The sequence below is a fragment of the Phocoena sinus genome, chromosome 8, assembly GCF_008692025.1.
Source record: "Phocoena sinus isolate mPhoSin1 chromosome 8, mPhoSin1.pri, whole genome shotgun sequence".
Taxonomy (NCBI): Eukaryota; Metazoa; Chordata; class Mammalia; order Artiodactyla; family Phocoenidae; genus Phocoena; species Phocoena sinus.
The window spans coordinates 98,390,551-98,528,532 of record NC_045770.1 but is presented as its reverse complement, the minus strand read 5'-3'; the positions used below and the strand labels follow the sequence as shown (position 1 = coordinate 98,528,532).

Below are 137,982 nucleotides of genomic sequence, written 5' to 3'. Positions count from 1 at the left end.
TGATTCTGTTTGTCTCATGGATAGCTTCATTTGTGTCATATTTTAGATTTCACATATAAGTGACAGCATATGGTACTTGCCTTTCTCTTTTTGACTTACTTCACTTAGTGTTATAATCTCTAGTTGCATCCATGTTGCTGCAAATGGCATTAGTTCATTCTTTTTTATGGTTGAGTAGTATTCCATCGTATATACATACCACATCTTCTTCGTCCATTCCTTTGTCGGTGGACACTTAGGTTGCTTCCATGTCTTGGCTATTGTGAACAGTGCTGCAATGAACGTAGGGGTGCATGTATCTTTTTGAATTATAGTTTTCTCTGGATATATGCCCAGGAGTGGGATTGCTGGATCATATGGTGATTCTAGTTTCAGTTCTCTGAGGAGCCTCCATACTGTCTTCAACAGTGGCTGCACATCATGCTATTAATTTTTATGTCCTTGATCACTAATGAGACCATATGCACTTTTTCATGAGCATTGTCCGTTTGTGTTTTTTTCTTTGGTGGAATGTCTTGTGGCAGAAACCGATTGGCTGTTCATCAAAGTTGTTTCCTTTTTCTCCTGGCTGTACTGCTCGACTGCATTTCCCTGCTTCCCTTGCAGCTATGTGAGCCAGGTGGCTAAGATCTAGCTAAGGAAATGCTAGCAGAAGTGACATGAGCTATTTCTAGGCCTGGCCTTGAAAAATCTGCCACCCATGAAACTCTCCTTTCTCCCCCATCTGCTGGCTAGACGTTGATGTCCAGGGTGCCTTTGGAGGCCTCGTGATGAAGACAGCTGAGTGTCTGTCAGCCTGGGTACCCAAGTGACTTTGTGGCGCAGAGCCTCCTGTGGTCAAGAACATCAATTTTGGACCTCACCTAAGCAAAAAATAAACTACAACTTCTATTGTATGAAGCACTGAGATTTGGGGGTTGGTCGTCATAGCTGTTAGTCTACCTTTACTGATACTTGCTGATTTATCTATTGTGACTTTTAATTTAGGAGTTCCTTTTGGATATAAGTCTTTTGTCAGTTATCTGTGTTGCAAATATATTCTCTTCTGTGGTTGGTCTTTTCCTTCTATTAATGCTGTCTTTTGAAGAATAAAAACTATTCATTGTAATATGGTCAAGTTTATCACTCTCTCCCATTATGATTAGCATGATTTTGCATTTGCTCATAAAATGTTTCCACGTGGGGTTAATAATATATTCTCTTGTTTTGTCATCCAAACTTTTTTTAGGTGGGGGAGCTTTCATATTTAAGTTTAGAATCACCTGGGACTCATTTTTTTGGTATGATGTGAAGTAGGTGTACAACTTGCTTGTTTTCCTGTGTGGATCTCAAATTGTGACAACATCACTTATAAATTTTGGTATCTGGTAGACCAAGTCCCCCCACTTTTTTCTACTCCAAGAGTGTCATTGCAGGGCTTCCCTGGTGGTGCAGTGGTTAAGAATCCGCCTGCCAATGCAGGGGACACGGGTTCAAGCCCTGGTCCAGGAAGTTCCCACATGCCGCGGAGCAACGAAGCCTGCACTCTAGAGCCCACGAGCCACAACTACGGAAGCCTGCGTGCCTAGAGCCCGTGCTCTGCAACAAGAAAAGGCACCACGATGAGAAGCCCACACACCGTAACGAAGAGTAGCCCCCGCTCAGCACAACTAGAGAAAGCCCGCGCGCAGCAATGAAGACCCAGTGCAGCCAAAAATAAATAAATAAATTAAAAAAAAAAAAAAGAGTGTCATTGATCTTTTTTTTCTTTTTTTTTTTCGGTAAGCGGGCCTGTCACTGTCGTGGCCTCTCCCGTTGCGGAGCACAGGCTCGAGACGCCCAGGCTTAGCGGCCACGGCTCACGGGCCCAGCCGCTCCGCGGCATGTGGGATCTTCCCGGACCGGGGCACGAACCCGTGTCCCCTGCATCGGCAGGTGGACTCTCAACAACTGTGCCACCAGGGAATCCCCTCATTGCCTTTCTTGATCCCTGCATTTCTCTATGTATTTAGAATCCGTTCGTCATGTTCCACGAAAAAAACAAAAAAATCTGTTGCGATTTTTGACTGGTATTAATTTACATCTATAGATTATTTGGGAGGAGAATTGACAACTCTTCCAATTAATGAATATATTATAGTTTTCCAGTTATTTGGGTCTTCTTTAATATCTCTCAGTATAGCTGTTAATTTTTTTCTGTAGATGTATCCCACCTGTTTTTGTTCATTTTTTTCCTAGGTGCTTGATACATTTTATGCTATTAGACGTAGTTTATATTTTAGTTTGATCAATGTCACTAAAAATCTTTTTTGTGTCTAGTTTCCCCTTTCTTCTGTTTATGTAGCAAGGCCTAGTTTTATCACTGACTAGCAGTCTTGGATTTTGTATCTACTTTACAGCTCCAGTTACATTGAATTTGGTTGGGTTTGGGTCTTCAATCTTAGATCCTAACCAACAAGGACTTACTGTATAGCACAGGGAACTCTGCTCAATATTATGTAACAATCTAAATGGGAAAAGAATTTGAAAAAGAATAGACACATGTATATGTATAACGGAATCACTTTGCTGTATACCCGAAACTATCACAACATTGTTAATCAACTATACTCCAATATAAAATAAAAAGGTCAAAAAAATCTTAGGGACTTCCCTGGTGGTCCAGTGGTTCACACTCCATGCTCCCAATACAGGGGGCCCAGGTTCGATCCCTGGTCAGGGAACTAGAGATCCCGCACGCTGCAACTAAGACCTGGCACAGCCAAATAAACAAATAAATATTAAGAAAAAAAATCTTAGATCCTAATTTGAACCCTCTACCTCCACGTCAGGTTCTGTGTGTGAGGCTAGAAGGTGGTAGAAGACTGACTAACCTCTCACCAGAGGGTCTAGGGAAGATTGATCTTTCCTTATATCCAGCCCATTAACCAAGCCTTCCAGTAACATCAGAATGTATCCTGAATCCACTCCTCTCCTTCTCTGAGGCATGACCCCCAGTCTAGCCACAGTCATACCTCATCTGGACCACTGAATAGCTTCCTAACTGGCTTGCATGCTCCCACGCTGCCTCTTCCATGCATTCGCTATGCCACAACCAGAACTGTAAAGAATATGAGCTGATTTTCCGTGGGAGACCATTCTGATGGGAAGCCATTTCAAAGGCTTTCTCGCCACACTTCTAATAAAATCGAAATTCTCCAGCCTCTCTGGCCTATGAGACTGGTCCAGCTTACCTCTGTCTCCCTGTCCAATCTCCTCTTGTGTTACTCAACACCCCCCTTATTCCATCTGACCCCCAGCCTTCTGACAGTTTCTAGATTCCACATACTCTTTCCTGCCTCTCTCCTTGTTCTTCCTGTGCCAGGACTTTCCTTTCACCAACTTTCTGTGTGGCTGGTTCATCCTTCAGGTGGGTTTGAACCTTTAAATATTCCTCCTCAGAGCAGGCTTTCTGACCACCTTCACTGTTATTCTCTGCCATACTGCCCTTTCGCTTTCCTCGTTACCTTTATCACAAGAGGGCTATCGTTTTGTTTGCTCCTTGTTCCCTTGATTGTCATTTGTCTTCCGCTCTAGACTGTGAACCAGCTGAAGGCAGGGATCCCACCTGTCTTGTTCACCATTCTATTCCTGATACATCATACGGTGCTCACCATCTAGAAGAGATTCAGTAACTGTTGGTTGAATAGGTGGATACATCTTGCCTAAATCAAAAGACAGAAGTCCTGAGGGTGGGGACTCCTCACAGGAGCTGGATGAACTGCTGAGAATCTCAAATGATTGCGAGTAGTGATCGCTGACAACCGTGTGTGTGACCGGGATAGGAGTTGGTCAATGAGTCTAGTATAAACGTTCTTCACCCAGTGAGAGGGTGCTAACTAAAAATTGGCATTCGCCATCTGCCTGTACAAGGATGAAGCCACTAGCCTCTGTAGGGAGTTCAGGGTGGAGATTAGGAGCGAGGCACACTGCTCTGGGAACAACTGGCAGAGCAGACTTTCAGCAAGTTAGATATTTTCAGGAGAAGATTTTATGAGCCCAATGCTTGCATTTCCTCGTATCTAGAAAAGCACTGAAATCATTAAATGTGACCTCTGCTCCTCGTGACAAGCAGCCAGCCTCTGCCAACATGTGTCTTGACTGTACGTGCCCCCTTCACTAAAATCGTAGAGAACACTGACCTTCCCTCTTTGAATAAAAAATATTGCCTGCCATATCTGTAGACAAAGGATGTTGCAGCCATCGAGCTATCGCATTACAGCCACCCCGATGGTGAGCCCTGAGGGAACTCGGGATGGAAACAATGCCTGCTAATGCAGCCACCCCCTAACAGTACACCCAGAGGAGACCTCAGGTTGAGGAAACACGGGATACTTGCCCCAGACAGCCAGAGGAATGATTTCAATGAGTCCAGATTTTGCATCTTCCCTCACAAAGAAAAGCGCTCAATTCCTTAACTTGAGATATCTGATTTTCTTTAATTAACAGTAATCTTTTGATGTTCTGACTACCTGGTCTTTGTTGCAAAAACTCCTATGTATCCTTCCCTCGCCGCCTCTTCAGAGCAGTCCCTCAGAGTGATCTGAGAGTCCTGACTCCTGGGCTTGAAGTCCTCAGAATGTCCACCAAATAAAACATAACTCTCAGCTTGTAGGTTGTGCATTTTTTTCAGTCTACACCTTCCACCTCTTTGGAGCAGTTTCTCAGAGCTATCTGAAATGTTAAGTCCCAGGCTATAGTCTTTTTTTTTTTTTTTTTGCTGCACTGCGTGGCTTGTGGATCTTAGTTCCCCAACTAGGGATTGAACCAGATCGGGTTGGAAGCTCAGAGTCCTAACCACTGGGCTGCCAGGGAATTCCCTACAGTCCTCATTTTACCCCAAAGAAAACTTAACTCACATTGAGCTTTTTTTTTTCAATCAACAGGGAATTCCACCCGTTGGTCCCTAACAATTCCATCTTTCTGATCCCTTTCCATCCTTCATCTCAGTGAGTTAAAGGACGAAAACTACCCACAAACAGGAAGAACTGGTATGAAAAGAAGCACACCAATGGCACACTGGTATCAACTGCTAACTTCTGCTGTGGCTGGGGGCTAATGTGACACATCCTCAGGGTTTGCAATCACAGTTCTTGCCTACCTTGTGAGAGGCTCAGATTCCATTTCTGCTCCATGCAACTTCCTTTCAGCCCACCACCCGGCACACAGCAGAAACTCAACAGATATTTGTTGACTGATTGGATGACTCTTTTGACATGCGCCATCAAGGACACAGATGACGGACTTCCTTGGTGGCGCAGTGGATAAGACTCTGCGCTCCCAATGCAGGGGACCCGGGCTCGATCCCCGGTCAGGGAACTAGATCCCACATGCATGCCGCAACCAAGGAGCCCACGTGACACAACTAAGACCCAGTGCAACCAAATAAATAAATATTAAAAAAAAAAAAAAAGGACACAGATGAAATTGTCCTCCCATGCCTTCTAGCAGTTATTTCCTCCTGCACACCCACCCAAGTAGGCACCTTTGGCAGCTGCAACCAGGAGGCTGGTGATGCCCATTACCTCCTCTAAAGACGTGATGAGGCTAAGAGAGAGGAGAGACACAAAGATATTACAGGGAGGTGGGAGTGGAGCAGAGGAGAGCAAGCCCTCTCCCAAATCCCAGAGAAACAGCTACACCAGGAGCACATTAACCATTCAAGACTGTGGAGGCAATGCTCTAGATCCCACCCTCACCCCAATATATTTCAGTCATGCTTTCCTTGTAACTGCTAGCCCCAAGTTACTCTCATTTTCATACCTTACTAAATACATAGAAATTTAAACATTAACATTAATTGCCTTCATTTACCTGTGTGCTGCAATAAAATGATCTTTTGGTAAAATTTTCTTTAATATTACAAATAGGGCTGGATTGATGCTTTCCATCCATCCTAACCGTATTCTATCATCGCTTCACCTCATCCCAGGGTATTCGTTGGGGATCCAAACCCCGCTGTCTTTTCATTTAGTCAGAAGCTCCCTAGGGCTTCTCTGGGCCACACTTCCGGCCACGGTGCAGCTCAGACAAGTGGCAAAAGCTCCCACCTCAAAGAACTCTTGTCCTGTTTGCATTTTCAAAGACTACCCTTTCATCTGCAACGCCATTCTAATTTGCCATCCAGAGAGCTGACCCGGAAAGCTGGATCCATCGGTGGATTCTGGCTCTCCTGCTAGGTCTCTGGACCTTCCCCTCAGCCTCTTCTCCTTTAGGCTAAAATGGAAAAAGGAAGAGGGAACAAAACCCTGGGAGGATGGGGTAGCCAGGGCCCTTCTTTCCACCTCAGGACGTGTGCTCTGATCGGGATGTGGCTACCTGGGTGACCAGAGTCGGCTTTCAGGCCTTTGAAGAGCCCCCTAGTCAGAATGCTGGTTTATGCTTCTTCAAAGCTCCTTCATTTCTTTTTTACTCTTTTTTTAACAAGGTGCCGCCGCCTGGATTTAAAGGGACTTTGTCCTTTTTTGGCCTCTCTGAATGGTTTTTAAAGCAGTGCTCTGATGGAAACAAAACCTATCTCTCTTTTTAAAAAAATATTTATTTATTTGGTTGCTCCGGGTCTTAGCTGTGGCATGCAAACTCTTAGTTGCAGCACGCATGTGGGAATCTAGTTCCCTGACCAGGGATTGAATCCAGGCCCCCTGCACTGGGAGCACGGAGTCTTATCCACTGCGCCACGGGGGAAGTGCCAACAAAACCCATTTCTGATGTAATTTCCTGGTAGGGTCTTCTGGGCAGTGAACTCCCCAGGCCCAAGGGCTTGACAAGAGCAGGCTGTGGGGTAAGTCCTGCATCCCTGTGCAGACCACCTAAGCCAGTGGGGAAGGGATAATCCTATTTCTGGGAAGTGCCTTGTCACAAATTGTCCTGAAGGGTGGACAAGGCTTAGGGATTCCAGTCCTGGCTCCACAAGGCTTTATATTCCCAGACCTCAGTCTCCTCATCTGTAAAACAGTGGACTTTTTTTTTTTAAATAAATTTACTTGTTTTATTATTTATTCTTATTTTTGGCTGCATTGGGTCTTCATTGCTGCACACGGGCTTTCTCTGGTTACTGCGAGCGGGAGCTACTCTTCGTTGTGCTGTGTGGGCTTCTCATTGCGGTGGCTTCTCTTGTTGGGAGCACGGGTTCTAGGTGCGCGGGCTCAGTAGTTGTGGCTCGTGGGCTCTAGAGCATAGGCTCAGTAGTTGTGGCACACGGGCTTAGTTACACAGCGGCATGTGGGATCATCCCGGGCCAGGGGTCGAACCCGTGTCCCTTGCGTTGGAAGGCGGATTCTTAATCACTGTGCCACCAGGGAAGCCCCTAAAACAGTGGACTTTTATTTTTGCCATATTCTCGCACCGCTGTACTAGTATGTACTTTCATATTTGCTGTGGACTGAATTGTGTCTCCCCGACCCCCTCCAAGTTCCTATGTGGAAGCCCTAACCCCAATGTGATTTTACCTGGAGATAGTCTTTAGGAGGTAATTAAAGTTCAGTGAGGTCATAAGGATGGGGTCTTAATCCAATAGGAGGGTGGCCTTCTAAGAAGAGGAAGAGACACACACACATGTTAGGGCAAACACTGACTGAAACTGCCTGCCCTGGACAGGCGAGGTAGTAGCCACTCGCATGAGGTATCTTAAACAGGAGGTCCTGGTAGGGAATGCTGAACTAACAAGCTACCACCAACCAGAAGAATTCGGGAAAGGTCAAAAGGAGAGAGGAGACTCCAGTCTATATGTCCTACCAACCTCCAGAAGGCTTCTCGCTGGAATCCATCCTGGCTGAGCGATGCGTGCGCCACCAGGATGGACCCTGAGCCAGAGTCATTGGCCAGAGACAACCCGGAAACTGAGCCCATTCCCATAAACCCGGAGATGGTGAGCCACGTGGCAGAGCAGTTCCCCAGGGTTCCCTTACCCTCCCGGACCCCACCCAGGTTCCGCTTCCCGATAAAGTCTCCTGCTTTGTCAGCACGCGTGTCTCCTCGGACAATTCATTTTCGAGTGTTAGACAAGAGCCCACTCTTGGGCCCTGGAAGGGGTCCCCCTTCCTGCAACACCTACACCTCATCCACGTGAAGACACAGAGGAGAGGGACCTCCCTGAACATTCTTCTGTGCTGGCGCCCTGATCTCGGACTTCCAGCCTCCAGGACTGTGAGAAAATGAAATTCTATTGTTTAGGCCACCTAGTCTAGGATATTTTTATGGCAGCCTGAGCTGACTAATGGACTCATTTTGTTTACTTGAATACACCTATATAAAAAGGAAACTTGAATTCTCCTCTGTAAATGGAAAATCGGTAGCCCTCACCATAAATAGAATGAATCAGGGCCAACCAGACACAGGGCCTTGAGCCCAGAGTACTTTTAGGGGCCTATGAATCAGAAGAAAAAACAAATGCAATAACGAAACCAGTCTAGATTATATTCTTATTTATACCAATAAAGTCTTGAAATGTAATTTTTAATTTTTTTTAATGCAGGAAGGTGGCTCACCAAGGCAAAAGTGCCTAGGGTCCATCAAAGTCAGAATGCAGCCATGGAATGAACGTACCTACAAGAGAAATGCAATGAAAACAAACGACGTTCCTAAATTCTAGCAGATTCCACCTGCTGAAGTCTCTGTACTTCCTTCCTTCTGTGCCTCCTCATTCCTTGTTAAAAATGGAAATTAACATGTGTTAAGTATTAAACACTGATTAGCACCAAACTGATACTTTGTCCTGGAGAAATCAAGAAGGATCAAAAGAAGTTGAAAAGGGAAATGTTTTCTCAGCTTATGATTTATTGTTATTTAGTACCACCTAAAATTGTTTGACATCCCTTCAGTGGGTTCATCCTGTACATGCGAGACACTGGCTTTGATGATGATGGTGATGATGATGATGACCTTGACCACCATATTATCGTGGTCCAGGTTTGTTAGGAATGCTCACCATGTGTCAGGTCCTTGGCTAAAAATTTTCATATTCAAATCTCACTTAATGTTCACAGAGACGTTGGGAACAAGGTATTATGAGAAAATATCAGAGCTTTAAATCCAGCCCCGATTGACCCTAAATCCCATATTCTTTTTTTTTTTTTTTGCAGTACGCAGGCCTCTCACTGTTGTGGCCTCTCCCGTTGCGGAGCACAGGCTCCAGACGCACAGGCTCAGCGGCCATGGCTCACGGGCCCAGCCGCTCCGCAGCATGTGGGATCTTCCCGGATCGGGGCACGAACCCGTGTCCCCTGCATCGGCAGGCGGACTCTCAACCATTGCGCCACAAGGGAAGCCCATAAATCCCATATTCTTAATTCCTAGGTTATACTTCCTATTTTTGTTTCCCTCTTTTCAATTGTCTTTAAAAAACACATTGTATTTGTTTATAATTTTGAATGGATAGTTATTCACAAAGTAGGAAATTTTTAAAATACAAAATAATTGAAATTAAGTCTCCCCACCCCACCCCAAGACACTCAGTTTCTCTCCACAGACTGATAAACCACACATCAGTTGCATCCTTCCAGGTTAGTCTGTAACTGTTTAAAGATAATTTCCAGAAAAAGATAAAACCATGACTTTCATACAGATATAAAATGGACACTGTTAAAGATTTCATTCTACTCATTAATCAACAAGGGAAACAGGCAGATGTTAAACTCAAAGAGAATCTGGAAACAGACACATTTATAGATCAAGAGTATTGAAATGAACATACAAATAAAGGCAAAACTGGTTTTTCCATGGGGTGGGAGAATGAAAGTCAACTAAACCTCTATTGGACAGAAAAAATTTTCATGTCCCTAAGAATTATTTTGCATCAGTTACTACAAATTACAGAATTTCAAAGACAGTGAAAGGCAGGCAGTCTGAAAAGGGTATGCTGTTTGTAGATAACATTTTTTTCCCTCCCAAACTGATAACTATTTTATCAAGTTCTTAAGTATCCTTTCAGGTGAGTCTCTAACCTGCAAACATAAATGTATACACTGTAGTCTTTAAGCAGACAGCTAGGATGTCATACTGTCTATGGTGTCTGAAAAGGTTTTTTTTTTTTTTTTAATTTATTTATTTTTGGCTGTGTTGGGTCTTCATTGCTGCGCTCGGGCTTTCTCTAGTTGCAGCGAGCTGGGGCTACTCTTCATTGCAGTGCACGGGCTTCTCATTGTGGTGGCTTCTCTTGTTGCAGAGCATGGCTCTAGGTGTGTGGGCTTCAGTAATTGTGGCATGCAGGCTCAGTAGTTGTGGCTCGCAGACTCCAGAGCGCAGGCTCAGTATTTGTGGCACACGGGCTTAGCTGCTCCGCGGCACGTGGGATCTTCCCAGACCAGGGATCGAACCTGTGTCCCCTGCATTGGCAGGCGGATTCTTAAACACTGCACCACCAGGGAAGTCCTGAAAAGGTTTTTTTGTTTTTGTTTTCATTGTTTTTCATGTATCAATGTATTTCCTGACTCGTTTTTCAGATGGTCTCTGAGACCCCCTGTCAATGACAGAACTGTCAGAAAGGAAGGTCCTGGCTCTCCCAAGGGTGGAAGATGACTATTCTCACCTGAGAAGTGCCTGGAGGGGTCCTGAGGAGGGACCAGGCACTGTCACACCTCCCAGGCAGGTACACATCTATGTCTCTGACCCTGGGGAAGAAAGGAAAGGAGAGGGTCTGCAATATAGGAAGGCAGCAATCCAAAGAGACTCCAGAGCAGGGGTCTCTTACAGGGCTAGGCAGCTAAAAAAGCAAGTGAAACTGGCCCAGCCGGGAGCAACAGGGAGTGGTGAGAACTGCAGTAAATGAGGGCAAGTTTTCCTGCTCTAAAGGGGCAGCCCCTACTCAGCTCCAGCCAACCATTGCCATAAGCAGGTGTGGGCCTACATATTGCCAATAGCCTCCTTTTCCAAGAGAAGTCAGAAATAAAAACTTTAATGCAAAAATATTTCCTTTATAAAGAGAGAATATTTTTTATTTATTATTTTCTTAATTAGTATTTTTTAAATTGAAGAATAGTTGATTTACAATGTTGTGTTAATTTCTGCTCTACAGCAAAGTGATTCGGTTTTATATATATATATATGTATTCTTTTTTAAAATTATTCTTTTCCATTATAATTTATCATAGGGATATTGAATATAGTTCTCTGTGCTATACAGTAGGACCTTGTTGTTTATCCATCCTATATATAATAGCTTACATCTGCTAATGCCAACCTCCCACTCCATCCCTTCCCAAATCCCCTCCCGTTTGGCAACCACAAGTCTGATCTCTATGTCTGTGATTCTGTTTCTGTTTCATAGATAGGGTCATTTGTGTCATATTTTAGGTTCCCCATATAAGTGATATCATGTGATATTTGTCTTTCTCTTTCTGGTTTACTTCACTTAGTATGATAATCTCTAGTTGCATCTATGTTGCTGCAAATGGCATTAGTTCATTCTTTTTTATGGCTGAGTAATATTCCATTGTATATATGTACCACATCTGCTTTATCCATTCATCTTTCGATGGACATTTAGGTTGTTTCCATGTCTTGGCTATTGTGAATAGTGCTGCTATGAGCATCGGGGTGCATGTATCTTTTTGAATTAGAGTTTTGTCTGGATATATGTCCAGGAGTGGGATTGCTGGATCATATGGTAATTCTATTTTTAGTTTTCTTTATGGAACCTCCATACTGTTTTCCATAGTGGCTGCGCCAGTTTACATTCCTACCAACAATGTAGGAGGGTTCCCTTCCTTCCACACCCTCTTCAGCATTTGTTATTTGTAGACTTTTTGATGATGGCCATTCTGACCAGTATGAGGTGATACCTCATTGTAGTTTTGATTTTCATTTCTCTAAAAATGAGCAATGTTGAGCATCTTTTCATGTGCCTATTGGCCATCTGTATTTCTTCTTTGGAGCAATGTCTATTAAGGTCTTCTTCCCATTTTTCGATTGAGTTGTTTGTTTTTTTGTTGTTGAGTTGTATGAGCTGTTTGTATATTTTGGAAATGAAGCCCTTGTTGGCTGCATCATTTGCAAATATTTTCTCCCATTCTGTAGGTTGTCTTTTCATTTTGTTTGTGGTTTCCTAAAGAGAGAATATTTTAAAATTTAAATGTTATTTATTTTTGAAGAGGTAGTTCATTCACATTGTTCAAAAATGTAAAAGGCAGTAGGGTTTATAATGAAAGGATTTCTTCCCCCTCCCATACCCAGTCACCTAGTTACCCTCCCCAGAGAAAATCAGAATATCTTATAACCTTCCAGAGATGTTGCAGGCATGCAGACACAAATATTATTTTTCCTTTACTTATACAGATCATAACATACTTTTCACTTTGTACTATATTTTGCTTTTTTCCTTAAAATTTATCTTTAAGAGTCTTCTCTATCAATAGATAAGCAGCTTCCTCATTTTTTAAAAAAAAATTAATTAACTTATTTGTTTTTATTTTTGGCTGTATTGGGTCTTTGTTGCTGTGTGCGGGTTTTCTCTAGTTGTGGTGAGCGGGGGCTACTCTTCGTTGTGGTGCGCGGGCTTCTCGTTGTCGTGGCTTTTCTTGTTGCAGAGCACGGGTTCTAGGCACGAGGGCTCCAGTAGTTGTGGCTCTCGGGCTCTAGAGCGCAGGCTCAGGAGTTGTGGCGCACAGGCTTAGTTGCTCCACGGCCTGTGGGATCTTCCCGGACCAAGGCTCGAACCCGTGTCCCCTGCATTGGCAGGCAGATTCTTAACCACTGCACTACTAGGGAAGCCCCTGCTTCCTCATTCTTGCTTACAGCTGCCTAATATTTCTTTGCATGCATGTACCATAATTAACTTAATCGGACCCCTCTTGATAAATACAGATTGTTTCCAAAGTTTTGCTCTCATAAGTAAACCTCTATTTATATTATTTCACACATTGATAAATATATCATCTATAGGCAAAAATCCTAGAAGTAGAACTGATGGATTAAAGAAACGTACATTTATGATTTTGATAGTTACTGACAATTTTCTCATCAGAGAGATTGTACAAATTTACATTTCAACTAGCAATATATGAGAGTGTCTGTTTTTCCAGACTCTCCCAAAGATGTGTATTATCCATCTTTTTTATTTTTCATCAATCTGATAGGTGAAAAATGGTAACTTAGTATTGTACATATGTATTTCTCCTATTGTGAGCATAGTTGCTGGTCTTTCCACATGTTTAAGAATAATTTCTACATGATTTTCATTGAATTATCTTTTCATATCTTTCATCTGTTTTCTACTAGAGTTGTTTTTATTTTTCTTTATTTGTGGGTGCTCTTTATATATTAGGGGAATTAATACTTTGTCTGGAATACATTGCAAATGAGTTTCCTAGTTTGGTGCTTATAGCTCTCATTTTTAAAATGTTGTATTATAGTTAAAAACTGGCACAAGCCACACAAAAAATATCTGCAAAATCGACCTTGTTTCTGAGCCACCAGTTACCACTTCCATTTGCTAATCCTAAGAAAATGAATGGGAAAACCAAGGTATGGAGGCTGTAAATTGCATTGACCAGAGTCATGTGGCCATGAGCATGGAACTCACCATATTCTGGTCTGGACCAGGGAATGCTTCCTAAATACCAGTTGTCCCTGATGGCAAACCAACAGTGAAGTGTGACCCCTTTGCTCCCATCAAAAGGTTCAATTCAGAAAATGTCAGGGACTGAGGCTGAGGCTGAGACAATTAGAGGAAACCTGCAAAGAACTCACTAGACCACGCATAGGGATATCTGGGTTCTGATCCATGACTTGGGTAAGCCATTTCCCCTGTCTGGGCCCCTGTTTTCTCATCCACACTGTGCAATGTTGCAGAGAGTGGAGTGGTTAGACAACCCTAGACAATCTCAAAACTCCTTTCCAGTTCTGGGTTTAAGGGGACCTGAGGCTAATTTGAAGGTCCTGGGGCAGCCACATTCTAGAGGTTGTTCCCTGTTAAGAAAGACAACTTACAAGTACACATCCCTTTGCAGGAATCAAATTCCTGAGTATAACCTACTGAAGCAGACAGGACAGAAATTTTCACCACCATCTTTAACATGAGAAACGGAGGCCCAGGTAGACATAGCGGTTAAGAAGTGAGAAGTCAGCAGTCTGTGTTTAAGTTCCAGCTTAGAGACTGGACAGATATGTGACATTGGGCCAATAACCTAGCCTCAGTTTTCTTACCTATAAAATGGAGACAACTGGGAATTCCCTGGTGGTCCAGTGGTTAGGACTCCATACTTCCACTGCCAGGGGCCCGGGTTCGATCCCTTGTTGGGGAACTAAGATCCCACAAGCTGTACAGTGCAGCCAAAAAAAAAAACAAACAAAAAAACGGAGACAATAAAAGAACTTATTTTATAGTTAGAGTGAAAATTAAGTGAGAATGATGGGACAGATCAATTATAATAACGCATACCAAGCACTTAGCACAATGCCTGTGCTATGGATTGAATGTTTATGCTCCCCTAAAATTCATATGTTGGAACCCTCACCCCACATGTGGCTGTATTTGGAGATGGAGCCTCTAAGGAAGTAATTAAGATTAAACGAGATCATAAGGGTGGGGCCCTGATTCAACAGGGTTAGTGTCTTTATAAGAAGAGACACAAAACAGCTAATGTTCCGGGACTTCCCTGGTGGCGCAGTGGTTGAGAGTCTGCCTGCCGATGCAGGGGACGCGGGTTCGTGCCCCGGTCCGGGAGGATCCCACATGCCACGGAGCGGCTGGGCCCCTGAGCCATGGCCGCTGAGCCTGTGCGTCCGGAGCCTGTGCTCCGCAACGGGAGAGGACACAGCAGTGAGAGGCCCGCGTACCGCAAAAAAAAAAAAAAAAAAAAAAAAAAAAGATGAAGAGACTGACCACCTGAGCTGAGATTAAAGGCGTACAGGACCTGCAGACACCCTAGTCTTGTGAGCAACCCCACCCTTGGACTATTGCTATAAAGCTCCTCATTAAATCCTCCCAGGTGGACACACACAATTTTGAGAGGCACAAGCCTGCTGGGTCCCTCTTTGCCTGGCAAAGCAATAAAGCTGTTCTTTTCTACTTCACCCAAAACTCTGGCTCTGAGATTTGATTCAGCACCGGTACACAGAAGCTGAGCTTTCAGCCTCACTAGCAAGTGCGTGAGTGGCTGAGCCAGGCTGAGGAAGCGGGCTCCTAGACTCAGCAGGCCATCTTCCTGCTCTCGGGGCAAGAACCTCCCCCCCCCAGCTCCCCTCCTGGGCCTCCTCGTCTCCATGGCTACCTCTGCTGACGCCCTCCGCCTCACCCGCAAGGGCAGGGCTCGCCTTCACGGGGGTGCAGCCTATCAAGAGAGGTTTGTATGTGTGCGTGTCTGTGCGTGTATGTGAGGTTTACCCAGGAGAAGGAGATGTGTGAGGGGGACAGGAAGACGGAGTCCTTCCTCAGTCAAAAGAAGCAGGAAATTCCTTTCTGCCTTTGGTTCCTTGAGAACTTCTCTGGGCTGGATGGAGACAAGGGAGGGCTAGGGTGATTCTGAGATTAACCCTCCCTGTCCCAGACAGAAAGGAGCCCAGGGAGAAGGCCTGGAGGACAACAAATGCTCCTTTCTAACCCAATCTTCCCCTCAAAGATGCTCTGAAGGGTCCTGGCCCCTTCTGAACAACTTGAACCTTTGGCCCAGAACTCTGCATTATAAACAGGTAAAGTGCTTTGGTACCTACAAGGTGCCCCTCATGTATACAATCTCATTTTGTTCTTTTTTTTTTTTTGGCCACACCTCTTGGCTTACAGGATCTTAGTTCCCCGGCCAGGGATCCCTCAGCAGTGAAAGTGCCAAGTCCTAACCACTGGCCGGCCAGGGAATTTCCTAATCTCATTTTATTCTTACAATAAACAGACAATAAGTCAAACCTAGAGTTTGTTGGGGGTATATCTTCTTTATTAAAAAAAATTTTATTGAGGGCTTCCCTGGTGGCACAGTGGTTGAGAGTCCGCCTGCCGATGCAGGGGACGCGGGTTCGTGCCCCGGTCCAGGAAGATCCCACATGCCGCGGAGCGGCTGGGCCCGTGAGCCATGGCCGCTGAGCCTGCGCGTCCGGAGCCTGTGCTCCGCAACAGGAGAGGCCACAACAGTGAGAGGCCCGCGTACCGCAAAAAAAAAAAAAATTTATTGAGATATAATTGACATACTATACTAGTTTTAGCTATACAACATAATGGCTCACTGTTTGTATGTACTGGGAAATGGTCACCACAATCAGTAAGGCAAGTTACAAATTATTTTTCTTGTGATGAGAACTTTTACCTCGCCTCTGGCGAGCAATCTGTTCTCTGTATCTATGAGCTTGGTTGTTTGTTTGTCTGTTTGTTTAGATTCCATATATAAGTGACTTAGAGGCCTTTCTCCTCCAACTTTTGTCGTCTATACAGACATATGTACCTTCTACTCGATGGTAGAGGCAAAGGGTTGGCCTCACCCTTCCCTGCGTCCCGCAGGGAGCTCAGCAGAGAGCCTTGCAGGAGCAGGCGCTTGGAAATTTTTGTGGACTAAATGAATAAATGCCGACAAGATCAGAGAGAAGTAAAAAGAGTTCTCCTACTCAGTAAGATAGTGTTGCCGTTGCTCTAAGGGCGCAAACTCAGGCATCTCCGTTCCTCCAACCCAGCACATTCACTCCTGGGCAGGCACTGGACTTCATTTTAATACTGATTATTATTGTTATTACAATATTTTTACTGTTATGACTGTCACTTCTTGTCCAAATATAAGCGCATTACTCCTCACATCCACTATTACTAGCCCCATTTTACAGATGAGGCCCTGGAGACACAGAGAGGGGAAGTAATTTACCCAAGGTTATTCAGCCAACGATGGTGCAGCTGGGATTCCATCCTGATTGTTTATATCTTGAGCTTGAAACTGAGCAGGGCCCAGTGGGGCTCCCAGGCACAGAGGTCTTTTTGTCTCCCATTTCTTGTACGCAAGACTCCAGCCTCCATGACCTTTCCTGAGTTCCAAAGGGCAGATTCTAACACTTGCTAATCAAGGGAGGAGCAGCCAAGAAACCACCCGAGGCGAGATTAAAGGGAGCAGAGGACTTCCCTGGTGGCGCAGTGGTTGAGAATCCACCTGCCAATGCAGGGGACACGGGTTCAAGCCCTGGCCCAGGAAGATCCCACATGCCGCGGAGCAACTAAGCCCGTGTGCCACAGCTACTAAGCCCGCGAGCCACAACTACTGAAGCCCGTGTGCCTAGAGCCCTTGCTCCGCTACAAGAGCCTGCTGTGTCCCCCTTTGCCTGGCAAAGCAATAAAGCTCTTCTTTTTAACTTCACCCAAAACTCTGTCTCTGAGATTCGATTAGGCACCGGTGTACAAAGGCTGAGACTTCAGCATCAGACTTACAGTTTTCAAAGTTCCTCCGGGGCTGTGAGCTTAGCCTCGCAGTGGTCCTGGGAAGCAGGTGGAAGTGTCCACAGCTCACCAAAGGCCATGCTGCACTGGGGGGCAGATATGGAACTAGAATCCAGGTCTAATAGGGCTCATTCTGACACACAAAGGTCTGCCTTGTGTGAGAATGTGAAGGCCACACCTGTGGGCCTCGCAGCTGGGTGAGGGTTTGGGATCCACCCCAGGATGGGGAGGCTGGGCTAAGTCCATGATCCTGAATTCACTTCGGGGCCTCAGGGCTTCTGTGAAAGAAAGGAAGGCGAACCACAGAGTGGAGGACAGACTTTGCTCCACATTATGGAAGCACTTTGAGTTTCCATATTCACAGCCGGGCACCTTTGCTCATGTTCCCTCTTCTTGGAACGCCCTCATCCCACGTTCTATTCTAGCTATAACTCATCGGGCTTGCAATTCACTTAGATCTTTATCTCTTCTAGGAAACCTCTGCCCCTCTCTGAGGCTGGAACCAGTGACCCTCCTCCCAGCTCCCACAGCATCAGTTGATTGCCTATAGCTTAATGCTGACCACTTTGCATTAAAAATGCACGGCTGCATTCTTTCTCTCTGTCCCAATAGCCAGAGAGCTTCTCAAGCGCAGGGACTCCACTTTCTCATTGTGGTCAGTGCCTGGCACTCTGTAGTAAATGCTTATTAACTAGATGAATGACCGGAGGTGGGTTCAAACGCCTCAGTTCTTTCATTGCTACCTATGTTAAGGGATTGTGGACAGTGTCCTATTCATTTTTGACATATAGAAGATGCCCAGTTTGGGACTTCCCTGGTGGTCCAGTGGTTAGGACTTGGTGCTTTCACTGCTGTGGGCCCGGGGTTTGATCCCTGGTTGGGGAACTAACATCCCACAAGCCGCTGTGGGGCCTGAAGAAGCAGAAGAAACAGCAGCAGCAGCCGAAGCCCAGTTAAAGTTTCCTGAATTGGGGCTTCCCTGGTGGCGCAGTGGTTGAGAGTCCGCCTGCCGATGCAGGGGGCACGAGTTCGAGCCCCGGTCCGGGAAGATCCCACATGCCGCCGGGCGGCTGGGCCCGTGAGCCATGGCCGCTGAGCCTGCGCGTCCGGAGCCTGTGCTCCACAACGGGAGAGGCCACAACAGTGAGAGGCCCGCGAACCGCCCCCCCAAAAAAATAGTTTCCTGAATTGAATTAAACAGAATTAATCATCCTGCAAATACAGTACATCCCACATCTGAGCAGAGAAGTTGCTTGGTTCCAACACACTTAGATAAAAAGTAAGTGAGGGGACTTCCCTGGTGGTGCAGTGGTTAAGAAGCCGCCTGCCAATGTCAGGGACACGGGTTCGAGTCCTGGTCCGGGAAGATCCCACATGCCGCAGAGCAACGAAGCCCGTGAGCCACAACTATTGAAGCCTGCGAGCCACAACTACTGAGTCTGCGCTCTACAGCCCCCGAGCCACAACTACTGAAGCCCGCGTGCCTAGAGCTCGTGCTCTGCAACAAGGGAAGCCACCGCAATGAGAAGCCCGCGCATAGCAACGAAGACCCAACGCACCCAAATAAATTAATTAATTAAAAAAAAAAAAGTAAGCGAGGGAGTGAGCTCAGAACTCAAAATATGCGCTCAAAATATTTTCTGATTTCCTTCCTCCTCTGGACTGGGGATGGGGGTGAGGAAGATGGGTTCAGTCCTCCCAAAGAGTCTCATTATTACTAGGAGATTCTTCCCCAGATGCTGCTCCATGCTCTGGGGCTGCTAGTCCACAGTGGCCTCAGCTTCGTGCTGCGGGATCGGCCCTCCGCTCTTGCACAGGGGTGGAGACTCCGGGCTGTGTTTTGGGGCACACAGTAGGCCTGCAGTTTGTAATGGAGTGATGGTAAAATAAGTCAGGCCCCTTAAGTACATCTTGGGGCTCCCAACACCCCAACTGTCTCCCAAATCTAACATATAGTAGGCACTTACTAAGTATTAAACCTAGTAAAGGATTGAAGGGTCTACCAAACCCCAAAGCAAGAGAACGGATCCAACAGCGCCCCCTTGCGGTGCTCTGCATCAAGAAGTCACCTGGGAGAAACGTCTGCCGTTCCACCACAGAATGCTGGACAGCACAAAGGATCCCAAGCTGCCAGGGGAGGCGTCCTCGTCGGGGCTATAGTCTACGCTGTCTCCCACCCATTTTTAGAGATGGGGCACATGGGTCCAGAGAGGGGAAATGATTTGCCCAGGGGGCTCTGGGAATTCGCTAGAGGGGCTTAGGGCGGCGGTCTGACGGCGGAGATCCCCGAGCGACCTGTCGCGGAGCTGCGCGTGCATAGCGAGCATCCTGTATTTGCTTAGAGCGAGTGTGTGTTAGGGGCGGCGGCCGAGAGGAGACGGTGCAGCCCCCGGCTGGGCCTCTAGCGGCGGAGCTGGAACTAGAACCCGGATGGGCGGACCCCGGCCCCGCGCCCCCTCGCGCTCGCTGCCTGGTGCGGGGCGCCCCCTAGCGGGACGCCGACATCCGGCAACGCCGCGCTCTTCCAGGCCCGCCTGGTCTCACGACAAAAGAGCTCAAGTTCCGGGGATCCGAGCCCACCGCCCCGGGGACCGGGCGGGTCCTCCCCTCGGTGGCCTCGCAGTCTCAGCCGAGGCGGCGGGGAGCAGGTCAATCCGGTCCCCGCGGGTGGAACGGAAAGTGGGCGGGGCTCCCGGAGGTGGTGTCCCCGGGGTGGGGTGCGCGAAGTTCGCAGTCCGGTGCGCACTCTAGCTGGAGTCCGTCGGAGCTTCACACTCGGTCCCGAGATGACGGCGAGCAAGCGGGTGGCGAAGGTAACCGCGAGTAGGACGACCCCTTTGTCACGGTTCCGGTGACTTTCTATTCCGTCCTCCCTCCATCCCTCCTCCAGCTCTCCGAGCGCATTCGTTTGTCTGGGTACCAGGGCTGGCTGAATCCCTGCATCCCTGCCCCCTCCCCAGTGGAAGAGTGGGTCTACGAGAGGGGCCAGAGCTGGAGTTTGGGGAGGTGAGGACGTGTCGAACTGGGGTGTCGCTGGCTCCCTGAGCTGTGCTGGGGATGGGGATGAGCCACCTCCCCCCAAATTGGTTTCAGTTTCATTTCACTGCCAGAAACTTGTGATAACAATTACGTGCGTCTCAGGTGCGGGAAGGGTTGGTTCCTTGGCGTCTTTTTTGGAGCCAGGCGTTCTGTTGGGGGTGGTGGCAGGTGCCTTTTGAACAGAGAGAACCAGGACAAGGTCCTTGCCTTGGAATAGCCCATGGCCCGCCCCATATTTTCGTACCCACATTAGAGTCCCGAGAAGTATGCGATGCTGAGTGGGAGTTGAAAGCAACGTTCTCAGGGTATTCTCGGGAGGAAAAGATGCCAGGGAGAACCTAGAAGGTGTCCTGGAGTAGGTGGCGTGTATTCATTTGTTCTACAAATGTTGTTGAATGCCTCCTACATGCTGGCTCCTGTTCTAGGAGATAAGGAGGCAGAGATAAACAAACCTACCCCTTCTGAGCTTTCATTCCGATCAGAGACACAATTTGAAGTGAGGTCGGGAAGGATGGGGAGTTGGCGATTTTCCCCACGAGGTGGGAAAACCCAGGGTGTTTGGAGGACTGAGATGTGGCTGGGACTGGAGGCAGATGGGGAAGGTAGAGCAATCATCAGGACACCCCTCAGGCTTTGAGGCTCTCAGAAGTGCCCCTCCTACGTGCAGGCTTGAGAGGGGTGAAGAGGGAGTGCTACCCTCAGCCTCTGAGAAGAAAATGATCTGAGATTGGGGCACCCAGAGCAGGCTCAGCCCAGAAGGACTGAAATCTGGAGGTTGGCAGCAAAATAGGGCAGAGAGTCTTTCCAGCCAAGTGGGAAAGAGCTAGGAGCCAGTATTTATAGCACTGGCACCACTAAATGCCAGGTAGTTTACATTAGTTATTTCATCTCATTCTCACAGCAACCCTGTGAGATAAGTCCTATACCCCCATTTTACAGATGGGGAAGTTGAGGCTCAGAGAGAATAACTTGATTGTCCTGGGTCACCCAGTAGGGAGTGATGGGGCTGGGATTAGAGCCCAGATTGGTGGGGCTCCAACCCATAGGCTCTTTCAGTGGCTTCCCTACTTTCATTTTCTGTTCCTCTGAGTCAGGTGGTTTCCTAACAGGCCTCAGGAACAAACTGTGTCCTAGCTTGGCTTTCAGCATCCCCAGGCTTTGGGAAAACCCTGAGAGAACTCATATACAACCAGTAAAGTCCAAGTTCTTCCAGTTATAGTAAACTTGGGGAAAATGTCCATTCCAGAGCTTCTCTGTTCAACCTGGGGCTTCATTCTTGCTGAAGAGTCACTGGTGATACTGGAACTAGGACTTGTAGTAGCAGATGCTTCTAGTTTGGGGTAAAAGATAAATGAGGGGTCATAGATTCTGGGCAGAAGGTGCAAGAAGCAGTTTGTTGGCGTGAACAGAGTTGGAGTACGGAAAGATAAGAAACAGGAGATAAGGGTGTGTTTGTATGTTGGGGGGCAGAGAAAGTTTAGATGGTGCGCAGTGGGAAGGGACCTCTCCCCAGCTGTGGACTGGCTTTGGGGACCTTTCTCTCTGCCTTTGTTTATACCAGGGCTTGTCAGCCTTGTCACTATTGACATCTTGGGCCGGATAATTTTCCGTAGCGTGTTTGTCGGCATCCCTGGCCTCTACCCACTAGAGGTAGTAGCACTCCTCCATTTGTGACAGCCCAAAATGGTCATAGACATTGCCAAATGTCCTGGGGGCAAGTAGGTAAAGTAACCCCCCAGTTGAGAACCACTGGTTTATACCATTTGGTGTTCCAGAAAAATATGACCTGCCCTTGAAAGTCTTTTTTTATAAAATACTTTTATTTATTTACTTTTTATTTTTATTTTGGCTGTACCATGTGACTTACAGGATCTCTGTTCCCAACCAGGGATCGAACCCATGCCCTTGGCAGTGAAAGTGTGGAGTCCTAACCACAGGACTGCCTGGGAATTCCCTGAATGTCTTTTTATCTGTTGCTGTTTTTTTGTTTTTTAATAAATTTATTTATTTATTTAATTTTGGCTGCTTTGGGTCTTCGTTGCTGCACGCGGGCTTTCTCTAGTTGTGAAAAGCGGGGGCTACTCTTTGTTGTGGTGCGCGGGCTTCTCATTGTGGTGGCTTCTCTTGTGGCAGAGCACAGGCTATAGATGCACGGGCTTCAATAGTTGTGGCACATGGGCTCAGTAGTTGTGGCGCACGGGCTTAGTTGCTCCGCGGCATGTGGGATCTTCCTGGACCAGGGCTCAAACCTGTGTCCCCTGCATGGGCAGGCGGATTCTTAACCACTGCACCGCCAGGGAAGTCCCGCTGTTGTTTTTTTTTAAAGGTCTATTACAGTGGGGAGAGGCGGCATAGGGGTAGAGGGGTAAAAGGTACAAATCATTAGGTATAAAATAAGCCACAAGGATATATTGTACAACATGAGGAATGTAGGCAATATTTTGTAATAGCTATAAATGGAGTATAACCTTTAAAAATTGTGAATCGCTATGTTGTACACCTGTAACATATAATATTGTACAGCAACTATACTTCAATTTTTAAAAATTTTTTTAAAAAGAAAAGGAAATATATATTTTTTAAAGTCTATTGTTCCACAAGATGGACCCCAGAACGGAGAGAGGGGTTCTTTGGTCTCATACATTTGAGACGTACTGCACGCTTGGGCTCGTACCTTGGAGAATCACAACGCACAACAGCGTATTAAAGGCTTTGGGAAGTCCTGCAGGAAAGGAGTCTGTCGAGTCCAGTGTTTCCCGGTGTACTTGACCGTGGAGCCCTTTTCCCATAATAACTATGAATCTTGCATGGGACGCACCGTATACGTTTGCTCTTACTGGGCCCTCTGCCTTGGTACCTCTCCAATTCTCTGCATGGTAGACTCTTATTCATTCCGCATGACCCAGCTCACAGTGTCACCCTGCGTGAAGCTTTCCTGCTCCCCTCTCCTCTCCTTCCCTATTATGTGTCCACATGTTATTCACATAATCACATCCGTGTTTCTTCCATTACTCCAGTGAAGTTCTCGAGGGCTGGGCCGTGTCTTAGTCAAGTGTCAACAGAGGGTGCTATTGAGGAGAGGGCTGTTGGGGGCACTCAGTGATGTCCAGGTGACTGGGTCACCTTTCTGGGCAAGTGACACTGCTTGTCCTCTTGTTTCTCTGCTTGGTGTGTAGAGCTCTCCTCTGCTATGGTCTGCCTGAGTCATTTCCCCTCCCCAGGCCTGGTCTGGAGCAGTTTGACAGGCACAGGGTGACGTCTTTTTTGGGTTTTTTTTTTTTTTGCCGTATGCGGGCCTCTCACTGTTGTGGCCTCTCACTGTTGTGGCCTCTCCCGTTGCGGAGCACAGGCTCCGGACACGCAGGCCCAGCGGCCATGGCTCACGGGCCCAGCCGCCCCGCGGCATGCGGGATCCTCCCGGACCGGGGCACGAACCCGCGTCCCCTGCATCGGCAGGCAGACGCTCAACCACTGCGCCATCAGGGAAGCCCCAGGGTGACGTCTTTGCTGCCTGTTCTGTCCTGAGCACTGTAACGGCACGTCGTCCTACTGGGTGCTATGGAAGGGAGGGAGGACCCCGTGACTCTCTAGGAAGAGGACAAGAGGACAGACATTAAGTACCTCGGTTTCAGGAGAAAAGGCTCCTATGAGAGTTTACTCCCGAGTTGTAATATCTGGAAGCAGTGATGTGCGGGCTCCCGCCACCTGGTACTTACGGAGCTGGGGTGAGGCTAAAACTGGGTGATTCACTCAAAGGCCTGAGCACTGTGCCTGACACATACCAAGTGCTCAGTAAATGGGGGCTATGACTCTGCCAGCTTCTGTCCCCTGGGCGGTCCTGTTTGGGACTTGGACAGTGTGCTGGGGGGCAGGGGGGAGGGGGCTGAAGTAGGGGAGACTAGGCCAACTGCCCGTGCTCTGTCCCCCGGCAGGAGCTGGAGGACCTTCAGAAGGAGCTCCCCAGGTACCTGCGGAACCTGTTCAGCGATGATGCCAATGTGCTGGTGTGGCATGCTCTCCTCCTGCCTGTGAGTATCCACAGGACCGTGGCCGGGGACTGGGGTCACTTAGGCCAGGAGCCTGGGCAGGGAGGGTTAGGACTGGGCAAGAATCTTCCCTGCCTTCGAATCCTGTTTTGTTTTGTTTTGTTTTGCGGTATGTGGGCCTCACACTGTTGGGGCCCCTCCCGTTGCGGAGCACAGGCTCTGGATGCACAGGCTCAGTGGCCATGGCTCACGGGCCCAGCCGCTCCGTGGCATGTGAGATCTTCCCGGACCGGGGCACGAACCCGTGTCCCCTGCATCGGCAGGCGGACTCTCCACCACTGCGCCACCAGGGAAGCCCCCTGAATCCTGTTTTTCACTGGAGGTTATCATTGGCAGAGGGGGTCTCTCTCTGGATTGATTGCTTCTGAGGTTCAGGCCGACTGATGAAGAGGCTAAAAGCCTTTTGGATTTAGTAAGGGACCCCTTCTGCAAGCCAGTAGCTACCATGCCCACCATGGAAGCTTCAGTAGACAAAGGGCATTAAAAAGAAAAAGAAAAAGAAGAGATCTGTTGGGTCTTTGTCAAAGGATAGGGATGAAGTTCCTGTTTCCCACAGTTGGTGGAATTTGCTGCCTCAGACCTAAAATGTGTTTTGTTCTCTTTTAAAAATCGTATTTCAGAAAATTATTGTTACATATGACAACACAGATAACTCATCTCTACTATTCTGCTTTTTCTCTGTTTATTATTAAAGATCATCTCGATAGAATCTCCCTTTGAAAGTAATATTCCAAAGGACCTATCAAAGTGCAAGATGTCTATTGTATCATCTAATTATTAGTGACCACAGATATTTTCTTTGAGAAGTTCATCTATATACCTTTGGATACTAGGAAATAAAAATGGAAACAATTGAGCTTTTTATTAGCTCTTTGGAATTTAATGGGAACAATTCATTTGATTATTTAGGATTTGGACTTCTTACTGACAAGGCAATGGCTTGGGTTGTGCCATTTTCCTTTATTTTTTATATTTTAAAATTTATTTTGGCTGTGCTGGGTCTTAGTTGCGGCACACGGGATCTTCGTTGCGGTATGCGAGCTTCTTAGTTGCGGCATGCATGCGGGATCTAGTTCCCTGACCAGGGATCGAACCCAGACCCCCTGCACTGGGAGCACAGAGTCTTACCCACTGGACCACCAGGGAAGTCCCTGTGCCATCTTCTCTTTCAACTGACCTGTAGCCCAGAACAATGGAGAAAGGCTTGAGTCAGGGCAATCCTTGACCCTCTGTCATGTCCTGTGGGCTGCTGGGTTGAAACAGTCCACCACACCTGCTCTGGGCTGGAAGAATAACAAAATGCTTTATTTAACTCAGGACTTCAGAAGAAGTAGGGCTTTCTCAGCTGACCCTAAGGTGCAGTGTGAAGCCCTCTGTCTGGTCCAACTTCCTCATTTTTACAGATGAGGAAACTGAGCCCCAGAGCTGCTCAAAGCCACACAGCAAGCTCGAGGCGGAGCCAGGATGGGTTCCCAGGACCCAGGGCTCTCAGCTTCATGGCTTCGCCACCTCCCTCCTCTGATAAGACCCGGGCAGCCCAGCCTGCAACCCCTGCAGAAGGACACACAGACGCTGTCTCGTCCTTTTCTGAGGCCTCACCCGTGGCTTTGTGTCTGTTTCCCAGGTCCCAGCCTCTTCTTATTATCGAGAACATGAAAGCTAAGGCATTTTCTTTATCTGCCAGCATTTGCCCCAGTTCTTATCTCAGACACACCCAAGACCGCTACGGCCTCCTTTCTGCCTTCTGCTGAGGGAGAGGAGCTCTCTTAAAACCTTGACTCTACGCTTGCATACCTGTGTCATTCTGACTGTCTTTGTCCTGTCTTCTCTATCACGAAGGTTCTGAAAGGTTTTGGAGCTTTGAAACCGGCCTGAAGGCCCCTGTGCTCTATGCTGGGGTCACCCAAGTCCTGAGGTTCCTCCCCACTAGGGTTGTAGAGTACTGCCCATGTGTGGATGACAGTGCTGAGTTCCCATCCTAGCACTGTCACTGTGGCCCTGGGCAAGTTACTTACATACATTACACTTGAGTTTCCTCATCTGGAAGTGGAGATGCTAATACTCGTGAGTTTTCACAATACTTATCCTAATAGCTGACATGTACATAGTGCTTGCATGTGCCAGGCCCTATTCTAAGCTCTTAACATAAATGAGCTCATTTAATTCTTACATAAACCCTATGAAGAAGTCTGTTATTTGTTCCGTATGGGAAAGCACAGAGAGGTTAAGTTACTTGCCTGAGGTTACACAGCTAGGAAGTGGCAGAGCCAAGAGTCACACTCAGGCAGAGTGGCTCCAAAGTCCACGTAACCCCTACGCTGTGCTGTATGGGCTAACGTGTGTGGAGCCCTTAGCACAGGGTGGCACAGATTAGATGCCCAGGAAAGCCTTCTGGTTGCTGGAAGTCTAGAGGGTCTTCTACTGGCTCCTGGCAACTGGTCACTCCAACTCCCAGTTCTTTTTTTTTTCTTCTTTTAACATGGCAAAATACACATAACAGTATGTACCACCCTCATCATTTTTATGTTCTGAGTTCAATGACACGAAGTACACACACATTATTGTGCAACGATCACCACCATCCATCTCTAGAACTTTCTCATCTTCCAGGACTGAAACTCTGTGTCTATTAAACACTGACTCCCCATCCCTCCTTCCCTCCAGCAACTGGTAACTAATTTTCTAGTTTATGTCTATGAATTTGACTATTCTAGGTACATCACATAAGTGGAATCATACAATATTTGTTCTTTTTTTTTGGATCTAGCTTATTTCACTTAGCACAATGCCTTCAGAGTGTATTTGTGTTGTGGCCTGTCGCCATTCATGATTCTTCCTAGGAGTGGAGCAGAGGCTGCCTGGGACCCTGGGGTGGGGGCGGGGAGAGGGGGAAACCAGATCGAGGCCCCAGAAGAAAATGAGCAGCGGTGCCTCGGCGCAGAGCTCGATCCCTCTCCTGCACAGGAGAGACCTCCCTACAACCTCAAGGCCTTCAACCTGCGCATCAGCTTCCCTGAGGAGTATCCATTCAAGCCTCCGACAGTGACATTCACAACCAGGATCTACCACCCCAATGTGGACAGCAACGGGCGGGTGTGCCTGCCCATCATCAGCAAGGAGAACTGGAAGCCTTTCACCAAGACCTGCCAAGGTGGGCCTGGGCCCTGCCTAGAGGGAGGGACCTGGACTGGATGGGGGAGGGGGTCATGGGACCGATTTTCACTTAGAGAAGCCCAGAAGAAAGGAGATAAAAATTGTGAGTTGGGTTTCCCTGGTGGCGCAGTGGTTGAGAGTCCGCCTGCCGATGCAGGGGACGCGGGTTCGTGCCCCGGTCCGGGAAGATCCCACATGCCGCGGAGCGGCTGGGCCCGTGAGCCATGGCGACTGAGCCTGCGCATCCGGAGCCTGTGCTCCGCAACGGGAGAGGCCACAATGGTGAGAGGCCCGCGTACCGCAAAAAAAAAAAAAAAAAAAAAAAAAAAATTGTGAGTCTCAGCTGAGCCTGTTGTCAGATAGAAGGGGTGCGTCCTGAGATCCTGGGCTGGCTGACCTGCTCCTGCCTCTGTTCTCATACCTGGGCAGGTGGGAGAGAGCAGCGTTGCTCTGGGTCAGGGGAGAGAGAAGCAGCTGGGCTATAGAGGGAAGGGCTTGGGATAAGAAGGCCGCATGCCCTATCTGGGGACCTTGGTGAAGTCTGTTCCTTTCCAGGGCTCAGTGCCCTACATGACAGCTGAGGGGACTGGCCTAACGATGATAACATACCTCACTTAATTAGGCACTTGGGCACTGTGCTAAGAGCTTCACATGCCTTTTTTTTTTTTTTGGCTGTGTTTTGCATCTTGCGGGATCTTAGTTCCCCGACCAGGGATTGAACCTGGGCCCCCAGCCCAGTGGAAGCTCGGAAGCTCGGAGTCCTAACCACTGGTCTGCCAGGGAATTCCCACATGCCATTTTTTCTTTTTCTAAAACAAATTTATTTATTTATTTTTGGCTGCGTTGGGTCTTCGTTGCTGCACGTGGGCTTTCTGTAGTTGCAGCAAGCAGGGGCTACTCTTCATTGTGGTGCACGGACTTCTCATTGCAGTGGCTTCTCTTGTGGCAGAGCACGGGCTCTAGGCACGCGCGCTTCAGTAGTTGTGGCTTGCGGACTCTAGAACGCAGGCTCAGTAGTTGTGGTGCACGGGCTTAGTTGCTCCGCGACATGTGGAGTCTTCCCGGACCAGGGATGGAATCCGTGTCCCCTGCGTTGGCAGGCCGATTCTTAATCACTGCGCCACCAGGGAAGCCCCACTTTTTTTCTTTTTAAGATTTATTTATTATTCATTTAATTTATTTTTGGCTGCATCGGCTCTTAGTTGAGGCTCGTGGGATCTTTGTTGCGGCATACGGGATCTTCCCTTGCGGTGCGCGGGCTCTTCGTTGTGGTGCACGGGCTCCTCTCTAGTTATGGCGTGTGGGTTTTCTCTTCTCTAGTTGTGGCACGTGGGTTCCAGAGCATGTGGGCTGTGTAGTTCACGGACACAGGCTCTCTAGTTGAGGCGTGCAAGCTCAGTAGTTGTGGTGCGCAAGCTCAGTAGTTGTGGCACGCAGGCTTAGTTGCCCCGTGGCATGTGGGATCTTAGTTCCCTGACCAGGGATCGAACTTGCATCCCCTGCATTGTAGGGCAGATTCTTTGCCACTGGACCACCAGGGAAGTCTCAAAATTTCACTTTTTTATTTGAAGTATAGTTGATTTGCAATGTTGTGTTAATTATGCTTATGTACATGTGTTCAGTTATACTTATGTACATATATTCTTTTTCATATTCTTTTCCATTATAGTTATTACAAGATATTGAATATAGTTCCCTGTGCTATACAGTAGGACCTAGCTGTTTATCTGTTTTATATATAGTAATGTGTATATGTTAATCCCAAACTCCTAATTTATCCCTCCCCGCCCCCCTTTTCCCCCTGGTAACCATATGTTTGTTTTCTATGTCCCTAAGTCTGTCTCTGTTTTGTAAATAAGTTCATTTGTATCATATTTTAGATTCCACATACAAGTGATACCATATATTTGTCTTTCTCTGTTTGACTTACATTACTTAGTACGATAAGCTCCAGATCCATCCATGTTGCTGAAAATGGCATTGTTTCATTCCTTTTTATGGCTGAGTAATATTTCATTGTATATATGTACCACATCTTCTTTATCCATTCATATGTCGATGGACATTCAGACTGCTTCCATGACTATTGTAAATAGTGCTGCTTTGAACATTGGGGTGCACGTATCTTTTTGGATTAGAGTTTTCTCTGGATATATGCCCAGGAGTAGGATTGCAGGACCATATGGTAACTCTACTTTTAGCTTTTTAAAGGAACCTCCATCCTGTTCTCCACAGTGGCTGCACCAATTTACATTCCCCGCCAACAGTGTAGGAGGGTTCCCTTTTCTCCACACCCTCTCCAGTATAAAAATTCACATTTTTATTCCATATTACGTTTTTGGTATCTATCCATTGATGACAAATTGAAATTATAATGGAGTAAACATAGTTCAGGCATACAAAGATGGAGTTGGGTAGCCATTGAGGACCTGGTCTGAGACATGTCCCTGCACCACTGAGAACTTGAACTTTCTAACCCAGGGACACCAGCCATTTTTAACCCACCAACTTCATTTAATCCCCTCAGAAGCCCCCTGAAACAGTGCTCTCATTAGCTCCATTTAATAGTTGAGGACACCGAGGCATATGAGAGGAGAAGCGCTTGCCTGAGCTGGCAGGTGGCAGAGCTGGGGTTTGGAGCCTGCTTGGGTGACTCTGGAACAGCACCGTCCAGCAGAACTTTCTGCAGTGATGGAATCCTTCTGTAGCTGCCCTGTCCAATGCCATGGTCACTAGCCACATGTAGCTTTCGAGCACCTGAAATGTGGCTGATGTGACGATGAACTGCATTCCTAATTGTAGTGAATTTCCATTAATTTAAATTGAGATAACTACGCATGGCTGGTGGCTACCATAGTGCACACTATGGCTCTAGAGCCTATGGACGTAGTCAGTGTGCGATCAATCCTTCCTCTGGACCAGCTGGGGAGTTCTTAACCCTGGAAACAAGAATCCTGGGGCCGGGGATGGGGAGGACTCTTCCTTGGATGAGCTTCAGGAGGTCGGTGAAGCGCTCTGGACCCAGAACCACACGTCTGTGTGTATCCGTATGCGCACGTGCCTGGGGAGATGGGCCACTGCCTTCACCAGGTTTCCAAAGTCGCCCGTGAAAGATTTCCAGCCACGGGGCAGCAGTGGTTTCCAGTCTTAAGCCTCAGAATCCTTTTTCCCAAATAAAAGTTGTTTTGGAATCCAGTAACACAGCAGAGAAAAGCAAAGTGTTTCTTCTCGAAAAGGGAATAGAACCCAGAAACCCTGTTTATCTCACCAACCCCCATGATGGGTAGCTTCTGTGACACCGTGAAACATAGTTTGAAAAGCACTGATGTAACTGGTTGTGGCTTTGGGCATCATCAGTGAATGTGGTAAGAGGCATTTCATTTGGTTGTAGCGTCATCCTAAGACATGGAACCTCCTGGGGGGATCTCCCAAGGAGTGAGTGTGACGTTTCAGGGGATCTGGGAGTGGGCAGCCATCGCTTCCTTCCCAGGATTTTTTCCCTCCCATCCTGATGTCCTGATCTGACCTCTCTCCCCAGTTTTGGAGGCCCTCAACGTGCTGGTGAATAAACCAGAGCTGGGGCAGCCCCTTCGCTTGGAGCTTGCTGACCAGCTGACACAGGACCCGGAGCTATTCAACAGGAGGGCCGAAGAGTTCACCCTCCAGTTTGGAGTGGACCGACCCTCCTAACTCTGCCTCTGGCCCATCTCTGCACTGGATGCTTTCTGTGTGATGGACCGACACATGTCATAGGCTAGGGGCCAGAGCCCCTTTGTGGTCCATTTCCTGCTCATTTCTTCCAAGTTTTCCTTCTTAGCTTGTTAGTCATTTGTGTGTGTGTGTGTGTGCGTGTGCGTGTGTGCGTGTGCGTATGCGTGTTTGGTGGTGGTGGGGCCGCAGTTATGTGTGTGGTACGGGGATCCACTGGCCTCAGGTGTGCTTTCCTCACTTCCTTTCTCTGCCCCAGAGCCGGGGCATTTAGGTTTGCAGGGTCGCACTGCCAGCTCTCCAGCGCTCTGTGATGTGGGAAGCCTGATCCTTAGAGACTCAGGCTGCCTTGCAGGCCAGCTTGCAGGAAATGAGCCCAGCAGCCAACCAGATTCCGCTGAGGGCCCAGGCATGGGGGTTGCAGGGAGGGCAGAGGGGCAGGGGGGAGTATGGGAGGGAGACAGGGCACAGGGAGGAGGGTTTTGTTGATTGAGTGATTGAAAACAGCCAGACCGCTGATAGACATGTATAGATGCAAAACCTTTTCTCTTCCACTGATGAATCATAAAGTGAAGAAACTAATCTCCATCCCAGAAATCTGACTACATGGGTTTTTTTTTGTTGTTGTTTTTTTCCTTTTAATTTTTTTTTTGGCCACACAACCAGGGATCGAACCCACACCCCCTGCAGTGGAAGCGTAAGGTCTTAACCACTGGACCGCTGGGGAGGTCCCCTGACTACACGGTTTTTAAACCACTTGCTATCCCATTAGGTTGCTGGTTCCTAGGGACCAGGCTTTAGGCGGGGAGGTGTTTCCCCTCCAGCTTCCAGTCCACGGGAGCCACGGAGACCATGTGTTTGCCCAGCTATTAAAGCCACAGATGGACCGTGGAGTCCAACTGAGTGTTCACTGAGGAGACGGGTGGTTAATCGGGAGAAGAGGAGGCTGGGGATTTAGCTGCAGCCTAGCTAAAGGTGTGACCCTGCTCTCCATCAGCTGAGGGCTCGCTGGGCGTGGAGCCTTGTGTGACCCCAAGCATTGTGGGGAAAGCTGGCCATGAGGGATTAGACCACCCTTGGCCTGAGCGGTCGTCAACACGTCCACAAGGATAACATCCCCATTTTTATAGAGGACGCAACCAAGGCACAGAGCGCTTCAGTGGGTGGCCAGGTCCACTCTGCTGATCAGGGCAGAGGCCACCCCTTCAGCTGCAGTGCCAAGCTGGTTGGGTTTTGTTTTTGTGTTTTTCATGAACTGTTCTCGTCAGCGCACATGCTCCAAGTGGCTGATAAAGCCAGACAAGATTGTTAGCAGGAAATTATACTCAGTTCCAGGGTTCATCTCTAGTGAGCCACAGAAAGACAAAAACAAGCCAAAACTCTGGCCAGGGTTGGAGGGATTAATTTAGCACAAAGGAGGAGCTTTCTGGGTGCAGTGGTTCTAAGCTCCTAGAAGACCACTGGCTTTTAAGAGACAGAATATGGGGTATCTTTGAGTCAGGGGAATCACTCCAGGCCCCACTAGCCTAGTTGGGGTGAGATTTGTAGAGAATCTTCTACTCTAGTCCCTGCCTTGGAATTCCCTAATCTGGGAGAAGTGTGGAAAAAGGGAACAGAATTGGGAAAGTGCCACCCATGGCTGGAAATGTAAGATGTGTTGTTACTTTGGGCCACCACTTAAAGAACACTTATGTGACAGGCCCCGGGCAAGGCTGTTTGTCCTTTTCATGATCTCATTCAACGCTCACAGCGCCTGCATGATTTTGAGCTCCTATCATCCCCATGCAGACGGTAAACTGAAGCTCAGAGAGGTTCACTCACTGGCTCAGGGACACACAGCTGGTTAGTGGTAGGACCCAGCCCACTCTCCTTTCCCAAATGCCTTTCATGGTTGTTGAGAAAATCATGTCAGATGAGGAACCCTGGCGGCCGGGGTTTATTATCCAAGTGAGAGATGTTCCTGCTGGGTTAGGGAGGGAGCACGGATTTTACAAAAGAACTTTTCATGTAGTTAAGACTGGTGCCATCTGCCCTTGTCTGAGCCCCAGCACTGTTGCCACCATGAGCAGAAGTGAGCCTCTGGGCCACGGCTGGTCAGCTGGGCTCCCTGCCCGCCTCTGCCCACAGGGTTGGTCAGCCCCTCATTTCTTCCCTCATTTCTTCTTGGTCTTCACCAGTCCCTTCTGCACGAGGCTGCGGTACAGCTCCTGGATGTAGGTGTAGACGCACTTGGAGTCGGGCACTGCCAGCCGCACCATGTCATCCACTTCCAGCAGCTGGGCACAGTCGGCCAGTTTCCTGAGGGGCAGGTTGGGGAGGGGTGAGGAGGGGTGGAGCAGAGAGCCAACGGTGAAGGATGCGGGGCCTAAGGGGACAGCCCGGCGAGGATGAAACCCACAGAACTGTGTGTGGCAGAGCTGGGAGGTCACTTAGGGCAACCATCCCATTGTACAGATTAGATAACTGAGGCCCAACAGTCAAGACTCAAACTCAGCGTGGTCTGATTCCTAAGCCCCTGTTTTCATTGCACTGTGTGCCTTCACGTAGGAGCGGGACCTTCTGGTCTATAGTTCTGCATTAGCCCACCCCTTCCACGTGCTCATATACCTGTCCTCAGGGAGAGTTTAAAAGACAGAACCCCAACACTAGCCAGAGTGTTGGCTTGTAGCTGCAACATCTCCAGCTTCAACCAGTTTCCGTGTATTTATTGAGGGGTACTACGTGCTAGGTACTCTTCCAGGGAATTCAGCACTGAACAAAATAAAAATTCCCCACTCTCATGTCACTGACATTCTCACTGCAGTAGACAGACAGTAATCAAACAGAAATCGATGGTCCATCAGATGATGAGAGTTGCTGTGGAGAAAAATAAGGCAGGGAAGGGGGACAGGGTATGTTTCTGTGTTCAAGGGGATTTTAAAAAATATGTTAGTAATGGCTTTATTTTTCATCTATTAATTTATTTATTTTGTGCCAGCGCCTCGCAGCTTGTGGGGTTTTAGTTCCCCAACCAGGGATTGAACCTGGGTCCTTGGCAGTGAAAATACGGAGTCCTAACCACTGGACTGCCAGGGAATTCTCCAAGGAGAATTTTAATAGGGAGCCCAGGAAAGTTCTCTTAAAGAGTGTAAATTGGGGACATCCCTGGTGGTCCAGTGGTTAAGACTCTGCACTTCCAGTGCAGGGGGCACAGATTCAATCCCTGGTCGTGGAACTAAGATCCCATGTGCCGCGGAGCAACTAAGCCCGTGCACCACAACTACTGAAGCCCACGCACCTAGAGCCCGTGCTCCGCAACAAGAGAAGCCACCGCAGTGAGAGGCCCGTGCACCACAACAAGGAGTAGCCCCCGCTCGCCACAACTAGACAAAACCCGTGCACAGCAACGAAGACCCAACACAGCCAAAAATAAATAAATAAAACAAATTTATTAAACAAAATTTAAAAAGAGAGTAGATCGGGTACATATCTGCGGGAAGAGGATTCCAGGCAGAGGAAACAGCATGTGCAAAGGTCCTGAGGCAGGAGTGCTTAATGTGTTTGAGCAACCGCATAGAACTTAGCAGCAAGTCCTCTTTTTCTAACTTCCCAGCTGCTCTTTGGGGCCATGTGCTACTCCTGGCTTTGCTAAAGCCGATCATCTGATCTAACCACTGTTGGGACCTTGCCACCATGTGCCAGGAGTTTGATCAAGTGCTTCCCTTCCCCCCTGTTTTTTTTTTGGTTGCGCCACACAGCTTACAGGATCTCAGTTCCCCAACCAGGGATTGAACCCAGGCCACGGCAGTGAAAGCCTGGAATCCTAACCACTAGGCCACCAGGGAACTCCCCAGTGCTTTCCCTTGAATGGTCTCATTTACTCCACTCCTCTGTGTTCAACCAGCAGAAGAGGAACTGGAGACTCGGAGCATTTTGGTGATTTGCCCAACGTCAAAGTGAGTGACACAGCTGGGACTCCACCGCAGGCCTGCCTGATGCTTCTGGCATCCCTGCCCTGTAGCCGGGTCTCAGCAGTCCCAGCCTGCCAAACCGCCATGGGTGCTGGCAGTAGGAGAAACCAGGGTCCCAGCGGAAATCCTCTCTTAGAGCTGAGGCAGCTGGACCGAAACCCAAGCCGGGCTGGCCTGGGAGCGGGAGGCAGGAGCACAGACTGGAGGATTTCGAAGAATGGGACAAGTTCCCTGCAACCAATGCAGTGATCTTGGCTCCTGGATGTGGGTTGGGGTGCTGTTCCCATGCAGGAGAGGCAAAAGCTTCACTCCCATTGGGCCTGGGGAATGGGGTCGGGCTCCTCGAGCAGCACAGCCGATCAAGCCACCTGGGGGCCCCAGCATTGACCGTTCCATGGGAATCAGAGGCAACTTCTAGAAGGGAGCCAGCTGCGGCAGGGGCCCCCTTACTTTGCACGCTTAATCTGCACACCAGGCCCTAAAAGAGGTTAAGTCAGCTGCCGAGGGTCAAAGAGCTAGGAAGGGGGACTTCCTTGGAGGTCCAGTGGTTGGGACTCTGAGCTTCCACTGCAGGGGGCACAGGTTCGATCTCTGGTCATCACTGGTCAGGAAACTAAGATCTCGCATGCCTCATGGCGTAGCCAAAAAAAAAAAAAGAGCTAGGAAGAAGGAGGCACCCCCCACCTCTTCTCCCTCCAGCCTCCATCCCCACGCATCCCCTGCACATCCTTCCCTTTTCACTGCTGCCTGATGCCTCCTCTCAGCCTGTCACCATCACCTGATTATTCCTTCAGCCTTTCTGTGGCTCTGCAGGCTTGCAGCCAAGGCAAGGCAGCTGCAGGAGGACCACGACCCCGCCCCACAGGCCGGGGACACCTGGTCAGGGCCAAGCCACGTGCCCTTCTGATGTTCACCAAGAGCTCTCAGCCCCGACTAGGAGTTTCATTTTCCAATCCTGGTTCATCACCATTAAAGGTGCTTCTGGGGCTTCCCCGGTGGCATAGTGGTTGAGAGTCCGCCTGCCGATGCAGGGGACATGGGTTCGTGCCCCGGTCCGGGAAGATCCCACATGCCGCGGAGTGGCCGGGCCCGTGAGCCATGGCCGCTGAGCCTGCACGCCCGGAGCCTGTGCTCCGCAGCGGGAGAGGTCACAACAGTGAGAGGCCCGCGTACCGCCAAAAAAAAAAAAAAGGTGCTTCTGAGCCCAGAGCAGGACATGGTGCTCCGGATGCCCTCAATCCCCCACCCCAGGGCACTCCCCCCTTCCCTTGGTGGGACCAACTAGAAGGGATCTTCTGTAGCACCAAGTCTGGTGGATTTCAAACGGCATCCTTGGTGCCCTAGGGCCCTATAGACATGCTTCAGGGACCATCTTGGGAAGCAGAGCTGGAGTGCTCCAAGAACCCCTCCCAACCTCAAAAGGCCTCCCTAAAATCTGTTTAATATGTTGGGCATTCATTTAATATTTTGCTTGAGGAATCTGTCGGGGGGAAAAAACATCTGAAAAGCACAGATCAATACCAGCCATCTCATCCATCTCGTCTTGCTGATGGGGACACGCAGGCCCCGAAAGGGGAAGGTTGCTGCCCAGGCTTCCCTGCAGGCTGGCGGCCAGGCCTAGACTAGACCAAAGGGCTCAGCCTCCTGGACCAAGGTGCTGCTAACATCCCCAGTGACTTATTCCCTGCCCCCAGGCTTTAGAAATGCACTCAGTGGGAAATGCATTCCCGGGCCTCAGAGCTGTCCTCGTGGACCACTCCCTATGCATAGTCCTATCTCTACCGGGCGGCTCAGAAGCCCCTCCCAGGTGGGAAAGGACGGGCACTCCAGGCGTGAGCTCCTTGGGAGCCCCAAGACCATCAGGTCATGTCTCTCCGGTGGGTGGAGATGGAGGCCTTTGGCTGAGTCTGGTTTTGATGCTTCGGTGGTGGGAGTGCCCCCTCCTCCCCTGCCACCTGGCAGCCGTGTCTTGGTCTCTTAGGTTCTTCCTTGGGCCACACTGATCCTCACACCCCTCCTGCCTGTCTAGTCCACCCCTGTCTCCATCCCTCCACCACCCCGGCACCCAGCTATGTGAACCCCAGCAATAAATCCCCTCCCGGTCCCACACTGAATAATAATTATCGTAACAAGTGTGATATCATTCATTATAACATAGGAGCTAAGATTTTTTTTTGAAGTGTTTGCCATGGGTTAGGCACTGTTTATAGGGACTTTACTTACTTACTTACTTAATTCTCACCATAGCCCTGCCAAAGAGGAAATGTCATGCCCGTTTTAAAGGTCAGAATATGGAGGCTCAGAGAGGTGAAGGAGCCTGTCCAAGATCACACAGCTAACAAATGGCAGAGTCAGAATCTGGCCCTAAATCCCAGCAACCACCCTGCCTGCCCCTCCTCTACCCCTTACCCTGCCTGCATTTTCTTCACAGCACCTGTTCCCTTACATTATATTTCACACGTGCGTGTGAGTTTATGATCTGTCTCTCCCTTTAGAATGGGTCATAGGCACGCAGGGATTTTGTAAGTTTCACTCACTGCTATGTGCTAAAACAGTTCCCAGCAATCAAAAAATATCTGTTGGGGACTTCCCTGGTGGTTCAGTGGTAAAGAGTCCGCCTTCCAATGCAGGGGACGCGGGTTCGATCCCTGGTCAGGGAACTAAGATCCCACAGGCCGTGGGGCGACTAAGCCCACGCGCCACAACTACTGAGCTCGCGCGCCTCAGCTAGAGAGCCCACGTGCTGCAAACTACCGAGCCCACGTGCTCTGGAACCCACGCGCCACAACTACAGAGCCCACACGCCACAACTAGAGAAGAGAAAACCCGCATGCACAACTAGAGAGAAGCCCGTGCGCTGCAACAAAAGATCCCGCATACCTCAGTGAAGATCCCGCGTGCCGCAACTAAGACCCGATGCAGCCAAAAATAAATAAATAAATCGTAAAGAAATATCTGTTGAATTCATGAATGTGTGGTGACAGCCTCTACCTGACCACCGCACTACCCGACCCCTGTGAATCCGGCCCTCGATTCTGTGTAGGTGAGCCGAGCTCCCACCCACCTCTGCATCCCCTGGCATGGCTTACTCGGCTGTGGAGAAGGCCAGGGAGAAGTTGTGCCGGCGCTTGGCTGGGTCCAGCGCAGCATAGTCAAAGGCGTCAGGGAAGAACTTGTGGATGAGGGCGCAGAAGGCCATGCCACTGCTCCAGCTTGAGGAGAAGTTCTGGATGTCCACATGCTGCGGGCAAGCGGGGCCCAGAGGCCTCGGTGAGCCTCAGCCAGAGGACCCAGACTTTGCCCCCTCTGGACCTCCCACCCTCTGGGCTTTGCACCACACAGACCCTCCCAGCACTGCTGCCCTGGGGAAGGGTCCCTTGGCCCACCATGCACCTCGTAGTTCCTCGTCATGGCCCGGCACCACTCCAAGAGCATGTTCTTAACGCCGCCGATGGCTGCCCCCGCGGCCTTGGTGTTCCGGAACAGGGCCGTGGGGCCCGAGGCTGCCCTGTGCGCAAGGGACAGAGAAGGTCAGGCCAGAGAGGTGGGAGGGTCCCATCAGGGAGGAGCCCCAGCCCCAGATGTCAGTCTTCCTGCTGGGGCTCAGGCTGTTCCTATTGCCCCTCAGGACTGCCCCCCACCGACTGTCCAACCAACCCAGCCCCCACCATTCCTCGCCCGCATCTTACCCCCCAAACTTGTCTACGATGGCTTTGCGGTTCTGGGCACGGGGCCCCCGGGGCCGGGCAGGGGCTGACACCCTGCGCTCTGGTGCCTTGTCTTTCTTCTTCTCCTGTGAGGGAGGGGGCTCCGTGGGGCTCTGGGACACGTCGCTGGGTGAAGATTCACTGCATGGAAAAGTTCGGAGCAAGGTGAGAGGGGCTGGGACCAGCCACTGAGGAGGGAGGAGGCTGGCTGAGCACGGCCCCTGCAGTCTCAAGAGGCATACGAAGCTGTGGTCCCCACTCTCGCACACGTTCTCCTCTGGGCCCAGCACCGGGAGGGGCTGGGAAGGAATAGTAAGGCTCAGTCTCACTTTGGTGAGCACGAGGTCTGCTGGCATGTGTGGACAGAGCTAGAGCACATCTGAGGTCTGACCTGGTGCTGAATCCTGCCTTTGCCTCTTAGTTGCTGTGTGATCTTGGGACTGTCGTGTCACTCCTCTGAGCCTCAGCTTCCTCATCTGTAAAATGGGGCAAGAATAGCTACCTGACAGGGTGGTTCTAAGGCCTGCGTGGGAGGGGGAGTGTAGACCACGCTCCACGAACGTTCAATCTGGTACCTTCCCCTAAGAAGGTGACACGGAGGTGAGCTTCAGCTCGAAATAAAGGAAGACTCTTTAATGACGAAAGTTGTGCCCTGGCGAGAGTAAGGCTATCATGGTATCCAGCACCAGCCAGGCACCAGGCACTGGGCTGAGGGCTTTATACACAGATGTCGTTTGAGCCTCACAAAAATCCTACGAGGTAGGTACCGTGACTGTGCCCACTTCACAGGGGAGGAAAGGGGCAGTGATGTGGCCAAGGTCACACAGCTGGTAAGTGGCAGCGTCATTGTCCAAACTCAGGCTTTCTGCTCACTCACTTATGGGTGAGGCTAACACTGCGGAGGCAAGCAAGACCAGGAGGCTTCAGCAGTGAGTGAGAGACGGACCAGGTGTGCTCCACGGCCCCTTTGCTCCCACACTCCGGCTCCTTTTGTCTCCTGGGCTCTGCCCTAGGCTAGAGGGCTGAAAACCATAATTCCTGGCATATCTTGAGACCAGCACTGGGGAGGCCCAGGCCCAGGGGATGGCAGCCTTTAAAGGAAGCAAGCAGGGGCTTCCCTGGTGGCGCAGTGGTTGAGAGTCCGCCTGCCGATGCAGGGGACATGGGTTCGTGCCCCGGTCTGGGAAGATCCCACATGCCGCGGAGCGGCTGGGCCCGTGAGCCATGGCCGCTGAGCCTGCGCGTCCGGAGCCTGTGCTCCGCAGTGGGAGGGGCCACAGCAGTGAGAGGCCCGCGTACCGCAAAAAAAATAAAAAATAAAAAAAGGAAGCAAGCGGTAGCAGGGGTTGGAGCTGGGGCTCCAGAGCCTGACATTACCTGGCTGAAGGACTGGTCTCTCCGGAAGCTGCGGTGTCTGGACTCAGCCCATCTAGGGGAAAGGAACGGGAGGGAGGCAGGCTGGGGTGACCCGTGGAGCGCGGCCCGCGTGCTCCCTCAGGGAGGCCCCTGCGGCGTCAGCGGGCTCCTGGGCTCTCACTCACCTGGGCTGAGGCCGCTGCCCTCCTCCGTGGGGCTCTCGGGCCATTCCTCGGCGGACCGGGGAAGCGCTCCTGCCCCTTCCTCCAACCCTTTCTCCGCACCTTGGTCCTGCTCTTCATCAGGACAGCCTGGCTCCTGGAATGAACATGGGCTGTGTGGGCCCGCACCTGCCTGAGGCTCTGTGAGGGCTTTAGAAAGATCTGGAAGGCAGCCTGGAGCCACAGTGCTGCATCCCCCACCCCAGGCTCTTGATATCAGTGGGTGGAAGACTGGATTGTCCCAAAGGAATAAAGCAGGGGAGGGGCTTGCTTGGGGGAGGGCTGGGCAGGGGGCTCCGGAGAATCGTGGGGCCTCCTCCCTCCTCTCCTCTCCTCTTCCTCACTCACCACCTCCTCCTTCACCTCCTCCTCCTCCTGTGTTTCAGGCTTGGCCTCATCTTCCACGGCAGTCTTCTGAGAGTCCGACTTGGCCTCTGGGGCACTGGCTTTCTCTTGGGTTTCAGCCTTGGGCTCCTCCGTCTTGTTGCTCACCTCCTGAGAGGCCACTGTGGCCTCCTGCTTCCCAGCAGCCTCCCTGCCTCCAGCCTTGGCCTCCTCCTTCCCAGCAGCCTCCCTGCCTCCAGCCATGGCCTCCTCCTTCCCTTTGGCCTCCCTGTCTCCAGCCATGGCCTCCTCCTTCCCAGCAGCCTCCCTGCCTCCAGCCTTGGCCTCCTCCTTCCCAGCAGCCTCCCTGCCTCCAGCCTTGGCCTCCTCCTTCCCAGCAGCCTCCCTGCCTCCAGCCTTGGCCTCCTCCTTCCCAGCAGCCTCCCTGTCTCCAGCCTTGGCCTCCTCCTTCCCAGCAGCCTCCCTGTCTCCAGCCTTGGCCTCCTCCTTCCCTTTGGCCTCCCTGCCTCCAGCCTTGGCCTCCTCCTTCCCAGCAGCCTGCACCTCATCATTCACATTGGCTTTCTCCCTAGATCCAGGCTTGGCCTCTTTCTCATCAGCCTGCTGCTTCTCAGAGGCCAACGTGATCTCCTCTTTTCCCTCAGCCTCCTTGGGTTCAGAGTTGGTCTCTTCTTTCCGATCAGCCATCTCCTGAGGAGCCACGGTGGTCTCTTTCTTCCCGCTGTCCACCTTTTGAAGTTCAGCCTCCCCTTTGGATTCCCCCTGGAATTCAGCTGTAATGCTGTCCTCAGCGGGTGCCCTCTCCTGCTTTCCTGCCCCATCTGGAGGCCGCTCTGTGATGGTCCTCTCAGCTGGGCCTGTGGCCTCCTCCTCAGCAGAGGCTCCCCCTCCCACTGTCTCTGGGACCTCCGTGGCGGGGGACACAGGGGTCCCGTCCTCAGAGGGCTTCCATTCCTTCTGCTCCATCTCTGAAAAGAGAAGACAAGCAGGCCTTGTCATGCCCCCTCTCTGCCGGTGAAGGCCCTGGAGTCTGGAGACGTGCGATTCAGTCCTGGGTCCCCCACTACTCGGACATGTGACACAAGTATCCACTTTCCCTTTGGCTAAATGAAACGGTAGAGCACCACATCCCCCACAATGGGGTGCTGGGCCAGCCACGTTTACCTGATGTTGGGTGCGTTCACCTAAAGGCCCTCTGCAGGTTGTGACTTGGGCTTTAAGGAACACTGGGTTCTGTGATGCCTTGTCAATGATTTGGCCTCTTTTTGAATAAGCCAGTGAGGTGGTTATAGTCTGACTAGCCTCCTAGACCCCCATGGAGCACTTGCTATTCTCCCCTTTTTTTTTTTTTTTTTTTTTGCTGTACGCGGGCCTCTCACTGATGTGGCCTCTCCCGTTGCGGAGCACAGGCTCCGGACGCACAGGCTCAGTGGCCATGGCTCACGGGCCCAGCCGCTCCGCAGCATGTGGGATCCTCCCGGACCCGGGCACGAACCCGCGTCCCCTGCATCGGCAGGCGGACTCTCAACCACTGCGCCACCAGGGAAGCCCCTATTCTCCCCTTTTGATGGAGATAGCTGCCCTCGTGCTCAGAGCCCAAAGCAGACAGAAGTCTCTAGATAGAACTTAATAATACTGTTTTTTGTTTTGTTTTGAGTATTTACTTTATTTATTTATTTTGGCTGCACCGGGTCTTCGTTGAGGCATATGGGATCTTTTAGTTGCGGCATGCATGCAGGATCTAGTTCCCTGACCAGGGATCGAACCCAGGCCCCCTGTCTTGGAAGCTCGGAGTCTTACCCAATGGACCACCAGGGAAGTCCCTAATAATACTGTTTTGATTCAATTGTATTTATTTTTACAGTTACTTTCTGTTTCTGGCCAGTGATACCGAGTTTCCATTTCCAATAGTGATATAAAGTTTATTTTATGAATACATTTATTGAAGTAAAGTAAGTTAATTCAAAGGAAGACGTTCAGGAAAGCGGAATACAGGATACAAAATACCTAAATCATGGAGGTGGTGTTAAAATGCCTGAAATTTGGGAAACCCTGGGCCAGCTTGGTCGCTGGGTCTCTGCCAGCACTGCCAGCCTGTGTGTGTGGTTCTCTGAAGAGCTGGGACTGGGCATGGAAGAGTTTCTTTTGGTGAAGAACAGAAGAGACTCTCCCTAACTAACCTCTGCAGGGAGATCTGATCCTCCAACTTTATCATGAGGTTTCCTATTCAAGTACTGTATATACAGTCAGCCTTCCTTTTGCATGGGTTCTGTGGGTTCAACCAACCTTGGATGGAAAAAATTTGAAGAAAAAATTCCAGAAAATTCCAAAAGGCAAACTTGAATTTGCTGCCACTTCAACTATTTACATAGCATTTACATTGTTATTAACAACTGTTTACATGACATTTTCATTGTACTGGGTATTATAAGTAATCTAGAGATGATTTAAAGTATTAGAGAGGATTGTAAGGTTCTATGCAAATACAACATTTCATATGAGGGACTTGAGCATCCGCAGATTTTCATATCCGCAAGGGAAGCTGGGACTAATCCCCCACAGACATCAAGGGATGATTGTACTGTCCGATCTACAAAAACAGCTGGGGGGGGGGAGGCTTCCCTGGTGGCGCAGTGGTTGAGAGTCCGCCTGCCGATGCAGGGGACAAGGGTTCGTGCCCCGGTCCAGGAAGATCCCACATGCCGCGGAGCGGCTGGGTCCCTGAGCCATGGCCGCTGAGCCTGCGCGTCCGGAGCCTGTGCTCCGCAACAGGAGAGGCCACAGCGGTGAGAGGCCCGCGTACCGCAAAACAAAAACAAAAACAAAAACAATAACAGCTGGGGTGGGTGTGTGTGGCGTGGACAGGGTCAGCTCCTTCAGCCTTCTGCCCTTCTTGGGGGGGGGGGGTCTGTTTACAGAGAAAATAATCCCCAAATAACGTGTTCAGGGCATGACTCAGGCAGTAAAAGAAGTACACACTCCTTGTCACTGGCTAAAAATACCTCCTGCCCTCTGCAGGGCCATCTTTCTGGATACAGTACCCAGGGTACCTGAGTAATTGGGACAGAGGCAAGAAGACAGGCATATGAGGGACAGGGCTTTGTTTCTGCCACCCATTCAGGTCTTACTGCCCCCAGATCGAAGTCCTGGTGTCCCTGGACTTGGTCTCCCACCATTTCCTAGGAAGTCGGCTGGGATTTTCAAAGATGCTCACGCTGCCCTCCAATTCCACCCCTCCCACCAGGGCCCCTTCCCTTCCGGGAATCTATTAAAGTTAGAGGGAAACCAATGGGCCTGGGAGATGGAATGCACATCTGCAGGGAGCTAGGAGCATGCCTTGACCCCCACCTCCTGGTCTGAGACCTGAGCATGTCTCTTTGCCTCTCTGGAGAGAGCCTCGGTTTCCAATACAATGACAGGATTGGTCTAGATCAGGTTTGCAAACTGTGTTCTGTGGAAAACTGGTGTCTCCTAAGACCTTATTAAGGGCTGCGGTGGCGGGGGAGGTGTTCTTTGGCTAAGGTTGTTCCAGAAACAGGCTACTCTTGACTCTTTTAGAGTCTTACAACTTCATTAGCACTTAAATGGATTCCAGACACCCCATGGTAAAGGAACCTTAATTTTGCTTAGCTCTATTTAACTCGCTTTTCTCCAAACTTATGTGGCCATGGATTTTTTTTTTTCTTGCTTCCTTTTCTTTTTGCTTTATTTTCCCTGAGGTGCATCTATTGCCCTCTTGAGCAATGCCACCTTTAGCAGAAGAAACTATGTCAAGTGCCGGTCTAAATGATCCACACAACACACCCCTGCCTTGCACTCTTGTTCGGAAGGTGGTATGGAGGAGTGGTGAAAATCATTGATTCTGGAGCTTCCTATGATGGGATCCCAGCTCCCACTTCTTCTCCCACTGTGACCTTGAGCAAGCTACTTACCCTCCCTGTATTTTGATTTCTGGAGATAAAAATAGGTCTCACCTCACAGGGACAGTGGAGGGTTAAGGAAGCCAATGCATAGGAAGTATTTTGGGGTGTGCCTGGCCTGAAAGGCGCACTCAGTATACATCAGCTTGTATGGTGTAGGCTGGCCTCTGCCCAGCCTTGTGCCAGATTAAGGTCCTGACTCAGCCATGAGGGCATTTAGTTGGTAAAAGACAAGGCAAAAAGAACTGAACACCAATGAGATGATAAGCCCTTTTTATTTATTTATTTAAAAAAATTTTTGGCTGCGCCATGCAGCACATGGGATCTTAGTTCCCTGACCTGGGATCGAACCCGTGTCCCCTGCATTGGGAGTGCAGAGTCTTAACCACTGGACCGCCAGGGAAGTTCCGATGAGCCGTTTTTATACCTCAAAATGTGGGAGTAGGGCTTCCCTGGTGGCACAGTGGTTGAGAGTCCGCCTGCCGATGCAGGGGACACAGGTTCGTGCCCCGGTCCGGGAAGATCCCACATGCCACGGAGCGGCTGGGCCCATGAGCCACAGCCGCTGAGCCTGCGCGTCCGGAGCCTGTGCTCCGCAACGGGAGAGGCCACAGCGGTGAGAGGCCCGCGTAATGCAAAAAAAAAAAAAAATGTGGGAGTAATTGGCTAAGACATAGCTGAGTGCTGCAGCCATCTTACCCTTCATCTACATGCTACACACTTAGCATGGTGGAGGGGAAGGGCAGGTGTATACACACACACACACACACACACACACACACACACACACACACCCCTCAGCCATCCTGTGCGCTCATCACCTCAGCTTTCCACCCTCCAGGCTTGTCATAAATAGCCAAGGAGTGAAGAAACTCAGAATACTGAGACACCCGGATAACACCACCCACCCCAGCATTAATTCCATAGCAGTTTACAGCTTGCACTGTGGTGCCCTGCTTTACCTTCCTACTTCCTCACTCTAACCCTTCAGAATAAGTGTTACTGGCCCCATTTTACAGAGTAGAAATTTGAGGCTTGGGGAGTTGAGTCCCTTGATAAAGTCATAGGACAGTTAAGTGGCCCAACTGTACCTAGAACCCAGGCGTCCTGACAACCAGTCCAGAGCGTGTGCCGGAGACACTGCCCCCGCCAGCTCCTCCGCCAGCGTCCCTTCAAAGGTTCCAGCCCAGGATGAGGGGCACCCCACCCCCCTTCACATATGGCTGAAGAGGTCAGCTCTCTCTTCCAAGTGCATGGCAGACCTTCCTCGCCACTTTCCCCCCTCGTTCCTTCCCCAGGAAGGAAGAAGGAAAGATTCATTCCACCCCTGTTTTGTGTCCACTGCAGACAGCTCCCCTCTCTCTCTTCCTGTTTTTCTCAGCAGACTGGAAGGAAAAGTACCCAGGAGGCCGAGTTCCAAGCCCCACATGGTACAGACAACATTTGATGGTTCAGCTAACACCTCCACGACCCACTGCCCCCCAGTCTGTCTTCCAGTGGCCCTAAAGCTTTCACCATCCCTCACCTCAGTGGGGACATCCCTTGGAGATGCCACTCTCAACTGCTTAGAGACTCTGCCTCCCACCCCAACTGGACTGGTAAGTCTCCCAAGGCCCTCTGTGCCTGTCAGGTCCACATGGATGGCCACCTGCAGGCTGCTCGGTGGGTGACCTCAAGTTGCCCAGCACCGCAGGGCTGAGTCCCCGAACTCTGGCATTGAAAAAGAGCGGACATAGTGACGGAGAGACTTAGGAAGGAGCCTGGATTTCTCCAACTGTGGGGCCCTGCTTGGAGGCTCCTCAGGTCCTTGGAAGATGGGAGAGGAGTTGGCAGATGGAGGGGGTGCCTAGAAAGGGGCCCAGGGCCTCTCCTACCTGTAGGGCCTCTCCCTGGGGGCTTGCAGTTGTCTCCTTCCTCCAGCTGAGCGGCTGCACTCCCGGGCTGTCTTCAAGTCCCTGTGGCTTCTAGCCCCCAGCTCTTCAGTCCCCGCTTCCCCTCCCCCTTCCCCTCTCCTTCCCCCCCGCCCCCCCCCCCCCGCCCTCCCCCGCCCCCTCCCCCCAGCCCCCGGCAAGATCCTGGGGCTGCAGACAGCATTGTTTACTGCCCTGTTGGTACAACACTCTTCCCTGGACTGGGAGGCTCGGATTTCCCATGGAGATCTGGCAGGTGGCACCTTTCAATCACAGCCAGTGCCTCCCGCCTGACACGGGGCAGCATGCGTCCTGCGATCATCTCCCTTCCCGATGTACTCGCCTGGCCCTGGCAACTCCCCAGACAATCTGCAGGCCCATTTGGAGCATGTTCACCAGCTGTCTGGCCTCCCCTGCCCATCCAGAGCCCAAGCTAGGCCTTCTCTGCATCCCCCCCCACCACGTTCCTTTAAATAGTCCCTTTTACCCTTCCTCAGACTAAAGTAGCTGCGGAAGGGTGGGCTAAGGAGGGGTGGGGGCCAGCTGCGGAGGTGGCGATGTCTCTCAGGGCTCCCACTGCACGGGGAGCAGCTGGGGAGAGAGAGAAGAGTGATGGCCCAAGCTGATGGGTCGCTGCGCTGAGAGTCTAGGAAATACAAAGCCGAGTTCTACGTGGAGCTGAGGCTCTCAACAGATTTTTGTGCTGAATCGAGATTTTGCTCAGAAAGACGAAACACCTTTACCTCCTGTAGGTGTCCTGTGATCTAAGAAAGGTACTACTTTTGGAGAATGTGTGAGGGGCTTGTGACTCCCCCTCCCCCTCCCCACTGCTTCAGCAACACTGGCCTCCTTCGTATCCCTCCGATGAGTCGATTCCTTTCCATACTCAGGACTGTAAACTGCTCTTTGCAAGGCTGGTTCTTTCTCATTCTCCTGCTCTCAACTCAAATTTCATTTCCACAGAGAGGTCTCCCATGACTTTGAGAGCCTCTCCATCGCTTCTGCATATTTTATTTTCTTATGGAATATGGATTGGAATCCAAAGTTACCTTATTTATTTCCTTGTTACCTGACTTCCTCTCTAGACTCTAAGCTTCATGAGGGCAGGGACTTTGTCATGTTCATGGCTGTATGCCCAGGACCTAGCAAATCGCCTGGGTCATATGAAGTGCTCAATAAATGGATAGCGACTAAATAAATAATTTAATTAGTTAGTAGAAATATGGAACGGGAATTTGGGGGCCTGTTCCTGGGATGATCTGAAAGCCAGATTTGGGTACCGATGGTTGAACAGTGCAATATTGTTGATTGCCAGCTGCATTTAGTGATAAGACGTCTGTAATTTTAAGGGCATTGTGGGGGGCTTCCCGGGTGGTGCAGTGGTTGAGAATCCGCCTGCCAATGCAGGGGACACAGGTTCGAGCCGTGGTCCGGGAAGATTCCACATGCCGCGGAGCAACTAAGCCTGTGCGCCACAACTACTGAGCCCGCGTGCTGCAGCTACCGCAGCCTGTGCTCCTAGAGCCCGTGCTCCACAACGAGAGAAGCCACCACAATGAGAAGCCGGCGCACTGCAACGAACAGTAGCCCCTGCTCACCACAACTAGAGGAAGCCCGTGCGCAGCGAGGACCCAATGCAGCCAAAACAAAAAAAGAAAGAAAGAAAAACAAAGAAAAAAATGTCGTTGTAGAAAAAAGACTTCATCTGTTAGCACTACAATTAGATGAAGAAAATATGGCTAAATGTTGACGACTGTCAAATCTTGGGGATGGGTGGTTAATATGTGGAAGTTCAATATATTGTGCTCTCCACTTCCGTGTACTTTAATAAGTTTCCCTAATAAATAAAAATCTAAAACAAAAAGATTCATTTTTATTGAGCATCTGTCACGGACTAGGTGCTTTAAATACAATATCACTTTTATGTTTTTGTTTGTTCGTTTGTTTTGTAATGATTTTTAAAACTTTATTTTGAAATAATTATAGGTTTATAGGAAGTTGCATAAATAGTACAGAGAGGGTACACAAGGTTAAATTTTACTTAAGATTTATCCACTGAAGGCTAAATCTTACATAACTATATGCAATATCAAAGCCAGGAAATTGGCATTGGTACAATGGCATGTATACTTCTATGACAGCTTAGATTTTTTTTTTTTTTTTTTGCGGTATGCGGGCCTCTCACTGCTGTGGCCTCTCCCATTGTGGAGCACAGGCTCTGGACGCGCAGGCTCGGCGGCCATGGCTCCCGGGCCCAGCCGCTCCGCGGCACGTGGGATCTTCCCGGACCGGGGCATGAACCCGTGTCCCCTGCATCGGCAGGCGGACTCTCAACCACTGCACCACCAGGGAAGCCCCGACAGCTTAGATTTGAATAAACACCTTCTCCCACAATCAGGGCAGAGAACCAATTTCATCAACACAAAGATCTCCCTTGTGCTATCCCCTTAGGCACACCTCCTTCCCTCCCCCCACCAACTCTAACCCTAGGCAACCATTAATCTCTTCTCCCATCTCTATAATATTGCCATTTTGAGAATGTGATTTAAATGGAATCATACAGTATGTAACCTTTCATAAAACCTAATAGGGCTTCTCTGGTGGCGCAGTGGTTGAGAGTCCGCCTGCCGATGCAGGGGACACGGGTTCGTGCCCCGGTCCGGGAAGATCCCACATGCCATGGAGCAGCTGGGCCCGTGAGCCATGGCTGCTGAGCCTGCGCGTCCGGAGCCTGTGCTCCGCAGTGGGAGAGGCCGCAGCGGTGAGAGGCCTGCGTACCGCAAAAAAAAAAAAAAAACAAAAAAAAAAACTAACAAAAATCCCATCTAGGAAGCAGATTCCTCTCTTAAGAACCCATCTCCTTTTTCCATGCAATTTCTTAATACTCCATAATATGTTGACTAGATTCTCAAAAGTAAAAACCAGGATAACATATATACAATAATATACGTGGCAGCATTATCATAATAGCCCCAAACTGGAAACAACCCAAAAGTCCATCAGTAGGAGAATAGATAAATGAACTGTGGCTTATTTATACAATCAAACACTAGACAGCCATAAAAAAGAAGGAATAAGAGATACACACGACAATATGGATGAAATCTTACGGATGCTACACTGAGCTAAAGAAGTGAGGCACAAAACAGAAAACAATGTATAATTTCATTTATGTGAAGTTCAGGAGTAGGCAGAACTAACTGATGGTGATAGAAGTCAGAATAGTGGTTCACTGCAGAAGAGCGAGTATTGACGGGGAAGGAACATGAGATAACTTTTTAAGGTGCTGGAAATATTTTGTATCTTGATCTGGGAGATAGTTATAAAACTGAATGTATATTTAAAAATTAAGCTTGTGTATTTTACTACTTTACTATCTGAATGCTATACCTAAATTTTAAAGTATCAAGGCACAGGGTCTGACAAAGAAGTTTGAGTCCTTAGAGCAGTAATGAGGCCAATATTTAGAATTGGGACTTCCTTAGGGAAGCATATGGTGACCAGCCATATAAAGTGTCTAGCCCACCTTCTCCTATGGGCAGTGTACCACTGCATCCCTTGAAATCCCTTGAAAAATCCAGGGATTGAGGTGGGTTTTTCTTGGGGGGGGGGTTGCGGGAGGGGGGCGTGCAGACCCGAGGAATACATTAAGTCTTGAAAGATGAAGAGTTCACAAGTACCCTCTGTCTTCCTCACCCAAACACACTAGGTCAGTTCTGGTGGCGGCCACAGTGGCCCTATTCATCTCTTTAGGGCCCAGGGCGTCTAACAGAAGCTGACTAAAACATATTGTATACTTGACTCATCTTTCTGCAAGCAGAAACCGTGCCTCGCTTGTCTCTGCAACCCCAGAGAGTTTAGTGACCTACACACAGCTGTGTTCATATAAAGGGCCTCTGAGCATTGGTCCTCAAACTTAGCTGCACATGGGAATCACCTGGGGAGTTTTAAAATGTACTGATGCCTGGGTCCTACTCCCAGGGATTCTGATTTAATTGGTACGAAGTGAGCCCTGGGCTTCGGGATTATTTTAAGCGTCCCAGGTGACCTTAAGTACATCACAAACTGAGAGCTGCAGTTCGGCGGCATTCCTCCTACTCTGCGCCTGATTGGCGCTCTGGCCTCGGCTCTCCGGAGGTGAGGACGAGGTTCACTGAGTCCTGTGGTCCTGCCCCTCTCACAGAACCAATAAACTCAAATCTCTCCGTGACACCCCTAAAGACAAGAATTCTAACCAGTCTGCAGGCGCTCTGCGCCCCGCTCAAGCCTCTATGGTATTTTGGAGTCCTCTCTAGCATTTGGGAGACGCCTTAGGCCGGGCCAGCAGCTCCCTCTCTATGGTAGCGGATTTTCCCGCGCCGCCTCGTTGGTACTTCATTCCGGAAGTGCGTGCGGATCCGGGAAGAGGCGGGATTTCCCTCCCGGAAGTGACCCCGGTGCTTCCGCCCTATCCTACCTGAGCGCCCGGTGAGTTTGTAGTTTACCCGAAGTTGGGGACGTAGGGGGCGTTGTGGCAGGCCCCAGGCCGTGGTGAGTGACGTCTGACCTCAAGGTGATCCTGATGATGGCGCCGCTATTTCAGAGGTGTAGACCCTGGGCTGGGGCCCGGGCGCCTTAGTCCCGCGTGTGATCGAATTCTTACGGCCCCGCAGGTTCATGCTGCGTTCCGGTCTCCCCTTCTTCTCCTGGATAGAGGTGACCTAGAGGGATTGGGAGTCAGGGCTCTGGGGCTCGATTTCCAGACCCGCCATTGACATGTTCTTTGACCTTGGCCTAGGCAGTGTTCCCCTTCTTGGCCTCAGTTCCCACATCTGTGAAATGGGACGTTTGAATTCACTGAGGTCAGTGGCCCCTGCTGGTCTGATGCCCTCTGATTTCTCCACATCCTCCAGCCCCTGCGATGGGAAGGTGAATGGGAGGGCTGGGTGCTGACCATGATGTCTGCCCCCAGGATTAGGAGGCCAGAGGGAGATCTCTTCCACGGTGCAGGGCTGAAATGGACCCGCTTAGGGCCCAGCAGCTGGCGGCAGAGCTGGAGGTTGAGATGATGGCTGATATGTACAACAGGTAAGGGCTGATTCTGCGCTGCCTTGTCTTAGAGAATGATCCCAGGTCACTCTTGCCAAGGCAGAGGTGGATAACTTCTGAAGATTATTTTCCTCATTCCGGGGAAACCTGAGGCCCGGGCTTACCCTCCCAGCACCCCCAGCTCCCACCCCATGCTTAAGGGCTAATGCAGACGCAGTGTGGGGTCACTAGAAGGAACTGGGCATTTAGGTTCGGATGGAATTGGCGACGTAGGAGCTGAGCAGAAAGAGAAGGTCCCGTCCAGGCTCTGGTTGTGTTCCGGGAAGAGTAGAGCATTTGCCTTGTGACAAATAGCACGTAGCTCACTTAGTAGTCAACATTTCTTAAACTCTTAATCCATCTCAGACACATGCTGAGCATTTTATATGCATTATCTTTTTTTAAAGGTGAAGACATTGAGGTTTCTAGAGGTTAAATAACTCTCTCAGGGTCCACAGCTGGTCAGTAGCAATGTCAGAACCAGTAACTCAGTCTGACTCCTAACTAGTGCCCATAACCATCTGGCAAATTTGGGAACAAATCGTAGCTGCACCAACCACCACTACTATGGCCTTGGGCAAGTTACATGGACTGTTAGACCAGTGGTTTCCCCATCTGTAAAGTGGAGTTAATAATAGTACCTTCCTCACAGAGACATTATCAATATGAAATGTAAAAGTATATGACAAGCTCTTAGCGTTAAGCCCAACACAAGTCGAGTAAGCAGTCAACAAATATTTGCTATTTTTATTGGCTTGAGCTCTCTGGTATCCTCCCTAGATTAGTTGTTTTATCTTGGAGGCTATTTACCAGAATAATTTTTAAATGTAGGCTGTAAAGTCAGGCTACCTGGGTTCATAGCCCAGCTTTATGTGATCCTGAGGCTCTCTGTGCCTTCATTTCCTTATCTGTAAAAAGAGGGATAATGATGGTGCCTACCTCTTGGGAATATCGTAAAAACTGCATGACAGAATCCCTGTCAAGCACTTAGCACGATGTCTGGAACATAGCTGGTACTCAGCTAATGGTTCCTGTTTGATTAGTCATAAACATGGCTAATGGTTCCTGCTCTCAAGGATCTTCCAAGATAGTTGGGGTGCAAACAGGATTTACACTGCCTTCTCGGGGAGGTGAAATCAGTATAGCAGGGCAGGAATGGCTGAGGGTTCCTGGTATGCCACAGGAGGCTGCTGACCTGACCTTGCCCTTCCTTCTTTCTAGAATGACCAGTGCCTGCCACCGGAAGTGCGTGCCTCCCCACTACAAGGAAGCAGAACTGTCCAAGGGCGAGTCTGTGTGCCTGGACCGGTGTGTCTCCAAGTACCTAGATATCCATGAGCGGATGGGCAAAAAGTTGACAGAATTGTCTATGCAGGACGAAGAGCTCATGAAGAGGGTGCAGCAGAGTTCTGGGCCTGCATGAGGCCCCAGGCAGTACACCGTAAGGTGCACCCTGTCCTTTCCCACTTGTCTAATAAAAGTGCCCCCATTGGGTGTCATCTGTGAAGACTGCCAGGCCTAGGCTCTTTCTGGAAAGTCTCCAGGAGCCCAGGGTATGATGGAGCTCTTTCCCGGTCGGAGAAGGGGTATTTGTCACACTGGCATGTGACTGTGTGTTTATATATATTATATATTAAAACAAGTTTGTTGACACCTACAGTGTGCAAAGCAGTGTGCCTGGCACTTGGGAGTAAAGGTAGCAGACACAGCCTCTACCAGCAGAGGGAGTCTAACGTAGTGTTTAAAAGCGTAGACTGGTACCATGGCTTAAGTTTACATTCCACGTCAGCCACTTGCTGTGTGACCCTGAACGTGTCGTTTCACTGTGCCTAGCTTCCTCATCTGTAAAGTGGGGAGAATCAGGGCTGTTGTGATGATTAAATGAGTTAATATGAATAAACTAGAATAATGACTAGGCCATAGAAAGTGCCTGGTATATATTATTTATGTCTAACAACTTAAAATCAAGTGCAGGCAGGCATTTTCCTCAATGATATAAAGGAATGATTTAGAGGAGAGAGTGGAAAGTAGATGGAACCTAAGCATGAAGTAGCCACAACCTCTTGGTTCTAAACAGCAATATCGAAACGTGAAGGGACCCAGCTTCATGTGTGATGTGTGCGATCCAGGGAGGGGACCGAGTGATAACCACTGCCATTCAGTGTTCACCTGAATCTCAATCAGGGACTGCGCTCCTCACTCTTCATGGGGTATCCAGCCTCATCCACTCAGCAGGCCAAAGGCCCTGTTAGGAGAAGGGAGCTCAGAGAGGTGGTTGTTTGCTGGAGGTCACAGGCGAGGAGCAATAACGGAGGTCAGGGTTGACTGCTCGCGGAGGAGAGGCTGCATCTGCTTCCTGTCCTGAGGGTGCCCTTGCAGAACTATGCAGTTCTCAAAATGTAGGGTTCACTGCAGAAGGAATTTTGGTTGATGTCAGTGCCCCAGGTAGCAGTGCCTTCACAGCAGAGGGAGGTGTCTGGGGTGTAACCTCACCAGGTCATTGGGCTCACAGGAAAGGAGACGGTAGAGGCAGTGAGTTTCAGGCTTAGAAGTACAGGTTCAGGGAATTCCCTGGCGGTCCAGTGGTTGGGAGTTTGCGCTTTTGCTGCCTAGGGCCTGGGTTCATTTCCTGGTCAGGAGCTAGGATCCTACAAGCTGCGCAGTGTGGCCAAAAAAAAAATCCAGGTTCAAGTCAGACCACCTGGGATGAAATTTTCTGGCTGTGTGATCTTGGGTGAGGCAGTTGACTACTCTGTGCCTCAGTTACCCTATCTATAAAGCGATAAAAGTACCTACTTCATTGAGTGGAGTGAAGATTAAATGTGTTAATAACTAAAGCACTTAGGAAAGTGCCTAATTCTCCCACGTTAAATACTCAATAATGTTAGCTCTTTTTTTTTTAATTGCTAACTTTGATGTAAGGAGTCTCGAGATAGACCCCCTGAAAACTTCAAAACTATTGTCCATCTACCTTAAGCGTGGGCAGAGAGCTAAGGCTCCTTTCTAGGTACTGAAGTGCCAACTTGCGTCAACAGGTGGCGCTGTCTGCTCACGGGAATCAGCACTGCTGTGGCCAGTTCTACAAATGTGTATTATTGGTGTATCCCTTGCGGCCGTTGTACTAGGAAGAGCAGAGTGGTGAGGAAAACAGATATTGTACCTGCCCTCAGGTTTAGCAAGGGACGTCAGAAATTTTCAGAGCACATAGCTGGAACATCTAGAGGGGGTGGTAGAGAATGGAGAGAAGAGGTTCCAGCTCGACAGAGAGCACTTGCAAAAGCTTTGAAGTGGCAGAAAGTGTGGAGCCGTGAAGAAACAAAGCTCTGGCCTGCCTGGAGTGCCAAATGGGAAGGGAGGTAGTGGTGAGAGATGAGACCTGCCCGAGGGCTGCGCAGGCGCAGCTCCAAAGCGCCCGATGAGCTGAGTTAAAAGAGTTTGGATTTTCTCCAAAGGGCATCGGCAAACTGTTGAAGGATGTAAACCCTGGCGGTGAAAATGACAGATCTGCGTTTTCAAGCTCCCTCTAGCTGTCAGCCAGGTGGATAGTGGTAGATGATGGCTTAATGGATTCAGGGGAGACATGCCAGGGAGCTGGTGAGGAAACAGGGGGATGATGCCGGTAAGAATAGCTATCGAGTTGCTACATTCAGACATGAGCGGCCACTTCTACCCGCCCCTCTAGGACTGGAGTGCGGGTGTGGGTGGGGCACACTCCCTGATGTCAGCCATGCCATATTCTATTCAGCAGTAGTTACTGTTGGCTTGCTGCGTGCAGAGAGCTGGAGGAAGTGTGCAAGTGAATTAACGAGGTCCCTGCCTTCAGTGAACGAGTGTGGCGATTGGGAGGGCGGGCATAGGAGAGATGGAACAAGCATACAGAGTAGTAGAATAGGTTAGGCCTTTTCTGCCATCGAGAAGAGTCAAAAACTGCTCACGTGTGTTTGCTAGATTATCAGTTTCATTTATTTATTTTCATAAATTTATGTATTTATTTATTTATTTTTGGCTGCATTGGGTCTTCGTTGCTGGGCGTGGGCTTTCTCTAGTTGCGGTGAGCGGGGGCTACTCTTCGTTGCAGTGCACGGGCTTCTCATTGCAGTGGCTTCTCTTGTTGTGGAGCACGGGCTCTAGAGCGCAGGCTCAGTAGTTGTGGCACACGGGCCTAGTTGCTCTGCGGCGATTATCAATTTTAAAAACCGGGAAGCGTCTCATAAAAATCAGGACTTTGGCTTCTTTTGAAAAGTTAGATCTGACAAGTCAGCCTGCATTCCTGCTTGGCAGTGGTCTGCTGCTGGAGGATGGGTAGAGGCTCAGCTGTCCGCCAAACCCCCCACCTCTCATTTCTTCCCTCGTCACCATCTGCTTGACCTGTAGGCATTTGGTCTGCACCTTCTGCTCTTCGGGTTTTCAGATGAGCCAGACACTATATGAGAAAACATGTAATGATGCTGCCACTGCGGTTCATTCCTGTTCATTGCTAGTATAATCTCCTTCCCTTGAGTGTGCACTAGACCTAAACAGAGACTTGCTTCTAACAGAACAGAGCAAAGGGGATGAAAGCTGCTTCCAAGGTTAAGACACAAAAGATTGTAATGGCCATCTTGTTACTGTCTGTCTCTCTCTTCCTCCCTTTCTCCTCCTCTCCTCCTCCTTGCAAGATCTGTTGAAGCAAGCTTCCATGTTGTGAGCTGCCCTATGAAGAGGCCCATGTGGTTGGGAACTCAGGGCAGCCTCCAGCCCACAGCCAGTGAGGAACTGAATCCTGCTGGCAACCACACGAGTGAGCTCAGAAGCAGATCCTTCCCCAGTCAAACTTTCAGATGACTACAGCCCTGGCTGGCACTTTGCAGCCCTGTGAGAGACCCTGAAGCAGAGGACCCAACTAAGCTGCACGCTGACTCCCAGCCTAGAGAAACTGAGGTGATAAATGTTGTTTTAAGCCGTTACATTTTGGGGGAATTTGTTATGCAGCAATAGTTAACCACTACACAGTTCTCACAACTGTTACAGTCGTCAAAGACTATGTTTGGTCATTCTACACCCACACCTGGAAGGGACCAGGCACCGTTCCAGGCATTTGGGGCACACCAATGAACAAAATAAAGATTGTTGCCCACTTGGAACTTATATTCTAGGGCAATGGTTTTGCATAGAAGTCGGTTGGCAGGGCTGTTTTGAAGGAAAGACAGCCCCTTCAGCTCCTGGGAGAAGGTTCTTAACCTTTCACATCTTGGGCCCCTTTGAAACACTAACAAAAGCCACAGACTGGTTCTTCAGAAAATTGTTCTCGCACAGAATTTTGCATGCAATTTTAGGGATTTTCGGAAGAATTCTTGTGGGCTGACCTGGGGGGAGTCTTGTGACAAGCATTTTTTTAAATGCTGGGGCAAAGAGAAACAAGACAGAAAATCAAAGGGGGGAGACATATTAAAATCAGTCACTTTTACAGCTGTGATAAGTGCTGTAAGAGATGCCCAAGGAAGTGTGGGGCTATGTAAATGGATGACCCCCCCCCCAAGTCTGGGTGCTCAGGGAAGGCTGTCCCCCTGAAAGCGATGTAGGTGAGTGAGATTTGAAGGATGGGTAGGAATTTGCCAGGTTGGGGGCAGTGGTGGGTGGTGGCTTCTTTGTTAAGTGGTGGGAGGATAGTGGTGGGGAAGGTGGGCTCAGGTCCCTATCCTCTGGCCCATACAGTCTGTCAGAGGAAACAGACACGTCGTGATGAGTTTTATCAAAGGGTGACTCGAATGTTATACGAGTCATATAGCAAAGGGATTTATTGCTGGAGTCAGGCAAGGAGCCTTCCTGTAGGAAGTGTCCGTTAAGTCAAAATCTGAAGGATTAGTTAGATAGGCCAGGGTGGGGGAATGTTCCAGGCCCAGGTGGGAGAACACGGGGTTTTAATGGATGAGAACAGGTCACAACAGTGAAAGCATAGAGAAGAGAGAGGCCAGAGGGAGGTGGGGGCAGCAGGAGGGCCCGGATGGACTAGGGGGCATTGTTGGGAGTTTGTACGTTTGCCCAACAGTCGTGGAAACTTCCAAGGGGAGAGGCCTGGTTGAAGCCAGGATCATTCTGACTGGAAGGTAGGTTCACTGGCACGAGTGGAATTGGGAAGGCCAGGCTGAAAGGGTCGCAGGAGTCCAGGCGGGAGTTGATGAGACCTAGGCTTGGGGGCCAGCAGAAGATGGAGAGGAGAAGTCTTTAAAGGCAGGAGCCACAAGCTCGCTGGTAGGTTGGACGTGGAAAGTAAGGCTGGGAGCCGAGTCTGGATAACTTTGCTTTGAGCTTAAGCAACTGTGTGCAAGGTGGTGCTTTTACGGACACAGGCAGCAACGGAGGTAGAGCGAGTTAGGGAGGAAGGAGGAAGGTCATTTTCTGTCATCACTGAGCACTTCTTTTTATTTTAATTTTTAAGTTAAAAAAATGTTTTGGGCTGTGCTGCGCGGCATGTGCGATCTTAGTTCCCCAACCAGGGATGGAACCCACACCCCCTGCATTGGAAGTGTGGCGTCTTAACCACTGGACCACCAGGGAAGTCCCACTGAGCACTTATTATCTTAGAAGGTACGGTACAATTGGCCTGTATCTACTTTTCCAGCTGCAGCTTCATGCCACAGCCCGCCTCATCCTATGTGTTCTTCCATTCAGGCCCTCCTTCAGTTCCCTGAATGTCTCAGGCATCCTCCTGTTGTAGGCCTCTGCACGCTGTGTCCTCCTCTTGGGGGTTGATAAATCCTACTGATTCAGACACGGGAAGTCTTATATCTTCAGATTGTGGCACAGACACCTTTAAGGACTCCTCCCTGCCCTCCAGTCTAGATCAACGCCCCTCCCCAATGATATGTTACTTCTCTTCCATGGCGCTTCCTTTATTTTTTAAAATAAATTTATTTATTTTTGGCTGCATTGGGTCTTCGTTGCTGCGCGCGGGCTTTCTCTGGTTGCGGTGAGCGGGGGCTACTCTTCGTCGTGGTGCGTGGGCTTCTCATTGTGGTGGCTTCTCTTGTTGCGGAGCACGGGCTCTAGGCGCGTGGGCTTCAGTAGTTGTGGCATGTGGCTTCAGTAGTTGTGGCGTGCAGGCTCTAGAGCACAGGCTCAGTAGTCGTGGCGCACAGGCTTAGTTGCTCCGCAGCATGTGGGATCTTTCTGGACCAGGACTCGAACCTGTAACCCCTGCATTGGCAGGCAGATTCTTAGCCACTGAATGGCACTTCCTTTAGATGTAATTACACTTACTATGTGGTAATTTGATTCATCTACTCCTCTCCCCCACTGGACTTTATGTTCTCTGAGGTTGGAGTCTGTGTCTTATTCATCCTTCAATCCCTAGTGCCTGATGCATGTGAAAGCGTTTAAAAAAATTTTTTAAACTGATATAATTCACATATCATAAAATTCACCCTTTTAAAGTGTACAATTAAATGGATTTTAGTACTGTCATCACCACTATCTAAGAGTGCAACATTTTCACCACCCCCAAGAAGGAACCCCATACTCATTAGCAGTCACTTCCCGTCTCTCCCCCCAGTTTTTGGCAACGACTAATCTACGGTCTCAGCGTATCTGCCTATTCTGGGCATTTCATGAGCGCACCCCTACACTATGGGATCTTTTGCATCTGGCTTTCACTTAGCATAATGTTTTTAAGGTTCAACCATGTTGTAGCATGTACCAGTACCTCCTTCCTTTTCATGACCAAACCATAATACGTTCACTGTTATTATACACATTTTTTTTTTTTTTTGGTCACACCTCGAGGCTTGTGGGATCTTAGTTCCCCAGCCAGGGATTGAACCCGGGCCTTCAGTAGGGAAAGCGCAGAGTCCTAACCACTGGGCCACCAGGGGAGTCCCACAATACACATTTTGTTTATCCATTTGTTAACGGACAATTGGGTTGTTTGCACTTTTTGGCTATTATGAATAACAATGCTATGAACATTTGTGTCCAAGTTTTTCTTTTTTTCTTTTTTTTGGCTGTACGCAGGCCTCTCACTGCTGTGGACTCTCCCGTTGCGGAGCACAGGCTCCGGACGCGCAGGCTCAGCGGCCATGACTCACGGGCCTAGCCGCTCCACGGTATGTGGGATCTCCCCGGACCAGGGCACGAACCCGTGTCCCCTGCATTGGCAGGCGGACTCTCAACCACTGTGCCACCAGGGAAGCCCTGTGTCCAAGTTTTTGTGTCCACATATGTTCTCAGTTCTCTTGGGTATATACCTAGGAGAGGAATTGCTGGGTCATAGTGGTGACTGTTTAACTATTTGAGGATCAGCCGAACCGTTTTTCCAAAGTGGCTGCGCTATTTATTTACATTCCTCACGCAAGGGTTTACCATGACTATTTGTCAGGCTGAATAAATAATTTCTTCACTGTGAACTGGATACTATTTTTTCCAGCACATAATAGACCAGAAGAGTAAGGCGCGGGAGTGAGTGCCTTGGGCAAAACTGCACATCTAGTCAGCTGCAGAGCCAGGACTGGGACCCGGCCTGTGACTAGGAGCCAGTACTCCTGTTCCCTCAGCTGTGAGGCCGACTCTGGCCACCGGCCTGCAGGAGATCCAATGTGATAGCACTGTTCTACTCAAGCTATGGGTAGTGTCAAGGGAACAGAGTCTAAAAAGGGATTGTTTCTGGGGACAGGAGGAGGGGTTGGTAAGTCCTATTGATTCTGATATGGAAGTGTGTCTTAAGTCTCTTTTCTGGGACTTCCCTGGTGGTCCAGTGGTTAAGACTCTGCCCTTCCAATGCAGGGGGCGCAGGTTCAATCCCTGGTGGGGGAGCTAAGATCCCACACACCATGTGGTGTGGCCAAAAAAAAAGTCTCTTCTTTCCTCTATTATTTTTTTTAATTATCTGAACTATTACAGTGGCCTCTTAACTGCTTTAAAGTCCCTCTCCTTTCTATTCATTAAACACACAAACCCGACCATATCTATCTCCTCCCTTAAAAACAAACAGAGTAAACCAAAATAAAACAAGAAGACAAAATCCAGGCGTTCCCATCACCTATCTCACAATGTGGGAAATCCTTGGCCTGGCAGAGGTCATTCCAAACTGACCACAGCCTACCTTTCCAGCTCCCTCTCCCACTGCCCTCTTCCACTTACTCCATAAATGTTTACCACAGGCTATTACAGGCCTGGTCCTGGGACGGGTAGCAGACATACAAATCACCTACAATGTGGTTCCCAAGGTGCCCCCCAGAGATTTATAGCTCATGGGGAGGGAGCAGGCAACTAACTGATGATTCTAGATCAGTGTGAGGGCTTCATTTCAGGACAGAATCGCTTTTGGGGGGAGTACATGGGCAGGACCCCTAACCCAGCCTAAGAGATCAGAGCTTCCAGAAAAAGGTGAAATTGAGGTGAGTTGTGAAGGATGAGCGCATTAGAAATGAAGGAGGGACTTCCCTGGTGGCGCAGTGGTTGAGAATCCGTCTGCCAATTCAGGGGACACGGGTTCGAGCCCTGGTCAGGGAAGATTCCCACGTGCTGTGGAGCTTGGAACTAAGCCCATGTGCCACAACTACTGAAGCCCACGTGCCTAGAGCCCGTGCTCCGCAACAAGAGAAGCCACCGCAATGAGAAACCCACGCATCACAGGGAAGAGTAGCCCCCGCTCACCACAACTAGAGAAAGCCCATGCGCAGCAATGAAGACCCAACGCAGCCAAAAATAAATATGTAGGAAAAAAAAAAAGAAATGAAGAAGGAACAGCAGGTGCAAAGGGCAGGAGGTGTGAAACCAGCTGGCTTCACACTTCATTCCACAGGTATTTACTGAATGCGTCTTAGGTGCCAGGTGCTGTTTTTGGTGCTGGAGATACAGCAGTGACCACAGCAGACCAGACCCTTGCCCCCATGGAGCTGACAGTTCACATGGGGAAAATATCAAAATGTGGGTTGGAGATAAGGAGCGGCAAGCATTTCAGCCACGGGGGCCCATGGACCCCTAGAGTCTGTAGAGGGGTTCCACAACCCTTGGAAATTAAATGTAAATATATGCGTGTGTTCATGTTCACACAGGCATTTTCATAGGGAATGGACTCATAAAACTTTATTGCATTCTCAAAGGGATCGATCCATGACCGCCTTGAGCATGGGGGTCCTTATTCTAGGGCCCCTTGTGCGAAACTAAGGAGTTTGACCTTGATGTGGAAGTTCTGGGAGCCAGTAATTCATTTTGAGAAGTGAAAGCATCAGAGCCTGACACTGTGCTCCTGCCAGAGAGAACTCCTTGTGCATTTTCTGCTGCTAAGCCTTTGCTCTTGCTGTTTCTTCCCGACCTGGAGGAATGGAAAGGGCCACACTTTCAAAGCCAGACAGACCTGACTTTGCATCCTGCTTCTACCCACCATTTTCCAGCTGCCAGCCTCCAGTCTTCTCCCTCTGTGAAAAGCTCTGAGGTGTAGATGAGCCTGTAATGTTTGGACGATTTAATGATAATTTTTGTTTGGAAGGTGCCCAGCATATAGTAGCCACTCGGCAAATGTAAGTTCCTCTCGTGGCTAGATGGCTCAGCCGTTCAGAGAGCCCCTCCTGTCTGGGGTCTGGAACTTCCTGGGCAGTTGCTCACATGCCCACAGAGCTTTGTGAGTATCACGAATATCACTCTCTACACACTAATAAACTCACATCTGTATCTATTTGCCCTTGACCTCATCCCATTAATCCACACCACAGTTCACCCTCTATTTTACAGATGAGGAAACTGAGGCTCTGGGAGGTTGAGAGATTTACCAGGAATCAATAAGTGGCTGGAAGCATCCCATCACCACATCTTCTAAAATAATAATAATGACAGTAGTAACAACAACAGTGAACATTTACTATGCTTACTTTGTGCCAAGCGCTGTGATGAGCACTTTACCTGCCTCACAACCCCCAATTCCAGCCCCCACCTCTCGGCAGTACTATTGTGGGTACTGCTGTAAGGTAGGTACTATTGTTATGAGAACCGAAGCTCAGAGAGGTTAAGCAACTTGTTCAAGATAACCCAGGCCAGTTTTCAAGTCCATTCTCAGACCTCGATCTAACTTCACAAAGAAACCCGGGTCATTCTGCCTCTCGGAAAACTCTACTCCCAAGTGCACAGTTCAAAACCCCACCCAAGGCTGCCCTGCATCGCGGTCAGTCTGCTCCAGCCGAGTTGTTCTTTGTTTTGACCGAGGATACAGAGGACGCTGCCCCGATTCTGTCTGGGGGGCCGAGGGGGAGGGGAGGGAGAGGGAGTAAGGGTGGACATTTTAGGTGCAGGGGCGTGTGCCGGGGAGAGTATCTGGGGACCAGAGGACGAGTCACGTGCCCGTGAAACTCGACCTAGGGGGAGGGTTAGGGAAGGGAGCCCCCGCCCCTACCTCGGGGTGCAGCCCCGGCCGGTTGTAAGTACAACTGTTCACTCCGTCGATCCACTTCGTCCTAGCCTCATTTCGCGGATTGGTGGCGCCCGCCGGGTTCCCGTTCCCCGACTTCTTCCGATGGGACCGAGGCGGTGAGAACACCAGGCTGTCCGGCAGAATCTCCGAGGCCGCCCAGACCCGGCGCGCAGAGAAGCCCCGAGCGCCGCTGCGGTTCCGAGCTGGGCCCGCCGGACACCGGACGCCGAATTTGTGCACGCGCCGCTCCCCGACCGGTCGGCGGCTACAGGAGGCGCTTTTGCCCCGGATCAGAGGTGAGCAGCGGGTGCGGCTGGGGTCCGGGTCCCGGGCTGAACGTTCTCTGAGAGTCACCCGGCTGGCTCCCACCGACACTTCCAGGCTCCCCAAGAAAGACCCGTTACCTGAGCCCGTGGGTCCCGCCTCTCCAAGCGCGTCCCTCCTTCCCCTTTGGTCTGGCCCCTCGGCGCCCTCTCTTGCTGCACTGCCTCCGTTTAGAGAAACACTCTTGTCGGAGTTCGAACGGACCTGCGGGAACTCCTAAATGCAAAGCCCCATTTCACAGATGAGAGTACTGAGGCCCTCCGGCGAAGGCATTCGTGCTTTGCTCCGCTCCCTCGCGCCCTTTCTCTCTTGCCCTTCCTGTCCCCTCTCCTCCCTGCTTTTCTCGGTCTCACCGGCCGCTCTCCGTCCCCGCGCCGCCCGCGCCCCGTCTCCTCCCGCGGCGGCGGCCGTGGCCTAGGCGGAGGGGGTGGGGGTGGGTGCTCGGGCTCCTTCTTTCTCCGGTAAACCCACCCTCCCGCCAGCCCCTCCGCCGCCACTGCTCTTATAAAGTCAGCGGCCGTCGGACTTCCTGCGGGTGCCCGAGCCCCCTCCCCGGGCGAGAGAGGGCGGGCATGTTCCCCGGCTCGCAGCTGGGTGCCCGTGTGAGTGGGTGGCGCCGGCGGCGCTGGAGGGCCTGCCTGGGTCTCCTTCCACGTGGCAGCTGTCGGCTTAGACCGAGAGACTGTAGGGACTTGGGTCGCCTAGCGCGGAAAGGGGGAGGGCTTGCTGAAGCCCGGCCCCAGAGAAGAGGAGTGGTCTTATAGGGGCAACAGGAAGAGGGGAGGGTGTCCTTGAGCTAACATCAGACTTCCCCTTCCTACCCCTGCTTGCTTCTGGGGGTCCTTCCTGGAGCGGGAGGCCGGATACTGGCCAGCGGTTGCTTCAGAGCGCGCCCTGACCCTTGCTGACCTTTGGGGACTTGGGGAAGTGCGGGATTGGTCCCCGGGAGCCGGGCTCTGCGTGCCTTGGCCAGGGTGGAAGATCCCGGCAGCGCGCCAAGAAGCTGTTGCGCACAGACAGGACCTTCCTTGTCTCTGATAGTGACACGGCGGGAGCCCAGCGCCTCGTGCGCCCCTGGCGCTGCCAGAGCGCCCAGAGCCAGCTCGGCGGCACCCGCTGGGAAGCCCAGGGCTCTATGGGGCCTCCATGAAGGCCCCCTTGCGGGCTGGCTCGAGGGGTCTCGGGAGCCATCATGATACAGGATGCTTCTCTCGGTCCTCTGGGCCCTTCGCTCAGTGCTCTGCTCCTGGGCAGGCTCGCGACCAGTATGGCCCCCACGCTGGAGGAGGCGTACCGGAGGCGCTGGTGGATGGCGTGCACGGCCGTGCTGGAGAACCTCTTCTTTTCCGCGGTGCTCCTGGGCTGGAGCTCCCTGCTGATCATGCTCAAGAACGAGGGCTTCTATTCCAGCATGTGTTCAGGTATGCCCGAGAAGGGGCCGGTGGGGCTCGGGAGGGGCAGCAGAGGGGGAAGGTGGTCGCCGGCAAAGGACAGGTGGCCAAGGAGACAGAAAGCCGGGCTGCTCAAGACCGAGCACTCCGCAGGGGTTTGGGCGGCCCCACTTCTTGACCTCTTCAAACTTCCTCTAGAGAATGACCCACTCTACCTCATTCTTCGAATCCAGTTTTCACTGAACGCCAGGTGTCCTGCGGGCGTCCAGATCCTGGGACTGATCCCTTTGCAGCCTCAGGTCTCGAGCAAGGTGGCGACTCCCAGAAGTGCAGCAGCTACTAGCTGGGTGAGGGATTTCTTTCTAGGGCTATTGTAAGGCTGAGTGAGGCAAAGGAGAGCCTGCAAGCTGGATTTGATTGTAAAGGGAGGGGGAGGCAGTGTGCTTCTCCTTTTCCAGGCCACTCGAGCCCCCAGGTCGTCAAGGAACCATTTGTACAAAGTTAATGGCCTCATTTCCTCCAGACCCCCACTTGAGGACGGTCCCTGTTTTCCACTTTGGTCACCTTGGCTTTGAATCAGGGGCTGTGGATGCAGGAGTGAGAATTCTAACAATCCTTGGGAGCAGTAGCCACATCCCTGCCGTCTTCAGGTGCCTGGAGGCAAGGAGTCACCCTTCCTAGTGTCTGGGACTTGAGGCTCTCGTGATCTGATAGGTATCTTTCTTTTCTGGGAAGGAGAGAGCTGTGCGGGCAAGCTCAGCCTAAGGAGCTCGAGGGATGTGGAGTTTGGCCCTCCACCCCCCCGCCCCCATCCTCTTCCTCCAACCTCCTTGCTGTGGAACAGGCTTTGGAAGAAGGCCAGCTTGGGTTAGAATCCCAGCTTCCACCACTTTTAGCAGCTGGGTGACATTGGCGAGTTCCCTAAAACATTGAGCTTCAGTCGCTGGGCCTGCAAAATGGGAAAAAGAGTAAGTTATCTGTGCTGGGTGTCAACAGCGCTTGATCAATGTTAGGGTCATTCCTGGCTTCTGCTGGCTTCTCCGAGCTTCTCCCAACTCCTCAACTCCACTCCCTGCAGGCGCCTGCCTTGGCTGTGGGAGAAAACCGTTGCCTTGGGGGGTGGAGCTGGGGTGCTCTTGATCTCTGGGCAGCACCCACTCTGCTCCACCCCCCCGCCAGCCTTATCTGTAAGGAGGCAGCAGGTAGCACCAAGGATGCAAGGATGCACTTGCATATCCTGGCCCCAATTGCAGGGCGCCGTGGAGCCTGAGGACGTGGAGATTAGAGTTGGCAGCTGGCCGGGGGAGGCAGGTCGGGTCAGGAGGAGCTGGCTTGGGGTGAAGTGCTGGGTGCTCCAGGGTGGCTGAGAACCAAACAGAGGGATGTGGGATCCCTTTGCCAATAGAGGCCAGGAGTCCAGGTCCCCTTTGAGTTGTTTACCCTGGAGGCTGGAGAGACCTGCCCTTTGCTGCTGCTGCCCAGCCGGTGGCTTCTTCCTGCCTTCTCCACCTGCTTTTTTTTTTTGCGGTACGCGGGCCTCTCACTGTTGTGGCCTCTCGCGTTGCAGAGCACAGGCTCCGGACGCGCAGGCTCAGCAGCCATGGCTCACGGGCCCAGCCACTCCGCGGCATGTGGGATCCTCCCCAGACCAGGGCGTGAACCCGTGTCCCCTGCATCGGCAGGAGACCTCTCAACCACTGCGCCACCAGGGCAGCCCCACCTGTTTTTTTAATCAACTTTATTGAAGATTAATTTACATCACACATCTTGATGAGGTTTGACAAATTTACACACCTCGGGAACCGTCACCACAGTCAATATTTAGAATATTTCCATCATCCCCAAAGCTCCTTCCCTTTTGCTGCCCACCCTTCCACCTTTTTAAAAATATGGATAAGAGCTAGATTAAGATATAAGTCACATATGTTACAATTCACCCATTTAAAGTATACAAGTTAATGGTTTTTAGTTTATTCAGAGTTGTGCCACCATCACCACAACCAATTTTAGGACATTTTCTCTACCCCAAAAAGTCACCCTGGACCCACTAGCAGTACCTCTCCCCCAACCTGTTCTTTTACCCTCAAGCACTAGGCAGCCAATCATCTACTTTCTGTTACAGGTTTGCCTATGACAAAAATAGACTTGCCTATTCTGAACATTTCATATAAATGGCATCTTATAATAGGTGATCTTTTATAACTGGCTTTTTGTCACTTAGCATGATGTTTTAAAGGTTCATTCATGTTGGCAAACGTATCAAGCCTTGGTTCCTTTCCAAGTCCTTTGCTACCACATTTTATTTATGCACTCGACAGTTGACAGACATGTGGGTTGTTTCCACTTTTTGGCGATTGTGAGTCACGCTCCTGTGAACACTCGTGTTCAGGTTCCGTGTGGACATATGCTTTCCTTCCATATGGAGTTGCTGGGCCATAGGGTAAGTCTATGTTTAACATTCTGAGGAACTGCTAGACTGTCTTCCAAAGTGGCTGGGCCATTTTACATTCCCACCAGCAGCGTAGGAGGGTTCCAGTTTCTCCACAGTCTAGACAACACTTGTTATTGTTTATCTTTTTTATTACGGCCCTTCTCGTGGACATAAAGTGTTATATTTTTGTGGCTTTGATTTGCATTTCCCTAGTGGCTAATGATGGTGAGCATCTTTTTCATGTATTTATTGGCCATTGGTATTTCTTCCTTGGAGAAATATCTATTCAGATCCTTTGCCCTTTTATTTTGTTTTGCGGTCCGCGGGCCTCTCACTGCTGTGGCCTCTCCCGTTGCGGAGCACAGGCTCTGGACACGCAGGCTCAGCGGCCATGGCTCACGGGCCCAGCCGCTCCGCGGCACGTGGGATCTTCCCGGACCGGGGCACGAACCCGTGTCCCCTGCATCGGCAGGCGGACGCTCAACCACTGCGCCACCAGGGAAGCCCCCTTTGCCCATTTTTAAATTGGGTTATTTTTATTATTGAGTTGTAAGAGTTCTTTGTATTGTAGATACAAGTCCCTTATCAGATATAGTTTTTGCAAAATTTTTCTCCCACCATGGGTTGTCTTTTCATATTCTTCATGGTGTCCTTTGGAGCACAAAAGTTTCTTTCTTTTCTTGGATTATTTTTTAAAAATTGAAGTATAGTTGATTTACAATGTTGTGTTAGTTTCTTGTGTGCAGCAAAGTGATTCATATATACATATGTGTATATATATATGTACACACACATCTATGTATATTCTTCTTTTCCATTATGGTTCATTGCAGGATATTGAATATAGTTCCCTGTGCTATACAGTAGGTCCTTGTTGTTTATCTGTTTTATCTATAGTAGTTTGTATCTGCTAATCTTAAACTCCTAATTTATCCCTCTCCTCCTTTACCCTTTGGTAACCGTAAGTTTGTTTTCTAGGTCTGGAGCATAAAAGTTTTTAATATTGATGAAGTCCAAGCTGTCTCTTCTTTTGCCGTTTGTGTTTTGGTGTCATGTTTAAGAAACCATTGCCTAATCTAAGGTCACAAAGATTTACGCCTGTGTTTTCTTCTAAGAGTTTTAAGGTTTAAGCTCTTATATTTAAACCTTTGATCCATTTGGAGTTAATTTTTGTATGACCGGGGATTGAACCTGTGCCCCCTACAACGGAAGCGTGGCATCTTAACCGCTGACCACCAGGGAAGTCCCAAGTTCATTAGTGAGGTGCTCATTAGTGTGGGCTTTGGGGTTCCCTGGCCACACCCTCTGTCTTCTCAGGTTTCTGCTCTCCCTCTTTTGAGGTACACCCTGGTGTAGATGGTTGACCCACCTGTTGGGGCATCACAGCTAAAGAGGACTCTTACTCAGAAGTGGGCAGGGGTAATTCAGCTTCTCACACACAACTGCATATCCAGCATAAGTGCCAAAATAATAAAACAGTAGCTAAAGTTCATCAAGCGTTGACTATTTGCTAGTTAGATCTTTAGTCCTCACAACAACTCTTTTTATAGAAGGGAAAGCTGAAGCTCAGAGACGCTAAGTAGTTTGCCCAAGGTCACACAGCTAATAAATAAGGAGCCGAGTGAGTATTCAGCCCCAGAACCTTTCTCCGAGGCCTTAGGATTAAGAGTTCCCCTGGGGGAGCCCCGTCACAGAGAAGACAAGTAGCCAGAGCCCAGTTCTGCGGGTGTTGTGGTGAATGTGGCTATGTCAGCTGCAGGAGAATGAATGATGGGGCAAGGGTGGGGGATGGTGAGGAAGGGCTCAGAGACCTGGGATCATTTTGTGAGTACTGTGTGTGTGCAGCAGTCCTTAGAGCCCACCTTTTACATGGCTGCAGTCACTATCCCCATTTCATAGATGGGATAGCAGAACCTCTGAGTTTCAGCAGCACAGCTAGTGGAGCCAGAATTTGGACATGAAGAATGCTTAACCGTGATCCTCTCTCCCGTGTTTCCTAGACCTAGTCATTTGCAGTTCACCTTCATGATTTTACCATTTCTGTGTGCCATAGGTACTATTATTTACTTAATACTTCCTTTTAAATCAATCCACTTTTTAAAAAATAAAAAGCCTCATTTTAAAGTGTAATATTCTTGGGACTTCCCTGGCGGTCCAGTGGTTAGGACTCTGCGCCTCCACTAAAGGGGGTGAGGGTTCATTCCCTGGTCGGGGAACTAAGATCCGGAAAGCTGTGCGGCGTGGCCAAAAAATAATTAACTAATTAATTAAATTAAATTAAACTAAAGATCCTGTTTAAAAAAAAATGTGTAATACTCTTGGAACCTTGAGTTTGATGTTACTCAGACACACATACACACATACATCATACGTATATATTTCTAATACATACATATATGTATATGTGTGTTTGATACACATTCAAATAACTAATAACTATGAAACATCAAAAACCATTACCTGTACAGTTGACCCTTGAACACGGGTTTGAACTGCTTAGGATTTTTCCCAACAGTAAATAGTACAGGACTACACGCTCCGTGGCTGGATGAAGCGGCAGCTGCAGAAACGCAGATACGGAGGGACCCCACAAAGGGAGGTCTGACTAAATTACAGGCGGATTTTCCAAAGCACGGGGGAAGGGTTGAGGCCCCTAACCCCCTGAGGTTCAAGGGTCATCTGTACCTCTAAACCCATCTTGAGTGCGCACATGCTGTGCGTACCACACTTTGAGAAACGCTATTTTCTCTGGCTTCTAAGCCCACCTCTATCACTAACGTACTGCATATGCACCCCATGCTTCACCTGTCTATAAAATGGGAGAGGTTAGATGTCAAAGACCTCTCCTGTTGTAATGGACATGGACAGAGGTCTCTGCATGCTGGCTTGGCTTCCCTCTTGGTTCAGAAGTCTGGCTTAATCTATAAAAAGGTACAAATGAACTTATTTACAAAACAGAAGTAGAGTCACAGATGTAGAAAACAAACTTATGGTTACCGAGGGGGAAGGGGAGGGGGAGGGATAAATCGGGAAATTTGGATTGACATATACACACTACTATATATAAAATAGATAACTAATAAGGACTAATGTGACATTGTAAATCAACTATACTCCAATAAAAAAAATTTTTTTTAATGCAAAAGAAAACAGAAGTAGCAAGAGCTATTGATATTAACTGTTTCTTTCAATTTAGGGGGAGAAAAGGAAATAGACTCTAAAAAATTAAACAAGGGAAGAAATATGAAAAAGTAGATAAAATAAAAGTAATTAAAAACAGTTGTAATAATTTTCCATCACATATTTTATCCAACATATCAAAACATTATTATTAAAACATAATATTAAAAACATGATTAATATTAAAAAATAAAATAGATAACTAATAAGAACCTACTGTGTAGCACAGGGAACGCTACTCAATGCTCTGTAATGACCTATACGGGAAAAGAATCTAAAAGAGAGTGGATATATGTATATGTATAACTGATTCACTTTGCCGTACAGCAAAAACTGACACAACATTGTAAACCAACTATACTCCAATAAAAATTAATAAAAAATGAAAAGTACATTGCAAAAAAAAAAGAAGTCTGGCTTTCTCCAACCACTCAGAGTCATCAGGCCTTAGGAACTAGCTCTTATTAGTCAAACTCACAAGAGGCTGATCAATTTAAACCAGAAAAGTGAACGCATTAATTGACCTTGGGTTATTCGCCATGCACTAGGCTGGAGTTCTCCACCAATACAAGAACACATTTCCTCGCCAGCGCTAGCGCAGGCTTTGAAAACTTACTAAGCTGCCCTGTTCAGGATAGAGGGGCCCATTGGGGTAACGGGGAAGTGTTGGCTTTGGAGAGGATCTTGAGTGTGAATCTAGGCCTGCCTGGAAGAAGTTGTGTCACTGTGACATACCTTGCTTCTTGGAGCTTCATCGTCTATAAAATGGGGATCATTACACTCGCTTTGTAGGGTTGTGAAGATTAAATGATATACTATATGGAAAAGCGTGGCACAAAGTAGGTATTAATTAGTTGAGGGCTAGTGATGGAAAGTGTCATTTGATTGTGAAAGACTGAGGAGCAGGGACCGTGTCTAATTCAGGGGCTGCAAACTCAGATGCCAACAGGGGCCAGGCAGTTAATAACAATTGGGTGGTAATGTCCAGTGTGAGAATACAGTCAGTAATAGTACATCTGGTGACAGGTGGTAACTAGACTTACTGTCGTGATCATTTTGTAATGTATACAAACATCAAATTACTATGTTGTACACGTGAAACTAATATATTGCGTGTCAAATATACTTCAATAGAAAACCTAATAATAATTGGGCCAATCAGGCCAGATAGAAGATGGCAGATGTCTGAGAGCTCATGAAGAGGTGAGGACGTGGGCGACTTAGAGAAGGCAAGCCCTGCTGGAAAGGAGTGGTCTCTCCTCGGCTCCAGCGATGGCCAGATCTTCTGACTTACTAAAGAGAAGCCAGACTTCTGGATTTTTAGGTGATAACTCCTGATTTTAAACTGGCACCCAATTAAAATTTGCAAGCCAAGCAAAATATGGGTGGGGTTCATTGCTGGTCACCTGTTTGTAGCCTCTGGTCTAAATTAGCATTGCACTTCTTCCTGCTTTACCCGCTGTCCCGACACAGTGCCTGTCGTACAGTAGATGTCTGAACAGGTGCAGACAAACCTGGTGGAGAAATGAACAGTGACGATGAAGATCACTAAATTGCGGGGGGGGGCTAGACTGAACCCCAGAGGCTGTGTGCTTTAAACCCCTAACCCCTTCTTTCAGGTACTTGAGCACCCCATTGCCCAAGGGGCTTTCTCCTCTGGTTGACCAGCACTCATGCTTTGAAAAGAATTCATTCTCTTCTTCCTTATGTCAGCTTTCTGCTGTCTGCATGCCCTTTGGATACCTGAAGTCAGGGGTCACTGTCACCACGGAGGGCAGATACTTCCCCTTCCCAGCATTCAGCACTGTCACATCTTCCTGTTTTGTTCTCTTCATAGCACCTGTGACTCTTTATATCAGTGTCCATTTGTTTCCTTGTTTATTATCTAATACAAGCCCCATGAGAGCTGAGAGCTTCCTGTCTTTCTCACTGTGAGTTCCCCGGCACCTAGAGAAGAGGCTCGCCACACCGTGGCTCCCCCGGGGGGCCATCATCTACCCCTTCATCAGCTGTTTCAGGACACCCTCTCTGGGCCAGGACCCTTCTCCAACTGAATCTCCTAAGGAGCCTGGGTTAGGCATTCTCTGCTCCTTTTTACAGGCAAGGGGCCTGAACCTCAAAGAGAGGAAGTTACTTGTCCAAGGTTGCACAGCTAGTAGGGATGGTGGTGGGAATTCAGACCCTGGTCTGTCCACCTTCCAGGTGCACCCTGACTTTGCCCTTGGCAGTGATGCCTAAGTAACAAGTAGGAGGCAGGGGAGCCGCCACCTCGTGACTCACTGAGCATTGGGTGAAATGAAACCCGCCTCCTTCCCACGCCACCAGCCTTTTTCATGAACTTGACACAACTCCAAGTTGGCCTTTTACCTGGAGGACGCGTCTTCTCGGAGGTGGACTTGAAGAGGAGCACCGGGGGGCGGTGCCGTGGTCCTAATTCTGCGCCTCAGTTTCATTATCTGGAGAGTGGGGATACTTTATTAGCTGACTCCTGGGGCTGTCGTGAGTTAAGACAGTGACCGCTGAGAACATGCCTAGAACACAGTTAAATGCTCAACAAATAGTAGCTCTTATTTTATCAGAACGTCATGTACGGGGAAGCGTCCTCTAAGTTTTAAGGGAATTCTTGTTACATCATTTGAGCATCACCCACTGATGTTGTCCTGGATTCGAGGGTGCTTCCTATTGGATCCTATTGGAGATCCTCAACCCCTTAAGCTCGGACACTGAGTGAATATTTCAATTTGGTAAATACTTCGATGTCCGTGATTCCATTTGAGCTAGTTGAGGCCTCAGGTTGGGTATATGACTCTCCCCGGGTCAGATACTGATTGCTGCCGTTTATGGAGCCCCTTCCCCACCAGAGTAGGCATAATTCCAAAGTCACCTAGTTAGCAGCCAAGCAGAGGCATGCGACTTGAGTGCAGGACCCCTGATCCCGGGCCTCTGTCCTGTGCCCAGCTGCTCCCGCGGTCACGTGCTGCCTTTCCCTTCCCCTCCTCAGCTGTGAACACCACCAACACCAGCCAGGATGAGCAGCGCCAGTGGCTGAGCTGTAACCAGCAGGAAGAGATGCTCAACCTGGGCTTCACCATCGGCTCCTTCGTGCTCAGTGCCACCACTCTGCCGCTGGGGATCCTCATGGACCGCTTCGGGCCCCGGCCCATGCGGCTGATTGGCAGGTGAGGTGGCTGGGCTGTGGGGAACTGGAAGGGGCTTTGGGGAGCTGCAGGGCAGGACTGGTGCGGCAGGGGGAGGGGAGGCACAGAGTGTTCAGCCCCTCCCCCTTCCCCTGCATCTCCACAGCGCCTGCTTCGCTGCATCCTGCACCCTCATGGCCCTGGCCTCTTGGGACACCAAAGGTGAGATGTCTGGCCTCTCGTGTCCCCACAGGAAAAGAATGGGTGGGATGAAGGTGGGTGTTACCCCAGCTCCTGCCTTTAGCCTCCCACAGCTCCCCAGTGCCTCATTCATCCCTCTCCGCTTCCCAGTTCTGTCTCCGTTGATATTCCTGGCCCTGTCCCTGAATGGTTTTGGCGGCATCTGCCTAACATTCTCTTCACTCACAGTGAGTATGACAGGTCCCGACTCGGCAGCAGGTCACCCAGGAGTGAGTGAGGGTGAGGGTGGGAGAAGGGCCTGTGGACGCAGATCAAATGCACGTGTGTGTCTGTGTGTGTGTGTGTGTGTGTGTGTGTGTCCCAAGCCCATACATCTGTTGAACTCTGTCCTGGGGCCACAGCACAGAAAGAACTGACAACTTCTTCACCTTTCTGGAACTTATATTCAGGAATTGGGGGAACAGACAACCCTAAAAACAAGTGAACTAATAAATGATATCCCTAGTCGTAAGTGCTGGAAAGAATAAAACTGGGTAATGCGAAAGTAAGGGCGGTGGGCAGCTTGAGACAGTGGGCGTGTGTTTGTTTGCCACGTGTATATGTGGTGCTGTCCATGGGTAGGTAGATGTGTTTGTGAGTGTGTTAGGTTGAACCATATAATACTGCCGACACTTGACTGTGCTTGACCCACAGAAAGGGCTTTTTCACTTGGCTTGACCTCTTACATGTGTGTTTGGCGTGTGTTACTCTAAGTGTATACGCGAGTGAGTGCAGAAGGGTTAAAGGCTTCAGCGTGTGTGGTGGGAGGAGGGGTTCCTGGCCGGGCCAGCCTCGGGCTGTTTATCTCAGAGGAGGGCCGCCTGACCGCCAAACTGGGTGTTTTTTGGCTGAATTTCACCTCGCCCAGGAACTGCCTTTAATTCCAGCCCAGGACATTTCACAACTTTCTAAGGAAGCGGATCGCTTCATCCCCGCCTCCCTCCGCAGCCCCTTCTCCACGCTGCGCACCCTGGCTCAAGGCCCTAAAGCCTTTCTCTCCCCTGCCCTCCGGGGCCTAACCTTGAACCCTGCCCTGGGGCCTAGGGGGCTCTCCGCCCGCAGCCCGCCCCCTGCTCCGCCACCGTAATCTCCAACCAATGACAGGACCCGGCTCCGGTCCCGCCCCCGGCTCCGGTCCCGCCCCCGGGCCTAGGTGCTCGCGGGCCAGGACAGATCCGAGCCGGGACAACCAGCGCCCTGCCGGTCCAGCCAGGCCGGCCTGGGCCGTGCTGGGCGGAGACAGCGCTCTCGGACCCTGGCGGGGGGTAGTGAGGGGCGCCAAGGCCCCCGCCGCTCCCCCGGCCCTAGCGCTTCTCCATGGCGTCCTTGCAGCCCGCCTCGCACAGACAGGGTGCCGGGGGGGGGTCAGGGCGGCCGCAGCTGTTTTTCATAGCAGCTTCGAGGTTGATGGGTCAGTTCTCTGTGTTTATTCGCCTTCCCCTCCAGAGCTATTTGAGATCCCCTTCTGGAGCCCCGTTCTTCCCTCTGTGGAGAGGGTTTTAGCTTTGCATGGCATCTAAGACGATCTGTGGACTGGGGGGAGGAGGGAGAGGTGGGAGCACACAAAGGGCTGGGTGACTTTGCTTTCCCCTCCCCTGAGGGCCCAGCTCAGGCCAGTGAGTAGAACACACGGTCAGTTCTCTACTGGTAGGAATTCTGGGTCTGCCCTGCGGGTCAGAGCCTCCTCTTCTGGACACCTGGCCTGGCCCTGTTTCCCCCCTACTCCCACCCTCACCTCCCTAGTCATCCTGTTACTTGTCCTGGCTCAGTAGAAACCATGGACTGGGGGCCTCTGGGGCCACCGAGAAGGTTAAGGGGCACCATCCTGTTACAGAGCCAGCCATGGTCACAGCCTTGGGTTCTGGGATAGAACTCGGATGGCCAGGACAGGGGAGAAAGTCAGTAACATGCTCTGTGAGCTTGAGTACGTTCCTTTCCCGCTCCAGGCCTCAGTGTTCTCATCTGTCAAAGGAGTTGCTGTAGGTTAGTGTTTCTTAAACACCTAACCCATGGGTTATTAAGAGGCGAGTCATGATTAAGGGGTTCCATAAATAAGGAACTTGGGGGCTTCCCTGGTGGCACAGTGGTTGAGAGTCCACCCGCCGATGCAGGGGACACAGGTTCGTGCCCCGGTCTGGGAAGATCCCACATGCCGCGGAGCGCTGGGCCTGTGAGCCATGGCCGCTGGGCCTGCGCGTCCGGAGCCTGTGCTCCGCAACGGGAGAGGCCGCAGCAGTGAGAGGCCCACATACTGCAAAAAAAAAAAAAAGTAACTTGGGAAACCATGGGGTTAAACAAAACTTCTCTTTGTGGGCACTTCTTTGTGTGGGAGGGGAGTACAGCCCAGTTTCCGACCCTGATTTTGCCTTAGAACTTTTCTGTTGCGACTCTGGGGCTGGTGTTCCTGGAGCTCACGTTGAGGACTACTGGGCTAGAAGCTTCCAAGCTTGCTCGGGCGGAGAAAGGGGAGCCCTGGGCAGGTGTCAGGGTCTCCCTGCTCACTGACACTGCTCTCCTCTCTCAGCTGCCCAACATGTTTGGGAACCTGCGCTCCACTTTCATGGCCCTCATGATCGGCTCCTATGCCTCTTCTGCCATCACGTACCCGGGAATCAAGGTATGGAGCTGCCTGGGGAGTGGGCAGCTGGTGGGCAGTGAGGTCGCTTGGCCTTCCTTCTGCCTTGACGCAAGACCTGGGTGGGGCTGGGCGCATAGGATATCTGGTGACCTACTTCCTGCCAGGTGGAGGTCAGTTCCCACCATGGCAGGGCAAAGCACTGCAGCATCATGGGAAGAGCCCAGGCGCTGCTGTGGACCAGTGGGTCTGACTTCTCTGCTGCTCCGTCCAGGCCTTCATCCTCGCTCCTGGGCCAGTGCTTTCTCAGCTGATCTCCCTGCCTCCAAGCTTTTCCCTCTCTAAGCTGCCATTCACGTGACTTCCAGAATGACCTTAGTTGGAGGACTAGCTCATCCACCCACTCTGCTTCGCCTACAGAATCGGGTCCAACCCCTTCACATGCCTTCAAGGCCCTCGCCTCTTTGGCCTCAGCCCACCTTTCAGGCCATATCTCCTTCCCCAGCCCTGAAGAAGCTGGATGACTTGGGTCCAAGGTCACCAAGCTAATTCAGGCCTGGCCAGCTCCTAGACAGGTCAGCCTGGCGGACCTAGAGCCGGAAGGCCTGAGTTCTAGCTCTGGGCAAGTTTGGGGCCTCTTTCCTCCCTCTGATATCAAAGTACCCTTCCAGCTGGGCCGCACCATGCCCCTCAGATTCTGCCTTGGGCAGTTAATTTATTGGTTTAGAAGGTACTCGCTCAGCATCCATCGCCAGAGGAGGTGGAGAGCACACTGATGGGGGTGACCAACAATTGTTCAGGTAGGAGCAGGCCTGGAGCTGGGGGTCCCCATTCCCTTGACTAAGGCAGTGGGATTTGAGGAACCAGATCTTGGCGGTGTGGCCCTTTGAAGTTCTGTCCTGCTCCCGGGGAAGAAAGAGCCCCAAAGCCTGCGGCCCAGGAGGAGCAGTTTTCCCAGGCAGCACTGGAGCTTGGAGCCTGAGTGGAGGGGAGACAGCAGCCATCCCAGGCAGAGGGTGGCAGGCAGGACATTTCTACATACCTGGCTTCCTCTCTAGAGCAGTTGCAATGTTGGCACAGAATCCCAATCGATAGAGAACCTGCTTGTCCCGGGGTTGGGAGGCTGTGGGCAGAGTGCTTGCACACGCCCCTCCTCTTTCAGTTGTCACACCTGTGCAAGGTGAGATAAGGCTTCTCAGACTGGGTTTGTCTTTCCCCCAGGGAGGGTGCCCAGAAGGGGCAGGAAAAACACGGTTAGGCGCTTTCATCGTTCTCTCTCGTACATAAAATGAAATGACTTTCATGTGAAAACAAAACGTGTATGGAGTCAAAGGCAACACTGGTGTGTCTTTTTAAGATAATAATTGAGATTTCAAAGACATTTTGAGCTTGTGGCCGGCCCCTTCGGTACCGTGTGCAAACTATTTCACACCTCTTGAGGGGGGCTGGGGTGAGAAAGGAAGAGGATGGTGGGGCTTCTAGATCCAGCTCTTAACTTCTGGTCTTGGTTTCTTTGCCTGCAAATTGGGTACAAGGAATGGGGTAGAAGAGACCTTCTCTAAGGCCTCTGGGGCCTGGGTTCTACCTCCAGCTGGAGGACGCGGGCCTGGGGCTGGGCAGCCTCCTCCATGGCCCGTCCCCTCCCCCGACAGCTGATCTATGATGCCGGCGTGTCCTTCATGGTCATCATGTTTACCTGGTCAAGCCTGGCCTGCCTCATCTTTCTCAACTGTGCCTTCAACTGGCCGAGTGAAGCCTTTCCCTCACCGGAGGAAGTCAACTACAAGTGAGTGACCGGGGTGTGTGGGGTGGGAGGGTGACCCCCCCGCTGCAGATCTGGAGGTCGGGGTGTGGTGGTATGATGTACAGAAGCAGCTGTGGACTCAGAGCAACCAAGATTTGCCGATCATCTGAGCTTTCCAAGTTCCGCTTTCTCATCTGAACCGTGGGCCTGATCCCACCCACCTGCAGGTGTTCTGAGTAGATCAGGCATAAAGCAGGCAGCCAAAACGTGGGGACTGTCTTCTTCTGTCCAGGTTTGGAGGATGGGATCAGAGTAGGAGGGACCGTTGCAATAGTGCCATGTGCTACGGGGACCCAGAAAGGGGGGGAACAGAGGAATGAAATCCCACCCTTTGTGGGGCAACCTGAATGCCAACTTTACCTACCCCCCCAATCAGTTCCCCAGGGGGCTGGAGTGATGCCCCACAACCAGGCACCTAGGGTGCCAGTCAAATAGCTGATGCTGAGGGAGCATCTCCTGTGTGCCAGGCACTGTGCTCAGTGCTCATTCTGTCAGCTCTGTGACGTGGGTTCTGTTATTAACTCCACTCATAGCAAAGGCACAGGGAACAAAGTGACTTCCCTAAGGTCGTACCACTGAAGGGGGGAGGGGGGAATCTAAGGCTGGAATCAGAACTCCAGAGTCTGAGTTCTTTTTTTTTTTTAATTTATTGAAGCATAGTTGATTTATAATGTTGTGTTAGTTTCAGGTGTACAGCAAAGCGATTCATATATATATATATATATATGTATACTTTTTCAGATTCTTTTCCCTTATAGGTTATTATAAATATTGAGTAGAGCTCCCTGTATTATACAGTGGGTCCTTGTTGGTTATCTATTTCGTATATAGCAGTGTGTATATGTTAATCCTGATCTCCTAGTTTATCCCTCCCTCCGCCCCCCCACCCCGGAGTTTGGGTTCTCAATGCTGCCTCCGTGGCTACAGCCCAAGTGGAAAACGGCGCATCCGTCCTTCATTTAGCGTGTGCTGAGCTGGCCCCTGGGCCGGGCTCTGAGACACACAGACACAAGCCCTGCCCTTGGGAACTTGTCAGTGGGCCCGTCAGTGCTGGTTAAAGGGGGGCTTGGCACCCCCTAGAGGCAGGCTGTTGGAGGGGGGCTCTGTGTGGCTGGTTCCCACGTGCTGTGGCCTGGCTACTGGCAGGGAGAAGATCAAGCTCAGAGGGCTGGCCCTGGACCACAAGGTGACAGGTGACCGCTTCTACACCTATGTGACCACCGTGGGCCAGCGGCTGAGCCAGAAGGCCCCCAGCCTGGAGGAGGGGGCAGACATCTTCATCTCGTCTCAGGACGTTCGTGACATCTCAGAAAAGTCTGCCGAGAGTGAGTGGCTGGTCAAGGTGCCGGCCGTGGGGGACGGAGAGGGTGGGTCCTCGCGCGTAGCGAGCTCATCATGCCCAGGTACTCGTTCTCTCCTCTTCAGTTCTCACCACACCCCCTCATAGAGGTGGGCCTGCTCCCTGTTTCTAGAATGGGGGCAAATCAAAGTCCCAGGGAACTCTGGGAAGCTCAGATTCAGGGGTACTCTTTCTGGGATGAGGGAGGGGCAGCTTCCAGAATGAGGCAGGGTGCCCAGGCCTGTGGGAGGGCTGGTTTCCTCAGGGCTCCCTGCAACCTCCAAGCCTCTTGCATCAGATACTGCAGGTGAGCCAGCCTCCAGTCTGGGTCCTCTGACACCTGGTTGCTTGGCGCCTCCTGCTGGCTACAGGAGGAGCTGCACCTGCCTTCTGCCTGGGCCACTTTGCAAGGTGACAGTTCTGTGACTAGTGGAAGGACGATGGGCCTGGGCGTCAGGAGATGGGGCTTTGAGTCCTGCTTCCCAATTGCAGGCCATGTGGCTTGGGTAGATCACTTAACCCTGCTCTCACTTTCCCTGTCTCTTTTTTTTTTTTTGCGGTACGCGGGCCTCTCACTGTTGTGGCCTGTCCCGTTGCGGAGCACAGGCTCCGGACGCGCAGGCTCAGTGGCCATGGTTCAAGGGCCCAGCCGCTCCGCGGCATGTGGGATCCCCCCGGACCGGGGCACGAACCCGTGTCCCCTGCATCGGCAGGCAGACTCTCCACCACTGCACCACCAGGGAAGCCCTCCCCTGTCTCTTAAACTAGCAGTAAGAACACCCACCTCACAGGGAAGTTAGTTGTGAGGATTGAATGAAGACAGGGACGTGGAAGCTCTTTGCAAACTGAAAATGCTGTGAAGGTATGAGTCTGATCCCCACTGCCGGTCCTCCCATGGCAGAGTTGTTAACAGGCGTGAGCTGAGTCCATCCCACCTGCATCCCACCTTCCAGCCCCATGAGCTCGGGCAAGTCATTGAGCGTTCTGAGCTGCGGTCTCCCCATCTGTAGAATGTGCTGAAGATAGGGTTGTTGTACAATTTGATTACATGGGATAATACCTGTCAAGAGTGCAACACATAGCAAGTGCTTAATAAATAGTAGCTCGAGTTATTATTACCATGCCAAGCCTACGGTACACACCTGGAGGTCACCTGAAAATGTCTAGTGAGGGAATTCCCTGGTGGTCCCATGGTTAGGACTCCACACTTTCACTGCTGAGGGCCCGGGTTCGATTCCTGGCTGGGGAACTAAGGTCCCACAAGCCATGCAGCGTGGCCAAAAAAGAAAAGAAAATGCTCTGGTGAGATAGTGATAGAGCTGGGCAAGAACTTGGAGGCCAGTAAAGCTGAACCCTCGTTTTTGAAGAAACTGATCCCTCGCCGAAGTCATAGCGTCAGAGCCTCTGCTAGAACTGCATCAGCTGGGACATGCAGAGGCAAGTGGAAGATCTGGGGCTCAGGGGCACCTCCTGCTGTCTCCCCAGAGTCTGTGCCCTTGCGTAAGAGCCTCTGCTCCCCCATTTTCCTGTGGAGCCTCCTCACCATGGGCATGACCCAGCTGCGGGTCATCTTCTACATGGCCGCTATGAACAAGATGCTGGAGTACATCGTGACTGGCGGCCAGGAGCATGGTGAGGTGCAGCCGAGCCCACTGGGGGCTGGAGGTGCAAGGGGTCACCCTGGCTGAGCTCCTCTCACCCTGGCTTTCCCCCTCCACCCCCAACAGAGACGGACGACCTGAAACAAAGGGTGACAGAGACAGGTAGGGGGACAAAAGCTCGGGTCCTTGCCCACACCCACCCCGCCACTGCCTGCTGTCGGGGGAGCCTGGACCCACCCTTGTCACCCTGGGCGTTTTGGGGATCTAAGAATTTGGGGGTGAAAAGAAGGTGATTTTGTCATTTTCTCTCCTCTGCTGGGCGTGGGTGACAGTGCCCACTAGGCTGCTGGCATCTGTCATGGCAGCTCCTGACCCCACTTCTCTTCCTGCCCTGCCCAGTTGAGTTCTACTCGTCCGTCTTTGGGGCCATGCAGCTGTCGTGCCTTCTCACCTGCCCTCTCATTGGCTACGTCATGGACTGGCGGATCAAGGACTGCGTGGACACCCCCACTGCTAGGTGACCTACCCAGGGGTGGTGACAGCGTTGTGCTTTCACATCCAGCATCTTATTTCATTCTCCCAAGAGCCCTGGGAGAGAAGGGGTACATCCCCATTTTACAGATGAGGAAACTGACACTAGGAGGGGACTTGGCTGGCTTGATAATAAGTATAGCTGATGTCAAATGCTGACTGTGCACTAGGCACTTGCATTGTCCTATTTAGTCCTGCACCAGCTCCCGGAGGTAGGTACCTATATTATTATCCTCGTTTCGCAGGTGAGGAGCTGATACAGAGAGGTTAACTAACTTACCCAAGATCACACAGCATTTAGTAATAGATTCCAGAACCTTTGTTATAAAGAGTACGCTCTAAAGCCTTCTTACGGTTAGAAAGAGATAGAGTTGGTGTATTAGACATCTACTGCTATATAACAAATCACCCCCAAACTTGGCATCTTTAAACAACAAACATTTATTATCTCATAGTTTCTGAGAGTCAGGAATCTGGGGATGACTTAGCTGGGTGGTTTTGTCTCAGAGTCTGTCTGAGTCTGTTCAGACTGGTATAACAAAATACCACAGACAGGGTAGCTTATAATCAATGGAAATTTATTTCTCACAGTTCTGGAGGCTGGAAGTCTGAGATCGGGGTGCCAGCATGGTCAGGAGAGGGTCCTCTTCTGGGTGTAAAATTTCTCGTTGTGTCTTCACATAGAAGGACCTAGGGAGCTCTGTGGGGCCTCTTTATAAGGGCACAAGTCAAATCCCGGAGGCCCTACCTCTACCTCTATTTTTGTTGTTGTTTTCTTTTGGCCCTGCCACGCGGCTTGTGGGATCTTAGTTCCCTGACCAGGGATCGAACCCGGGCCCCCTGCAATGGAAGCTTGGAGTCTTAACCACTGGACCGCCAGGGAATTCCTGGCCCTACCTCTTAATACCATCACATGGGCATTAGGATTTCAACATAACAATTTGTGGAGGACACAAGCATTCAGACCATAGCAGGGTCTCTCATACGGTTGTGGTCAAGCTGTTGGCCAGGGCCGCAGTCATCTGAAGTACTGACGGGTTGGACAGTCACTCCTAAGCTCACTCGTGTGCCCATTGGAGGAGGTTCGGTTCCTCCCCACCTGGGCCTCTCTATAGTCTGCTCATGACACGGCAGCTAGCTGGCCCCAGAGCAAGACAGCTGAGGGGGGGACACCAGGACAGAAGCAACAAGGTCTGTCATGACGTCATCTCAGAAGTGACATACACGAGTGAGGTTGTCTTCTATAGGCACACAGAGTAACTCTGGAACCTTGTGGAAGGGGACTGTACCAGGGTGTGAATGCAGGATGCGGGGATCATCGGGGCCGTCCTGTGGGCTGGAGACCACCAAGGGGTCTTTTTCTCCCCACCACATTTTATTTATTTATTTATTTTTGGCTGTGATGGGTCTTCGTTGCTGCGCGCGGGCTTTCTCTAGTTGCGGAGAGCAGGGGCTACTCTTCGTCATGGTGCGCGGGCTTCTCATTGCGGTGTCTTCTCTTGTTGCAGAGCACGGGCTCTAGGCGCGTGGGCTTCAGTAGTTGCAGCATGTGGGCTCAATAGTTGTGGCTCGTGGGCTCTAGAGCGCAGGCTTAGCAGTTGTGGTGCACGGGCTTAGTTGCTCCACAGCATGTGGGATCCTCCCAGACCAGGGCTCGAACCCGTGTCCCCTGCATTGGCGGGCGGATTCTTAACCACTGCACCACCAGGGAAGTCCCACACCACTGGGTCTCGCACGAAGGTCTCCTGACGGCTTGTGTTCTTTTTGTGTTGATCCAAACGGTCCTGTTTGTCCTGAGATGATGGGAGAGGGAGACTAGGAGAGAAGTCACTAAGGATGCGGCTTCCCACCCCACCAGTGGTACCCTGGCCCTGGTACCCAGCCTTCCTCCTCTACGCTCTGTTCTGACGGCCATGGTCCATCAGCAGGGCCCTTCTCTCGGACCAGTGGGGCGGCCTGTCTTCATCTGTCTCAGCCTGCTGACCTCTCCTTTGGGCCAGACTCAGAGCCCTTGATTATGCTAGAGGGAGGGGCTTGCTGGGCAGTCAGGGGCCAAGCGGCTGTCCCTAGAGTGTCATCTACTTTTGTCTAGGCTGGTGGGCAGGGACACTTTTGTTGGGGGGCTTCTGATGAGAGATGGTGTGAGAGCTCCCCATTCTCCACCTTCCTTCCCATCCTCGATTCTCAGACTTCAGTGTGCTTACGAAATAGGAGATAGTTTTCCAAATGCAGATTCCAGGGCCCACCACCCGAGATTCTGATGTTTGGGGCAAGGCCCTGGAATCTGCATTTTAAAGAAAAGCTCCAGCTGATGCTGGGGGAGCCACGCTTTGAGAAACACAGGGCTGGAGGAATGACTTTCTCCCTTTTCTGCTACTCTGAAAGGGGAGGGACCAGGCTGAGAACCCAGGGGGTGGGGAGGGCTGCCAAGGAGGTCGGGGCAGCGGCTGGTGACGGCCTGTTCTCCTCAGGGACGGCGTGGCCACCAAGTCCGTCAGACCACGCTACCGCAAGATCCAAAAGCTCACCAATGCCATCAACGCCTTCACTCTGACCAACCTTCTGCTCGTGGGTTTCGGCATCACCTGCCTCATCGACAGCTTACACCTCCAGGTACCGACTTCCATCCTCCCCGCTCTCCCCGCTCTCCCCGCCCTCCCCGCCCTGCAGAGTGCCGCCCCGGGCACGCTTCACCCGGCAGGTGCTTTCCAGGAAGCAGGGCTCCCATCCTCTGGGTCTGTCTTCTGGGCCGTCCAGGAAGTGTTTGTAGGAGGTTGGGTTGGGAGGGGGCAGGCGCGTGCAGGCTCCTCACTGTCACCGCCCTCCCTCCTGTGTCCACACAGCTCTTCAGCTCTCCCCGCTCTCTTTTTGGTTTCAGTTTTTGACCTTTGTCCTGCACACCGTGGTCCGAGGCTTCTACCACTCGGCCTGTGGAGGCCTCTACGCAGCAGTGTGAGTCAGCTGGGCTCCTGGGCTCCCCTGAGCGCGCCCTTCCGCAGCCTCCCTGGGCTGCTGCTGTGTCGGGGCTGGTGAGGCTCTGGAGGCTGCCTGGCTCGCTGCCCTCCCCCCAGCTTCCTAGTGGCAGGGAGCTCCCTTCCTCAAAGGCAGCCCGCCCCACTGCCCCACTGTCAGAACGTCTTCCCTTAGGGGCAGCTGAGATCCTTGGCTGCATGGCACTTGGGTCCTATGTCTGCTCTCGGGAGCGGCCCCTGGAGTGGCCTCTCTCCCCGTGTCAGCCCTGTCGAAACCTCCAGACGGCAGTCTCGCTTGCCTCCTGACTTCGCTGCTTCATGTCGAACAACCCCCTCCCCTGCCCCACCCCCCTGGCCCTGTTCCCTTTTCCTCCTGGTTTCCACGGCTGAGGGTCTTCGCAGTGTGTGATGGAGTAAAAGAGCGGTGACAAAATTGTAACTGTCCTGGAGCGCTTATGACTCCATCGTGGGCGTGGCATGAGATGCTGACCCCACGCCCTCATTCAGACCTCTGAGGGCAGCCCCAGCCGGACCTTGGAGTCGTCCTTGCTTCCACGCCCTCATTCCTCACAGCCCACATCCAGTCCACCGGCGAGCCTGCCCGCTCCACATTCCACAGCCTCCAAACCCAGCCCTTCCGAGCATCTCCAGCGGTGCCACCCCCTGGGTTGGATTACTGCCGCTGCCGCTGCCTCCTGACCGTCCCTGCGTCCACCTTTGCTTTCCCTCCGTATTTTTAACACAGGAGCTGGAGACACCTGTTAGGACATAAGTCTCTCCACGTCACTCCACAACTGCCCGTCTTATCTCACGTAGAGAAGAAGCCAAAGGCTTCATTATGGCTTAAAAGGCCCTACAGGGTCCACCCCCCCGCCCAGGGACCTCTTCCTTCACCTCCCCACCTCGCTCACCTGCTTTTCCCACATGGCTGCCTCATGCCACAGAAACCCTATGTGTGTTCCCTCCTCAGGGCCCTTGGACTTGCTGTCCTGTCTTCCTGGCACGTGCTTCCTCCAGATACCCACAAGGCTCCCAGCCGTCTCACCTTCTCCAGGCCTTTCTCCAGCTGTCCTTGTCTCGGTGGCCTCTGCCGGCCATCCTGTCTACAGTCGCAACTCCCTAGATACCCTCACCCCCTTCTCTCTGCTGAACTTCTCTCCATAGCACTTACCACTTTCTAACACACTGTGCGTTTTTGTTTTGTTTTGCTTTGTTGGCCACGCCCGGCATGTGGGATCTTAGTTCCCAGATCAGGGATCGAACCCATGCCTCCTGCAGTTGAAGCACAGAGCCCTAACCACTGGACCACCAGGGAAGTCCCAACGGTGCATTTCTCTTGCTTGTTGTGTGACAGCCACCTGCGTGCCGCCCCCCAACCCCCCACCCGTCGCCAGAATGCCACCTCCCTATCTGTTTGGTTCATTGCTGTATCTCCATCCACCTAGAACAGTACCTGGCACGTCATAGGAGCTCAATAAATATGTGTTAAAAGAATAAACAAACAGCCCAGTGAGGTTAGTGCTATCCCTGTTTTTTTTTTTTTCTTTTTTTTTTTTTTTTTTTTTGCGGTACGCGGGCCTCTCACTGCTGTGGCCTCTCCCGTTGCGGAGCACAGGCTCCGGACGCGCAGGCCCAGGGGCCATGGCTCACGGGCCCAGCCACTCCACAGCATGTGGGATCTTCCCGGACCGGGGCACGGACCCGTGTCCCCTGCATCGGCAGGCGGACTCCCAACCACTGCGCCACCAGGGAAGCCCGCTATCCCTGTTTTTAGGGAAGAAAGTGAGGCTCAGAGAGGTTGAGTAACTTGCTGTTATCACACAGACAGTAGGTGTCAGAACCCAGCTCAGTAGCTGTGAAGTCACAGTCACAGCGTACACCCTTGAGGCCAGGGCACATGCAGAGAACCTGAACTCTTAAGCTCTGCCCTGCCTGGCTAACAAAGAGTGATATCTAGGGAGGGACGGGACAAAGGGTGGGGCTGGAGAGGACCACGCCCCTCACGATGCGCCCTCCTCTCATTGACAGGTACCCGTCCAACCACTTCGGGACACTGACGGGCCTGCAATCCCTCATCAGTGCTGTGTTTGCCCTGCTCCAGCAGCCGCTTTTCATGGCCATGGTGGGACCCTTGAAAGGAGAGCCCTTCTGGGTGAGAAGTCGGGGTGGGGGGGTGGCATGGGGGCAACAGGATCCCCCTTCCTGGGTACACCCAAGGAGTTGAGGATAGGGGCTCTTGTATGTGATGGGATCCCTCGCTCTCATCTCAGCCAGGAGGCACCTTGGAGGTCTCTAATCAGGGGGCTCCCAAGCTGGCTGTCCGTCACACCTGCCCACAGATTCCCCAGCCTACTGAATCAGCATCTCTCGGCCTGGGCCCGGGCAGCTCCCAGGTGATTTGTACAGTGACCCAGTCCTGATCCAGTCCAGTTCCACCCGATGCAGGGATCTTCTCTCCAGAGCCCCTAGAAAGGGGCTCCTCCAGACCCTCTTAGTCAAACGCCCGCGGCGATGGGGTGCCGGTCCTGTACAAGGAGGCAGCTGTGGGTCTTGTCGGAAAGGCTTTTCTTTACATCGAACTGACCTCACCTCCCTAAAGCTGATCTCTGCCTCGAGGGCCCACCCACTCCCCACAATGGTGACGAAACGACAGCTGCCATTTCCCAAGTGCTCACCGGGTGCTGAGCGCACCGTGTGTTTTGTACTGCTCGTTGCCACAATGGCCCAGAGAAGGAGGTGCGTCGGATTAGAATGACTTGCCCAGAGCCACACCGTGAGTAACGCAGGGTGGGATGTGCGCTGCGTCCGAGCCCGCAGGAGGTGGGCTCGGACCCAGGCCTTCTATCCCAGGAGGCACCCCAGTGCTGTTAACCGCCTGGGAGCACCACTCCCAATGGGATCCCATTGCCAACGCCCTCAAAGGTCGAGGTTCCCAGCCCAGGCTACCCAGACGGCACCAGATCATTTGGGCACCAGCATTAGCTGGGGTTCAAACCAGGCTCTGACACTTTGTAAGGCCGCCGAGCATTCAGTGAGATGCTGGTGGAGAGTGATTGCACACAGCAAGTACTGGCTCTGTCTGTCATGCTGGCCCAGGACCTGGACTAAAAATGGCTGCCTTCTCCTCCCTGTGGGAGGCTAAGGAGGATCCCTGAGGGTCATGAGGGTGAACAGGTACCCACTTGACTCGCTTTTCTCTCTCTCTCTCTCTTTGCCCTAAAGGTGAATCTGGGCCTCCTGCTGTTCTCACTGCTGGGATTCCTGCTACCTTGCTACCTCTTCTACTATCGCACCCGGCTCCAGAGGGAGTACATCACCCACTGGGAGGGCCCCCTGAAGGTGCTTGGCAGCCCTGAGGTGACTGCCTAGGCCTCTGAGGGGCCTGGGTGACAGGCAGTCAAGGCCTGAGCAGCCAAAGGGAATGCCTCGTGGCTTTTCTACCTGTAACCTCCGCACAGAGCCAGGCGCCGGGGACCTATAAATACCAAGAGAAGTTCTATTTTTGTAGGGACTTGTTAAAAAGGAAAAAAAAAATTCCCCAAAGCAGTGCTCCATTGACTGAAGATGTCCCCCGTGCTAGGATCAGACCTTCTTGCTCCTGGGATTGGAGGAGACCAGGGTGCAGCCCTGCCCTTTCTCTGGGCCTAGGGGTCTGCCTGCTGCTGCCTCCTGGGGGCTTGTGGGATCAGTGAACAGGTGACCCCTAAGATCTCAGCCGTGCAGTGTCCAGAGTGTGCAGGCATGTGTGTGTGCATGTGGGTATGAAAATCCCTGCCCCTCAGAGGAAAGGGGCCTGAGGTGCTGGCTGTGTCCTGAATGCTGCCGCGTGGGCGGTAAGCCCCTTCCCGAGGCTGGAGGGTGGGTTCCCTCCCTGCTGCTGCTGCTTGCAGATCTTAGAGGAAATAAAAAGGGAAGTGAGAGGCTGGCTGGTATGTACCTGCCTGTGTCTTGGGGGAAGGGGGTGTCTTCCCACACCCCATCCCTTGTCCTCAGCCAGGCTTAGCTGGGCATTAAGTAGGACACCTGAAGTGCCAGCCTGTCCACCTGTGGCTGTCTGGCTCACCTCCCTGTTCTCAACCATACCCTGCCCTTAGTGTCTGGAGGGAGTCCAGATCCTGCCCTCTGCTCCTGCCCGCCACTTCTCAGGGTTTGGGGTACATCTGGGAGGTTGGCCTTTCTCCCTACAGGGGATAAGGGCAGGATGCTTTGGAGAGAATGCTAAGGAATGCCTCTCAAACTTTCCTATCCAGGGATCCCTGGAGGGAGGTCTGTCACAAGTAACATTCTTTACAGTGTTTTATCATAAAACTTCATGCAAATTTTGAGCTTCATTTTATGCTATATTCATATTTACTTTTAGCAATAAAGTGAGGCTTTAAAATTACCTGCATCAAGGGAAGACACTGTCTTTGAGGACAAGGGACCTTCCAGGAAGCTATACCTTATTTATCCCACTCTTACATCTCTTTCTGTCCTGGGACATAAACCTTAAAGTCACAGAATGGAGGGATGGGGCAGGGAGGGACCACTAACATTTGTTGAGGATCTGCCTGTCCTAGCTACACAGGTATCTCATTTCATCCTAACTGTAGAAGTCGGTGTCTTCGGGTTGTTTTATAGATTGAGGAAAGCTCAGACAGATTAAGGCACGAGACCCAAGGGCACACAGCTGGTAGGTAGGTGGTGGAGCTGAGCTTGGCACCTGGGCATTCTAACCGCTGAGTCCTAACCACAGGTCTGCCAAGGCAATCAGCGGCAGAAAGGAGGTCCCAAGATTCTGAGCTCAACTTTCTGCTGCCCTCTCAGGGCTGAGAGTAACCACAAAAGCCTTATCTTCCCCCCCGCCACACACACACCAAAAAAAAACCCTTGGAGAACCCCCAAATTTTAGCCCTGAAAGACAGTATTACAAATAAGCCCTCCCTTTGTCTTAAACTGTCTTTAGGAGTTGATAAAACAGACTGACCCACCCATTTTATAGATGACCAGAGAGGTCTGGAGACTTGACAAAGTTGCACAGCAGATACCTGGCTGCTCTGAGCCCAGACTCCTGGCTTGCAACACTGTGCCCTTTTCGCAAAATAGAAACCAGAACTGGACGGCACCCACCAACGGGTTGGACGGGCTCCCAGAGGCCTTAGCCTGGTCTCACTACACTCTCTGTCCCAGACCTTGACTTTCCCTATAGTCTGGTGGAAGTTGATCACAAGCGATGAACAGAAGTGGGGCGGGCGGAGGAAGCAAGGCGTGTGCGCCGGGTGCTCGGTGTGCCCAGCAGGCGGCGCTGCGTGGCTGCGGCTGGGACGGGGTGGGAGGGTGGGAGCCGGCGGCGAGCCAGGAAGGAACCTCGACACCCCTCCACATACACCCCTTACCCACTAGTCTGCCCTTTCCTGGGTCTCGATCTCCAGACCCCTACCCTGGCTTGCTCTGCCCTCCTTCGCCGAACATCCTTTCAAGCGTTATCCCCTGCCCCACTGACCCTCGAGGCTGAAGGAGGGGGTCTCGACTCTGCCCCTGCCCAGCTGGGGCGTGGGACCGGGTGGGAGATGCAGGCAGAGATCTCGGCCTCCTGGGGGAGGGGTGTCTCCTCCCTCCCCGTTCCCGGGGTGGGGAGCTTGGGGAGGGGGCTGGGCAGGGGCGGAAGCGAGCTGCAGCCGTGTTTGCCGCGGCGCTGCCGAGTGGAACAGATGGCTGGGGAGCGGAGAGGGTACGTGGCGGGGAGGAGGAGGGGTGCGGGGGCCGCAGGATGAGGAACGAGGAATTTCGACGCCCCGAGTCTCCCAGGAGAAGCCCCCCTCCCCATCTCTTCCCAGAAAGAGGGGCGGGCAAGCGCCTGCCTTTTTTCCCGGAGAGCCCCGGCCTCTGGCCTGCGGCAGACCCCGCCGTCCCCCTGGGTCGCGCCCCTCACCCCCTAGACTCCCGGCGCGGGCCAAGCCGGCGGGGTCCAGACCGCAGGGAGCAGCCCGGGTCGCAAGGATTAATGGGGCCACACTCCGAGGGGCGAGGGGGCGGCGGGAAGCGGGCTCCCGAGCCGAGAGCAAGTTCAGGGATCGTAAATAGCTGAGGGAAAACGTGTTAATTGGAACTTTATGCAGATGAGCTGGGACGCGGGCTGGGGAGGGCCGATGGAGGGAGAAGAAGGTCTGACGGACGCTGGACCCGAGGGGAGGGCAGGAGGGCTCCGGCCGGGGGAGTGATGGGTAGATGTGTATTTGTTTATCGCTGTGTGGGACCTCCGGGGAGGGCCGCTGGTCTCCGAAGATGAGGGCTCCTCCTTGACCCTACGCCCCAGAAACCGGGGACTCTTCCAGAGTCTCCACATCCCGGGCCAGAAGTTCAGGGTCTCAGATCGCCACGAAGGTGGGGGCAACGTGCAAGTGGCTGTTTCCGCTTGTGGCTGCTTACCCTGGGTGTCACATTCACTGCATCCCCCCGCCCCCATCTGTCTCCATCCTTTTCCCCCATCCCTGGCATCACTCTCTCCTTGCAAGAGTATTGTCTGTAACTTCCACCAAGTGAGTGGGGGAGGGGAGGGAATCTAACTTTTCTTCCTTTGCTTTCTCCCCTCTGCCCCCCAAGGACCACCCCACCTTTGAGGAGGTGTTTCTCAGCCTTTAGAGAGCTTCATAACCCACCCCTACGTGTTAAAATGCAGATTCCAGGGCTCCCTTAGAGATCTGGTTCAGGGGCTCAGGAATCTGCGTCTTAGCAGTTTCCCACCTACATCGGATATAAAAGACCTTCATTTTCAGAAACATTGTGCAGGGAATTGGTGGGCTGGAAAGACTGGACAAGTCTTCATCAACGGCCCCCCACCCCTCCTCCATGCTCCTGACCTCACCTCTGCTCTGTATGGCCATCTCTGCTTCCGGTGTGAGAGTACCAGGGGATGGAGAAGGTGCCAGAAAGGAGGGAAGGAAGGGAGGAAGGGGGGGGTGGAGGAAGGAGAAAGAAAGAGAGTGAGGCTCACCTGGCTGTCCTCTCTCTGAGCAGGGTCTTACCCTTCCTCCCTCTGCTACCTTCTTCCCTCCCGTCTGCCTCAGCTGCTCTATCCATCTTCCTCTCTCACTTCCCTTCCCCCACCTCATCTGAAGTTTCTAAGGCCAAAGAATCTTGGGGCAGGCAGTTTGGATCTTAGGGAGTAAGGGCAGAGCCAAAGTCCCCACCTCCAAAAGAAAGAGGCAAAGCACCTATCTCTGGGGTAGGAAGAAAACAGGAGGGAGGCAGGGCTTGAGGAAAGATAAGGGTGACAGCAAACATATAGGCCACCTTTCCACGGGCTATTGCACTTACCCCCCACAACAGCTCAATTTAGGCAGGCGCTATTGCCCCCAGGTTATACATGCAAAACAAAAAAGGGATGTTCAGAGAGGTTAAGTGACTTGCTCAAGGTCACACAGTCAGTGGGAAAATAGGTCATTCACCCTTCTATTTCCCCCAAATCATTTCTCAAGAGGCTGCTGGGTAGCTGACCCAGGCCTCCCCTCCCTGCCCTCCCTCCTCCTCCCCCCGGGGCAGTGGGGGTGGGGAAGGGCATCATGTACAGAGATGAAAGGAGATGCTCGGGTTTCGGAACATCTGACAAGTCTGGCTGGAAGCATTAAAAATTCATTCAGAAACCTGACCCCAGTTGGACCTTGGGTCTGCCACCTGGACTGTCCCTGGCCTGGTGGCCTCTCAGATCCTGGTGGGCAAATTTCCCTTCAGCAGTGTCCTGGGAGCCCCCGAGTCCGTATTTCACAGGAGGGAGGTTCTCTCATGGATTAGGGAGCTAAAGTCAGAAGCCAGCAGCTGAGAAAGCAGGGCTGAGAACCCTCCCCCCACTCTGAGTGTAAGAACCTTAGAGGCTTCAGGGCTTATAAACCTTGTCATCTGGCGTCCTTCTATTCCTCTCCCCAGGCAGACAGATACTCTCAGTTTAGGGTAACTCAGCCTGGCTGTGATACCCGAGGTGGCCAGTGGAGGGCAGCTATCTCCTATGAGGGAGCCCTAGCCTGAGCCTCTACCGAAGCTTTGAAGGACAGGAAAAGAACCCCATGGATAAGGTCCCGGAGATGCAGTTTTGGCCTTGGCGAAGGGCTCTGGAGTCTGTCATCTGAGGACAGGGGGAGAGGGCTCCTAGTCTGGGGGAGATTGAGGAATTTGGGGGAGGGTTCAAAGTAGGTTTGTGGGTTTCAAGTACATGGTAACTGATGGCCAGCATGATACAATCTTTCTAGCTGGAGTGAAGGTTTGGGAGGAGGCCACGAGAGAGAAAGCTAGAAAGGCAGTTGGGACCAGACTCTAAAGGACCTTTGATGCTTTGCTAAGGTGTTTTATCTTTAACCTGTAGGCAACAGGGAGCCATTGTAAGTCCCTGAGTAACAGAATGACATAATGCAAATGTTGGTCAGCTGAATCTGGCCAACAGGGGCCAGTGAGTGGGAGGGAGAGAGAGAGTGAATGGAGGAAAACCAGAGAGGAGGTTATTGCTATTTTCTTCTATATTCTAGGCATGAGGTAATGAGGAGATGAAGCAGGGAGGTAGCAGGAGGAATGGAAAGGAAGGGCTGGATGGGGCCTGCGAGGGGGACTGGGTGAGCGGGCAGAGACGGGACATTAAAGAAAGGGAGGAGTGAACTACCACCGGTGTCAGGCAGAGAGAACTCAGCATGTGGGTATACACTCAGGGTGCAGGAGGTAAATGAGTTTTGTTCCTTTCAGGGCTGGGAAGTCTTGGACATATCACCTCCCCTCTCTGGGCCTCCGTTGCCCCTCTCAGAGCATCGGTGGGGGTGGGACTGGATGGCCTTGAAAGTCCCTCCTATTTCCGGGTGTGTGGCTCTGGGTTGTCTGGAGAGGCTGGGGTCTGTGTGTGTGACATCTCATGGGTGGGGACTCATGTGAGCAGCGGCACACGCATGTCAGTATTTGGGGGTGCATCCTCCTGTGTGTGGGACCCGTGGGTGTTGGCATGCCTGCACGTGCTCTCTAGCTCCGCTCTGTGTTAGTGTGTGTGAGAGAGCGTGTGAGTGTGGGTGTGCACGTGATGGGCGTCCGTGGGTCTGTCTGGGCGGGGGTGGGGGAAAGTGGCATTGCTGTAGGCTTCTTCCTGAGGCTCACACACTCCTCTTGCTTTCACTGCTCTGAAATAGCATCTGGACCAAAGGCCCATGAATATTTCACAACGAAAATTCTGTGACCTGGACTGCCTGCTTCTGAGTTCCCAGCATCTTCCCTCCTCCCCCTGCCCAGGCCCCAGCAATCCCTCCTTCAGAGCTCTTGCCTGGCTGGCCCCCTAGGCCCCCTCATTAGTCTCCTCAAAGCCAGCCTGACACAGGCCCCCATGAGACCCCAGACTTGGGGGGCACTACCCCCTACCCCAACCCCACATCTTTATCCAAAGTCCACTGGCTTCAGGCCTTAGATGTTCACTCTGTCCCGTTTCTGCCTCCTCTTCCCACTATCCTTCTGACTTGTCTGGCCAGGGCCACAGAATCTCAGCATCCTTGAGCCCTGGCACCCGGGTACCGTCTCCTTCCATCCCCAGATCCCAAGTTAGATTTTTTTAACCCTAAATTTAAACCATCAAATGTCTCCCCAGTTGCTTCTGTTGGATGAGACTCAACCAAGTCCTTCTTAGCCAGGGCACTTCCCTTTCCCCAGCCTCTCCTCCACACACTGGAAAGATGAAGCTTCTGATCACACCTCAAGCCAGCAAGACACCCCAGCTTGGAATTCTTGTCCCTCTTATCACCCTAGCCCCTTGATTTCTCCTCTAACCTGCTCGGAGAACTGCTTCTCTGACCTGATTCCTCCCTGATGACTTCTACCTCACAGGAGCCAAGGGAAAGAGACCATCTGTCTACAAGGTTGCTGTGTACAGCTGTGCAGGCTGTACACTGCACAAGGGCAATCAGGTGAGGGGGCAAGTGTGAGCCTTATGCTCCGTTTGCTGTGGTATGGGGCTGGGTTCCCCTGAGGAAGAGGTGCCTCTCTCAGATTTACCCAAAGTCATGTTTGGGCTGGCTGTGACCACGGCTGTCCATGTTACTCCTCGTTGCAGGGGAAAGAGGGAACTGCTCTCCCTTCCTGAAGGAACAGAGCCTCAGAGAGAACGGTTAGCCAGGCTGGAGGCCTTCCCCAGGCTTAGCTCCTCAGGCACAGACAACTCAGGGTCGTCTGTAGCTGCTTCTCCTGGACAAATGAGGAGGTGAGGTGCCATTAGCACCCACTCCTGGCTATCAGATTTCACCTGTCCTGCCTGGGACTCCGGGGTCACAACCCTGTTCCTGAGGCTTCAGCTTCTTGTCATGGGAAAACAGCAAGAAGCACTTGGATAGCATGAAATGGTTCCCCTTTTTGTAACCCTCCTGGCCCTGAAAGCCTCATGGTTCTAAGCCCTCCTCCCACTTTTGAGGACCTGAGCCAACAAATCTTACAGAAGATAAAATAATAGAATTTTTTAATAAATTTTTTTTTTTCCCAAACAACTTCTGTTGATCTTCACCACACAGGGGCCATGGTGGAGAGGAAAGCTCTCTCCAGGCACCCTAAAAAGTGTCCAAGGTAGACAGGAGAAAAGTATTTCTCCAGTGTCGGGAGGTTGAGGGGTGCTAGGATAGGCAGGGGCCTAGGGTTGGCCTGGCCCCGACTGAAGCATCCCTCCAAAGGGCTCCTGGGCAGGGCTCCCTTCCCGGGAGCTTCCAAAGGCTCTGCTGGTGGAAGATGCTCTGCAGACAAAGCCCCTCCCGAGTCCACTGTGGGCACTGGGAGAAGTGGTCAGCGGCTGCCTGGGGTGCCCACCCCAGCCTTGGGATGGGAACGGGTTAACGGCCAGAGTTGGGGAGAACAGGGCTGAGCCACCAGATGTGTCCTCCTGGGGCTGCCATAAGCCAGCAGCCTGGGAGGCAGGGAGAGGTGGCCTGGTCCCAGGGGAAGAGAGGAGCTGGGAGCGGAAAGAAGGCAGCAAGGCCGCAGGGCCAGAGGGCGGGGACTGGGCCGGAGCCGCAGATGGGGATGGGGATGAGGGAAGAGGGGGAGCGAGACACACCGGCCTCTTCAGTCTCAGCACCGCAGTCAGAGGTGGTGGGGGACCAGGAGCAAGACGCAAAGCAGAGGGGTGGGGAGCCCGGCCGAGAGCGCGGGGCCGCGGGAGTCCGGGGTCGCCTGGCAGGCAGCGCCGGGGCACGTCTGCTCGCCCCGCTGGTCCTCGCCCCCGTAGCTCTCCCAGTAGTCGTCCTCGGTGGGGGCGTCCCCGCCCTGGCGCCCCCGCGGGTCTTCGGCTGGCAGGTCTCGGTAGAGGGTGGAGGGGTCGGCGGGGGGCGCCCCGGCCTCGGCCACCCCGTACAGGTGGTTGGACGAGCTGTTGCCGCGGGCGCGGCTGCCGGGCCGCGTGGGCACGGCGGGCGGGCAGGCCTGGAAGTCGGCCTCGCGGAGGGAGCGCAGGTCGCGGCCCTGGCGCTCCGGAGGCGTGGCGCACGTCACGTCGGAGCTGGACACGCGCGCGCGCTGGAACCAGGCCCAGAGCGGCCGCGCGCGGCAGTCGCACGCCCAGGGGTTGGCGTTGAGCCGCAGGAACTCCAGCGCCGGCAGGTCAGCGAGCGCCTCGCCCGGCAGCGAGGCCAGACTGTTGTTGAACAGGTAGAGGATGGTGAGGCGGCTGAGGCCGCGGAAGGCCGCGCGGTGCACGCCCTGCAGCCGGTTCCCGTGCAGCAGCAGCCGGTCCAGACTGCCCAGGCCGCGGAACACGTGCTCCGTGAGCAGCCGCAGGCGGTTCCCGTGGAGGAAGAGGTGGCTCAGGTTGGCCAGGTCCGCGAACAGGTCATCCTGGCGGGGGGGCGGGGAGGGGGGGGTAGGGGAGAGAAGAAGAGTGGTGAGTGGTTCTGAGACAGGCACCGAAGAAATCTGGGAAAGAAGGGGAGCATTGTGGTAGAACAGAAGGGGTTTGACCTTCTGATTCATAGAGTCCTGGGTTCTAATCCTGCCTCCTCTAACCTATTTAGAGGTTAATGTGAGAAACGCAATATAGTTCTTAAAATTTTGGGGGTGCATCAGAATCCCCTGCAGATCCCTGAGACCTGCCCGCGGGGTTTCTGATTCAGCAGGTCTTGGAGCGGGGGTAGGGGTGGGCGCGGGGGCAGGGGGAGATTCTGCACGTCTTTACAAGTTCCCAGGTGGTACTGATCCTGCTGGTGGGAGGACCACACTTGGAGAATGAGAACCTCTGATCTGGCTAAGTATGCGGACTTTCAGACTCCCTGACTTTCAAATCCCGGCCTTATTAACTGACACTTGAGCGAGTCACTCAGTATCCTTATGACTCAGTTTCTTCACCTGTAACATGTGGAGATGAAATGAAACAACATGTGTTAATACATGTGGTGGGCATTCTATGAGTTAGCCATTATTGTGAACTTGGCCAAGCCAGCAATCTGTTTCCTCGTCATTAAAATGGAGGTGAGTGTACCTCCCCCTGGGTTTGTTTTGAGGATTAAAGAAGACAATCCCCATACCTATCAGATGGGTGAAGTGTCGGGCACAGGGCCTGGCACATCGGGGTTCGGTCCAGTGATGAAGCCCACAGGCTCAGGAGTCAGCAGAGCCCCGGCTCAAATCCAGCTTGCCCTCTTCCCAGCTGCGTTACTTTGGGCAAGTTATTTAGCCTTATTGAGCCTCAGTTTCCTCAGTGTGTGGAACTCAGAGAACAACTCTTTTCAGCAGGCTGAGGGAGGGTTAGATGAGATCCTGTAAGGATGCCGTACCCGGTGGGCACCCAGACCACCATCAATAAATGGTGGTTATTATGACAATAGTGTCTTAGTTAGAATTAGGTCCCATCCATTTTCCTCTAATAGAAGAGCTTCCTGGGACTCCAAAGTTCTGCTACTGGGCTGGGACATTAAGGGGACCATATCAGCTCCACCCCACATAGGCAGCAGGGGAGGGGAAGGAAGACTGCTGCCCCATGCCCTGCATCACTGTCCCCTTAGAGGGGCTGTCCCACCTGCCCAAGGCTGGGGAGTCTCCGAATCAGACCATATTAGTGCTGGAAGGGCCTTGAACTGTGGTTCAGGGGAGTGGAGGTGTGGGTATGCTCCGCGGAGGGGAGAGAGCAGGGGGCTGGCGCTGCATTTTAACCAGTTCACCAAGGTATTGGTGATGGTCAACCAGATTTGGGAGTTAGTGCTTTTGGGTGCACCAGCCTAGCCTACGTTTTTGCAGAGGAGAGCACTGAGACTCAGAGAGATGAAGGGCTTGCCACAGAGGGGACCAGAGCCCCAGTACTGAGGTCCTCCCCTCTTGTGGAGGACATCTTTGTGGTCAGCAGACCCAGGGGGGTCTGGTTCTGGGGGACAGGGGCATCCTTTGTGCTCAAGCCAGCTCACCCTGGATTCCTGTTTCCTGGCGGTGCCCCTCCCACCCTTCCCTGTCTGGGGAGATGATCCCCCCACCTCACCCAGGAGCCTGGTCTCAGGCTCTCAGGTGGGGGGAGGGCGTTGACTCCCAGCCCACACTCACAGCCTCCGCCTTCCTGTGCTCCTGCATTTTCTCGCCCCCTCCCATCTGGCTTCCGCCCTCTCTGCTACAGGAACTGAGCCTGCCAAGAACCCTCCTCTTGGCCACATTGAGATCCGTCCCCCTCAACCTTCCCGGCTGCCTGTGACACCAGCTTTCTCCACCTCCTGCTGCCACGGCCCCATGCCCAGCTCAGGTCTCCAGCGGAGGGCCTGGCCCAGCGTGGCCTGGTGTCCTTGGTCCTTTTCTTCTTGGCCCCCCCAGGGAGTGGGCTGAATCCCTTCCACTCAAACACCTAGTTAGGGTTTCTCTTTTTAATGGAGTTGTCAGCAAGAGTAGGACACACCCAGAGGTACCTGGTCAAAGGATAAATGTGGGGTGGGGTGGGGTAGAGAGGGAGCAGAGGCAGTTGGCACTTTGGGGACTTCTGGAAGTCAGGAAGGGAAGACCAAAAGTTCAGAGATGCTAGGGAATTCAGGCACCTTTGACCTACAGCCCCAGTTTTGGGGTTACAGGATTCCTTGATTCCAATCTCCTTCTCCTTCTCCTGGCCAAAGTCCTGCCCCTCCTGCTCTAAGCCTCAGCCTGGGGGTCCATTCCCCCAACCCCCATCCACGCCGTGGCCAGATCCTGTTGTCACTTCCTAGGCTGCGGGTCTCAGATCGGGTCCTTCCTCTAAAATGGTTCTCTGTGCATTAATAAGCTCTTGACCTTCACAGCCTTCCCCCTCCCCCACCACACTCCCTATCACGCCCTCCCTCTGGGCCGAGAGTGTCTGTTAAAGTCATCCTCTTCCATTTTGAAAACCACATTTCCCTCACCTCCCCCTGGCCGGTTCACAGCTCTCGGAAGCCATTTGGAACCTCAACGCAGCATCCCTGCCCCCTTCCCTGGACAGCATCCTTTTCTTAACCTTGCCTTCCTCCAGCCTCCCATCCAGTCTCTGGCACTGGTCAAATCAGCTGCTGGGCTTTGTGACCTTGGGCAGCTCCGGGCACCTCTCTGAGCCTCAGTTTTTTTTTCATCTGTGAAACAAGGGACTTGAGATCGTTGATTATTAAGATCCATCCTCATCTGATATTAATGAGCAAGTGAGTCCTGGAATGTACCTCATTCATTCAAGAAAGCTGTACTGAGTGTCTGCTCCATGCCAGGCACCCCACTCACAGCGCTCACTGATCTACGCTGGGTATCATCGCCATCGTTTGCGTCAGCAGCTGACTAACCGAGCTCTTGCCATGTGCCAGGCTCTGTGCTACACAGATCCCATGTAGTAACCGAATCATCACAGCCCCATGAAGCAGATCATTTTTTTTTTTTTGGCTGCGCATATGGGATCTTAGTTCCCTGACCAGGGATCGAACCCATGCCCCCTGCATTGGGAGCGCGGAGCCTTAACCACTGGACCGCCAGGGAAGTCCCGTGAAGCAGATAGTATCATTCTCCCCCTTTCAGAGGTTAGGAGAGGGAGGCTCAGAGAAGGCAAGTGACTGGCCTAGAGTTCAAGAGCCAGTATGTAGTGGAAGGCAGACGTGAACTCTGGAGACAGAGCTCTGAACAGTTGCACTTTGGAGTCAGACAGACCTGGGCTAATTCTAGGCTGTGCCCTTTACGAGCTGGGTGACCTTGAGTGGGCGCCTTAACTTCTCCGAGCCTCAGTGTCCTCAGCCGTTGAATGGGGGAAATGATGCTTACTCTGGACTGGACACACTAAACCCCTTTCAAGCAGCATCTCCTTTAATCCTCACAACGAACCCCTGAGTTACAGGTCATTTTTTTCCATTTCACAGACGGGTCTACTGAGACTCAGAGGGGTTAAGTAACTTGCCCAAAGCCACAGAGCAAATCAGATCTGCCTGAATGTAAAGACTGCACTTTTACGCCATGCAGGCTGCTCTAACAATTAGAAGAGAGGTGCCTCCATCATCTGGTTCCACTCCAGTAGGAAATATGCTCCAGGAGAGCAGGGACACAGTTTTTGTTCACTTCTGAATCCCTGGCACCCAGAACACTGCCTGGCATATAGTAGATGCTCAGTAAGAATCTGTGATGAACGCACCTGGCACAGTGCCTGGCCTACAGCACACAGTCTGTGAGAACCTCCACTCTACCCCATTCCCATTTCTACCTTCCTTATCCTGAAAAGCTGTGGTCCTCCTGCCTCCTCCAGATCTCCCCTCTCGGGGCAGGCCCGGTGGCATCTTGGGTCACACCTGCGCTCTGTGGATCTCAGCCCGGCTCGCGTGCTTCCGCACCTGCCTGTGGCATCGCCCAGCCTAGTTTCTCCAGGCAGTTCACAGGCAGAGGCTGTCTCTTTCTTTCTCTTCTATATAGGACCAGCTGTGAAGATGTTTCCTTCCCATGATGCCTCCTACCATTCATGCCAGGGGTGTGCAGAACCAACACTTCCCACTTCAGAAGACCCCAGTGTCCACTCGAGGTCAGTGTCCACTGACCTTGCCCAGGTCTTTCCTGACCCCAGGGCCTGGCTGCCACTTGTGATGGAGGATCAGGTAATGACGACAAAATTTATTCAGCACTTAACTATGTGATTTATATACAAACTCATTGACTCTTTTTTTTTTTTTGAACTCACTTACTTTTTACAGCCATTCTTTATGGAAGGTATTATTTTTTATTATTCCCATCTTAAAGATAAGAAAACTGAGGTTCAGAGGGGGCAGCAACTTGTCTAAAGTTAAATAAGTCAGAAAATAGCAGAGCAGGGATTCAAACTCAGGCCTGCTGACCCCAGATTCCTAACCTGAACAACTAATGTATGTTGATAAGGAGGTCAGGATCTCAGTAGTAGTGGTTGTTGCACTACTGGTAATGATTAACAATAATAACGCCAGCGCCCATATATTGATGTGGTCCTGTGCTAAACTTTAATCCTTACAAAACTTCTTAGGTAAGTATTATTGTTAATTACTATCAGGATTGCCATTTTACAGATGAGGCAATGGCAATGGAAAGAGTAATTTTTAATGAGTAATTTGTCCAGAGCCGTATAGGAGCCAGGATTTGAACTTAGGTCTGGCAGACTCCAAAGCAGGTGCTTTCAGGGACTTCCCTGGTGGTGTAGAGGTTAAGATTCCGCGCTCCATTGCAGCGGGCGTGGGTTTGATCCCCGGTCAGGGAACTAAGACCCCACATGCTGTGCAGTGGAGCCAAAAGCAAACCAAAACAAAGCATACGTGCTTTCAAAAATGAGCCTGCTCTGCTGTCCTTCTGAGTACCATTCCCCCTGCACCTGGTCGGCCCCCAGTGGAGAGTTCTGAATGATAAAAACGGCCTGAAGTGCCACCAGCTCTTCCTGGTTGTGTGGCCTCAGAAACGTCATTTTTTGTCCCTACTGCCCCTAAGCATCCCTACTGCCAGCCCGCTGTGAGGTTTGACGTGATACTGAGAACACGTTAAGCCCCCAGGCACATGGACGATGGTTTAAGAGACTTTGGGACCCTTGGTCTCAGCTTCCTCATCTGTAAGGGAGTATAAACAATCTCCCAACAGGGCTGTAGAAATGAGGTGACTGAGCACACTTCGGAAACCATGAGGTGCAAAGTTAGGAAGAAGAAAAAGGAGGGAGTGTTCTGGGACCCACCCATGGTCTCGGCATAATCCTTGAAGTTGACCCGTATCTTCAGGATAGGGTCCAAGATGGGCCATTTCACTGAGACCAGTGTTAAATGAGGCTTGTTTCTCTTTTGAAAATAGTATCGTAACAAGCATTTATAGCGTGCCCACCGTACGCCAAGTGCCGTTCCAAGTGCTTTACAAATTATTCATGTACTTGACACTTAGAAAATCCCTAGAAGGTGGGTGCTATGGCTACCTCCATTTTACAGATGGAAAAACTGAGGCTCAGGGAGGTTAAAAAATGCCACACGCTTGTAAACGGCAGAGTTGATACCTGTAAAGTCCTTAGCACAGCGCCTGACGGACAGCGTGCCTGCTAAGTGCTAGTGGGCTATTATTATCGTTACTTATGCAATAATAATAACACACAACACATCTTCCCAACATACTGTACACGTTACGTCTTGTCTCTCCCCGCCGCTAGAATGCTCTCTGCGAAGGCAGGAGTTTCGTCTGGTTTGCTCGCTGCCCCTTGCTCAGCACCAGGCACATTCTGGGTGCTCAATAAATGTTAAATTATGACTGCTATTGTTATAACTATCAGCATCAAATCCACCAGTTAGGCCTCAGCCTGGGACGGGGAGGAGGAAGTGCCTTCCAGGTTGGTGTGGGGAGAGGGGAGAGTTTGGATATCCAGAGGTTGTGTAGCCAAGGGAGAATTTTCTCCCAGAGTGGCTTGGAGGGTGTGTTATTGCTTCCTGGGGAAATAGAATGGGAGGATTTGACTGTCAAACAGTCAGCATAACGACGATAAAAACCAATATTTAGATCAATAATAACAATAGCAACTACTGTTATTCCTTCCGTTTTCAGAGCATCCGTTTTCCAGCTGCTTAACAGCTCTTTACCCCTTTTTTCCTTCACCCGTTGCACGGAGACAACAGATTTGGGGGGTAGGTTTGGGGAACGGAATCTAGAAAGGGTAGGGTTTCCCCTTGTCCCACGACCCAGTGAGGTGGAGAGAGGTGGGACCTTCTATGGGATACCGGTTGCAGTGGCTCCGCCCTCTTGCTTACCTCCCCGTGTTGCGGGAGGGCATGGGGGTGGGTGAGAAGAGCAGCCACGAAGCCCTTTGGGCTGGGCTGCCTGGGGAAAGGCAGAGTCCCCGGAAGGCAAACAAGGGGGAAAGGAGAGATCACAGCAAGAGACACACACATACACCCAGACAGACATGGGGGTGTGTGTGTGGAGTGGGCGTGTGAAGGGAGACAGACAGAAGAGGCAGAGGGAGACAGATGGGGGAGGCAAGTTAGTGAGCGAGACAGATAGGGACAGAAAGGGAGAGACAGACAGACAGAGGCAGTCAGATGGGGGGTGGGGTATTAGTGACAGAGAAAGATGCAGGAGACAAAATAAAGAAAAGCCCCTGGAGAAAGTGGGAGGGACAGAAACCTAGGAAAGGGACAGAGAAATAGAGAGAGGTGCTGAGGCAGAGGCGGGAAGGGTGAGCAGGGACAGAGGGGCCGAGAGGCCCTAGGGAGAGAGGGAAGCAGCAGAGGACTATGTGTGCCTGTGTGTGTGTGTGTGTGTGTGTGTGTGTGTGTGTGTGTGCGCGCGCGCGCGCGCGCCAGGCTAGGGCCGGCTCACCTGTAGGTGGAGCAGGCTGTTTTCCTGGAGGTAGAGGTACTGCAGGCTGACCAGGCCGCGGAAGATGTTACCCGGCAGGCTGCTGAGCTGACAGCGGTACAGATGTAGCGACTGCAGCCGCTCCAGGCCCTGGAAGGTGTCGGGCTCCAGAGAGCGCAGGTGCCGGTTGTCGCCGAGGTCCAGCTCCTCGAGCGCCTGCAGGTGGCGGAAGGTGCCCGGATAGATGGCGGAGAGGTTGTTGGAGAAGAGCCACAGAGTGAGCAGGTTAGGCCCGAAGGTGCCGGGCCGCAGCGTGCGGATGAGGTTGTTCTGCAGGAATAGGCGCTGCGTGCTGGGCGGCAGGGACAGCGGCACCGACGAGAAGTTGTTGGCCTGGCAGCTCACGGTGGGCGGGGACGAGTAGCAGGTACAGAGCATGGGGCAGCTGGGGGCAGCTGGGGGCAGGGCCAGGAGCACCAGCAGGAGGCAGGCCGGGGCGGGACCTGCGGGGAGGGCGCGGGGGAGATCTCTCTGGGCGGGCTGCGAGCGTGGGAGTGCCAGCCAGGGGCCGGGCCCACCCACCCCTAAGGCGACCCTTGCTGAGAGCCTTTCGTTTCTAGCTTGGGTGGGGGGTTCTGGGTGCAACCTCAGAGTCGCGAGAGGCCGTGGCCACTTCCGCTTTTGGAGGCTCCTGGTATATTAAAGAGTAAAGAAATGCCAAGAGGACATTGTAGGAAGCACTGTGATAGGTTGAAAGTTGTTTGATGAGTGAGCGTCTACTTTCATTCCTGTTTTCACTATGGTAGGTTTGACCATGACTTTGGTCTTGAGACTTGGGCTGGACAGTGCTTTGTTGGAGGCAGTCCTGTACAACGATGTCCTATATAGGGGTGTTTAGCAGCATCCCTGTTCTCTATCCGTTAGATGTGTAACGCCCCTCCCCCTGCCGTTATGATAACCTATGATAACCGAAATGTCTCCAGACGTCGCCAAGTATCACCTGGGGAGCAAAATTGACTCCATTTGAGAACAGGTGGCACTAAATTGAGACCCTCTGTGAATCTAAGGCCCATGTAAAATCGCCCTGTGGCTGCCTCCGGGGTCTGGTCTTGCTGGCCCACTGGTGAGCACAGCCCTCCTCCCTCATCTCTCCACACTGGAAGGGATCTTAGGAACCACGGGACAGGGGGTCTCCAGCCACCTGCAGCAGAAGCATCAGAGGGTCCTGGAAAGAATGCTGCTTCCTGGGCCCTGCCTGTGCAGAATCAGCATCCCTGGGGGAACAGCCCAGGAATCTGCATTTTACACCCCAGGCTCTTCTCATTCAAAGTCACTTAAAAATTCTTTTTCAGGACTTCCTTGGTGGTCCAGTGGTTAAGACTCTGCGCTTCCGCTGCAGGGGGCACTGGTTCGATCCCTGAGGAACTATGATCCCACTTGGTGCGGCCAAAACATAACAATAATTTTTTTTCAAAGTAACTTTTGAAGGTGGGCCGTGATCCAGCCTTCTTGTGATATAGATGGAGAGGCAGGCCCAGGGAGGCCCAAGGGCCTGGGGGCTAAAGAGCCGTGTCTAGGCCTCCGTATCCCTGAGCTACAGCAGGGGCTTTGGGGCCCCTCATCCATCCCTGTCCCCTGGCCTTCTGACCCTCAGGGCAGCTGATGCAGGTTCTGGGCTGGAACTAGCTTGACCTCTGCCCTTTATCATGACTTCCGGATGAGTCTCGGGATTTTCATCTGGCGGGTTTTGCACTCCAAAAGCCAGGCGGTCATTCTCTGGGCACACATGGAATGAGCACCTTCTGCTCCAAACAGTGTGCTACGGCCTGCGAAGGCAGTGGAAGACCTTTGCCCTTGGACCCGAGGACCTGAGATCCTGGGTCCTCAGGGCAGACCCCGAGGGCTCCGTGACTTTCACTGACGCCCGGTGTCAGAGGTTGCTGTGTGTGAATGCGCGTGGGAGACGGGTGCCCTCTACATGAAGTGCTGCTGAGCCCGGGGTGGGCACATGGCACCGACAGGCCCCGCGTGTGGCGCGGACATCACGGAAGCTGGGCTGTGCCTCCTCCCGCGGGGGAGCGCAAAGGCGCAGGGTGGGGACCCCGGCGCCACGCCACCCGGCCCACAGCGAGCGTCCCGGCCCCTCCCCGCGCCGCTGCGCGCAAGAGTGTGCCGGTGGTCCTCCGCGTGTGTGTGAGTGCCGGGCCCCGTGCGTGTGTAGGCTGGGTGTGATGTAATACTCGGTGACACAGCGGCTGCTGTTCCCTTCGTTCACACCACCTCCGCGTTTCTCGGCCCTTCTCACCCCTCCCCCGTGCGGCGTTTCACGATTACTTTCTCCTCCCGAGTTTTTCCACATTGGGTGGAAGAGCATGTCTCTCACCCCTCAACCCAACCAGGGAGGGGCGGGGTGCGAGAGCCCTGTAGGGAGCCCTGGGTGGGTTTCAGGAGGGCTGAGGTTTGAGGCTTAGAACAGGAGATCTTGGAGGTGGAAAATCCTCCGGGTTCATCTGGTTCAAGCTCTGGTTCTACTGAGGTGATGGCTGGGGCTCAGAGAGGGAAAGTGACTTGCCCAAGGTCACACAGCAACGTGATTGGCAGGGCAAGGACTAGAAAGGAGTCTCCTGATGACTGGCCAGAGCACTTTCCTTCCTGGTGGAGTCACCCTCTGAGCTCGCTTCCCCAAGGACTTGACACCAGAGAAAGCCAAATCCCTCTCTGATCCCTTAATCCCACCCCTTATCCTCAAGCTCACAGGGTGTTCATTCAGAAGGCTGCCAGCCCTCCAGGGATTATGGAGCTCTTTCCTCAGCCTCTAGGGCCAACTGTTAACCCAGGAGAGACAGAGGGAAGGACACGTGATCCCAGAGGGCTCCGGAGTCAGGAGGCGGTCCCCTGGCACCAGGGTCTCTTCCAGCCTGGAGGTCGAGCTCAGCAGGGGCTGGCAGGGGCCCCACTCATTCCTCTAGCCCACAATTCCCTGGCCCCCTGCTTGCCCTCTTTAGGGGGCTTCTCTCTTATTTCCCCACATCCCCTCCCTCTTGCCCCCATATCTCCCCCCATCATGGCCCACCTCCCCAAGGCCAAGATGGCGCTCCCTGCGGGCTCTTTGAGGGGGGGACCCTGAGCAGGGGGCCCCTCCGTGACAGCTGCTGCGTAACAGTGACTCTGTTGCCATTTCTGGTCCTCGCTGCTGCCGTGCAAAGCAGCTGTAACCCAAGGAGCCTCATCCATAATTCAGGCTGCGGCTCTCACTGGAAGCGCGCGAGGAGGAGGGGCAGGTGGGGCTCCGGATTGCTCTGCCCCCAGGCCTGGCTGGAGTGCTCCTGGGCAGAGGCAGCAGGGCCTGGTGAGCTGAGCCTTTCTCTCCCTCCTCCGCCCTCAGCCCCTGCCCAGCCTGTGCCCTTTTCCTTCCCACCACCATCGCCTCCCCACCCCCTGCTTCTCCTGGCTCTTCACCATCACTCCTTCCCCCCAGGCCCGGGTCTTCCCTCTCTCCCTGAGGACCACGGTTCCACTCCCGGCCCCCATTTTGTGAATCCCTGGCAAAGATGGGGTCAAGATGCACAGAGTGTCAGAGCAGGAAGGTGGGGGACACCTCATCGGCCATCAAGAGCAAAGCCCTTATTTCACAGGCCGCACCACTGAGAACTGAAGAGGGGAAGAGTTCATTTCGGAGGGCGCAGCCCAGGCCCTGACCAAATCTCTGTCAATCCACCTTGGGTTATCTTTCTCGAAGGCTTCATTTTATGCCCCCACTACTATCTGGGCCGGTTCTAACAGCCTCCCCACCCTCTCTGCTGATTCCGTCCATCCTCTTTTTTTTTTTTTTTCTCAAGTCAGCGGGTGATGGCTAGAGTTGCAGGGGAGCAGAGAGCAAGGATGGGCAGAAACCATCTGTTATTAAACACCTACTGTGTGCCAGCCACTGTATCTGTACATGTCTTTGTGCATAGAATACAACATAACATAGCCCCAGTGAGATCAATCTTATGGCTCCCAACTTGCGGATGAAGGGAGGGAGGCTCACAAACAGGAAACGAGTTGCCTCAGGTCATGCAGTTGGACAAGGTGGAACCCAGACTGGACAAGTGTATGTCAAAAGGAACTCTCTGACCTCTCTCTGGGAGACCCCACGTCATCCACAGACACCACCCCCGAGTGTGAGAGTTACTGCGCTCCGGGTGGGGTAAAGGGAGGGCAGAAATTGCACCCAGGTGCACAGGGCTGGGCCAGCAATGACACCGGCTCTGTTTGGCTATTCAGGGTCAAGGCAAGGTAAAGGACCCAGGTCCTCTCCAACTTTCCCCTCCTGGGCTCCAGGCTGTGGTTGTTCTAGGGGACGGCCCACCTGGGAGTCAGGAAGAGATGACCAGTGTCCAGAAGATGTGGCCAGAACTGACCAGGGGAGGGAACGGAGAGAGGCCAGAACATGGTATTGATCCCAGAAGACTGAGGTGCCCAGAGCCAAAAAGTATCCACTCACTGAGGGCCCACTGTCAAGGACTCTGGGCTATCATCCTGGAGCACCAAGGCTCACAAAGTTCTCAGCCTGGGAGCCACCATTAAGTCCAGAGATCCCTGTGAAAGAAGAAACTTGAGAAGGAAGCAGATGGACCCAGTGTAGAGGCAGGAAACAGGGTGCCAACCCTCAGGGCAGAGTGGCCCCAGGAAAAGTGCTCCCTGGAAAGAGAGTCAAGGCCTCTGGTTTTGAAGGAGGGGCACAGGGTCCCAGACAAGAAGCAACAGCTCCACACCCAAAAGGGCTGGGCCTGCCGGGCAGATGCTGAGGTGGCAGGGGCTTGAGGGGGTGGGAGCCGCGGAACAGAACGGAGGTGGTGATGATACCAGTGACGCAGGGGCCTGGGGAGGCACTGACGCGGGTGATGGAGGTTTAGAGCTGCTGCAAACAGCTTCTCACTCTGCCAGAATGTAACACCCCAAAATAAGCAGCCACCGTGGCGGCGGCGGCAGGATCCCACGATGGGGCCCAGAGATATAAATGGCAGCATGGAGCCAGCCAGGGCGCCCACCCTCGGAGGAGGCTGCCACCCCACTTGAATGTCTTCCCCCTCTCCCCCTCACAGCCACCCACAAGGCCCTGAGCTCAGAGCCCAGGGTCTGGCCCACTGGCCACTCCCTGAAAGAAGGGAAGTGACAGGCAGGCGCTTTGGAAATGGAGGGCTTCCCACGTGGAAGTGGTTACCAGAAGTCTCTTTGTCTCATCCCTAGTCCGCCCCCCCAGTCTCTCTCTCTCTCTCTCTCCCTCTCCCCTTTCTCTTCCTTCCTCCTTTCCTCCCTTTCCAGCCCCCATCCCCATCCTGCTCAACCCCAGGCCCTCTCCTATCTCTGGTTTCCCATCCCCAACCCTAGAGCTCATCCCAGTCGTCTTTCCCTGTTCCTGACACCCCATCTCTATCCACCATCCCCATCCTCCTCTGGTTTCTGGCTTTCTGATCTCACTCCCCGTTCCTTCCCCATCCCTAGGGTCCCAGCCCTCATTCTCTTTCCTATTTCTCCCACCGCCAGGTTCTGGGTCCCTGGCCCTGGTCTTCTCCCCACCCCTCCCCTAATCTGGTCTCCCCTCTCTTTCCCTCTTCCTGTGTCCTCGCCAGGGTCTCACTTCCCTCCAAGCTTTTCCCGTCTAACCTTTATTCCTCCTCCTCCCCCGCCTTCCTATCGCCCTCCCCTGACCGCTCTCTCCATCTTCCGCTCTCTTCCTTCTTACCCCTTCCCCACCCCACCCCCAATCTCTGGCCCACACCCTTGTCTGTCCGTCACTCAGTTCGTGGAACTATCCCTTTTGTAGCGCCCTCCATCCGTCCTACCGCGGAGGGCCATTTGGATCTCCCTCTGCTCCCCCATCCTCCCGGACAGCCCCCTGCCCTCATCCCTCGTCCTCCCTGGTGACTGGAAAGTGCTGAGGCACGGGGCACGAGAAGTTGCTGAGTCGGCGCTTCCCCAGCCGGCCCGAGTCCTCGGCGTCCCCCAGAGCAGGTGGAGCCGGGACAGCAGAACCTGAGCCTCCCTCCCCACCCCCCGGGGCCGGTCCGCCTGCCCCCTGCGTCCCCCTTCGGTCACGAGTTCCCCGCACAGCCCAGCAGGCTCCTCCGAGTCGGGTGCGCGGCTCCGCCGGCAGCTCTGGGGGCGGGGGCGGGGGCGGGGCCCGGGGCTAAGCGTTTTTCCTCCCAGGCTACCCCCACCCCCACTACTGCCCCACCCTCGCGCCCTGGCGGAGGGGCGCCCCGCTCGCCTCGGCAGGCTGCTCTCTGCCTTCCCGCAGGCTGGGGTCCCTACCTTGCAGCAGGCTCCTGAGCCCGGGCAGCATCTTGTCTCGACGCTCGGGGGAGGGGGCGGCGGCGGGGGGAGGGCGCTCCCACTCGCTCCCTGAGCCGGCCAGACGGACGGCGGGGACTCCGCGGGGCTCCGGGAGGGCCCGGGAGTCCCCGGGCTGTGTGGCCGGGCCGCGGCGCTCTACCCTGCGCCCCCTGGGCTGCGAACCTCGTGAGGAGCCATCGGCCCCGACGGGACGGGGTGGGGCGCGGCGGGACGGGGTTCGAGCCGGCCGTCGATGCCCGGTGCCCGCGCCCCCCAGCACCGCAGGCAGCGCGCGGTGTCCGTCAGTCCGTCGGTCCGTGAGCGCCGGCTGCTCGCCGAGGGAGAGTGGGGACAGCGAGGATGCTCTTCCCAACCACCCCCCTCCTTCACGCACTCGCTGGCTCCTCCCTCGCTTCCTAGCTTGCCGATTTAACCGTTTCCTGGCCACTAGGAGGCGGGAGCGGCTTTCTAGCCCCCTCCATCCAGGCCCCCTCTCTTTCTTGGGGGATCCGGAGGACTGTGTTCGATCGCCTTCACGGCGCCACGCTTCTAGAGAAATCCCTTCCGGGGGTGGTGGTGGTGGTGTGCGGTAGTGTAAGGGAACCCCGTGGACTTGCCCAGTTCCCCCCTCCCAACTTTCTGGGAGGAGCCGGGCTCCTGGGTCACCCCCTCCTCCTTGCCGGGCCCCAGGCCCCTTTGCCCAGGTCTCCAATGTTCTTCTCCTCTGGGAGACCTCCAAGATTCCACTTTCCCTTTCGTTCCCAGACCCCAAGCCCTGAGTGTGTGCGACTATAAGAATAGTATATGCAGGAGTTTGTGGGCGCGAGATCGATCGCATCTGAGCGTGCACGCGCGCGCAAGGACGCTTGTGCAGGTGTGACTGAGTGCTTGCACGTTATCTTTTATACGGGCCGGGGGAAGCAGGGGCTCGTGAGTGTGCGAATGGATGAGCCGCTGTCAGCCAGCGCGCGTGTCTGCGCGGATGGGAAACGTGTGAGGGTTTGGCGCAAGCAAACTTGGGGCTGGGTGGCCGGGGTATGTGTACAGTGGTGTGTGTGTGCCCCTTAACGCATCTGCAAGCGGGTGCAAGTTTGGGTGCCCGTGAGGGGGATAGAAGACTCAAAGGTGGGAGGAGAGCGTTGGCTTCACGGGAGCTTCTTCTGCTTCCTTTTAAAGAGGGAGGCATTCTGGTCTCTTCGGGACCCCTTGCGCCCCTCGTGGCCTCGTTCAGGGCGATACCTGCAGGCCCGCGACCTAAGCGTCTCCTTATAAAGGGGAAGATGCGGATCACCCTGGCCTTGACCTGGTCCAGGGCGTCGGGCATCCGGACCTTGGGAGCCGCCCCGGCGCGGGACAGTCGCGGGGCCCTCGGGGTAGCCGCTTCGGGGACAGTGGCCAAGCGGCTCAGGCCGGGTTGGGGCTGCTGGAGCGGCGCCGACGGCCAGAGCCAGGGAAATCTGCGCGAAGCCGGCCCGAGGAAGCGCGGGAGTCCCGGGCGGCCGCTCCCGCGAGCAAAGAAAAGGAACCCCCTCGCTCCTCCACCTGGCTCTCTGGCTCCTTCTCTCCCGTCTGTGCCAGGGCCCAACGCAGCGCCTGGCATACAGTCGGCGCTTTATAAATGCTGATCTCATTTTCCCATTCATTTTCTGTTCCACCCATAATCTCATTCTTCCCTCGTTCTCGTTCGATTTCTCTCATTTTCTCCTCCCTCTCTTATTCATATTTTATGGTCTCCGTCTCTCTGTTCCCTCCCTCCCCTCCTTACTCTCTCCCTGCCACTTCCTTCCCTTATGACTTATCTCTTTGCGTCACTGTCTTCTCTGTCTCTCTCGCTTTCTGTCCGTGTCTCTGTCGCTTCCCTTCTGCCCTTGTGCCTCCTTCCCTCCCTGTCTCTCCATCTCTGGGTCGGATGTCTGTCTCTTGTCTCCCTTTCCACCGGGTTTCAGTAGCGGGCTCCCAGCCCTCTTGCACCTCGACGCTCGGGCGCCCCCTGCTGGTTACATCCTCTGCCCTTCTCGGGCTCTCAGGCCCTCCCAGCAACTAAATTTCCTCTTCCGGCCCGTCTTACGTTCGGGTGAGGTGGGAGTGAAAAGGGGCGTCTCAGGGGCTCCCCTGCCCCTCTCCCATCTCTAGAAAGCAGGGGCCCTGCGTTTCCCGGGACCCACCCTGCCGAGGGCCCGCGCCTGGGAGGAAGGCCTGGAGGGGGCGGCGGGGAGGGAGTGTTGGGGGTAGTAGGGTGGGATTTGGCGTCCTTCCCCGGAATGAGCCGCGGCGCAATCTGTCGCTGGGTTTGTTTGCCGAGCTGCCTCCGGAGCGCAGTGGGGCTGGCTCCCGGGGAGCGAAATATCACAAGATGCGGAGACAGACGCTGAGGGGCGGGTGGGCGGCGGGCTGACTCAGGTGTGTGCTGTCATCCGTTCCCTGGACTGGCGCTCTTCTGGGTGGGGTCTGGGGGGCCCCCAACACAGGCGGGGACCCGAAGCTGGGAGGGGAGCCCCCATCCCGGGGTGAGCTGCAGGAAAGGGGGCGTCCCCGCCAACGATCCTTGGCTCCAGTCCTGTCCTTCAGCCCTGGGAGCCCCAAGAGACACCCCGAACTTGGGTGTGCTCCAGACGGTCAAACATTCCTCTGCTTATAACCCACCGTACAGCATCGGTTTCCTCTAGTTATCTGCTGACTCACTACTTTCCCCTACTAGACTTACAGCTTCTTGAGGGCAGGAAATTCCTCTCATCCATCTTTGTGTCCCCAGCATGTGCTCAATGAGCACTGTTGGATGGACGGATGGCGCGTGGGTGGATGGCCCAGGGTCTCAGTTTACAGGAAATACCACAATGCATTTGATATTCCCAGTAGAGCATCCTGACCCCTTGTTCCTCCTCTCCCTATCCACATTTGCAGTCCCCCCACCCCCCATCCCCTCCTCCAGACGGGCAGGGAATTGGAAACAGCTCTCCCCGAAGACCAGAGTCCTCTAGGTGACCCGAAGCGAGTTACTTCCTTTCCTGTTTGCCTTAAGTTTCCTCATCTGTACAATGGAATGTCCCACTCACGCATAAGCTTCCGCTTACCCAGATAAATCTCCAGCCAGTCAGGGTATGAGAAAATGCTTCGTAAAGTGAGGTTCTAACCAGTGTCTGGAGTGGCAGCTGTTGTCATTACCGTTTTGCTGGTGATTCTTGAGATCTTTATCTCAGTAGAATCAGACACCGCGTCTGATCGAACTGAACTTCTGCAGTTGGACTTTTTGAGATCTAAGGGAGTAAATGATGTACCCGAGGCAAAGTGTAACCGAGAGCTGTGCCGCAGGGCATCTGGGTCCATTCCTGGCTGGACACTTGGGGGAGGGGGCTGGTGGGCAGCTTACTGTGTCCTCAGGACTTGCCGCAGAGCCGGCCCACCCTCTGGTGGCTGTAGGTGGACCTGCAGTCCCAAGGGAAGCCAAGGATCTCAGGGAAATGGGCTGATGGATGGATTTTCCCTGAGAAGGCGGATTCGTTGTGTGGAGAACCGTGAGCTTGGAAAGGAGGTCATGTCGAAGAAGCAGGACATTGACACAAACTAGATGAGTGTTGACTTCATCTACCAGTTCCCGCTTATTAATAGCACCGCTACTCTCAGTGTGACACCTGGGGCCCCTCTTCCTTCTTGGGGGCCGCTTTAGTGAGTCCGCAGAACTTCCCTGGTTCTTTTCTGCACCTACTTGGCAACGTCACCGCAGGACACTTGGCGGTTGGCATACAAGATGGGATGGCTCGATGGTCAAGAGCAGAGGCATTGCTGGGTTCACGCCCTGCCTCTGCTGCTCTCATAGCTGGATGACCTTGGGCAAGGTGTTGAAGTTTTCTAAGCTTCAGTTTTCTCATCCAGAAAATGAGGCAGGGGTCGGGGGGCAATAGTAGCTCCCAGCTCCTCAGGTTGTTTAAGGATGAAATGAAATAAAGCATGAAAGAACCTGACAGAGAGCCTGACCTTGTGCTCAATAGACGCTAATAATATTCATATTAATTTTCTTGTTTAGCCTAACAGCAACCTGAGGAGATAGATGTTGCAGCTTAGGGGCAGAAAGTAAAGTTATGGCCTGAGGTCTCAGAAGTCCTAAGTGGCAGAGCTGGGTCCGGGAGTCGGTTCTTAGTTAGAACTTCCCACCCTGTGTGTGTGTCTGACCTCCACATCTCCACCTGCCCCTGCCACAGACCAGGGATGTCTGCCCAGTGTGATGAAAGCAATCCAGACCTGAAAATTGGAAGTCTTGAGTTCTAGCCTGGACTCCGCCTCCGAATGGCTGTGTAATGTGGGAACGACCTCTCTCCTCTCTGGACTTCAGGCTCCCCATTATCAAAAGGTACATCTTGGACCCAAAACTCCTGAAGTCTCAAAAAGCCATGACTCGGTGACATCCTTCTTTCTATGTGACTCTGGAATCAGAAGCTACAGTGAAGCCTCTCAGCCATGCTGTCCCCAACTTCCCAGCTCTGGGGTTGTGATGTGGGCCCCAGATGAAGATCAGAATTTCTAGGGATTCCCCCAGACCCCACTCTGGGTCCCTCAGGACTCCCACTGGCCACCAGGCCTGCCCCTGAACCTGTCGGGGTGATCGTATACTATGGAGGGAGGGGAAAAAGCTGGGCCTGCACTTGCCTCCCGGAACCCTTGCCAGTGAATTCCACATCCTATTCTGCCTGGCCTGATGGGGACAGGGTTCCTTTCCAGGTCGTCTCTTAAACAGGGGAGAAAACCTAAACTAGATTCGTTTAAAGGGCAGGGCTGTCAGAATGTACTTTCTCCTTCCCTGCTTGGTTTCTCGAGTTTCTGTCCCTCTACATTATTTATAATAATAACTGACCTTTGTTAACTAATCACGTCATGTCATGAATGTATGTGTACTGGCTCATTTAACATTCAGAGCCGCTCTGTGGGAGGGAAGGTCTACTACTATCCCCTTTTTACAGATGGAGATACAAACTCAGAGTGGTAGTACTACTTTTAGATCTGGGCAAGAAGTATCTTGCCCTGGGTCCCATGATTTAGAGGGTTTTGCTCTGGTCCTCCTCCAGCCGGCATCCTTCCATGGGGGAAAAAGGCCTTGAGACCAAAGGGATGTGTCCTCTGAGAGCCTGAATTCCCCTTTTATTTTTAATTAATTATTTATTTGTTTGGCTGCGCCGCGCCGCTTGCGGGATCTCAGTTCCCCGACCAGGGATTGAACCCGGGCCATGGCAGGGAAAGCCCGGGATCCTAACTACTAGCCAACCAGGGAATTCCCTGCATTCCCCCTTTGAGGCCATGCTTTGGGTATCCAGAACCCTGGAATCTCTTGCTCAAATGGCCCAAGTCTACTTCTAGCACCTGTGTAGGCGTCATCTCCCCTCTGCCTTTGTGCCAGTACGTGTGCCCCTAGGGTGGCTGAGGGGCAGCTGTTTGGAGGAGGTGTGGGTGGAGCTTGGACATGTGGGTGCGATATTCCCATGCACGTCCACGAGGCTCCTGGTTTGCGGTGGAGTTGGGTTTGGGAAGAGAAGAGGAGGTGGCTGGATTTCTGTACAGAACTCCGAGGATTTGGATCATTTGGAATTTGAACCTAGCCTTCCAATGTTGAGTCCCTTTGAAGAACACAAAAGAGCAAAGCTTCTGTGCTGGAGGCTGGGGTACCTTGTGGGCATGGGTTGCCCGGCGTGGACTGGTGGGGCGAGCAGGAACCTCTCAACCTAGGGTCCCAGAGCCTCTGTTTGCATCCCGCCCTGGCCCTGCAAATATTAAGGGCAGCTGGACCGAGAAGTCACATGGCTTCATCAGAGGGGATAGGGTGAGGAAACTGTGGAGCCAGGTTCTGAATCCAGGTCTGCGTGACCCTCTCCTTCTTTCATGAGGCTCCATGCCAGTCTTGACCGTAAGTCAGAATTTTGGCGCCCAGGAGGCCTCTTGGTTAGAAAGTGAGGTCCCGTTGTGTCTGCTGGAGTGCCCTTCCCGGTGCAGAGAGCCTCCCTTTCTCACGGGACCATGAATTCACTGAGTGCAGGGTCCACATCTTTTTTGACTTTGCTTTATTTCGTGTACCTGGTACAGCCCAGTCCAGAGTAGGCACTCAGCACAAGTGTGGCTGACCTATTGGACCCACCGACTAGTGGGAAGATGCTAATCAAGCAATCTTGGTGCAAGGTGCTGCTGGTCATGCTGGTATCCAGCAGTGTGTGAAAAGTCTGGGGTCGGGGGTGGGATGGATTGGGAGACTGGGATTGACATATATACACGACTATGCATAAAATAGATAACTACTGAGGACAGACTGTATAGCACAGAGAACTCTATCAATGCTCTGTGGTGACCTAAATGGGAAGGAAGTCCAAGGAAGAGGGGGTATATGTATACAGGTAGCTGATTCACTTTGCTGTACAGCAGAAACTAACACAGCATTGTAAAGCAGCTATACTCCAAAAAACAAAAAAACCCACCTCAATAGCACATTTTAATAACACCAGACTTTGAATCTTGTGATACCAGTTTATCACAGAGATAAACTAGTTGTGAAATGTAATAAAATAATCAAATGGAAAAAAAAAGTCTGGGGTGGAGGTGGGTATGGGGAAGTATTGGGAAGCCCTGCCTGGGGGTGGCTATGGGATGAGTTGCCTTAGACTCCATTAGTCTGGGAACCCAAATAATAGGGCAAAAGACTCTGGTGATTCCCCCTTCCCAGTTGCACTAATGCTCCAACCCCTCCCCCACCCCCCTGGAGCCCCCAGAGGAGGAAGGCGCTTGCAGCATCCCCTCGCTGTGTGGTCCTCCACACACAACATTTCTTATCTGCAGAGTGAATGAACAGGACACAACAATCCCTTTCCCCTCCAATTCTGTGGGCTGAAGCCACTGAACTTGCAAGGGAGCATGAGGGGGCATTGCTGGAGGCAATGCAGAGAACCACAAGCTCCAGTATGGGGGCCACGGACCCTCCTGCCCATTTCCACTCCTACTGTGTTGTTCAGGTCCCCGCTGTGGGATCGGGCCCGGCAGCCCACCGACAGATTTCTCTGTCTCTCAGCCCCGTTTCCTCAATCAACCTAACTATTAATCTCCCCAAGCTGTAGTTTGATCATGTACTCACCTGCTCAGAAGCCTCCAATGGCCAAATCTGGCTGGCAAATGATTAATATTTATCGACTCTAAAATTATTCAAATTGATAAGAAAGGCCTCAGGACTCCTCAGATAAACAGGTGAAGGATGTGGACCCACTGCTTCACCCAAGAGGATAAGCAGAGAGTAAACAAACGCTTGGAAAATAGTTCAACTGGTTAGTGATCAAAGAGATGCAAACGAGAGCAGTATGGAGATAGCATTTCATACTTATTAAATTAGCAGAATTTACAAACACCATTACCCGGTGCCAGCCAGATTGGATGAAGTCTGTGCTCCTCTGTCTCTGGAAGCAGTGTGCAAAACTCTGGAAAACAATCTAGTGCAATGTAACAAGAGCCTTGAAAATATTATTACCTTTTGACTCATTAATCTCACTCCTGGGAATTGATCTTAAGACCGTAATTCAGCAGAAGAAAAAAGCTCCAGGCATGCCACTGGCATTATTCTCCTGTATTTCTCCAGGCAGTGAGATGGTTAAGAAAACCATACCTAATCTAGTCAATACAGTATTATGCTACCACAAAAATGATAATTATAAAGAATATGCAGAAGCATGGAAACTGTTTATAACATCATGTTTGTTGAGAAAAAGCAGGATACACAATTTGCATGAACTCTGTGATTGCAACCACAAATAGTAAGTATTCATGTTGACAAAGTCTGGAGGAGAATATGCAGAAAAGAAAATTATCGAAGGTTGGGGAATTGATGAGCGGTTTTCCTTTTTGTTTAAGAATCTTCTTTTTTGGGACTTCCCTGGTGGCGCAGTGGCTAAGAATCCACCTGCCAGTGCAGGGGATACGGGTTTGAGCCCTGATCCAGGAAGTTCCCACATGCTGCAGAGCAACTAAGCCCGCGAGCCACAACTACTGAGCCCACGCGCCGCAACTGCTGAAGCCCGTGAGCCTAGAGCCCGTGCTCCACAACAAAGGCAAGCCACCACAATGAGAAGCCCGTGCACCACAATGAAAAGTATCCTCCACTCGCCGCAACTAGAGAAAGCCTGCGCGCAGCAACAAAGACCCAACACAGCCAAAAAAACAAACAAGCAAACAAACAAACAAAAACGCTTAGAAAAATAAAAATAAAATAAAATGCACGTGCTCATGGATCTCAAAATTCACTGTTTAGGAAATTATCTTGCAGTTATTCTTTTTTTTTTCCTCCAAAGAGTGCATCTATTTATTTATTTAATTTTCCTCTACAAATTTATTTTATTTTTTATAAATTTATTTATTATTTTTGGCTGCATTGGGTCTTCGTTGCTGCGTGTGGGCTTTCTCTAGTTGTGGTGAGCGGGGGCTACTCTTCATTGCGGTGCACGGGCTTCTCATTGCGGTGGCTTCTCTTGTTGTGGAGCACGGCCTCTAGGCGCATGGGCTTCAGTAGTTGTGGCTCACGGGCTCTTGAGTGCAGGCTCAGTAGTTGTGGCGCACGGGCTTAGTTGCCCCGCAGCATGTGGGATCTTCCCAGACCAGGGCTCGAACCCGTGTTCCCTGCATTGGCAGGTGGATTCTTAACCACTGTGCAACCAGGGAAGCCCTCCTCTATTTATTTATTTATTTATTTATTTAGCAGCACTGCATGGCATGTGGGATCTTAGTTCCCCAGCCAGGGATGGAACTTGTGCCCCCTGCATTGGGATCACAGTCTTAACCACTGGACCACCAGGGAAGTCCCTCCTGCAGTTACTCTTAAAATGTACACGAAGATATGTGTAGCTCAATAGCCAATGTAGCCTTGTTTGTGGTAGCATATGATGTAGGAAACAACCTAAGTATCGTCAATAGGGGTTGGTTACATAAATTTTAGTACGTCCATATACAGCCATCAAAAAGAATGAACGAGGTCTATATGTTTTTATATGGAACAGTATCAAAGATACTAAGTTAACACAGCAAAGTGCAGAGGAGTGTAATAATATTTATCATTTGTATCAAAACCCTGTGGAATGAAATACATATATATATATGTGTGTGTATATATATATATATATATATATATAAAATTATACACACATATACTGTTACACGCATAGACAGTCTCTGGAAGAGCATAAATAAAATAGGTAAGAGTAGCTGCCCAGAATTTTGTATTGGAAAGACTCTGGTTGAGAGGGAGGGAAGGGCAATGCTTGTCTAGCCAGCAGACTGTATTGAGTCTCAGGGTAATCTGAGGGGCTTGTGGATTCAAGTAATAGAGATCTCCCCACCTCCATGCCCACCACAGCTGCCCCTAGGCACTGCCGAGATCCTGGGAGACTTAGGTTTTGCTATGTAATCTTTTGTGCTGTTTGTGGGTTTCTTTTTTTTTGCGGTATGCGGGCCTCTCACTGTTGTGGCCTCCCCCGTTGTGGAGCACAGGCTCCGGACGTGCAGGCTTAGTGGCCATGGCTCACGGGCCCAGCCGCTCCGCGGCATGTGGGTTCTTCCCGGACCGGGGCACGAACCCATGTCGCCTGCATCGGCAGGCGGACTCTCAGCCACTGCGCCACCAGGGAAGCCCTGTGCTGTTTGTTTTTTAAAACCCTGTGCCTGTATTACCTCTTTAATAATTTAAAATTTAAAAAAAGAGAGGAATTTCCTGCCTGAGGCAAGACCCACCTAAGAAGTGGGGGCTCTCCAGGCTGCAGCTGGAGCCTCTCCTCAGCACATGCAGGACCCAGGCACCCTCTCTTTTTTCAGCTGAAGATTTTATCCTCTCCCTTCTCTGACCATCAGCTGGATGGCTTCAGAGATGGGTTTTTGGTCAAGACATATTTCAGTAGCTTCTCTGAGTCCAAGGGCTTTATTCTAAGATGGGGATGATATAAAAAACTAAAAAAAAAAAAATTTAGGTGAGAATAATGTATACTTCACAGGGGGGTTTGAGAGGACAGGAGCTGGTACTGGGTGGTACCCAGAGATGGGACAGACCACTTTATCTCTGACCTTGGCAAAAAGGGTAATGTTGACCCATGAGGGGGTCGAACCAGCACACAGGGGGAGTGGAAGGGATGCCCCTCATCAGCCAGAGTACTTTGGGGGTGCAAGTTATAGAAAACCCAACCCAAACTGGCTTAATCTGGCCTCCTTGTCCTTCTCTGGGAGGAGAAATCAGGTCTTCCCCCATCACGGGACAAAAATCTTTCCCTTCTCTCTGGGATATCTTAGGTCAAAACTCACTTGAGACAATGGTCACCTGGAGGGTGTTAGGTACTGACTGACTTGGGTTGGGGTTCCTGAATCAGTCCCTGGCAGGGAGTGTGATACCGCTATGATTATCTTGGATGCATCAGGGCAGTCTTACAGACTAGATCAAACCCAGAGCCACATTATTGCTGAACAGTGGAGAGGGGGAAAGAGATACTCAAAAGGGGGTCAACTACAAGGACCACCACAACCCCCCAGGTCCAGGTGACAGTGTCTTGGCTGGACATTGAGCTAAATAAAGACAATCCATCCATTCACCCACTCATTCATCTGTTTAATCATTTATTACATGACTACTGGGGGCCAACCATGGGACCAGGGGCTGGAAATTTAGCAGTGAACAGCCACCATCTGCCAAGTCCTTGCTTTCTTCAAGGCTTTGCCCCTGCTTCCCCTTCTCAGTGAGGCCTCCCTGATCTCCCTGCTTAGTCCTGCACCTCTGGCTCTCACCTGGCACACAGGTCTTCCCATACCCTGCTCTACTTTTTCTTTTTTCTCCATAACCTCCCAACAGAATGTAAGTTAGTTACTTACTGGGTTCATTGTTTATTGTCTGTCTCTTCCTACTAGAATGTAAGCTCTGGGAGTTCCCTGGCTGTCCAGTGGTTAGGACTCCGTGCTCTCACTGCCAGGAGTTCAATCCCTAGTTGGGGAACTAAGATCCCACAAGCCACACAGCACAGCCCCCCAAAAAAAGTAAGCTCCATGAGAGCAGGGGTTTTTGTCTTTTTATCCAACTGATGTAACGGCAGCCCTTGGAGCCATCCTGGCATCAGCAGTCACTTAATAAATGGTCGTTGAATAAGTGACTAAAGGTCCTTGCCCCGACTGTGTACCCATGGGTGTTTACCTGTGCCTGTGATGGGGGAGAACTCAGAAATCAAATAATCCCGAACACAAATATGTAATTACAAGCGGGGATAAATTCTATGATGAGAGAATATGGGCCACAGTGAGAGCACGTGTGCCAGTGAGAGCACTGGTGCTGGGGGACAGTATCCTTCAGGAAGTCATATTCGAGCTGGGCTCTGGAGGACGAGTAGGAGTTGGCTGGGGGGTGAGGAACAGAGTAGGAGGCCTTCTGCAGGAGCTGTGCTGGGCCTAGTGGATTCTCCCACAGAGCCACGAGGAGAATTGAGGTCCAGGAGGACCGCAGCCTGTCCCAGGTTTCAGATCAACTTAATAGAGGGAGAGCAGCAGCTCTTCCCAGGGCCGTGGGAGCTCAGTACTGATGCACGGGTGCCATGAGGTGCTGGGCCCAGGTAGCCAGCCTCAGGGGTGACAGATGCCTCTTACCCCTGCCTTGGTTACTTCCTGGCCTTCTGTGTGCCCCAGGGTCTCAGCACCCAAGCTGCTCCCAGCCAGAGGCCCTCACTCAGCACCAGAGTTCTTTCTTTGGCCTGCATTCTACAATGCTGATGATGGAGAGGACACGGAGAACGGCATGCGTGGATTCGGGGCGAGGGTGTCCAAATCTCACGCGATGCTCATGGAGTTCCTGGAGGGAGCCCGGTGCCATTGCATTCCTCTTTTCTGGTTCAAGAAGTGGCTCAGAGGAGAAGGGACTTATTCAAGGACACCCAGGAGCGTGTTTCAGAGCTGGAGGGAGGCTGTGGACGGACCAGGGGTGGCCACCCCAGGCTTGGACAAGGATCATAATGACCTTTGACTCCTAATCATCAGTTCTGTAGACTTGGGGGCGGGGCGGTGAGGCCCTCCCAAACACACCCCTGCCGGAGCGTCCCATGCATCCTGCAGCCATGCTTCCTCCTCTCCTGCTGCCCCTCACTGCCCCTTCCCTCCAGGGTGGGGCCTGCAGCCCCTCTCTCCCATCCTGGCTGAGAGAGGGAGGGTTCCTTTCTTACTGATGCTGAAGCTATTTATTTATTTATTATTTTTGGAAGGTTTTTAATTTAAAAAAAATATTTATTTATTTATTTGGTTGCACCAGGTCTTAGTTGCAGCAGGCGGGCTCCTTAGTTGCGGCATGCGAACTCTTAGTTGCAGCATGCATGTGGGTTCTAGTTCCCTGACCAGGATCAAACCTGGACCCCCTGCACTGGGAGTACGGAGTCTTCATTGCACCACCAGGGAAGTCCCGATGCTGAAGCTATTTAGTGAAAGTCCCAAGGCAGTTTGGTTCCTTCTGTTTCCTGGGAGTCTCCTGTTTTGAGGAATCTGGACAAGTGACTTGGGGCCAAGTCAAAAACCAGCCCAAGCTGCATCTTTCTCAAGGGCATTTGTCAAGCCAGAGTTCCCAGGAGTGGCCCCAAGCCCTCCTAGTCGTGCCTCAGGGTCAGATTCCAGCCTCCCTGGGCACTCCCTTCAGGTGTGAGCAGCCTTAGTCCCGCCTCCTTTTATTCTTTTCTTTTTTTTTTTTTTTTAACCATGCTGCGCTGCTTGCAGGATCTTAGTTCCCCGACTAGGGATCGAACCCAGACCCCCAGCAGTGGAAGTGCAGAGTCCTAACCATTGGCCGCCAGGGAATTCCTCCCCGACCCTCCCCCCCCCCCACCTCCTTTTAGGTTGTCTTAACTCCTGAGTCCTATAGCCTGACCTGGATCCTTCACAGCTCTGGGCCCTCCCGGTCCCCAATCCCAGGGAACCGTAGACATCCAGGATCCTCCTTGGACCCAATCTCAGCACCACCATGTATAGACCAAGCCCTGCACAGAGCTCAGTGGGGGTCAGTTCACTCCCGTTGCCCTTTCTGGATCAATCTGCCAGGAGCCCTGTGTCAGCATCCCTCCAGTCCCATCACTTGCTTTGGACCTCTTTGCTTCCAGGTTTGACTTCAGGTCTCTCCTTTGCACCTTAATATAGCTTAAAGACTGACCGTATGTGCGGGTGTGGGTTGGGTAGAAACTCTGATGAGCCCCAACGTTGAGTGCACAAGTTGTAGGATGAGGCAGGTGGGCTACAACCTGCCCAAACTTCAAGGTACAGAGGGCAGCGTGAGTTTGGTGATTGAGGCGGAGAGGGCAGGAAGGCATCCTTCCTCCCTCAGTCCGGGCTCTCTGGCTACCCTGACTGCCTGGCTTTGATAGATGGAAGAGGGGTTCTGTGGCTGACTCGTCACCTGGGGGCAGGGTAAGATTGCACAGAAAGTACACTTAACCATGTCAGCTCTTCCAGAAGCCTCAGGCTTCCGATTGCAAAATAGAATCTAGGTATCACCACTCTACCCCTGCCTCTCTCACCTTACTCAGGTGCTGGGTCAGAGCCTAATCACTTAATGTGTCAGTGGCACCTCTTGGTGTCACTTCCCCTGAGCCCAGATACCTATTAGGTGTGGGCTAATGAACAGCTGATAACATCTCTGCGTTACCTCTGGGACGTATCTGCTTCTCACTGGGGACTCTGAAACCAAACCTGTCTGCAAACACTCTACTGCATCCCTTCTGACTGGTGGGACGGTTGCTCAGGGGGAGCCTGGGGAAGTGCTCTGTTTGACAAGTTGTAGAGAGCTGTTTAAATCCGAATGTTATTCTGTCTCTTCCCTGTTCTGCAGCGGGAAGCAGCACCCCACGTTCAGCTCTGAAGAATGGAAACTCAGGCTTGAGGAGGGGATACGGGGAGGACCGGACAGGAACGTCAGTGCATATTGGTGCATCTCCTCCACAGGCAGATCTGTGCTCTCAGTGGGAGGAAAGAGGATTATGTTCATTTTATTATTTTTTTTTGGCCTCACCACACAGCATGCGGGATTTTAGTTCCCCAAGCAGGGATCAAACCCGCGCCCCCTGCAGCAGAAGCACGGAGTCTTAACCGCTGGACCGCCAGGGAAATCCCAGATTATGCTCATTTTGAACTGTGCGGAAACTTGGGCCACTTGCATCCAGGACTCTGAGGACTTTCTAGAGCTTTCCCCAGGGAGAATGCCCCTCCCCTCAGGGAGTGAGACCTTCCAGTCTCTGAAAGACTCAGCCTCCAAAGATGGAGGCAGCTGCACTGGGTCTGTTCACACCAGGAGAGGGTGGCTGAGTTTGGGGTGTGGGAAATTGTTATGAAAACAGAGAAGCTCTGTGAGCTTCTCCACCACTTACTGGCTGTATGATATTAGTGACTTTTTATCTCTCTGGGCTTCAGTTTTTTCATCTATAAAATGAATTATTAATCATTGCTAACAAGTATTGAGTGCTTACCAGATGCCAGACACTGTTCAAAGCACTTTATGTGTATCAACTCATTGAATTCTCTCAACAAATGATGAGGTGGGTGTTATTATTATTTCCAACTTAGAGATGGGGAAACACTTTACCAGGATTCAAACCCAGGCAGTCTGGCTTCAGATTTTGTACCATTTGCCATCCCTCCGTTGCAAGGCAGTGTGGAGATGAAATGATAACATGGATGTGAAGGTTCTTCGAAGGGCAGAACGGCTGGTACGTATTGCTAATTCTTCAGTGGGTCTCAATGGGAAATTGCCTTTCAGTTCTATCAAATATGCAGAATTTAATTTAAGCAAACAAGTGAACAAAAAAGCCAGCTACAATGATGATAAATGCAGCCGGAAAGGTAGGATCTTCACAGAAGCCAGAAAAATCCAGCACTGTCCAGAGAAAAGGACACCCATATGGCTCCCTGCCTTGGATATTCTGGACCCTTGGCAGGTAGGAGGCTTCAGAGGAGTACGTCAGCCTTCACCTAAGTGTCAATCCATCAATTCCCTTCACTCTGATTTTGTACTGAACGAAGAACCTTCTGGTATTGATTTCCTTTCCCAAAAGTCTGTCCTTCCTGAAAGAGATTGTGCTGACCAATCAACCTCAGGGTTCCTGTCTCCTAGGTGGTTTCATTTCTCAGTGTAAATTAATAAATTGCACTTCAGGTTTAACAATCAGTCTCTTGTGAGTTTGTTTAGTGTAGGTCATCCTGCCCCGCCGCAACCCCCCCCCACCCCGCCCCCCACCTAATCACAGCAGTTAAGTTCCCAGGGAGAGGCTGGAGGGGAAACACCATCAGGGTAGTATAAGAAAGATGTCCAAAGAATGGTATGAAAATGTACCCTGTGAGAATGTAGAGGGCAGAGAGAGGGCTTCTCTGTGGGGGAAAGGAGCATCAAGGAAGGCTTCCTGGAGAAGGATGACGTTGGTACAGGAAGAGGGATATTATGCACAGAGGTCGAAACTCAGGCTCTGGAGTCTGCCTACCCGGGTTGGAAGTCTATCTCTATCCCCTTATTGGCTATGTGACTTAGCCAAGTTACTCTATCTCTCTAGGCCTCAGATTCTTCTTCTTTAAAGTGGGCATAAAAATAGTAGCCATATTATGGGGTGGCTGTAAGGATGAAATGATTCTATATAATATATATAGCTCTTAGCACAGTGCTGGGCCCACAGGCAACGCTCAGAATGGCTGTCATTACTGTTGCCATTGTTAATACCCAAAAGGATATTTTCTTTTTTTTTTTTTTTAAAGGATATTTTCATTGAGGAGAATTCTAGGAGAAGGAGACACATTGAGGCTTGCTGTATCCCCAGAGGCGATTTTGTCTCAAAAGGAGGGAGAGTTGAGTCTGAGTTTGCTTTAAGACCCAGAGGGCAGAAAGCTCTTTGCAGTATACGGCTCTTTCCTTAAGAGTGGTCACAGCCTGTCCTGTGGTTTTGCAGCCCCCAGGAGAGCTGCCTGTACAATCTATAAGAACCCATCAGCCTCGAGAACTTCCGTGGTTTCTGAGTCACCGTCAGGCCATTTCAGCTTCCAAGCAGAAACCCCCAGGGCAGACTTACCGTCTAGGTGTTTTTCTGGCCTCCTCTGTGTAGGGAAGGGGAGGGCTGCATCTGGGGTTGCCTGCTGCCCCCAACCGATCCCTGTTTACATTCAGCCTCTGAACAGAGTCCCAGCCTCACAGAGAGTCAGGGCTGAGCGATGTTCAGCACTGGCTTCACAGCTTTCCCGAAGGAAAAGATGCTTCAGATCACCTAGCTAGGGTTCTCCAGGGCTGGGCCCGGACCCCAGGCCTCCTGCTTCTTTACCCAGTGTTTTGTCTACAGATCCTGGTGGGGCCTTCCCTAGTTTCACCACAAACTTGATTCTGGTCGATTCAGGGAAGAAAGGTAGAGAGGGACAGGTCAGCATGTTAGGGGAGCACCAGGGTTTCCATCATATACGTGCTCTCCGGGCAAGTGGAGATCCCCCCTCCTCCCGGTTAATTCCTGATACCCCTACCCCCATCCCTCCAGCACCATGGAAACTGTTCTAGTTTCTTCCTGCTTCCCTTTGCCTTTCCACAACACAAAAGTGTTTCATTGGTCCTAGCTCTTTCCTGTCCTTTTTATCCTGGGGGAGCTGGGCATCTGAAAAATCCTGTTATTGTCACTCAGGAATCCTGTCTTCTCCCCGGGGCCCATTTCCTCTTTTCATGAGAGTGCATGGGGGTGGGTATGGGTGGCTGGGTAAGTAGGGCTGGGAGACACAGATCCGTGGTTGAATGGAGAGGCAACGCTTCTCTCTCTTTTTAATCAATGATGCCTTCTGAAAGGGGTACCCACCCCCATTCCTATTACTAATAATTGATACCTATCAACCTAATTCCAGCTCTTGTTCTGCCCAGCACTTGTGCGAGCACCCTCAGAGGGATGGGTAGGGTACAGGTTAAGAACGTCTGCCGTAGTTGGCACATCAGCGTGTACAGCCAAGCCCTGCCATGTACTGTGTGATCTTGGGGGAGTTGCTTAATCCCTCTGGGCCTCAGTTGGCCCAGATAATGGATGTTAATAATGACACCTATCCCCACAGGACTGTCGTGAGATTCAGAGAGAGAATAAACTCAAAGCACTTAGAAGAATGCCTGACAGGTGGTCAGCGCTCAGTGAAGACTAGGTACTATTGATACTTGTTATTCTTTTTCTCAGGGCCGGGGATGTCTCAGTGTTGGCAGCGTCCCCCAGCCTGGTCCTTAGCATTGGAGATTCAGAAATCAACGGTGCACCCAGGGCACTCTGTTCTAGCAGAGTCTACACGGGAGGTCAAGTTACCAATAAGCAGTTGCTTGATGAGCACCGAATTAGAGCTGGGTGGAGTGGGGTGGGCAGCGGGAGGCTCACAAGGCTAGTGTGGTGGGGTCTGTGACTCCCATTCCTATCGCTGACACCGGTCCCAAAGCTCCCTGTGGCTGGTAAGGGGCCCTGTTCTCTGCACCGCAGAAGGGAGGCTGGTCTGGTTGCAACATCTGCTGACTCCAGCATCCACCAGGGCTGACCTGATTGGCCAGAGCAGCCCCCTCTCCTCAATGCCTCTTTGGGGGTCCTTCTAGATTCACTCTAGGTTGAAAAGAAAGGTTTTCCCAGGGCAGCGGGCCTCATCTTCATTCAGGGCTCTGCAGCGGCTCCCCACCCTGTCAGACGGCTTTGAACACAGCAGGAGACATGCTGAAGGGTCCAGCTCTAAGACTCTGTGCCCTTTCCTATCCATTCCGGTTCCGGAACAGACTTCCTTCCCCAGCTCACAGTACAATCAAACTGCACCCCTGCTTTGGACAAGTCCGGTCAATGATGTAAACCAGTCACCCTGGGTTACACAGATGTGCATTTGAGAGCAACTAGAGCTCATTTCTCGGGGGTGGAGTTTTTGGAGCAGATGACAGAGCTCACCCATTATACAGTGATTATTTTCTCGTTTCTTTTTTAGGTTAGGAGCACTTTCCTATCCTCCTTAAATATGATTCCATGCTTTCCTCTCCGTTTTTCAGTAATTAATTTTTCTTAACAACAATAGCTGTTATTTATTAATTAGCTAGTGTGCTAATTGGGTACTTTTCTTACATCTTTAATCCATACAGCAACCTGATTCCAGTTTTATAGATGAGGACACTGGAGCCCAGAGGGATCAGTAAGATCAGTAATTGGCCCAATGAGTCTTTTTTTCTTTTTTTTTTTTTTTGGCATTGCCTCAAGATGATTAGTATTTTTCTCCCCAGTTGAAATGAAACAGAAAATATGTGCATTTACCTTTTGTCTCCCAAAACAGGGTCCTGAAACCTCATTTAAGGCCATAGCTGGGAAAAACCAGTTTGATTTGCAGCGAGCCCAGATTTTGAAGGAACTAAAAGTTTCTGTCTTGTTTTGTTTGTTTGCTTGACATGTCAGAAATCAAAGCCCTTTACGGGAATGGTTGACAATGTATCCACGTATAAAAATTTGGAAGGGGATGAGGGGCAGGAAAGAGTATGTGGACCTTGCCCCGAGAGTGGCGGGGAGGTCGGTCTTGCCTGAGGTTATTTGGAGGAGGCTTGAGGAGAGAGGTCAGTGCAGAGGCAGCGGGCGGCATTGGAAGGTGGGCCATGGCTTGTGCGGGGTGGGGTGGGGGTGGGGGGGGTGGGGTGGGTAGGGAGTGGGGTGGGGGATGGGGGGTGGGGGTGGTGGGGAATGGGGGGTGGGGAGTGAGGGGTGACTTAGTGCAGCTCATTCCTATTGCCCAGTTTGGCAAACCATTCTTCCCCGATCTAAATAAATATACCCACCTCCCCACCCCCTTGTCATAGGGTGGAGCCTGGGCATCCAGACATGCTCATAATGGGAAGGAAAATCCCCCCCAGCACCAGTACTTGGGTGGGAAGCAAGATACCCAGTGCTAAAGTTCCCTCTTTTCCCCAGTGCAATACTGTCCCATGGCTGGCATCCCCAGAGCCTGGACTGGCCTTCACTGGCTCGTTGACTGCCTCTCTGGCCTGGGAGGGGTTTTGAGCAGGTAAGTAGTGTCATCAAATGGGAACGATGGACGTCAACTCTTACAGCAGAGTGGCGACGGTTTGGAAGCAGGTAATGTCCAGGTGAGAGATGATGAGTGTCTGAATAGGGCAACGGCCAAGGATGGAGAGGAGAGATATTAAGGGGTAGAATCAGTAGGACCTGATTGATTGATACGGGCTGACGTCCAAAGACCTTCACTTAGGCGGCCACTCCAGCCTCCGGTGTTGCCACTGCCCTTGCTCTAGCTGGTTGCTCAATGTTCTCGCTGTACTCAGGCTCCATGCCTCTGAACGGAGTATGCTGGCTTCTGCCTGGAAGACCATCCCCTCCCTCCAGAAATCTTGGACTCCTTTGTCTGTTTCCCCCACTAGAGAATGAGCTCCTTGAGGGAAGGGGCTGAATCTCTTAGCTCTGAATCCCAGCACCTGGCACAAAGCCTAGAGCGCCACGTATATTTGCTGAGCGAATCAATCACTTACAAAAGATGCAGGGTGGAGCAGAAAGAAAGAAGTGAAGAGGGAAGGAATGAAGACATCCCCAGGCGCACCGTCAGATCTTATTATAATCACTCCTCTCTCTGATGTTACACCCTAATCCTCATCGGAGTGAGGCTTGAGAGTGATCTAAATAGCATCTGCCTCTGCTAGATGCTGGAACTCGAACCAAATAAAACGGGAATGGTTCAAAGAATATTCTATTATTCCGTCCCAACGGTTTCAGTAAGACGGTCACAATACCAGAGGGAGCGCCTTGCAGACTTAGATGCGGGTGGCGGGTGGGGGCCACTGAGAGCCAGAGAGAGCTAACAGGATAAGGTGGACAGAGCCCGGACAACCCGTCCGGGTCCTGAGCTCCAGTCCTGGATGCACGGATAGCCCGGGAGCTGGGCCTTTCTGAGGGTTCCTGCAGATTTACATTCTAAAATCTCTGTCTCTTTGCCTTGACTTTTTGTGTTCCTCCCTTGCTGCTTCCACACTCACTGATCCCCCAGGTCCTCAGGAGACCAAAATGTAAGCCGGAGCAGGAGATAGGCCTTGAATTAATTTCAGTGTCTTTGTGTCTCACAGTAAAATAGAAAATCTTGCATCTTAAGTCCTGTTTGTCCAGGGCTGCTATATTTTCTTTTTTTTTTTTTTTCCCCACCAATTAATTTTTTTTTAAGAAAAGACTTATTTTCTCTAATGTCCCATTAGCCAATGTGAAGTCTGGGAGTGTTAAAGCACTCACAGAGTGACTTTGGGCAAGTTCCCCTGAAGACCCCTCCCCAGCCTGCTTCTCTGGCTCTGTTTGCATACCTGGACCCCGGAGAACCCAGTACTATCCGTAGGCAGTCTGGCTACTGACTACCATACCTTCATCAACCCATCTCATACTTCTTTTGTGACAATTCATGTAATTAATCAGTCTCATCTTACAGGTGGGGCTTCCAAAGGGCTGGCTTGGGGTTATGTAACTCGTGAGTACCGGGGTATAGGATCAGAGCCACCCCTATCCTATACAGCGCGTGCTTGGATGGTTACACTTTATCCTTTGTGTTTGGGTAGCAATCTGGAAGATACTCCCTGGTTCTGGTTTTCCACTGTCCTAATCTCTTAATTCTTCTGCGTTAGAAAAGAAAGGTGGGCTTGGAATACCTTGAGTCCCTGGGCCCCAGGAGGAATCCAGGAGGCTGGGCTCGGGGGGCTGTAGACTGCACTGAATATACAAGCAGCTCTCCCCCAGATTCATCTTTCTATACGGGGAGATGGCCACGGGAGCCATTAGTTCACTCGCTCTGGGCCAGAATGAGAGCAGCGCCCGCTGGTTCAGCTGGCTATCTCATGCTGATCACGAGCTCCGACAGGCAATTATATATGTCTTTGATTAATAAAAAATGGAGCAATGAATGAATATTTAATCAACAAAGTCTGGCAGGTTGACTCTTTCAGAACCTGGGCTGGAGGGGGAGGCAGGGAGTAATCAAAGGGGTCCTTGGTGGTGAAAAGGCAGTGCACCACTCCAGGGGGTGGTTTCTGGAAGGCTGTTGTGGACTGGAAAAAAAAAAGCACAACCTAAAAGTTTATTCAGTGACCTTACTGAGGACTATAGCCTGGGAGGCAGCCTCTCGGCTCTGAGCAACTGTTCCAAAGGGATCAGGGAGGAGTCAGATATCTAAACGTTTTTGCTGGAGAAACAACAACAACAACAATAACAGTAACAGCCCATGTAGTCAGACAGGAAAAGGTTACTGCCGGTTACAAAAACAGACATCTCAAGTTCATGATTTTAGCGTTTCTCTAAGTATGGGAAGAGGAAAGCACGTTGGCTCATTGAAGTTATTCCTGCATAAGATCTTAACTGGGACTTCCCTGGTGGTACAGTGGTTAAGAGTCCGCCTGCCCATGCAGGGGACAAGGGTCGAAGCCCTGGTCCGGGAAGATCCCACGTGCCGCGGAGCAACTAAGCCCATGCGCCACAACTACTGAGCCCCGGTGCCACAACTACTGAAGGCTTCATGCCACAACTACTGAAGCCTGAGCGCCTAGAGCCCGTGCTCTGCAACAAGAGAAGCCACCGCAATGAGAAGCCCGCGCATCACAACGAAGAGTAGCCCCTGCTCGCTGCAACTAGAGAAAAGCCCCGCCGCAGCAACGAAGACCCAGCGCAGCCAAAAAAAAAAAAAAAAAAACGATCTTAACTATCTAGGGCCAGAATCTCGTTTTCTCCATCCTGAATTCCCCTCAGGGTGCACCGTCTGGTCGGCCGCAGGTAGTGGAATGGCAGGCAACACAGTCACTGAAAGGCCAGGCACCTTTTTTTTTTTTTTTTTCCTGTCCGCACTGTCTAGTTCGGCTCTTGGTTCTCTGACTCTGTGTTGGGATTTGCTGGCAGCACTAGGAGCATGAGATCAGGAGAAAGGATTGAGCTCCTGGGCAAATGGAGAGAAACGTATTCTGTGCCCACCCGCGTGGTGCCGGTAGAGCACAAGGAAGAGTGTGTGTGTGTGTGTGTGTGTGTGTGTGTGTGTGTGTGTGTCTGCAGGTAAGCCGTCTGTGTGTGTGCTGCGACTGTGCGATCTTTTCCGTGGGGCTGCCTGTCCGTGCGCAACAGAACTAAAACTATCTCGGTCAGGGGAGGGAGGAGGGGCAAAGGAGCTGAGAGGCTGCAAGAGGATCAAGAGAGGGAAACAGATGCTTTTGGGGTTAGAGTGAAAGGAGGGACGGTCTCAGGGCGTGGTCAGAAAGAGCACGGGATTGTGAGAGCTGGAGAAGAAGGAAGTGATGGAGAGCGGGTCGCGGTGGACCTCTCTGGCCCCGCCCATCCCGGCCCTTCCGGGATCTCTGGGGGCGTGGAGGGACTGGGAGGGGCGAGTGGAGGCGCGAATCTAAACGTCGCAAGGTACGCCGCCGCCAAACCAGAGAGCTCAGCGCGGAGGCCGGCGGGTAGGACGCGGCTCGGGGCCGGGGTGCTGGCGGCGGGGCCGCGGGGACGAGGCCAGGGCCTCTGTGGCTGGGCAGACCTCGGGGCGCCCCTGCTGGGAGGGCCGCTGACCACGTGCTAGAGGGGGAGCGGGTGGGGGTGGGGAGCGGCTTCTGGGCGCTTTCCTGGCAGATGGTGATGTGAGGAGGGGCGTTGGGAAGGGGGTTATTGGGAGCCCTAGCCGAGGGTCACGGAGGATCGTGTGGAGGTGGGGATGTTTTTGCCCTTAGACTGGCCTGAGACGTGACTAACCAGACCATGTGAGCTTGGGAAGTTGACAGAGTCCTCTGAGCTTTTGTCAGTGAACTGAAGATAAGAAAACACCCTCTTTGCCAAGTTATTGTGAGGCTCTGTGAGGACCTGTGTGAAGTCCCTTACCCCCTGTTCCTGGCTTTCAATTGCTGCCGTATTTTACTGGACCGTCTCCAGAACTGGGGCTCAGTTCCAGCTTCCCCACCTGTTGCCAGATGTGGGATGGAGAGACATTTGCAGCTGTTTCCAGCACCTGGCTTCTTTGTCTATCCCACAAAGAACCTTTGTCCACCTCTACCTTTCCCACAGCCCTGTGTACCAAGCACCGTCTGCCTTATTTACAGGATCCAGGGAGTCGCCCGCTGATGGCTTTTACCCAGGCCCGAAACAGCCAGCACCAGAGAGCCACCTGAACAGAAGCGCCTGCCAAAGCAATTTTCCAAGTGCTCAAAAGCCGGGCTTTGCAGCTCCTGTGGTCAGCCCAGGAGGCCACCAGTGGGATTTGAGGATCAGCTCCACCTCGGACCATGCAGGGCCAGAGCCTGCCCCTTCGTGTAGCCACCCTGCTGACGGGGCTGCTGGAATGCCTCAGCTTTGCGGGCGTCCTCTTCGGCTGGGCATCCCTGGTGTTTGTCTTCAAAACAGAACATTACTTTGAGGAGCTGTGTGAACCGAATGCCAGGCTGATGGGCAATGCCACGGGGCTGGATGGTAAGGGAGGAGGGCTTCTCTAGGAAGCTGAGTCTGGTTCCCAGGTGGTGGGAAGGGGTCGGAAGGACTCCACCCCCTGCCTCCTCTGTCAGCATGTCTATGGTGAGAGGAAGGGAGTGTCAGCTGCCCCCACCCTCAACCTTGGTCTCAGAGGTCCCTGGGGAGGGAAGTACCGGCTCCCAAGAGGTAATTAGGGGCAGTCACGTCTCCACTTATCTAAGGGAGAACTTATCCTACCAGGCAAGCTGTCCAAGATGGAAGAGGCAGCCCTGGACGGGAGCCAGGCTGGGTGCCGGCCTGGCAGGAAGGCTGGGATGGATGGGAGGTTGGCCCATCCACCCTGGGCTCTTGAGATCTGCCTTTCTCTCCTCCAGACTGCAAAGCCCAGGACGAGCGCTTCTCACTCATCTTCACCCTGGCATCCTTCATGAACAACTTCATGACGTTCCCCGCTGGCTACATCTTTGACCGTTTCAAGACCACCGTGGCCCGCCTTATAGCCATGTAAGTCCCAAGGGGATCTGAACAGGGATGGGGCAAGAGGAATTCTCGCAGCAGCTTTGTTTGGAGGGAGACCCAGGCCAGGCAACTGGGTATCCCTGCCCCATCAGCCCTGCTAGAAACTGCCCAGGGTGTGGACTCTGTCTCGACCTTCCCTGTTCCCCACACCCCTGCTTCCCTTTCTTCACCTCCTTCCTCTGTTGCATGTGGAACTGCATGCTGTATGATGTGCTGAATACAGCAGGAGCCCAGGCCTACTTCCTGTGAGGGCTGGCCTGGGACAGGGTTATGCAATTAGCAAAGCCTAGAATTGTCACTCTCGGGGCTTCCCTGGTGGTGGTCCAGCGGTTAAGACTCTGCGCTTCCAGTGCAGGGGGCGCCAGTTTGATCCCTGTTGGGGAACTGAGATCCCACATGCTGTGCGGTATGGCCAATAAATAAATAAAAATAAAAATAGAATTACCACTCTCGCCCTCATGCCGGGGACCTTTGTCCTCATCATACCCGAGTGACTCATCGTCATCCTCGTCACCACCACCATCACTCCCCAGAAGCTTAGGTAGTAAGGTGTCCTGGGTGTCTCCAGTGGTGGGATTTCAGTTTCCCTCTGACGGGAGGGGAGGCCGTGGGGGTCCATCCCATGCAGACGAGTCACGGCGGGTGGGGGACTTGCTGGCTCCACGGGGTGCCACTGCAGCTGGCCAGGTTCGGAGATAAGCGGCGGGCCTGCGGGGGAGCTGATAGGACCCAGAGCCGGTGCCTCCCAGGAGGCACGTGAGAGGCTAGTTGTCAGAGGGACCGGAGGGTGCTGGACCAGGAAACAGCCTGGAAGGAAAGCAAGCCCTTGGCTCTCTAAGCCTTTGGGTGCACGATGACGCCGTCAGTCGCTCTTGGAGTTTGGTCACCTGTCTCCTCCTCTTTCCCATCCTTCTATGCCCACTCCCTCTTCTCTAGCCTTTAGTGTGTTAAGAAAAACCCAGTCTTCCCACCTGTGTTTCTCCTTTACTTTTACACAGAACTCTGCACTTCTGGTCACCAAATGTGTGGGAGCCTTTCCCACACCAGGCAATTCTGTGGCACCAGCTGGGTGTCCTATCATTTAACTCATTTCTGACACTGTCTACCTGGAGATACAGCATCAGATCCCACAGGTTAAGGGCTCAATCCCACCAGACTGCCCTCCACCTCAGATGCCAATTGCAAGTGGTAGGTCCCCAGTTTACCCACAACTTCTGTCTGACTCGACTGCAAACCTGGGATTCCTGTGACCTCCTCCCCCTTGGATTCAGTTATTTGCTAAAGGGCTCACTGAACTCAGGGAAACACATATACCAGTTTATTTATTTATTTATTTTTTGCGGTACGTGGGCCTCTCACTGTTGTGGCCTCTCCCGTCACGGAGCACAGGCTCCAGACGCGCAGGCTCGGCGGCCATGGCTCACAGGCCCAGCCGCTCCGCGGCATGTGGGATCTTCCCGGACCGGGGCACGAACCCATGTCCCCTGCATCAACAGGTGGACTCTCAACCACTGCGCCACCAGGGAAGCCCTATACCAGTTTATTAAAGGATATGGTAAAGGATACAGCTGAACAGCCAGATGAAGAGACGCATAGGGCGAGGTCAGGGAGGGTCCAGAGCCCAGGATCTCTTCTGTCCCTGTGGAATTAGGGGGCAGCACCCTCCTGGTCCATGGCTGTGTTCACCAACCTGGGAGCTCCCCAAACTCCGTACTCTTGGGATTTTATGGAGGCTTCCTCATGTAGGCATGATCAATTATTAACTCCACTTCCAGCCCATCTCCCCTCTCTGGAGAAGTCGGGGGCAGGGCTGAAAATTCCAAGCATCTAATTATGGCTAGTCTTTCTGGTGAGCAGCCTCCATCCAGGACCCATCCAGGGTCACCTTATTAGAATAAAAGATGCTCTTAGGACTCTTATGTAGGAATTTACAAGGGTCTTAGGAGCCCTGTGTCAGGGACTGGGGACTTGGACCAAATATGTATTTCTTATTATAAATCAGAATATCACACTTAAGCACTGCTTTTATTACCCCATGCTTCTAAGAGAGTCCCGTAACCTTGAGGTTGTGGTCCTTAAACAATAACATCCTAGAACTTTAAGCTTAGGACCTAGATCAGTCAGTCCAATCATCTCTCTCTCTTTTTTTTTAATGGTTAGATTCTGTTTTTTTTTTTTAATTTTTTTAAATTGGGGTATAGTTGTTTTATAATGTTGTGTTAGTTTCTACTATACGGCGAAGTGGAGTTCCCTGTGCTATACAGTAGGTTCTCATTAGGTATCTGTTTTATACATATTAGTGTATATATGTCAATCCCAATCTCCCAGTTCACCCCCCCCCCACTTCCCCCACTTGGTGTCCATACATCTGTTCTCTGTGTCTGTGTCTCTGTTTCTGCCTTACAAACAGGTTCATCTGTACCATTTTTCTAGATTCCACATATATGTGTTAATAAGCGATATTTGTTTTTCTCTTTCTGACTTCACTCTGTATGACAGTCTCTAGGTCCATCCACAAACATCTCTTCATAGAAGAGGCTGCTGAGGCCCAGAGAAGGGCAGTGCCTTGCCCAAGGTCACACAGCAAGAGGAATTAGAACTCAAGATTACGATTTGTAAACGAGGCACTAACCCCTTTCTTCAAGGGCTTGGCTGGTTGGGACTTCTAGGTGGGAGGACCTTGGCTCCACGCACCCTCTGCCCCTCCAGCTTTCTCTCTTGTTGACCGCATTCTCCATCTGCCGTTCTGTGTTCCAGATTTCTCTACACCAGCGCCACGCTTACGATAGCCTTCATCTCTGCAGGTGAGTGCTGTCGGGAGGGACACAACCTCAGGGGCAGCTGGTGGATGGGCAGGTGCAGAAGGTGATGGGCAGGATGCACTGACCCCCACAGGTATTCAGAGATCCACAGACTTTCAGCTGGAAAGAGTCCTTGAGAGAGTTATTGCTGGTCTATAAAAACAGTTTAGTCTAGTGAGACATGCAAAAAATAAGGACAGTGGAGGGACTGCTTCAGAGAGAAGAATTTATTCAAAAGATTACATCCTTCCGGGCTTCCCTGGTGGTGCAGTGGTTGAGAGTCCGCCCACCGATGCAGGGGACACGGGTTCGTGCCCCGGTCCAGGAGGATCCCACATGCCGCGGAGCGGCTGTGCCCGTGGGCCGTGGCCGCCGAGCCTGCGCGTCCGGAGCCTGGGCTCCGCCACGGGAGAGGCCACAGCAGTGAGAGGCCCGCGTACCGCAAAAAAAACAAAAAGATTACATCCTTTCGTTATGTATTAAATGTCCTCTCTTTTTTTTAATGAAATGATAATATGAATGGCAGTTTTTGAAAATATCCTGACTTAGCCGGGTACAAACTGATAACCCCAGTGTAGTCAGAAGTTTTCGTTTCAAATTTTACTGGTCTGTAAGTGTATACAGTTCCCAAAGTCTGGGGATTCCAGTCTGGTGTATTCCCCACTTCCTCCATTACGTAGAGGAGAAAACTGAGGTCAGAGAGAGACCCTTTGCAGAGACTAGCCAGAGGCCCCAGAGCAAGTTAGTGGGAAGGGGTCCTGGGACCCTGGCTGTGCTCTTCGCTAGCGTCTCGGTTATAGAGGCAAGAGATGCTTTCCAGTATTCCTCCCCAGTGCCAGATTGCGTGGCTCAGTTTTTGGGTTGGGAAATAAAAAGTACCTAACTCTCCTGTGTCCAGTACCTGTGCTGAATCTGTTACTTCATTTGTGTTCGGTGAGCGCCAAGCTGACTGAGGGTCTCCGTCTGAGCAGATCTCATGAGGTAGCCTGGTTATTTAAAAACCACTCTGCTCATCAAACTGTCTTCTTACCTAAAAGCCTAAGCATGGTTTTCAAGTGGCTGAATGTGGAGGTGATGGCCGGGTATGTTTGACTCACGTGTGGCAATCACTGGAGTCACAATATTCCCTTCCCCCCTAAAATAGGGCTTTTTGGTTTTGGAAAAAGCCTGCTCTTGCGAAAGGAATCTCAACCAACCTTTAGTGCATTTGAAGACGTACCTTTTATAGAGACAGAAATTGAATGGTAAACAGCGTGAGTGCTCGAAAATGGGCAAGTGCCCAGCGCTCCTCGAGGTATGGAACAAACGTTACTCGGATAATAGTCGCTTTGGAGAGTATTATTAGGAAGCCCACATGTGCTGCATTAACACTGAATCACCTGGTGGGAGAGTTACTCCCTTTTTATTTCTCATTCAGCCCTCTGATTTCATGCATGAAAGTCTTGGTTTGGGGCTGGGATGATTTTAACACTATGACAAGAGCAGCTATCAGGCTTTGAACATTCTGAAGGCCAC

General features: G+C 51.9%; 7 protein-coding genes across 18 annotated transcripts in view; 4 read left to right on the top strand and 3 right to left on the bottom strand.

The window, feature by feature from the left end:
• Nucleotides 1-19,874: 19,874 nt before the first annotated feature.
• On the top strand, nt 19,875-31,899 carry UBE2L6 (ubiquitin conjugating enzyme E2 L6). The gene is made up of 4 exons (XM_032641057.1): nt 19,875-20,169; nt 24,328-24,423; nt 27,406-27,592; nt 31,133-31,899. The coding sequence occupies exons 1-4, from the start codon at nt 20,143-20,145 to the stop codon at nt 31,282-31,284; spliced, it is 462 nt and encodes a 153-aa protein (XP_032496948.1). The 5' UTR covers nt 19,875-20,142; the 3' UTR covers nt 31,285-31,899.
• Nucleotides 31,900-33,153: 1,254 nt separating this feature from the next.
• On the bottom strand, nt 33,154-42,204 carry SMTNL1 (smoothelin like 1). Its single transcript, XM_032641058.1, has 8 exons — nt 41,167-42,204; nt 40,888-40,911; nt 40,501-40,633; nt 40,337-40,388; nt 38,942-39,100; nt 38,646-38,760; nt 38,342-38,493; nt 33,154-33,600 (listed from the first exon to the last, which is right to left on the bottom strand). Exons 1-8 carry the CDS (start codon nt 41,878-41,880, stop codon nt 33,456-33,458), a joined length of 1,494 nt encoding a protein of 497 aa, XP_032496949.1. The 5' UTR covers nt 41,881-42,204; the 3' UTR covers nt 33,154-33,455.
• Nucleotides 42,205-51,112: 8,908 nt separating this feature from the next.
• Nucleotides 51,113-53,439, top strand: TIMM10 (translocase of inner mitochondrial membrane 10). Of its 7 annotated transcripts, none has more exons than XM_032640494.1 (4): nt 51,185-51,406; nt 51,493-51,552; nt 51,663-51,778; nt 53,000-53,435. In XM_032640494.1, the coding sequence occupies exons 3-4, from the start codon at nt 51,708-51,710 to the stop codon at nt 53,199-53,201; spliced, it is 273 nt and encodes a 90-aa protein (XP_032496385.1). In that variant the 5' UTR covers nt 51,185-51,406; nt 51,493-51,552; nt 51,663-51,707; the 3' UTR covers nt 53,202-53,435. The 7 variants fall into 7 exon arrangements, with proteins under 7 accessions (XP_032496387.1, XP_032496390.1, XP_032496385.1 ...); XM_032640493.1 differs by having other exon boundaries at nt 51,489-51,552; XM_032640496.1 differs by lacking the exons at nt 51,185-51,406; nt 51,493-51,552 and adding an exon at nt 51,113-51,178.
• An 8,379-nt stretch (nt 53,440-61,818) lies between these two features.
• LOC116758388 (serine/threonine-protein kinase LMTK3-like) lies at nt 61,819-64,673 on the bottom strand. Its single transcript, XM_032641195.1, has 4 exons — nt 64,392-64,673; nt 63,836-64,183; nt 63,141-63,698; nt 61,819-62,069 (listed from the first exon to the last, which is right to left on the bottom strand). The coding sequence occupies exons 1-4, from the start codon at nt 64,671-64,673 to the stop codon at nt 61,983-61,985; spliced, it is 1,275 nt and encodes a 424-aa protein (XP_032497086.1). The 3' UTR covers nt 61,819-61,982.
• Nucleotides 63,323-89,067, top strand: SLC43A1 (solute carrier family 43 member 1). 6 transcript variants are annotated; one of them, XM_032641342.1, is made up of 15 exons: nt 63,323-63,454; nt 64,737-64,903; nt 73,486-73,663; nt 73,788-73,843; nt 73,973-74,049; nt 76,386-76,478; nt 78,089-78,222; nt 79,387-79,565; nt 81,065-81,211; nt 81,307-81,342; nt 81,580-81,697; nt 84,183-84,324; nt 84,590-84,663; nt 86,712-86,835; nt 87,283-87,889. In XM_032641342.1, exons 2-15 carry the CDS (start codon nt 64,750-64,752, stop codon nt 87,436-87,438), a joined length of 1,668 nt encoding a protein of 555 aa, XP_032497233.1. In that variant the 5' UTR covers nt 63,323-63,454; nt 64,737-64,749; the 3' UTR covers nt 87,439-87,889. The 6 variants fall into 6 exon arrangements, with proteins under 6 accessions (XP_032497233.1, XP_032497234.1, XP_032497236.1 ...); XM_032641340.1 differs by lacking the exon at nt 63,323-63,454 and having other exon boundaries at nt 64,324-64,903; XM_032641341.1 differs by lacking the exons at nt 63,323-63,454; nt 87,283-87,889 and adding an exon at nt 87,906-89,067 and having other exon boundaries at nt 64,330-64,903.
• Nucleotides 89,068-90,431: 1,364 nt separating this feature from the next.
• RTN4RL2 (reticulon 4 receptor like 2) lies at nt 90,432-109,716 on the bottom strand. Its single transcript, XM_032641943.1, has 3 exons — nt 109,686-109,716; nt 103,410-103,891; nt 90,432-96,494 (listed from the first exon to the last, which is right to left on the bottom strand). The coding sequence occupies exons 1-3, from the start codon at nt 109,714-109,716 to the stop codon at nt 95,745-95,747; spliced, it is 1,263 nt and encodes a 420-aa protein (XP_032497834.1). The 3' UTR covers nt 90,432-95,744.
• Nucleotides 109,717-131,897: 22,181 nt separating this feature from the next.
• The window catches only part of SLC43A3 (solute carrier family 43 member 3), a 16,373-nt gene continuing 10,288 nt past the window's right edge, over nt 131,898-137,982 (top strand). Inside the window, 4 exon segments of the mRNA XM_032641382.1 lie at nt 131,898-132,147; nt 132,781-133,147; nt 133,522-133,651; nt 136,424-136,470. Coding sequence (XP_032497273.1) covers nt 132,964-133,147; nt 133,522-133,651; nt 136,424-136,470 — 361 coding nt within the window. The 5' untranslated portion in view covers nt 131,898-132,147; nt 132,781-132,963.

What these genes read in the sequence shown, in the direction of transcription:
- RTN4RL2 (XM_032641943.1), bottom strand. Translation starts at nt 109,716, where the DNA reads ATGCTGCCCGGGCTCAGGAGCCTGCTGCAAG. An exon ending in GCTCAGGAGCCTGCTGCAAG is followed by an intron (nt 103,892 to 109,685) that starts GTAGGGACCCCA and finishes CCCTCCCCGCAG; the next exon opens with GTCCCGCCCCGGCCTGCCTC. An exon ending in ACAGCCTGCTCCACCTACAG is followed by an intron (nt 96,495 to 103,409) that starts GTGAGCCGGCCC and finishes CCCCCCCGCCAG; the next exon opens with GATGACCTGTTCGCGGACCT.
- SMTNL1 (XM_032641058.1), bottom strand. Translation starts at nt 41,880, where the DNA reads ATGACAAGGCCTGCTTGTCTTCTCTTTTCAGAGATGGAGCAGAAGGAA. An exon ending in AGGCTGCTGGGAAGGAGGAG is followed by an intron (nt 40,912 to 41,166) that starts GCCATGGCTGGA and finishes CCTGAAACACAG; the next exon opens with GAGGAGGAGGAGGTGAAGGA. An exon ending in GGGCAGCGGCCTCAGCCCAG is followed by an intron (nt 40,389 to 40,500) that starts GTGAGTGAGAGC and finishes CCTTTCCCCTAG; the next exon opens with ATGGGCTGAGTCCAGACACC.
- UBE2L6 (XM_032641057.1), top strand. Translation starts at nt 20,143, where the DNA reads ATGACGGCGAGCAAGCGGGTGGCGAAG. An exon ending in CGAGCAAGCGGGTGGCGAAG is followed by an intron (nt 20,170 to 24,327) that starts GTAACCGCGAGT and finishes GTCCCCCGGCAG; the next exon opens with GAGCTGGAGGACCTTCAGAA. An exon ending in TTTCACCAAGACCTGCCAAG is followed by an intron (nt 27,593 to 31,132) that starts GTGGGCCTGGGC and finishes CTCTCTCCCCAG; the next exon opens with TTTTGGAGGCCCTCAACGTG.
- LOC116758388 (XM_032641195.1), bottom strand. Translation starts at nt 64,673, where the DNA reads ATGGCTCCCGAGACCCCTCGAGCCAGCCCGCAAGGGGGCCTTCATGGA. An exon ending in ACTTCCCCAAGTCCCCAAAG is followed by an intron (nt 64,184 to 64,391) that starts GTCAGCAAGGGT and finishes TTTCCGCGCTAG; the next exon opens with GCGACCCAAGTCCCTACAGT. An exon ending in GGCCGGGGCTGCACCCCGAG is followed by an intron (nt 62,070 to 63,140) that starts GTAGGGGCGGGG and finishes CCATTCCTCCAG; the next exon opens with GTCGGGAAGAAACAGCAAGA.
- SLC43A1 (XM_032641340.1), top strand. Translation starts at nt 64,675, where the DNA reads ATGATACAGGATGCTTCTCTCGGTCCTCTGGGCCCTTCGCTCAGTGCT. An exon ending in TAACATTCTCTTCACTCACA is followed by an intron (nt 74,050 to 76,385) that starts GTGAGTATGACA and finishes CTCCTCTCTCAG; the next exon opens with CTGCCCAACATGTTTGGGAA. An exon ending in CCGGAGGAAGTCAACTACAA is followed by an intron (nt 78,223 to 79,386) that starts GTGAGTGACCGG and finishes GGCTACTGGCAG; the next exon opens with GGAGAAGATCAAGCTCAGAG.
- TIMM10 (XM_032640499.1), top strand. Translation starts at nt 51,708, where the DNA reads ATGGACCCGCTTAGGGCCCAGCAGCTGGCGGCAGAGCTGGAGGTTGAG. An exon ending in ATGGCTGATATGTACAACAG is followed by an intron (nt 51,779 to 52,999) that starts GTAAGGGCTGAT and finishes CCTTCTTTCTAG; the next exon opens with AATGACCAGTGCCTGCCACC.